The following is a 144,179-nucleotide window of genomic DNA, read 5'->3' on the forward strand; positions in this document are numbered from 1 at the left end:
TTGATATGCAAGAAGGGCCCCAAAACAGCTTAACTGATTTTCAGCTGATTTGTCTGAAAATTGTGTACATGGTCTAGCACCTCATTTGGGAAGCAGCATGCATCGTAGCTCGGCACCTTGGTTGAAACTTTGACTTGATATCTTGTTACACTTGCTCATCTCTCTCCTCCAGCAAGCAAGCCCATCAAGGCCGGGCTGATGTCTTGGACATCTGTGTCCCTGCTAAGAAAGTGTCGTCTTTGACACTGCCCTTTGCCTTTCCCCAACGCCATCCAATACATCTCTGCTGATTTGTCTTCTTATTTCATTTATCTCCTCAGGAGCCCTCACCCTGTCCCCTTCACTCCATCCCCACATCTCCCATCGCCCCAGTTCTTGCCACCAGCAGTAGCCTCCTAACTGGTCTCCCTTCAGTCACCCTGGTCCCCAGCAATTCCATACGTCACGCTGCAGCCAGGGTGAGTGCTTTTAATGTCAATCTGATCATGTCCTCTTCCTCCTTAAGATCCTTCAAGGACTAGCTGATTCTCAGAATCAAAGTCAACATCGTTAACATGACTCACTTCTTCCCAACAGGTCTTGCCTCTGTCCAGCTCTCCAGCTTTATCTCCCACCATGGTCCCCCTCCTTTCCCTGGCAAGTGCCACACAGGCCTTCCTCAAGGGTCCCACTCCATATACAGAGCCTGGGATTGCTTTCCCCACAACTTCATTTAGTTAACCCTTCCTCTCCAAGGAAGTGCTCCTCAGTGCTCAATCCCAGTTCAGGGCTACCTGGCTGAGACCCCATAGCACTCCTTTGCTCCTTGGTAGCACAGTTTATAATGAAACCTTTAGCTGTGAGTTTTTGAAATCATCTCTGTGTCTCTGGCCAGACTCTGTGTTCATGAGTGCAGCGACTGCACAAGCATTTGCTCAGTGCTGTGTTCCCTAATCCTTAATGAGCCTGGCCCAAAGCAGGGGCTCAAAAAATACTTGTCAAATGAATGAAGTGACAAATGTCATGCCTTTGATAAATATTTATTAAATAAATAAATGAACGACAATCATCTCCGTCCCCCAGCTCACTCATACTTTCATTCATTAAAAAACATTCATTAAAGTCCCACTTCCCTGATCGACAGCTCTTTTTCTTAATATGATATAATGTGCCCAGGCTCAGGGACAACCCTCAAATACAATCCTTAGGTTCCGTAGTTTGCTCAAGCATTTGATGTTTTACAATTGTAATAATGAAACATTTACATGTCTTGCAACTGTCACCAAAATTTGTCCTACAGAGAAAATGGACTTTCTTTGAGAAAACATCTTTGGAAAGTGGAAGGTAAGCTTTGGCCCGGGCTCAGCCGGAGACCAAGTACATGGAGACTGCTTAAAAAGCTTCAAAGAGAAAATGGCAGAAGTGTGTTCTGCCTTGGAGAGGGAGTTGGGGAGATGAGAACAGGGAGGCAAAGAACAGAGAGCCAAAAGAGAGGAGCCCGAGGAGTGGGGTGAGGCCAGGGCCACATGGAGTGCCCACGTCGGGAGGCTGGCCAGTGCTTGGCTGTCCATTTGAGGTTGTTTGTTTGGAAGTGGTTTCCATCCCTTTCCATTGCCTCCCCCACACTCTGGAACATGTGCATGATCACAGACAACAAGGAAAGAGCTGCATCTGGTATCTGGATGGTCAACAGACATAAAACAGAAACAGGCTCAAAAGTAGGAGCCTGAAGAGGGATCATGAAAACATCAGCCCCTGGAAGTTTGCGGAAAACATGGGGAAGGCTTTGGATTTCCCAAAGATGCAGAGTTGGGGAATCTAAGCAATCTTATCTACAACTCATGGGTCAGACAAGTCCCAGCCAGGAGGTTTGCACATGAATTAAAAAAAAAAAATTATATAATCCTATTTTAAATACATTCGAGGAGACTGGCATTGAAAGAAGTTTTTGTTTTTGTTTTGTATAAGAGGATAATTAGTGCTCAGATGCCTTTGATGACTCTGGACCTCAATAGAGCATCTTTGCTTAAAGTGAGGCAAGTCTGCATAGTTACGGGGTCTGCCCCCAATTATGAGCAAATCTTAACCCCAACCTGCTCCAGACACCTCCAGCCTTTAGGGGCCCCCACCCCCCGCTCCTCCTACTGAAGCCTGTGTCCTCTCTCCATGTCCTCGTGTGCCCTTGCACACTGTCAATTCGGCTCTCTACTCAACTTGGTCTTGATCTGGTCTCTGAGCCCTTCCTGTGAGCTCACCACTCCCTCAGCTAGATTACCACTCCTGCCAGACACAGATAGTTCTCCTGATCTTCATGTGCCCCCGACACTACCCAAAGATATGCCCAGGTAACCATGGCTCTTTGCAATACCTGGCAATGTCCCCACACTGGGCTGTGCTGCTGTCAGCCCAGTCCAGCCCAATACACACACACACATACACACACACACACACACACACACACACACACAGACATGGTCAAAGACTGCTAGATGAGCCATCTCATTGGTTTTATTGGGTAGAAATTGAGGGTCTTTCAAACACAGTGACAGATACAAAGTACCCTGATTATGTTTTTAGGCATAGAGTCACAGTCATCACTTCGGAATCACTACTCAAGGACAGCTACACACAAGCTAGAATTATGCCGCAAGAGTTTGTGCGAACCCCTACTCCCAGAACACGATCTGCACAAACATCAGATAACGCAGCAGCCCCACCTCCCCAGCGTTCTTTGGATGGCACAGCACAGCTTTTCTCTCCAGGGTGAGGGGAGGGAGTGGGTCAACAGAGCAGGAGAGGAGCTTTTCACATAACCAGCAAAGGACATCTCGGTCTCCCCCTCCTCCTCCAGATGGAAGGCCCTGCAGCGCACAGTGCAGCGTGCCCCGGCTCCTGGAGAGGAGAGCAAGGGAATGACGGGCTGAAGAATGAACCAAGGCCCCTTGCCACTTTGTCTTCTCATGTAGGCCACTTGGGGATGAGTTGGTGTCACCAATCCCTCAGGGACAAACTCCTGCCTTCATGTGAGCCCCTAGGCAGGGCCTCTGGGGAACTGTCATCAGGCCTGGGCTGAAGCCACACCCAGGCGCAGGGCACAAGGTTTCCACAGACCCTCTGCTGATCCCAGTGTCTGTCCTGCTTTATTTTGGGAGGGAGATGGCAGGGGACTGATGCCAAACTGCACCACTAAACAACCCATTGTATGCTTATTGAGATAAAGTGTTAATGTTTAAAAATATACATATGCATATACATATATTTCAGTTTGGACAATACAGCTTTGAAGAAGAGTTATGGCTTTCCAAAGGGAGGAAAGGGAATCTGTGCAGAGTTGTGGGAGCCCCAGCAAGGACGGGCTGTCCCACAAAGCAACCTTGAGCAGAGTGACTTGCTCAGAAGCCAGCCACAGTTAGGGACAAGCGTCCCACTGGAAAAGAGAACAGGAGAACTGGCTCTGGGTGGGTTGGCAGGAGTTGCCACTTGAGACCCCACCAGCCTCCTCTCAAATGGCCACAGCAGCATGGGGGCAGCATTACCAGCCTTGACAACAACCCCCTCCACACTCCAGCTCTGCTCAGGCCCATGGCCTTGGGTGACTGTCAAGTACAGCTGCCTCCCGTCCCACCCCACCGGGAACAGCCACCCAGTGCTGCTGGCTTTGGGTACCCTGGTGTGGACCCAGAAAGAAACAAAAACCAAACAGTCCCCTCCATGCAGGGGTGATGCCCCCACCAGGAACACACTCCAGATCAGCTTGACAAACCCAGAGTGAAGAAAAAAGTGCCTGAGGGGCCTAGAGCAGGACATTAGCCACCTCTCCCTAGCCCTCTTCCTCGGGGAAGCTTGGGCACCCAACACGAGACTCCACGGCCATTTCTGGGGCTCAGGCAAGTAGGACTGCCACTATCTGCCCTATAGTAGCTCCTCGCAGGGCTACAGTGACACCCAGGGAGAAAATGGATGGCAACTGTGTGTAAAAAGTAGAAGTGTTCACCTGTGGGGGAAAAGTCGTATGTCATGTTCTTAATTTCACAAATAAACCCAGGCCTGAGTCACTGCAGTGCCATCCCCTATCCCGGCTGAGGTCCCAACCCCTTCTCTCACATGTGGTAAGGACACCATACGCAAAGCTGGAGGCGCAGGAGGAGGATGCCCTGAAACCACGCCATCAACGGTGCCATCAGCCACACTGCAAGGTCCCTGCAAGGTGGGAAGGTGGAAGGAATGCATTCCTGCTCCTCTTGTCCTTTGCTCTTGGGGCAGAGGTAGGAGGAGAGAATCGCCAATGTCAGAGGGAAAACGTGAGTCCAAAAGAGTGAGTTTACCCATCTCACTCGTCCTGCGTCATTAGAAAATGAACTGTTTCACTTCTGTGAATGTTAAGATAACTGAGGGTCTATCCTTTAAGCACCAAGACTGTTGTGAATGCATTTTAAATGTTTGGGTTGGAAATAATTCTAACGTGGATAAGATGCTTGCCTGCGTTCTTAAAGACATGCCAGTGTACTGAACACTGGTTGAGTGTGTTTGTACTTCTGTATGACTGTGGATGTCACAGGGCGAACTGAACTGAGATGCTTTGTTGCCCTTGGGGTTACTGTGACATATTTGTCCCTCTGCTGAACAGCCTCAGACCACTTGATGGTTTCTGGGATATACAGTTTTGGTGTTTTAATGCCATCAAGATTAGGCTATTAGCTGCCACTTCCTGCTATATGTAGCAGCTGGTATCATTCTCTTAGTTTGTTTTATTATTACAAACCAGAACCAAGTTCACTAGAATTGAATTTAAAGTTAAAGTGAATGCCATGAGGGATTTGCTTCTAGCAAAGTGCATGAAGTGCTTTGATACACAGCTTTATAGCATCTATTTCAGAAGCTCCAAACTAATTTCCCTTCATCTGAGTCCTTGGCTACCTGGGGGCTCAGTGCACTTGCTGGGTAAGTGATCATGGGAATTGAGGTGTGCTTTTACCTTTTCAATAAAACAGGAAACATTTTCTCCTCTAGCAAGTCCTCAGGATCTTCAGGGTTCCTGTAAACTTTGTGGCTAAATACAGAATTCTGACCTGCTGTGGGGCTGAAGTTCTTGCTGGGACCACACTGCTAGAGGCATCTTTGGAGGGAGGAGCAGAGAAGAGGTGGAGGCAGAAGAAACCAGGTACTGACTAGCTAGTTTCAACAAGAGCCTTTTCCAAAGGAAGGTAGAAAAGGAAGGGCATGATGAAGTGGGGTGCAAACTCTAGCCCCTGGGGATGGCATAGCACTTGCTGCTGTGAGATGTTTCCTCACTGCCACCTCCTGTGTTTGCTTTGCACAGGTGTAGTGGGTGGGCAGAATGCTGGGCCTGGGTCAGAAGGCCAGACTTCTACCCAGGTGGGCCAGACAGGTCCTCCCTGTGCTCAGATCATACCCCAGCACCAGTCACATAGTGACCCTCACCAGGGTATGGGCTGGTTCCAAGTTCCAGAGACACCAACTCTTAGCTCTGATCACAAAATGCATCCAAGTCCGAGGCATAGATGAATTCTTAATTCACACACACTCTGAGCCTTCTAACCCCTGGAGAAGAAATCTATGTTACTTTGCTTTAAAAATACTTCAAAATGTTTGTTTAAATGTTTAAAATGTTCAGAAAAAAGAAAAGCTATTTGGTACCTTTAAGAAGTCTGACACATGAATTAGATTGGGGAGATGGGGGTGTGTGTGTGTGTCCCCCAACTGGAGAAAAAGAATGCAGCAAAACAGGGCCAATCTAGTTAAAACGTTATCTAAAGCAGTGATACTCAAAGTGTACTTCCCGGACAAGTGTCAGCATCCCTTGGGAGCACGTTAACAAGGCTCCACCCCAGCTTTACCAAATCAGAGGTTCTGGGGTGGGGTCCAGCGTCAACAGGCTCTCTGAGTGGTTCTGATACAAACTCATATTTCAGAACTGCTGGCTAGAAGAGTGGTTCTCAGCCTTGGCTGTGTATTAGAAACATCTGGAGAGATTGAAAAACCCAAATAACACAAGTGTGAAGGTTAATTCTAGATGTCAACTTGGTTAGATTAAGGAATGCTGAGAAACCTGGTAAAGCTATCTTTTTAAGTGTGTCCGTGAGGGTATTTCCAGCAGAGATTAGTATGAGAGTCTGAGTGGCCTGGGTGTGAAAGACCCACTCTCAGTGTGGGTGGGAACCATCCAATCCGCTGGGGGTCCGGAGAGAACAAAAGACAGAGGAAAGAGGTGAAGCTCTCTCTCGATCCACTGGAGCTGGGATACACTCTTCTCTCCTGTCTGTGGACATTAGAGCTTGAGACTCTTCAGCTTTTGGGTTCCAGGACTTACACCAAGGACACCATTAGCTTCCCTGGTTTTGAGGCCTTTGGACTTGGACTGAGCCATGCTACTGGCATCCAGTTTATAGACGGCCTATTGTGTGAATTTTCTTCATAGTCATATGAGCTAATTCCCCTAATAAATCCCTCTTGTATAATTATAACATATGCTATTGATTCTGTCTCTCTGGAGAATCCTAATACACCAAGTCACATATCAGACCAGCTGAATCAGAATGTCTAGAGATGGGGTCCCACGGATATTTCTTAAAGGTCTTCAGATAACTCCAATGTGCAGCCAAGGCACAGATCCTCTTCCTTAGGGTAGTGACTCTCAACCACTATGTGGTAGATCCACTTAAGGAGATCCTTTAAACTGATGATACTGGGCCCTTTCCCCAGGCCACTGAATCTGATTCTCTGGGAAGGTGAAGACCTGTCACTGGGATTATTTTATAAAGACCTCCAGGTGATTCCAGAGAGTTGAGAACCATAGTTCTAGAGGGAATGAAACTTCTACCCCCAAAGCTGAACAGATCACTGAGTTAAAGGAAATGAGTGATTTTGCAGCCAAGGGAACCATCTCCCAACTAAAAAAAGAAAGTCACTGATTTCTGGATTTTGTGGCCAAGAGCTAAGTCATGGTAGTGTACATTTTTCTCCTTTTCTCTTTCAAATGGAAAAAAAAAAGGTTCACAGAAGAGATTATGCAGGGGGAAATATCTAAAGACTTATAAAAGATTGGCAAAGCCAATGTCGCTCAGGACACAGTACGGGATGGCCCAGCCACCAAAGCAAGACCAGATCTGCTGCCACCCTCCCACCCCCCACCCCACCACCACCCAGCAAAGGTGCCAAGATGGCCAGAAGTCAGGGACCAACCAAGGGCCTGAGATAACTGCTCCAAGCAAAAATGAAAACCAGAATTCTGCTCTAGGTATGCTGAAAACAATTAAAGTCACTTGAGAGCAGCTTATACCTAAGCGATTCTTTATACAAAAGAAGTCTTTGATACATTATGCTAAGTGAAATAAGCCAGTCACAAAAAGACAAATATTGCATGATTTCTCTTATATGAGGGAACTAGAGCAGTCAGATTCATAGACACAAAGTAGAATGGTGGTTTCCAGGAGCTGGGGGAGGGGGAAATGAGGAGATGTCATTTAATGCATTTAAAGTTTTAGTTTTGCAAGATGCAAAGAGTTCTGGAGATCGGTTGCACAACAGTATGAATGTACTTAATGCTCCTTAATTGCACACTTAAAAATGGTTAAGATGGTAAATGTTATGTCATGTGTATTTTGCCACAATTAAAAATAAAAAAGAGAAAGAAATCTTTGTCAGTGTAAAGGCAAAACATATTTTATCAATGTTATAGATTCCTGAGCATTTGACTTTTGTTGCTAGTTTAATAGTGGGTTGTATTTTATATTATAGAAAACACAGAAGTTGGGTTGTGTGCCAAACTCTTGTTTTCATTCTTTTCCCACTCAGGACTGCAGTCTGATTTTCAAGCCAGACCTTGCCACTCAGCTGGCGGCAGCCACCGAACCACCGAGAACATCCCCAGCTGGCCCTTGAGTGCTAACCACAAGCAGTTGTGCACGCAAGGGCCAGTTAGGGATGTCATACCCACCCATTCCCAGGCCTTACCCCCTTTCCCCAGGCTCTGAATTCCTATTTTTAACAAGCATCCAGGTGATGTGATGCAGGTTTCTACAGTCTGCCCTTGAAGAACATGCTGTTTTATTAGAATGCCTCATAGGGTGTGAGCAGCCTCCGCAGACTGGCCTTGTTTGACAACCTCTGAACAGCAGAAGGCACACCCTGGCCATCGGTGCACCCCTAGCCTGGCCTCACCTGACCCACAAGCCACAACCAGAGGGGTTCCCTGGCTGCAGTGAGACTAGACCAGGGTGTGTGTTGAACTTGGAGCAGCACCCCCACTCCCGCCCCTCCCAGGAAACAACCCCAAGCTCCTGGCCTTCCACGGGGCATCTGGAGCAGACCTTCTACAAAGCTCAGCTCATCTGATTGTCAGCCAAAAGATGAAGTGTTCCCCTCTAGGTTTTTAAGACACTATTAATAAATCCCTCATATACTGCTACCCAACCTGAATCACAGTCACAGCAATATAAGATCCTGATATATCTGTACGGTTTTGAGGAAGGGAGAACAAATAAAGGAAGAAAAACAGATAATGTCTTTCCCTTCTTTTGTTTAAACTAGAGAAAAAATTGGTTAGCAAGCACTAATCAGATGAGCAGGACTATAATAAGGGAACAGAAAGAGGATGGCAGAGACTGGGTGATGAAGCCAACGAGCCCCCACTACATAGACACTGCTGCCTCCTGGGCCCCAGGCTCCCCAAGGACAGAATGTACTAGGCAAAAACTAATCAAGAGAGGACTCTCCTCCGTTGACAATTTCCCCAAGGTGTTACTCGGTTTATTAATGGGGTCTCCTGAACTGCTGGAGCCCACTAGGTGACCAGAGACCTCATTACTGTTGAGCACACACCATGTTTGGCTTTGTGCCAGTGCTGGGGACATAAAAATGAGCCAAGGACACAGGGACACTTATGCTGTGTGATATGAAGATATCCTAACAGAAGTCAGTGATAATAACAGCAGAAGCACACAGTAGTGCCCAGCACAGGTTCACAGAGGGGAGGATGTAGGGGCCATAACCCGACATCATCTGCAGAAGTGGCCAGGTAAGGGGAAAGGGAGGGAGGTAGGAGTGCGGGGGCCATTCCAGGCACTTCAAACAGCTTGTGCAAAGGCACAGCACTGGGTGGGGGTGGGGATGGGGGTTGGTAGCAGGGAGGTGGCAGGAGGGTCTCTGGGATGGTGAGTGAATCAGCTTGGGACATGCCCTGCATGACTTGGTAAAGAATCTGGACTTTATGGTACAGGCAAGCAACGGGCTCCAAAAAGGTGTTTTCGGAAGGTCATTCTCTGAATGCAGAAAGATCAGTGAGAAGGGCCTGAGTTAGGGCAGTGGCAGAGGGGATGGAGGGAAGGAATGAATTCAATGGATATTTATGGGCTGGAATTGACAAGATTTGAACAAATAGACACAGAGGGTAAAGGAGAAGGAAGAGGCAAGCGTGACCCAGGGTTTGGGCAGAGAGAACCTGTGCTCACCGGGTGTTTAGTTTGTGCGGGGCACTGTGCTAGGCATTGTGCAACATTATTTCACTTAACCTTCATAGCAGCTGGTGAGGTTGGTGTCCTGTCCTTATTTTTCAGATGATGAATCCGAGTCTCCAGGGGCTCCGAAAGCTCCCCCAAGGTCACATAGCCACTAAGTAGTAGGAGGAGACTCTGAGTCCAGATTGTTCTTTTAACTGCACCAGTTGAGGATACGTAGAGGTTTGAGCTGCCGGGAAGATGCAGACGGTCAGGAAGCCACGGTGAGCATGCTCCTGGCGCTCCTAGGCAGAACGGGCCTGCAGGTAAGGGGTCCAAGATGCAAGGACAGGAGATACTGGAGATTTCTGCAGGAACGCTCCTGGTAAGAGAAGAGAACCCTGAGGAAGCTTCACGGAACATGAATCAACAATGGAGCCTGAGAAAGAGCATCCAGAGAGACGGGAGGAAAGTCAGGGAAGAACGGTGTGTTAGGAAACAAAGGAGGAGAGGACTCCAAAAAGACCAGAGGGGCCAACCCTGTCAAACGTTACAAAGTCGTCAAGGTTGACATTGAGAAGCATCCGCGGCTTCGGCCATTACAGTCTTCATGCTGCCAACCTTCAGAATTCAGAAGTGACTCCCGTCATCCCCTCCTCCTCCTCTCCCAGATGACTCTCCCTGAACCTGGACTTGATAGCACTCAGCATAGCAAGATCCTACATGTGTCTGTGGGATTCTTCATTTAACACCTGTACACACACATACCACTGTGTAAGCTCCAGGAGGGCAGGGACGTTTTGTTCATTACTAGTTCCCTGGCACTTTGCACAACACCTGGCACAAAATGAGCACCCAATAAATATTTGGTGAATGACTGGCTGAAGCCAGCTCTCTACTCTCCCTCGATTGCCAGAAAGCACAGCAAAGTCAGGGGCCACAGGCGCTCTCTGTTCCCTGCAGAACCCGGTGCTGAGTGGGCAGAGCTGCGGCAGCTTCGCTCAAATGGTCAAAGGTCGGTCTCCGAGGCCACGTCTGACCTTGAGCCAATGCCCATTTTGCTGGGCTAAGCACCGAGTCATTTGCTTGGTTTTGCTGTCTTTCAAGTCTGGAGCAGTGGGTTTAGCACAAAGGAAGACATGATGGTTATTTTGTTTGTGAGGAACCAACTTTCCTTAAATAAGAATTTAACTGGTAATCTGCACTGCATGGTGGGATGGGGACGGGGGCCTCCAGAGTCAATGCCCAGGTCTCTCTGAGACTTTGAAAAAATGTTTTTCCTACAAACACTGACTGCAGGAGAAAGAACATGGCCTGAAAGTCTGGAGACTGGGTGAGTCCCAACACAGCCACTATAGGGCTGTGTGGCTTTGGGAAAGTCACTCCTGTTGTCACTTAACATGTACCCTTTCTGGGCATCTCTCCTCACCTGAAAAATGTGGAGATGGCCTCAGTTCCCATCCAGTGCCACTGGGGATGGATCAGTACTGCTGCAGAGAGTAGGGTTAGGAAAAGTCACCTACATGCAGAGACTGCCTCCCAGACCATTTGTCCCTAGAGCAAGTCCCAGAACACCCTGTGGTGGCATCTCTCTCAGTCAGGATTCCTCTGGGACACTGGCTGGGAAGCTAAGATACAGGGGCACAGGCTTTGGGTTCTACACACCAGGGTGTAGTACCCTCCATTCGGTGCCTGGCCATGGGCAAGTCCCTGAATCGCTCTGAGCCTCAGTCTTCTCACCTATACCATGGAGTCTCCCTACTTAAGGGCATCTTGGGATGTTTACAGGAGATAATGCAGGGAAGGTGCTCAGTGCAAGGCCTGGCACAGAATGAGAGCATGGTAAATCCCAGATATTATAATAAATATTATTTATGGCTTAGATCCATACCTCATGACTTGCTCAAAAAAAAAAAAAAAAAGAAAAAAGAAAAACATTATACAGACCCTAGAGATCTTTTCTAAGCCTCTAGTTGTAGAGATTTGAAAACTGAGACTGTGAGAGAGGAGGGACTTGCCCTGAGATCCACAGGCAGAAATATGGCCATAAGCCAGGTGTCCCAACACCTACACAGATGGATCCTGATGCTCCATCGCTAACTCCTACGAGGATCCTGGCTGGGGCAGATTCCAACCTCCAGTACCCTCAGCTGTGGGAACCCTGACGTCTGATTCACCAAAGCTCCTGCCCCCAAACATTGCCCCATCTGGAACATAAATGTCACCCAGAAGGCTTCCAGTAGAGGGTTCTGTCCATAGCAGGCATTTGGTAGAGCCCTGGGCACAACTTGTCCCAGGTCACTTCCCCAACCTAGGCTTGTTTTGTTAAGTGGGACAAAACAGTCTTTAAGAGCCTTCCAGTTCTGACATTCCATGGTTTCAAGAACTGGGTTCCATTAACCATGAACAGTGGCTAGAAATCTCAGTTAACTGGAATCTTTCCCAGAAGTTCCTTTCTTGGGAGAAACAGGCAGATCCCAAGAAATTAATAACCACCCACTGTCCTTGTTCAGTCTTTCCCCAAGTGTTTGGGTCCACTTTATCTCAGTGGCAACTCCCCTACTTTGCAGAACCACAGACTGCGACTCAGAGCAGCCTGAGGTTCTCCCAGTTGGAACCAGAGCTCAGAACACAGGTGAAAGTCAGCATCTAAAATAGTGCTGTGCAGGGAGGACAAGCTCCATAATGACCCACCAACATGAAACACAAGCTGAGACAAAGAGCTTTTACCAATAAAGGAGCCCAGAGATAGGGAGCCTGGAGGCCCAGCCTGTGCCCTCTCCGTCTCTCAGTGGCTGGGCCTGTGGCTTTGCCTCTAAAATGGTGATCAGATGGAAGGCCCATGCCCTGCTGTACTCTCACAGCTTCTAGTCCTCTTTCAGCACCTGGCACGTGGGACTGTGGTTTGTTTACAGTCTGCCCTCCACCCTGGAAGACAGAGAATGTCTTTCCTTATCACAATGTCTTCCCAAGCCCAACTACAAACCAAAGCCAAGTAGGCTTTCCAGAAATTTGGGAACTGGGAAAGGAAGGGAAGGGAAGTCAGGCGGGCAGGTGGACCAAAGTCCTCCCAGCACTAACATTCTACGACTCCACAAAGCTAAGTTCCAAGGCAACTCATCAACAGCATCCATTAGGCACAGTCACATTAATGATGGAAACACCACAGGGGAAAGCAAGGGAATGAATTTCAGATGTGAAAGGTCACGTGAGCCCCTTTAAGTGTAGGCACTGCTAAGGTCTCCAAGCCCAGGCTCTGTGCATCCATGTGTGTGAAGACCACCAGGCGTGCGCTGTGGGAAGTCCTGCCTTTCATAGCAGAAGCCTCAGTGATGCTGGTGTCGGAGGCCATGGCTTGCTTCCACCGACTAAACTCACCACGTGACACATCAGCCCTTCCCAGCCTGGAACCTTACAGTCCTGATTCAGGAACACAATATAGCAGGATTCTGCAGTATTAAGAACATGAAGAGGAATACATCTTTATAAATAACTCCTGGTTTAAATGCAGCTGAAAATAGGGAGACAGAAGAGGAAGCAAATTGCTAAGCACTTACTGAGCCCATGACATTGGCTTAGAAACCTTAGGGCAAATAGCTGGTCTGGTTTATTTTCTTCTCATCAAAAAAGCAAATGCAGGATTGAACCTGGAGGCACCAAGACTGTGTGTGTGTCTGTGGATGTGGCTCTCCTCGGCTGATGGTTTCTTACGTGCTGTCACTTACTTGGTTGGTGTGATGCAGTTTGTAAGTCCCTGGACCTCTCTGAGCCACTCTTCCTTCACTGGAAGATCTGGCCGCTGGGTTGGCCTCTAAGCTCTGAGATTCTAGATGGCAATTCATGGCTGAGTCCTCGGTATAAAACTCAGGAAAGCAAAAATCTTAATTAAATCTTGACTGTGCTCAAGTGTCCTGTCAAGTGTCCTGTCTCCTCTCTCTATTGCATTCTCTGTAGGGCCTTCCTTTAGCTGCACAACAAGGACACTAAAGTTTGTGCTCTCTTGGTTGCTAAAATTGCGTGGAAATGTGCTGTATTCACTTGCAATCCCAGGGCCCCCTGATCTTGGGGTGCGGCCCAGCAGCATGCTACCTGTGGTGCTGGCTTAGCACGGAGCTGCCTCTACCCGGCCCCTATCCCTCCCTCCCAGCCCCAGGACCCATGCACAAAGCTGAACTACTGATGGAGTCACAGCCTTAATGCCAGGCCCCCACGCTGCCCTGCACGGGACTCCCAGTTCCACCGAGGCGGAGGGAAAGAGAAGAGGTTCTGCTTGCTGGGCAGCCTGGCGCGGCCGCCATCAGCAGCAGCTGCAGGTGCCCGTGTGCACGCGGAGGATGCCGCGGCTGTGCAGGTGCAGGAAATTGAAGATCTCGGAGGGCATGGCGTGGAAGCCGGGGCGGGGTTTGACGTTGTCGTAGTAGTGGTGAGTGATGTAGAGGCCTGAGGGGTTCATGGGGAAGGCCCAGAAGCCGAACAGGTGCACCTCCTCGCAGAGCTCAAGCGCCGCAGTGGCCAGGATGAGGCCGGTACTGATGCGCTTGGCACGCACCCCCAGGCTGAGCCAGTAGCGCGACACGTTGACCAGGTACTGCGGGTGGAAATAGTACACGGCTTGCGGCGACTCGAAGTCGTCCAGCACGTACTTGACGCGGATGGACACGTCGGTGTTGCGCGTGTTGTAGAAGGCGGGCAGCAGCACCGACGCGTTCTCGTACACCTGCAGCACGCGGTAGAAGGGCCGCCGCCACTTCTCCAGCTTGTGGAACCTGCGCGGGGAGCACAAGAGTGAGGGGCCAGCCGCCCGCTCCTCTGCACCCCACTCTCCCGCACTTCCTCACTCACACCTGCACCCTGGGGGCGTTGTAGAGGACAGAGGGTGCTCGCAAGGCCACTCCTGCCTCCTCTGCCCTCATGCACCTGAGCAGATGAAGACGTGGGCTTTCTCAGGAATAGTTATATTTTTTCAGTGCGTGCAGGAGAGGACAATCTGGACCCAAAGGGGCAAGTATCTAGTGTGTGGCTGCAGGGGGAGGGCCATGCTTAACCCAGAAGGGCAAGGGTAGCCCAGGTGGGCTCAGTGGGGAAGTGGTTGGCAAGCAGAGGCTTTCCCTAGAGGCTCACACATCATTCACCTGTGCGGTCTTCCCCAAGGTCCCCAGTGATGGAACCCAAACGCAGCTACCTGTCCTGTCTCAGCCCCTTCCTCCTCCCCACCTCACCGCCCCCCCCACACACCCACCTCTGGGTGCATCTCTCACACCTTTTTCTTTCCTGGGCCCTCTTTGATGACTCTGCTTTCTCTTCCCACTCCTTATGTAGGTGTCCCCGGGCATCTGGTCCAATTTAATAACTCCTCTCCATGCATCTTTGACTGTCCCCTCCCCTCAGCTTTTATCTGGCCTGGATGATGTGACTATGCCCAGGGTTGGGACTTCAACACATTAACCCCCATCCCCTGAAACGTCCCAGACAGACCCCAGGAGGGGAGCCAGGTGGGGCTGAGATCTTTGCATGAGGCTTCTCCCCAGTGTGGCCTGGACACAGCCAGGTGAGGAGCTGCAAGCCCTGGTCACACTCTGGAAAGCTCTCTGCTCCATCTCTAGGTAAAAGTTGTCTAGACCAGCGCTGTCCAAAGAAATAAAATGCAGGCCACATATGTAATGTTAAATGTTCTAGTAAGCATATTTTTAAAAGTAGAAGCAAGTGAAATTAATTTTTATATTCTACTTAACCCAATATATTGAAAAGACTATCATTTCAACATGTAATTAATATAAAAATATTAATGAGATGTTACTTCCTTTTTTCATAGTAAGTCTTTGAAATCTGGTATGTGTTTGACACACAGCTGGCACATCTCAATCTGGACTGGCTACATATCCAGTGCTCAGTAGCTGCATGTGACTGTTGGCTACCAAATTGGACAGCACAGTTCTAGAAGGAGGACCACTGACCTCTCTGTGATGATGCTGGGGTTCACAGTGACCACATCCGTCTTCACCCCCACATCCATGGTGTACTTCTCTGAGATGGGGGGCAGGTTGCACCTGCAGAAGAGACAAGGCAGCCCAACTGCAGGCGGTCAGCCATTCCACAGGTAGAGCCGGGGAGGGGGTGAGCAGAAGGAAGGGATGGTGACCACGAGGGCAGAGGAATGCAAAGGCGACCAGCTGGGCAGGAACTCTCTGGCCAGGCAATAAGATAGTGGTCCTTCTGCTCTGTGTTAGGCATTGGGACAGCAAACAGGTCCAGTCCCTTGTCTTGTTGAAGTTCCATCACGGGGGCAGAGAAACCACCTGGTATAATATGCTGTTACACATTATTGGGGGATAGGATCACAGCTCCAAGAGGACAGGTGGGGGGGGGAACATCCCCTTGTCTAGGGGGTCAAGAAGACTTCCCTTAGGAAGCAACGCTGGAGCTGAAGTCTGAAGGAGAAAGTGGGCAAAAGTTCATTGGCAGGAGAAGGGCTAAATAAACGTGGGATATATGCAAAGATGAATCTTAGAAATGCAATATGGAGTGAAAAAGCAAGTTGCACAAGTGTATGTACACAATACCATTTGTAGAGAGCTTCTCTGGTAGGGAGAGTGATGGCTCCCAAAGATGTCCACATCCTAATTCCCAGAACCTATGAATATGTCACCTTACATGGCAGAAGGGACTCTGTTGTGATTAAATTAAGGATCTTGAATTAGGGAGATTATTCTGGATTATCTGGGTAGGTCTGATGTAATCACAAAGGTCTTTCTGAGAGGTGATATGACAACAAAGGAGAGAAGAAAAGATGTAACAACAGCATCAGAATCAGAGAGAAAGACTGGAAGATGCTATGCTGTTGGCTATGAAGGGACCATTTGCCAAGGAATGTAGACAGCTTCTAGGAACTGGAAAAGGAAACAGATTCTCCACCTGGAGAATGCAGAAAGGAATGCAGCTCTGCCAACACCTTGGTTTTGGCTAAGTGGGACTTCTGACCTCTGAATTGTAAGATAAAAAAACTATGTGTTTTAAGCCACTAATTTTGTGGTAATTTGTCACAGCAGCAACAGGAAACTAAGGCAGCCCTCAAACAAAAAAAAAATTTCACAATAAATTCTTTAGGGAGACATCTACATGTGATAAAACAATTTTTAACAATGAGAGAATAAGTAAAAAGTTCAGAGTAGTGACTACCTTTGGGGGAAACAGAGGTAGAAAGGGGAAGGAGGACACCAGTTGATACAATGGCTCAATATAAACATCCAACTTCTTAAGTGGTTGGTTTACAGATGTTCATTTTATTGCTTTGCTTCCTAGTTATGTATGTGGAACAAATATTCTTTGCATCAAATACTAAATAATGAATGAATAATAAATTTTGAAAATGAGCAGATATTAACTGGGTGAATGTGGAGGTCATAAGCATTCCAGACAGTGGTCCTGTGCAAACGTCCTGTGGTAGAAGAGAACAGGAAGCATCCAGGAGTGACTGAAGCCTGGTGACTGGAGCACAGAACAAGGGCAGAATGGTGCAAGCTGAGGGCAGAGAGGGAAGAAAGGGCCAGACCACAAGGGACTGTGGGCCACGTGAAGGATTTGGTCCTTCATCAGGGGGAAGCCATGCATTTAAGGAACCATGGTACAGAGAACCCTTTATAACAGGACAAGGACTATTACCTGTTTTATAATCCAACCACACCCCTGCCTATCACACCGCTAGGGAAGCAGATTTTATATTCACCTTAAAGACAGGGGGTGTGTCTGCAATCAATTACCATCTCTTAAGCATCTCTTACAGCATGCCAGAAATTGTCATAGGATTACATGAGATATCTATAACCTTAGGTGGCAGAGATAAGCATCCCTGTGTTGCAAAGGAGAAACCAGGCATTTAGACAGGTCAAGGGACTTGCTGCTATTAAGTGGTCAAGACACGGTGAGGGATAAGCCTGTCTGACTCCAAGTCTAGGGCTCTTTCCCAATACAATACCATCTAGTACAGATAATGCCTGGAATAAGGTGGAGACTCAACACATCTTGGTACACACACAGCAAGCACTCAATAAGGTTTTGCTACTGCTGACTAGCCACATGATCCTGACAAGGAATGTCAGTCCCCCACCCCAAAGTTTTCATCAGTAAAATGAGAGGGTTACTAAAAAACATTTTTATTATAACAAAACTTAGTATGTGTCCCACATTGTTTGAAGATTTTACAAATATTAACTCATTTAATCCTCACACTGATTCCAAGGGGTAGGTACTATTATCTTCTTCATCTTTCATTTCAGGAAGCAGGCACAGGGTGGTTAGGTAACTTACCCAAGGTAACACAGCTCCAAATTCAAACCCAAGCTTCAGAGCCCATGGATTTTAGCCACTATGCCACCCCACTTCTTAGTCCTGAGGATCATACAAATCCATTCTTACATTCGCTTTTTCATTCCTTCTTTTAAGACTCATTTTCTGAATCATTATGATGTGCCAGTGAATATATCAGCCACTGTAAAAGAAGTTCTCCATGTGCTTTCAGTTTCCATGAAGGAGACAACCCAGTTGATCTTTGGTTATAGGACTGGGTATTAAATGCAACCTGAGAGGTGGGCACCAAGTTGCAGGAGCCTAGAGAAGGTTGCCAGTGGGGTAGTGGGAAAGGAGGTGATTCTTGAGCTAAGCTTGGGAGGAAAAGTGGGAGTTAGCAAAGCAGGATGGTAGGAGATAGGGGTGAGGTGGAGAACATTCCATGCAGAGGGGACAGGACCTGGAAGTAGTAGTAGCTGACATTGGGCACTAATGGTGCATCCAGTGCTGTAGGTGCTAAGAGCTGTACACATATTACAAGTTGAACTTCACAAATCCAAAAGTCCAAAATCTGAAATGCTCCAAAATCCAAAACTTTTTGAGTGCTAACATGATGCTCAAAGGAAATGCTCATTGGAGCATTTAGGATTTCAGATTTTCAGATTTAGGATGTTCAGCTGGTAAACATAATGCGAATATTCCGAAATCTGAAAAAAACTGAAATTTGAAACACTTTTCTTCCGAAGCATTTCAGATAAAGGATACTCAACGTGTACCTAATTTAATCCAAAAGCTCTGAGGAAGCTGCTATCATTACGCAGATGAGGAAACCAAGGCCTAGAGGAGCAAGATAACTTTTCTGAGGTCATGTGCTTAGCTAAGATGGAGCCCGGACTGAAGTTAAGGTAGACCGCAGAGCTGGGCTTCTCCCTGAAAGACCATCTTTAAAGAGGAGGCTTTCTCTGCCTCCCTTGGCAGGAATGTGGCCGGGCTAAGAATTCAGTAAGGGCCAGTGGCTGCAGTGTTAGAGGAACCTTAAATCTCAATCCTGGACTTGACTGGGCATCCACAGGGTGTATGCGGGCTGACTCCAGGCAGCAGAGAACAGTGTCTCTCTCACTTGCCACCCATGACAGGTAACATGGCTTCCAAGCCTAGAGCAGAGTGTCCACAGCTTCCTTCTTTTAGAGACAGAAGGCTGGGGTTGCACGGCCACGAACCAAAAATATGCAGGAACTGCCTTTATTTTAGGACTCCCAGTCACACCAAACCTGCTCTACCCACCCATCCCCGCCACCAACTCTGAGTGGCCCAGTGACTGTGGATCACGACCCATGAGATCCCAGTGCAGTTTCAATCCAAGTCTCTGCTTTAAGCTCTTGTTTTCAGCCCATCTTCTCTATCCAGACTAAAGATATAAGTGAGGGTCCCCAAAGAGATAAGAGGGGGCTCTACATAAGGAAACGGAAATACAAAGACCAGTCTCCAGCTTAGTTAAAGCCAGGCTGAAGCTGATATTGTGGTCCACCACAAGACTGCCTTGATTCCAACGAGTGCTTCTGGAAGGGTAGAACGCACCAGGGAGATGGCCACCCAGAGGACCTCAGTGACAGGTCTAAGTGGCCCTGTGAGTCCTCAACACCTTCGCATCTGCTGTACCATTTGCTCTTTATACGACTCCCATTCTACAGCTGTGGAAACTGAGGACCTCTAAGTTCAACAACTTACCAGAACGGAATGGGCTGGAGAGAATAAGGGAGACCCCAGAGCATGAGGGTGTGTAGGGAGTGGGAGGTGAGGTATTAATTGCTTGCAGGCTGCATTAGGGCGCCAGGGGGTGGGGCCCCACATAGGGGAGGGCACGGAGGAGGGGGCTGTGGGCGTAGAAGCGGCAGGTGAAGACGCAGGCAGGGTGACTCTTTTACCGGAAGACAAAGTCGGCGCTGTTGATCTCCCTCCCGCAGCGGCTGTTCTTCAGGATGCCCCCGTTGCCCACCACTGCGCACTTCTTAAACTGGGACCGGTAGTAGGGCATGTCCTGGGGGAGGCGTAGGCACAGCTGTCAGAGCCATTGCCACCCCCTGCCTTCATCTGGTGCTCTCACTTCTGTGGCCATGCCCACCTCTCCTTGCTCATAGCCCACGAGACAACCTTGTAGGGAAGGTGGGAGAAAAGTGGTTTTCCACTTTACAGGTGAGAAAAAAGGTCAAGAGACTTGTTACTATTAGATGGCCCCAAATGTCCCACCTATCTCTGACACCCAGGAGCCTGTGGGGCAGCTTTCCACTTAGCACACGCCAGCTGGCCAGCCCTGCATGAGAGGGGCCTGGCTGGCACCTCGGGCTCCCAAGGCGACCAGTGGCCAGGCGGGGACTCATGGACAATCACACTGCCCTGGGATCATCAAGAATTAGGCTATATCAAAGGAGATGCTGCATCGTCTGTGAGAGACTGTCCTTATTCATGGACCATTTTCCCTGTAGGGACAGCCCAGGGTGCCAGGACAGGGAAAACAAGGGTGTCTCACAGGCAGAGGGGAAACTGCACTGATTGACGTTTACCAGAGAAAGGGGAAAAAACAGTCATCTTTGGAAAAATCATCGAAGGCTTATTACATTCTATATGGGTGTTTCCCAAACTTCTGTAAATCAAGAACTACCTGGAATACTTTCTGAAAATATAAATTTCTGTGCTTTGTCCCAGAACCATGGAATCAGAATCTCTGGGGTGGGGACAGGAGGCTGGATTTTATATTTTAAATGATTGGAAACAAACCAAAGAATAATATTCTGTAACATGTGGAAATTCTATAGAATTCAGATTTTAGTGTCTAATAAGAACTACAGTATCACTGGAACTACAGCCACCCTCGTTTGTTTACTCATATCTCTAGCTGTTTTTGTGCTGGAGTGATAGAGGTGATTAGTTGTGACTGAGATAATATGACCTGCAAGGCCTATATCATTTACTGTCTGGTGCTTTCTGGAGAATGCTTGGTGACCCCCGCTCTATTTTGCTGGGCCTCAGTGGTCCATACCCCTGGCTCTCCTTGGACGCGTATGTCATACCAGGCAGTGTTTCAACCACTGCTGTTACCTGTGTGAGATGCAAGTCCACCTGCTATCCCCAGCCTCATGTTCTAGCCTTGCAAGGCCCACCTTATAAAGGTGGCCCAATGCCATTCTCCTCAGCACTGTGATGTAGGAGACACGTCTGACACCTCTCCCCTTCCACCCCTCCCTGGTACCCCTACGCACCAGTAACAGAATGCAGTGAAACCCTGGGCATTGTGTCATTAGCCTCGAACCTCGGCATGCAGATGTGCCCCCACTTGGTATTTCTACAAATTGGACCCACTAAGTCTTGCCCTGGGCACAGAGCTCTCTAGGGCCCCTTCTCGGAGAGCCTGGTGCAGGGGATCCACACCAGCGGTCAGCCCAGGTGATCTGAACAGTTCATGTACGTGGATCACTCATTCTGTGGTCCCCCATCACCAGGGCACCACCATGCTAGCCCTGAACACCCTACCTCCAGGCTTCTTTTATGTGAAAGGGGGAAAAAATGTCTATCTTGTTTAAGTCTCTGACAGTTTAGATCTTCTGTTATAAGCAACCAAACCTATTCCTAGTCTAAACCCCAGGGTTATAGACAAGAAGACTGAAGTTTTGAAAGAAAATTACTGCTCAAGGTCATCTGATGTGAGCTAGATACTTCAGTGCCTTAATTTGTGCTGGAGTGTGCTTCTTGTACGTACAACCTTTGCATATGGGTTTTCACTCTTCTGCCTACCTCAGGTGGGGACAAATGCTTAATCATTCTCCGAGATATCTGCAGGATGTCCTCTGCAAGTAATGCAATACCCGCAATTGTATAACCACTTTCTTGCCAAAAGTCACTCAAATAATGGCCAGTTGGCATTCATCATGCCTTGACGGAACCCCCAAGGAAACACAGAGGGTGGGCTACTGGGGTTAAGACAACAGGTCAACCAGGACCAAGACAGCTGAGTGCAAAGGGCAGAAGATGAGTCATGCAAAACTGCAGGGGCACTGCCACAGAGGGCCACAGATGGCCCTGCTCCCTCACATCTCCCCCCCCCAGACCGCCCCTGCCCGGAGCAGCACCTTAGGAAACATGCGGAAGATCTCCTGGTTGATGTGGTAGATGCCGCTGGTGTCCACCTCATACTTCAGCTTCGTCCCCAGGGGAGTGTTCTTCTGGGTGGTGAAGAGAAAGGCAGGGGCATTGCAGCACCTGGACAGAGTGGACCTGCCAGGCAGGGAGACAGGAGGGAGAGCCCGGTGACGCAGGACATAGCAAAGCCTCACGAAGAATAGAGGGGTCATGGAGCTGAGGCCTCTCCCACCCGCCCCCCATTCCCACCTCATTCCCACCTCTGCTCCTGCCATCCCCTCCCATTTCCACACTCCTCCCAATGCCCAGGCCTTTCCGCCTCTCCTGATGCTGTCCTTTCAGGGCCCAGGCCAGGTTTCTGTCTGTGAAGTCCCCAGCTGCCCCCATCCCCACTGACCATACTTGGCACTGAAGACCTGGAGCACAGACTGAGAACCACATGCTCATCATCTGCCACCCCTGTCATGCTGGAATGGAAGCCCCTGGGTGGCAGGGACCCCACCTCTCCAAATCCTGCACAATGTTAATCACGCGAGGAGGTGCCACCACTCACGGGATTAGCCATCCTCACCTGAGCTTTCCTCGGGATCTGCGCGCACGCTACCACTTCCTGGAACCATGCTATTGCGGCTTCCTTTAGCCAGCCCTAACTGAAAACCCGGGGGAGGCAGAGCTCTGCCCTAGGTTCCTGCCCCCACACCAGACTCTAGACAAGGTGCTCACCTTGTCTGCGGGGTCACAAAGCCAAGACACACACAGTCGACAGAAATGTGCAATTTCAATCATTTAGAAACTGATTTAGGAATGCGGAGGGTCAGAAACTGGGATGTTGGGTTGATACTGGCTGGCTTCCTGCAGAGAGTGGAATCTGTCTTCCAAAAGAAGTTTTTAGGAGTTCATTATTTAAAAAAAATAAAAAATGCCTGTAGTTATCATTGTAGAAATACTCAAACATGACCACAGAAGGGTTAAAGCTCAGATGCAGGCTTTATTGTTTACTTATTTATTGGTGGCTGGCTGGTACCATGACCTCAGTGTTACAAGGCTGCACTCTAACCAACTGCACTAACTGTCCAGACAGATACAGGCTGTTAAAGCAACCTGCAAGGGAGAATGTGGCAGATGAGGCAGGCCTGGGAGTCAGCCAGGCCGGGGAAGCTGATTTCTTCTCTTCTCTGCAGCTGGAGTTCCACCCAGCAGTGCATTCTCTGAGGTGTGCTGGCCAATGATGCTTCATGATAGAGTCAGATCCTGGGCACATCTTGCTCCTCCCACCCTGGGGACTCAAAGCCCTCTACCCTGGCTGCAGAGGGCGCTGGACTTGATAGGGCACAGATCACCACCGCCCTCACATCAGGTGCTTTGAGCCCACAGAATCCACTTCCTCCAAAAACAGCAGCAGTGAGCTGAGCACACACTGGCCACCCTCTTTGGCTTCAGGAACAGTCACATCTGGTGTCCAGGATGCTCTGGGAGGAAAGGAACAGCTTCTCCAGGAAGCCCATGTGAAGGCCACTAACAAAGAATGAGGAGAAGCTTTCTGATAAGTTCCCAGCAAGGCCTGGGATGGAAACTGGGCTTTCCAATCTAGTGTCAAGAGGCCTGGATGCTAGTTTCTCTTCTGTCCCAACCCTCAGGCTCTGGGAAGATCTCTCCCCTCTCTGGGCCTCAGTTTCCTCATATATAAAATGCAGAGTTGGCTCTTCTACCTCTGACCCTCTGTAGTTCTGTGACTCCATCTTGCCAAAGGTTATACGAATTATTTTTTATGACTTTATCTCTTGCAGGGACTTCACTGGGGAGCCCAGCTTGCTGCTAGTTGCAGAGAGCAGTCTTTGCTATGGAGAGTTGGGTTTCAGAATGTGACTGAGGCTTCCCAGAGGAGAGGCCAGAGGTCTGGCAAGGCAGGGGCCGTGGGTCAGCATTACAAACCAGCATCTGGCCCTTATAGCTTTGCTGGTCCAGAAACTCATTTTGTCAGCCCACTGGAGAGCACCTGCACTGAAGGAGACTGACTCATACTAACCAAGCTCATGAGTGACTGATGTATAAACCAAAAATGCCAGTGTGTCTATTTGTAGGCAGTAGGGTGGAAGAAAGATCACAGTTACAGGATTCCTTTCCTGTAACTGAAATGCTCATGCCTGCCTTCTAGCACCCACCGCCCATTCCTTCACTGCACCAGGCCTCTGCCAACCTAAATGAAGAATTTCATCAGTGTTCAACGAGCTTGACATGAGAGCAAAGAGAGTCAACCAACTAGCCTTAAAGGTTTTCCCATTTAGAGCATGGTAAGGCCTGATGTCACTTCCCTTTCCTATACCTGAAACCACTCTGTGCAACTCACCCCCAGAAAGCCTCACCAAAAGTCTCTCAGCTCCCCCAAACCCTCACCCCTGGATAGGGCTCTCTGACCCCTGCCAAAGGCTCTCACACTGATCCTTGTTTTTCTATGGCTTCTTTATTTTCCTGTTGCTTCTTTATTTACTTAGATGTGTGAGTCCTGCTGATGAGACTTCTGTTTTGCTCTCAGCCTGGACAACATATCCTTTTGCATCTTACTGACCTTGACCCTGCTGAGTGTTTTATCAGCAACACCCTCAGTGTGCTCAGGTTTCACTCACCCTCAGGGGCCTCTGTCTGTGCAGTGCACATGGTAACACTTCAAAGGGGCAGATTTGCAGCACAGATCTTGTATCTGTTCCCCACTCTTCCAGCCCTTTGCTCAAGTTTACATTCTACTTTTATGGTAGGTGGGTCTCTGCAAACTACTATCAGGCCTTAGCTGGATTTCTGCAGTCTCACAGAGAACTCTGGCACCTGTTCTTCAAGGGTTATCACTCATATTTCTAAAAATGTGCCACTTATAACTACTATTCTACCTCTAGACTTGGCCTGGAATTGTGGCAAACTGGAGCAAATGATTTATTTAAAAAAATACAAAAAGCTTAGTAATATTCACTTTTCACAACCTCCTGTGGAGGATTCCTTCATGCTGATAGCTCCTCAGTGCATTTAAACTTGGACCTGAGTTGCCAAAAACTAATTTATACACAAATTTCCAGGATTATATTAATTCCATAAAATGAGGTGTACCTGTATCAAAATAATGCCATGAACTCACAGACTTTTAAAGATAAAGAGGACCCTAAATTTCACCATTAACCAAACAGAATTTTTAGACATCTGCTATCTGCATAGCTCCCACAGGAGAACTTTAAGATACAGCTCTTGCCTCTCTAGGAGTTTATAATCTGTCAATTTTGATTAGAGAGCAACTAGAAAATAGCCTACTGCAGTGCTCAAATGTCTGGTGTGGCTGTGAGGACCTGAGTGCCCTGAGGAGCAGTGAAGCCACGGGGCTGAGCAGCTGCCCCGGGAGTGGGGCTGAGGATGGCAAGGCCGTGGAAGATGCTTACTGTGCCTACCACGGGCCTGCTGGAGTCCTCGAGCGAGTACCTGACTGCTATGAGCCTTGGTCAGCCTCAGCTGTGTACTGGAGCTGACACCACAGCCTTGCAGGGCTGCTGCAAGGACTAAGGCAGAGGGCGTGGAGGACAGCACCTGGCAAGGTGCCCGCCTCCCCCGTGTTTGAGTCAGAACCTCCCCACTGCCCACATTCCTAAGCCCAGTCAGGGCCAGCTCCTTGGAAGATGCCTGCTGACAGCTGGGTCTTGCAGGACGATGGAGACCTGAAGAGGTAGCAGTGAGGAGACCCACAGAAGGAGAAGGGAGGACAGGTGAATCATAGATACTTGAACTGGTTGGCTTCCGAGATGTTCAGTGCCCATTTGCACATCTGGAGGCTCTTCCACCTGTCAAACAGCTCCGACTGCTTCACCCTTTGGGAGTGGAGGACAGAAGAATACGTGAGAGGGCCAGGCTGGACAAAGTGTCGTCATTTCCAAAAACGTCCTCTTCCTGCTCCCCTTATGCCAAATCCTGGACTGGTCCTTTGCATTAACTATATTTTCTTATTTTCTGTAATTTTGATGGTGGGGCATCTGGAGCCTTGCTAATTGCTAGAGATGGCAAACAACTCCCCTGCAAGTGTGCCTTTCATATGCAAACCAACCTATCCAGAGTCCATGCTCACCTACCTCCTTTATCTGTGAGCCACTATCCCCCTGCCCCAGTCATCCCAGGGTCAGGTGCCAGATGACCAGAGGCAACCCCTATGACTCAGAGCCTGACAAAATTAATCCAACTGGCCAATCCTAAACCTGTCTACCTTGCTTGCCCTGCCTTGCCCACTCCTTCCCATGAAAACCACAATAAAGGCTGTCGCCTGTGCTTTCCCCCACTCCTGCCTCCTGATCCACCCTGCTGCTTCCCCGTGTGGCCCTGCAGGCTGTGCCTCCTGTTTCTAGGGATCTGTGAGTATAAAAACCTCTTCCTTTATGACAGCCATTTCCAAGTCTGCATGTCTTAACCATACCCAATTAAAACAAATCCCAAGTACATTTTAAAACATTCTTCCTCACTTGCCCACCCCCCAAGGGCCTGCACATTTCTTCCAGGAACATCTGCCTATAAACAGAGTAAGACCATTCCCTAGCAGAATATCTGTCAAACACCCCACGCTATGCTCAGCACACATTAGGGCTCATGACCGGGACACACCCTTCTCTTTCCCCTTCCTCAAAGGCAGATCACAATTTCCGAATGACAGAAAGAAAGAAAGAGATGTCCCCCTTTTCTCTGAATAACCATCTGCCAGGCTTATGCTAGTTGGTTTTTAAGCATCTCAGCATTGCAATGTTCTAAAGCGCTCTAAGGAAGGGGAATATCTAAGTCACATAGGAGTCTCCCTTTGACTGAAACTCACAAAAAGTATTTGTTTTTAAATTATAAATTCACATTTACAGATTATAATTACGCATATTTATCAACGTATTGATGCTGTTTCCCCAGTTTCTAGAACAGTGTCTAGTAAAATACAGACATTCGATAAAATATTTGAATGAATGAATGAACCAAATCAAAGATACAAATTCCCATGAACGCTTATTGACCGATATGACATCTTCATACACATTAACCTCAAATAGTCATTCACCTGCCTTCTCATCAGTTCCTCTTCTCTTTTTCAGACAGCGCGTAACCTTGAAGGCCACATACCACATTCCCAAGCCCTCTCTCCCACAAGCACGCTTCAGCCTCTCTGTTACCCTTCCCATATCCTTGGTTATTTCCTCCCCATTTCAGTCAAGAAATTGTTCGTTGCATCCTACCCAATCCCTTGCTTTCATTTAGATTTTGAGGGTGATTCTTCTGCTCTGCAGAGATGCCTGAATTCTCTAGGGTCTCAGCTTCTGGGTGTCCCAGTGAGGCCCTGGCCTGGTGGGAGTTCATGCAAGGCCAGTACCTCATGCTCCTTAGAAGGATCACAAGACACACCGTGCCATTGAGCCTCATCCTGGTGAGCTCCAGATCTTCAGCAAAGAAGCTTTACACTTCTGAGAGGAGTTGCAGAGGGGTGGCTCTCCATTTGGGTCAGGCAAGGCTCATTCATCCCCTGAGCTCTGTGCCCTGGGGTTCTCAGCAACATACCCTTTTGTTCTGGTCAGACCACCTTAGGGAGTCCAGCATGCACCACCTGGCCAGTGGCCACCCACATGGGGAACTGTTAGAAACACCAGTCCTGCCAGGGTCCCAGGATCCAAGCTCCTCCCTACCCTCCAAGGACAGCTTAAGTGACAAGGAAAACCCAGATCCTATGCCACTGGAATGCACTACATCCCATCCCTTGGGCCACTTTTTAAAAAAGCATGCAAAACACAGGTAGCTAAGCCTCTGAGGCCCAGCTCTGTTACTTCCAGGCTGCGTCACCATAGACAAGTCATTTCTGAGCCTCAGTCTCCTCACCTGTAAAGTAGAACTAATAATAACCCCTGCCTACCACTAAGAAATTACTTTTACTATTATCACTTGGTTGGCACTTTCATACATGTCCTTGTATGGTTAGCCCTTTGTGGGGTGGGAGAATACAGGGAGGAGCAAATGAGAAAGAGAAATTCTGTACAACCACATCTGTGTTTCCCAAAATGTATTCTATTCTATGGAACTCTAATTCTATGGACTGTCACAAAGTATTATTTGAACCACATGAAACTGCTACAAAAATGGCATTTGCATATGCTTTAACCTAATTTTTTTTTTAAAAAGGGAGAACCTATGGTTAAATATATTTGGGGAAAGCTAAGTTAAATAACGTTAAATACTTTTCTTTACTGCAAGACTTCTCAGATCCTTTAATACGTTTTCATATAGTATGAATTTTCAAGAACGAGATATCATATGCATCATTTCCCAAAGGTACTGGATCGTACAATCCTTTTTCCACTGAGCAGTTCATAAGACTAGAATTCTGCAGAAGCACTGGGAAACGCAGGACTGGTTGTACATTTCTTAAAGGTACGACCATGACTTCTATCTCTTGACCACTCACAGTCCCCAACCAAGGACCTGGCATTTTGTAGCTGTTCAGGGTCACCAGGCTGTGGACCAGGTAAGAAGCTGGCTGGTCTTGGGCACGGGTGGAGAAAGGAACCCCTTAAAGGAGGCCGTTCTGGTTCAATCATGCGACCAGCCCCCAGGAGCTAGTGTTACCAAGAAACTGCTACAACTGTGGCTTTTACCCTGGGGTCCACCGAAGGGCTTAAGGGAATCCATGAACCCACTAAGTTATAGGCAAGATTGTCGAGAGCCATCCTGCTATAGGGAACGGCATGGGAGCCTGAGGAGTGATACCCCTTGTTCAGCAGGCTGCAAGGAGGCCCCGTGTGTGTGGCACAGCTCCGTGGAATTTCCTGTTTGTTTACCTTTGGTTACTTGACAAGACTTCCCAGAATTAAACAACCTAACCTTTTGGCTTAGTATGGCTTTCAGAGATTCCGAGGGCCCTGGAGTTTCTCAAAGAACATGTTAATAATACATCAAAATTAATTGGTTTATTTAAAAGGCATTGTCAGTATTAAAGGTGTTTTTGATGCATGTTCCCAGTATGGGTTGCCTTGATTTAATTTTGTTGTTGATCTTTCCTGTTAGTGGTGTGTGCATTGACCCATAATTTTAAAATAACTAGCTCTATAGTTGTGATCACACTCTTGTGTGTGTGGAATGAAGTTATTGTGTTGAAAATTCTGTCCACGTCCCTTGGGGAGATGGTGGGTCTGAGTGCAGTGGTGTTTACAACTAATTGATCACAACCAGTTACAGATTTCTTTGTTCCTTCTCCACTCCCACTGTTTCATTTGACTCACCAAGAATATATTATTCCATAGTAATAATAAGAATGACACAGTGTATTTTTATAAACTTGAGAAGGGTCATTTGACTTTTCGCCTTGTCCCCTGTGCTGTTCCCGGAGTCAGCTGGCAGAGATATGAAACGTTTTGTTATAGAGATAAATAAGTAAAATAGTACAAGAATATAAACAAGTTTTGATACTAACAGGTTTGTTTTAGGTTAGTTTATAATTTAAAATCATTTAACAGTAATAGAGATTTATTGTTATATTTTATTATATAGAATCATTAAGTAATATGGTTTTAGTTTGTTAAGAATTAGCATAGTTGATATAAACATAAACATTATTAAATTGGTAAACATAAGTATAAGTAAGATTAGATAAAAATTTAGAATGTAAGTTTATATATAAGTTAATAAGGTTAAGAATTATAGTTTAAACTAAAAGTCTGATGCTCTTTAAAGCCAAGCATGCTGCCTATTGTACAGTTTCCTGGCCATAGGCCACATACTTTGGGGTGAACTACTGATGCATGAGTGGGTATTTTTGTCAAAGCATGAATGCTTTGGAACATTTTGACCTTTCCTTTTCAAGAGAAATGAAATAAGAAATGTTTTGATTAAAAGATAAATCATTATGTAAAAGATTAAGAAAAAATATAAATAAAGCAAGATTCATGTGGTTGTTGTCCACACTTGCACTAGACATCTGTGGTCCGTGTCTTTCTCTTTTCACTGAATCCACACCACCTATTCAGGTCCAACGAATCCTGCGGAGCTGGTCTCCGGCACAAGATCTGATGTCTATCCACTTATGCACATATCTTAGGGAGGATCTGGAGCTTTCATCAGCTTCTCAAGAGGTTCCATGATTCCAAAAGAGGCAAATACCCACTTAACTGTAATTAAAAACAACAACAACAACAACAACCAGTTTCATTCTGCAGAGGTATGTCCCTGTGTTTAATTGGAGGGGGTAACAGTTCTCCCCAAACAGGGAGAGCCTAACCTGCAGGGAGACTACATGGCTGGTGGGGGGAGTGATGATTGCAGGAAATGTCACACAGCATAGTGACTAAGTATATGGACTTTGGAAACAGAAGGACTTGAAACTAAGACCCAGTTCAGACATCTCCTAACTATGAGACTTCGGCAGGTTATTGAATCTCTCTGAGCCTCCATTTTCTCATCTATAAAATGGGCATAATGACAGTCTCTTGCCCTGCCACATTTGCAAAATTATTAAATAAGATGACACGATAAAAGACTAGGCACAGTGTCTGACACACAGAAAGCATCCAATAGGTATAAGTTATTATTACTAAACCAAACTGCTTTGACTATACTCACCCACAGCCTCCTGTACTTTCCAGTTTTATAAAACCCATAATCTGTCATTATTTACTCCTGACCTTTCCCACTAGATAGTAAATGCCATGGGACAGGGGAGCACGCCTAAGTTCACCACTTTATTTCCAGTGCTAAGGCACATAGGAGATTCATGATAAATATTTGTTGAACAAGTTAATGGATGAATCAATAATTCTGAGTTAAAATCAGTCTCTGTTTATTGAACACCTCTATATGGCAGGAACTGGAAATACAGCAATGAACAAAACAACCTCTCTGCTTGCATGGAGTTTACATATCAGTAGGAAGGCAAATGGGAAACAAATATATAATGCCTTGTCAGGAAGAGGTAAGTGCTATGAAGAAAAATGAAGTAGGGTAAAGGGAGAGGGAAGTGATGATCAGAGGGGTTGATCAGGGAAGGCTTTCCTGAGGAGGGAACCATGCACAGAGGGCTGAAATGATGCAGGAGGGAGCATGAGGTGCAAACATCTGGGGAAAGTGTATCCCAGGCAGAGAAAGAGTGAGTGCAAAGGCCCTGGGGCAGGAACTTGCTTGGCAGCTTTAAAGAGTCAAAGGAGCCCTTGCTCTCATCCTAATTGAAGGCAAGCCTTCCTTCCAGGTTTCCCAAACTTCTGCATCAGCTTTCCCCTCTCAGGAGCTCACAGAACATCAGAGGAGAGATGCCATTACACAGCGGCACCCTGGCTCATCCACTACTCCCTCCCCCTCCCCCACTCGCTGCAACCTCAGGCCTCTAGAGTAGCACACTACATGGCCACGGCCTCAAAAGTCTCCCATAAACACAGCCCTGGTCACACGCCAGGCCAGGGTCTCAAGCTTGGTTGTAACCAGTGCGTGGGTCCCATTGTCTGTGACTCTAGTGCCCTTGTCACACCCTGGACCAAGGTCAGGTCCTAGATATCCAACCTTGAATCCTGGCTCCATCTCCAACTTGAAATGTGACCTTGGGCAAGTCATTTAATTTCTCTGAGACTTAGCTGTTTCATCTATAAGGTGGATATAACAACTGCTACACTGCCCATCTTAAAGCCTATCTGAGAGAACAGATAATAAATAATAATAATAATAATAATAATAATAATAATAATAAAATAGTTTATAATTACTTTACAAATGCAGAGACAATCTTTACTTAAAGATAAAGGGTTGACCCCAGGCACGTCTCTTCTTTCTCCCAAGACACTACTAACATTCCAGAAAAGGAATAAAAATTGTGTAAACCTACCAGATGAATAGAATGATGGGGAGGGATGTCTCCACAGAAGAGAGATTTCAACAAGTGTATGGAAGGAGGAGAAGGTGACACAAGGACAGGAGGGCACAGCCCAGAGGACCTAGAGCTGATGTGCATGGAAAATTCTAAAAGGGGAGAGGGGTGGAGGGTGAGGAGAGGGCCTTGAAAATGAGAATCAGTTGTGAGTCCATAGGCAGCACCATCAATCCCACCGTAACCCCGGTAGCAGCCAAATATTTACTGTCCAGCAGAGGGGGAGGAGAGAAAATCAGACTGTCAGTTCTTCTCTAAAAAATATACAATTGCTAGTTAAAAGATCTGGGCATTCTAGCAGCAAAGGTCCAGCTGTATCTTGAACAACTTCAGACACAGAGCTCCTATTAGCTTTTATTATCTTCAGTTTAAATATGAATAGATAAGCAAGGATCAACTTGGTCAACCTGAAGGAGACAGACCAAGACAAACCATTAGATAAAATGACCACAGAGAAAACTATTGGAGGAACGAAACAGAACTCAAAAATATTCTACTTAGTGTCCCCAGAGATATTCAAGACATTACATCCTTAAAAATAAGAATAAAAAACAGAGTGATGTCATCAAGATGGCAGAACAGGCAGTCCCCAGCATCACTCTCCCCCAAAATCAACCAATTTACAACTATTAAAAATAAAAGACTTCCAACCTGGGATCACTGGAGCTCAGGGGAAGAAGAGGAGAGACCTACAGAGTTCATGAAGGTGGGAAAAGGTGCTGCAAGAAGAAGAAACCACTCCGACCATTTCAAGCCTGAGCTGTGTCAGGGCCAGCCTGTGAGAGGTGGGAAGAAGCTGCAGCACATGGAGCAAGAGCCAGCAAAAGCTGCAGCGGAGCCCTTTGTGTGAGGTTGCCTGGAGTCTGCAGGGGAGAAGAGGGCCTCAGAGCACACCATACCAGCCCCGAGGCCAGCGAGACCACAGACAGCATTCCCATGGATCCACACAGGAGTGAGGGCTGCAGCTGACCAAAGAAAGGAGCCACCCAGAGGCTGGTGAATTACTGTGAGGGACCCACGCATGGCCCACCCCACAGGAAGTGTTTGGAGTGCAGGAAGGAGGCTGGCCTGCCAGGAGAACACTGGGGTGCAGTGTGGGCAGCTGATCTGCCTTCCAGTCAGCATGGGCCCACTCAGTGGTGATTGATCAGGCAGTTAGAACTGCAGGGGGTACAGTTTGCTATAAAGACTCAGTCCCAGGCCAGAATTTTCACAGAACCCAAGTGTATTTGACCTCACAAGAGCTGGAAGTGATTAAAAGGGCAACAGTTAAAATCCAGTCTGCACAAAAAGTCTTCCCCAGAGAATCAGAAGCAAAGCAGCAATTCAGAGCAACTGCACAGCTCAAGTGCTGGTCCCCACAGGAAGTTCCCCCTAGTTTGGAATTAACCAAAACCACAGACCAGAGACAAAGCTCTGATATTAACCAGAGCTAACACCACAAAGGTCTAACACCACAAAGAATAGTTATGAAACCTAAAAGAAGTAGCAGTCTCCAAGGATGATCAGGCATCAATGGAAGGACATAAAGATAAAGAAAGAACAGACAAATATGACACCAACAAAGGAAGCAAATGGAGCACCAGCAATGGACCCAGAGGAACAGTGGATTTATGAGATGTGTGACAGAGAATTCAGAATAACCCCCTTAAGAATGTTCAGGAAGTCACAGGAAAATACAGAGAGAAAATTAAATGATATCTGAAAACAACCCAGGAGCAGAATGAGAAACTTGACAAAGGAATTGAATAAATTAAAAAACCCCAGAAATTCTAGAAATAAAGAATACATTATCTGAACTGAAAAACTTGATAGAATGCTCCAACAGCAGACTTAATCAGAGGAAAGAATCAGAGAGCTTGAAGATAGAACATACGAAATTATCAAACCAGAGGACCAAAAAGAAAAAAGAATAACAAAAAGTGAAACAGAAATGTAGCAAATATGGGACTCTCTAAAGTGAAATAACCTCCACATAACTGGCATATATGAAGAAAAGGAAAAAGGAAGAGATGTAGAACGCATATTCAAAAAAATAAAGACTGAAAATTTCCCACATGTGAAGAAAGATGACAGCGTCTAGTTACAGGAAGCTCAGAGGTCACCACTCAAATTCAAGGAGGAACACCCCAAGGCACATCACAACCAAATTATCAAAAATCAAAGACAAAGAAAGAATGCTGAAAGCAGCAAGAGGAAAGAAACACACAACATTCAATGGGGCCCTGATACATCTCTCAGTGGACTTCTCAGTAGAAACCCTACAGGCCAGAAGAGAATGGAATGGTACATTCAGGGTGCTGAAGGAAAAAGACAGCCAGCCAAGAATTCTCTATCCAGCAAAACTAACTTTCAAATATGAAGGAGAAATAAAGTCTTTCCCAGACAAAGCTAAGGTGATTCATCAACACTAGATCTGCATCACAAAAAGTGCTGAAGGGAGTTCATCAGTCTGAAAGAAGATGACACTAAGGAGCAGCAAGAAAACATTTGTAGATACATGACTCATTATTAGTAAAGTAAGTTTACAGACAGTCTCAGAACACTCCAATGTCACAAGAGTGGTAAATAAACCACCTACGTCCTTAGCATGAAGATTAAAGGACAAACCTAACAGAACACCAACATATACAACCACTATATAAGAGGCAGGCAACATTAAAAGATGTAACTTAAAACAATAAATTGTTTAAAAAAAAGTAGGGGGGAAATGACACCAAAGTGTAGAATTGGCTTTGGTTTTTTCCTTTTTCCTTAGATATTGAAGTTAAGTTGTTATTAGTCTAAAATGATCTCTTATAATTATAACATGTTTTTTGTAAGCCTCATGGTAACCATAACACAAAAACTTGTAAGAGACATACTAAAAATAAATGGTGAGTAGTCAAAATGCACTGCTAGAAAAAAACCACTTAATCACGAAGGAAGACAGTAAGATTGGAAAAAGGATAACAAAACAATCAGAAAAAGGGAATGAAATAGCAGTAACAAGTCTCTAAATATCACTAATAGCTCTAAATGTAAATGGATTAAATACCCCAAGTAAAGGACACAGAGTGGCTCAATGGATTATAAAATAAGAACCCACAATATACTGCCTAGAAGAAACTCACTTCACCTATAAAGACATACCGTCTGAAAGTGAAGGGATGCAGAAAGGTATTTCCTGCAAATGGAAACCAAAAAAGAGCAGGGGTAGCTACACTTATATCAGATAAAATAGACTTCAAGCCAAGGAAAGTAATAAAAGACAAGGAAGGTCATTATATAATGATAAGAGGATCAGTTCAACAAGAGGATATAACAATTCTAAATATATATGCACCCAACTCCAGGGCACTCACTTACGTGAAGCAATTACTATTAGACCTAACGGGAGGAATAGACTCCATCACATAGTAGTTAGAGACATTAATACTCCAATTTCAGTAAAGGACAGATCATCCAGACAGAAAATTAACCAGGAACATCAGAATTAATCTCTACTCTAGGCCTATTGGACCTAATGAATACACATAGAACATTTCATCCAATAGCTGAAGAATACACATTCTTCTCAGCAGCACACGGAACATTCTCTACAACAGACCATATGTTAGATCACAAAACACATCTCAAATTTTTTTAAAAACTGAAATCATATCAACTACCTTGTCTGACTGCAATAGAATAAAACTAGAAATCAACAACAAAACATACACTAGAAATCACATAAATACATGGAAATTAAACAACATGCTCCTATACAATGAATGGGTCAAAAAAGAAATAAAAACAGTTTAAAAATTCCTGGAGACAAATGAAAATGAAAACACAACATACCAGAACATGTGGTATACAGCAAAAGCAGTTCTAAGAGGGAAGTTTGTACCAATAAATGCCTACATCAAAAAAGAAGACTTCAAATAAACAACCTAACATTACACCTCAAGGAGCTGGAAAAACAAGAACAAACCAAACCCAGAATCAGTAGAAGGAAAGAAATAACAAAGATCAGAGCAGAAATAAATGAACTAGAGATTAAAAAACAATACAAAAGATCAATGAAACAAATAATTGCTTTTTCAAAAAGATAAAATCAATAAACCTTTAATTAAACCAACAAAGAAAAAGAAAGAGAAAACTCAAATAAAATCAGAAATGAAAAAGGAGACATTACAATTGATACCACAGAAATACAAAGAATCATAACAGACTACTAGGAACAACTATATGGGAACAAACAGGAAATGAGAAGAAGTGGATAAATTCCTGGACACAGACAATTTACCAAGGCTGAATCGTGAAGAACTAGAAAATCTAAATAGACCAATAACAAGTAATCAGAGTGAAACAGTAATAAAAAGTCTCCCAACAAAGAAAACCCCAGGACCAGATGGCTTCACTGCCGAATTCTATCAAACATTTAAAGAAGAATACCAATTCTTCTCAAACTCTTCCAAAAATTGAAGAGGAGGGAATACTCCCAAACTCATTCTGAGGCCAACATTAACTCATACCAAAACCAGAAAAAGACACAACAACAAAAAGGAAACGTATAGACCAATATCCCTAATGAACACAGATGTGAAGATCTTCAATAAAATACTAGCAAACAGAATCCAACAACACATTAAAAAGATCATTCACTATGATCAATTGGGATTCACCCCAGGGACACAGGATGGTGCAACATATGCAAATCAATAAACATGATACACCACATCGATATAAGGAAGGAAAAAAACCATATGATCCTTTCAGTAGATGCAGAAAAAGCATTTGATAAAATCCTACACCCCTTCATGATAAAAACACTCAACAAACTAGGTATAGAAAGAATGCACCCCAACACAATAAAGGCTATATACGACAAACCCACAGTAGTATCATAGTGAATGGACAAAAATTGGAGGCTTTTCCTCTAAGACCTGGAACAAGACAAGGATGCCCACTTTCCCCACTCTTATTCAACATAGTATGGGAAGTTCTAGCCAGCTCAATAAGGCAAGAGAAAGCAATAAAGGGCATCCAAATTGGAAAGGAGGAAGTCAAACTATCCCTATTTGCAGATCATCTACATAGAAAACCATAAAGACTCCACCAAAAATTACTAGAACTAATAAATGAACTCAATAAAGCAGCAAGATATAAAATCAACACAAAAAAATCAATAGCCTACTTATACACCAGTAATGAAGTAGCTGAAAAAGAAATCAAGAAAGTAATCCCATTCACAATAGCTACCCCCCCCCAAAAAAATTAAATACCTAGGAGTAAACTTAACCAAGGTGGTGAAAGACCTCTACAAGGAAAACTATTACAATGCAGGTGAAAAAACTGAAGAGGACACAAATACATAGAATAACATCATCAAAATGTCCATATTACCCAAAGCAATCTACACATTCAATTCAATCCCTATCAAAATACCAATGACATTCTTCACAGGAATAGAAAAAATGATCTTAAAATTTGTATGGAACCATAAAAGATCCCATATAACAAAAGCAATCTTGAATAAAAATAACAAAGTTGGAGGTATCCCACTTCCTGACTTAAAATATACTAATAATAACCTAAACAGCATTGAACTGGCATAAAAATAGACAAATAGACCAATGGAATAGAATAGAGAGCCCAGAAATAAACCTATGTGGTTACAGCCAACTGATTTTTGACAAAGGTGCCAAGAATATACAGTGGGGAAAGGCCAGCTTCTTCAATAAATGGTACTGAGAAAACTGGATATCCACAGGCAGAAGATTGAAACTAGACCCTTATCTCTCACCGTACACAAAAATCAATTCAAAATGTATAAAGACCTACATTTAAGAACTGAAACTATGAAACTACCAGAAGAAAATGTAGAGGAAGTGCTACATGAAATGGGAGTGGGCAGCGCTTTTTTGAGTGAGACTACAAAAGCATATGCAACTGAAACAAAAATACGCAAATGGGACTGCATCAAACTGAAAAGCTTCTGCACTGCAAGGGATGCTGTCCACAAAGTGAAGAGACAACCGCAGAATGGGAGAAAATATTTGCAAACTACATATCACACAAGGGGCTAATATCCAGTATATATCCAGTATATATATGAAACTCAAACAACAGTAAAAAAATAAAATAACCCAATTAAAAAATGGGCAAAGGACCTGAATACACATTTCGCAAAAGAAGACATACAAATGGCCAACAAGCACATGAAAAAATGCTCAAAATCACTAATAATCAGGGAAAGGCAAATTAAAACCACAATGAGGTATCATCTCCCCAGTTAGAATGGCTGTTATCAACAAGACAGAAAATAACAAATGATGGTGAGGATGTGGAGAAAAAGGTACTTCCTACATTGTTGGCAGGAATGTAAATTGGTACAGACATTGTGGAAAACAGTATGGAGGTTCCTCAGCGAACTAAAAATAGATCTACCTTAGACCCAGCTATCCCACTATTGGGTATAGACCCAAAGGAAATGAAATCAATATATCAAAAAGACACCTGCACTCCCATGTTCATCACAGCATCCTAAATGCCCATCAGTGGTTGAATGGATTAAAAAAACCTGTCCTATATATAAAAAATAGAATACTATTCAGCTATAAAAGAAATTGTATTCTATCATTTTTAGCAACATGGATGGAACTAGAAACCATCATGTTAAGTAAAGTAAGTCAGGCATGAACAAATACTACATGATCTCACTCATATGTGGAATCTTAAAAATAAAAGAATAGATTGCTTTGAGAACAAAGAAAGAGCTCTTGGGAGTGGAGGCAGTTCATTAGAAGAGCTGGAAGATGAAGTCAAAAATTTTTCCCAAAATGTAGAAGCCAAGGGCAAAGAGAGAAAAAAGATGAGATTCAAAGATATGAATGTTAGAGGAGCAATCCAGAAGATCCAGTGAAACCGGGGGATAAACCCCAGTCTCTCCTAGCTATCCCTCTGACCTCAGTCTGGGGGGATGGAAGGAGAATAGCTAAAGAAAAGCTGCTTGAAGAGTAGAGTTGATTAAACAAACTTCCCTAGGCTGAGACTTGATCTGCAGGTCAGGTTGTTTTTTCCTTAGGCTAAGATTTGACTTGAAGGCCAGGCTGTTTGTTCCTTAAATAAATGCCTTGTGGCTTAGGATAACATCTGTAATGCCAATCTCAAGTTGTCTTCATAGAAAACAAACAGCTACAAACCTGCTTTGAGGAGCATGCACACTGGACCCTATGGTGCCATGAAAAATATCAGTCAAGGTGCCAGAAATAATTATGCTGACCTCAATGCCGACCAGTCAGATTCACACAGGACTCCTGGGACCCCCACCCATGATTTTCCTCTGCAAATGCCTGTGACTCTAAGCTACTGGGGAGCCCGGGGTCTTAAAAGCTCCCTTGGCTACCACAGGCTCCTTTGAATGGCATTCAAATAAATGCTAACTTTTAACACTGCAAATTTTGGCATGAGAGATTTCTTAGATATTTGGGCAGCAGATGACAGACCCCTCTTGGTTTGGTAACACCAGTACACAACTCTTAGATGTACTAGAAAGAAGAAGTAGAGAAAAATAGAAAGGACAAAATATAAAGAGAGAAAGTTCAAGAAGTTAGACATGAGCTCCGGATGAAGATGTCCCACTGGACACTGAAGTATACCATTGGTACATTTAGGAACTGCCATGATCTGAAAAGATTCCAGAGTGGGGGGACAAAAACCCAAACAGACCACCTCCAAAGAAACAACCATCCTCACTGTTCTCATGTAACTGGATACTAGATGATGGTGGAGAAGGTCTTCCACATCCTGAGGGAAAAGGATTTTCACCTAAAATACCAACTCACCAAATGAACAATCCAACAATCCACCAAACTAACAGTCCAACAACCATCAAACCAGCAATCCAACAACCCACCAAACAAATAATCAAGTAAAAGGGAAGAATTAAGTCATTTAGACACAGAAGGACTCAAAACCTTACCTCCCACTGTTGGAGTGAGCAGGGCCAAAGCCTAAAATTGCCTGGGCTTTAGGAAAAATGTAAAAGACAGGTTTTGTCCCCCCTCTCTTTCTTCCAGTCCCCTGACTTTCTTACCTTGCTTGCTGAATAGAAAAACAATGCTGTTGAAAGCTAATCAGTACCTTGTAAAACTAACAGTTCTTCTTTGAGGCTTGCAGAGGTCCAAGAAGTGATCAAAACCAGGTGTTTGGAACCTGACCTTGGGCACCAAAAATGAATTGCAGGCCCAGCTACGAAGCAACAGAAGCTGCCAACCAGAGCTTTGGAAAGAAGCTGATTGCCTACTAAATCTCCCCATATTCCATTCGCTCAACCTCCTCCTTAAAAACCCCTCAGTAAATCTGTGCTTTGGAGATGGATTACCTACCATCGCCTTCAGGTTACTGGTCCTGCCTTCCTTTTTCACCAACATTTGACTTTTGAGTCATTTGTTTCTGTTTGGTGGTGGGCAGCCAGATTCGGCTTTGGTAACGCCACCCATCAATTCTTGGGAATTTACTTGAGGAGGGGTGAAAGTAAAAGGAAGGAAAAAAGCAGAAAGAAGAAGCTACAAGTTCTACACAAAGGTGAAACCAACCTAAGAAGGCAGAGAAGGGAAGTGCCAGGACAACAGCCACATGACCCACCAAGAGAGCAGCTTGTCCAAGCTGGAGCAAGAGGATGAAGGGAAACCCTGGGGAAATGCCTGATTGATATGTTGACAGGAAGTTAAAAAAAAAAAGCACATAATAGAGACAAAAGTAGTTAAAAAAAAAAAAAAGCACATAATAGAGACAAAAGTACATGAGGGAAAGATGGATGGAAGCTCCAGAAAAAAAGAAAAAAATGTACAAGAAAGGAGATGGAATCATGGTGCCGTCCTGGCCTTCAGTGAACAATATCCACTTTGTCCCAATAATGAAAAACACAATTTGCTGATCTTCATATTTTAGAGTCAACCACTAGAGAAATTCAGGAAACAAAAAAGCCTTGTTATGGTTACAAATAGAATATAAATGTTATCAGCCTTGACATTTTAAAAGTAAATTCATGGATGACTGAAGCCATAGGCTGGAGGGGAGAACTGAAAAGTAGGGGAATTTTAACAGCCTCATCTTACAAAGTGCAGGATCTAGAGATGCTCTCTATATTTGGTAGAACAAGAAATAGATCACTTAGGTAGTCTATAGATAGAAGAACTAGAAATAGCAATACCCCTCAATTGGGAAATGTGGGGAGGGGGCTGGGCATGGTGGAAGAAAGTAGAATCCTTGCCCACCAGTGCAGGATTTCAGGAACACCGTGAGAAGAGGTAAGTGGAGAAACAGCAGCACGCATGTGTTACGGGGAGGTGTGGAGGTAGTTACTAGGAGAAACAGCTGAGAACAGGAGTCAGGCCAGGGTGAAGAGGCATGGGGCAAGGGACTGTAGCTTTTCATTATTTGAAGCTTTTGGGATCTGCTTGATTATCCATGTGCAAGAGATGGTGATAATAATGAGATGAGAACGATCGTCTCTTTATCCTTTTTCTTTCTCCCCCTTTTCTTCCACAGCCTCCTCTGTTTGTACCCGGGTCTCACCACTTCCTCTGTCCACTCATTCATTGAACAAGTGTATCCTGAGCCCAGGTCCTGGCCCTCAAGGAGCCCCCACCTGGCAGAAGACACAGACATGTGATCGTTACAGTAGAACTCAGATTCGCAGGGCAAAAAGGGGCCTTCCAGCCCAGAGAGCAGCATATTCCCAGCTGGTCTTGGCTCCCAGATTCTCTCTCAGTCTTAGCCCCAGAAAGATGGGACAGTGTGGCAGGAAAGGCTGGCCTGGGTGATCCCAAGTACAACCCCCCATCTTGGTATGGGCACAGGCAACAACAGAAGATTTTTATTTAAAAATAAAGAGGTTCTAGAATGACTGAAATCAAACATAACTAATTTTAACAAGAATTAGGGACATGTTTTCAGAGCAAATCATCATAGAGTAATTCTTCATGTATCTGACACTGTCAGGGAGTGAGGCATTTTCCATGTGGGAATTTTCTGGCTGACTGATTTTTACCATTGACTTGGGCAATTTTGGACCAGAATTGTTCCCAGATGAATCACACACCTCCTTATCTCCTCAGACAGAACACCAGTTGATATTGTGTGTGCCTGAAGCTACATGAGTACATCCGTCCAGCCCCCTCCATTCACAGATGGGGATGGAACCTTTTCTTGATGACTCAGGTTGGTCCCACCATGAGTCCTGCTCATGGCGCTGGGCTGGAGCACAGCAAACTTGTGGGTCCCCAGATGATGTCAGAACCACTCAGATCAGAGGCCGGCCTCTAAGGCTCTCTGACTTCAGCCCTGGATGTCACTGTCCCCCAGCTTGGGGACTCAGAAGAGGAGGCACTAGGATTGCTGCTCCCCAACATCCCCCAGGCTTACATGTGGATGCCCCATGGACAGCCTTGGCCTGTCTTCCCCTTCAGACCCCCAGGACCGCCACTGCCCAGACCCCCAGGGCTTGGGGACCACAGACAGGGCCACTGCCACGGAGGAGACAAGTGATGCAAAGCCCAGCTAGGCTAGAGGTCACCAACAGGGATGGCTGCTCAGCCCTCGAGCCCAGCCCTTGGGGACCAGAGAGGGCACCCCAAAGTCAGAGATGAGAACTAAAGCCAAATTTGGAGAGGCCCAAACACCACCAACAAGAGTCCATGACAAGGGACAAGGGTGGGCACAGATCACAGGGAAATATGAAGTTGCCCATCATAGCTCACAATGTCTGTGTTTTAGGCTCAAAACAAAGGGCCTGAGTAATTTCTAATCTGGCCCTAAATGAAAGCTGTGATAGGGACTGTTATGGGCTGAATTGTGTCTCCCCAAAATTCATATGTTAAAATACTAACCCCAAGTACCTCAGAATGTGACTGGATTTGGAGAGAGGGTCTTTAAAGAGGTAATAAAGTTAAAATGAGGTCATTAGGGTGGACCCCAATCCAATCTGACTGGTGTCCTTATAAGAAGAGGCAATTAGGACACAGACAAGACACAGACCTAGGGGCAACCATGTGAAGACACAGTGAAAAGATGGCCATAGGCAAGCCAAGGAAAGAGGACGCAGAGGAAACCAACCCTGCCTTGATCTTAAACTTCTAGCCTCCAGAATTGTGGAAAAACAAAGCTCTGTTGGTTAAGCCACCCAATCTGTGGTACTTTGTTAATGCAGCCCTAGCAAACTGATACAGGGATTAACAGCAACGTATAGAAAATATATAGGTAGAGAGACGTGAAGTTACACAGAAGGATGACCAGTCTGTGGGCTTTCTCAGATCTTCCCGTCCGCACCTTGCAGTAACCGTGAAGAAACTCTGTATATTTTATAATTTAAAAAAATTAGCTATTTACTCTTTTAAAACTCTGAGGTATGCTCTCAACCAAAGTGCTCTGGATTTGCAGAGCAAAACATGTAAGGGCCTGAAATCTCTGAATTCTGAGAAAAGATACAGACTTTCTGATTATGAGCATATGGTCTGGCAGCCATCTCTACCCTTAAATCAAAACTCCTGGGCAGAGTGTATCAAAACACCAGTCAGGTCACACTCCCTACGTGCCCTGCTTAAAACCCTTCCCATGGGTTTCCCTGGAGCTTGGATAAAGATTAAATCCAAACCTGGGTCTGCACTGCAAGGCCCCACACAGCCTGGTCCTGCCTGCCCCTCTAGCAACACAGCCTGCGCCTCTCCCTCTCATGCCGGCATTCAAGCTGCCCCAATCCTTCAAACCCTGGGACACAGCGGGCTCCCGGCTGGCACAGGGCCTTTGTACAATCTGTTCCTTCCACCTGGAATCATCCTGGCCTAGTTAATGCCTATCACCCTTCAGACCTGAGCTCCTGCCCCTTCCTCAGGGAAGCCTTGCCTGACAACTCCCTCCCCACCCCAGCCTAGGTCAAATTCCCTTGTCTACTTGGGGAAGTTATTAGTGTCTGTTTCCCCCAATGGGCTGTGAGCTCCATGAGAGTGGGAGTGTGCTCAGCCCAGGCCTGAGTGGGGTTGACGGGAGGTGAGCTGCCTCCCATGTTCATCTCTAGAGAGGGTCCAGAGACCACAAACAATGCAGCTAATGCCAGCTGGACATCTGGTCCCACCCTTGGAGCTTTCCAGTAGCTGCTAAGCTTATGGTGGCTGTGCATGACAGCCCAGAAAAGCTGCTGCTGCTGGTTCCAGAAAGGAAAGAAAGAGGTGGGAAGGAAAGAGTGAGATGGATATTAACATTTATTGGGCACCTATTACGTGTGCCATTATGCACACAGACTGCTGGGCTATCTACTGTCACACATATTATTTCAGCTAGCCTACAGCAACCCTTAAAAGATAGATAATAGTGGCTCAGGGAGGTTAAGTAACTTGCATGAAGATTCAGAACTGGTAAGGCCCAGAGTTGGCTCTGGATCTCAGGTCTTTCTACCCGAAGGCCCATGCTCTTCCCATGACCTGGAATAGTGTCACATGGCTAAAGGAGCAATGACTACTTCCTGCGGGCCAAGGGCAGGGGTCCCTAGGGTCATGTCAGGGAGCCCATGGGTACATATGAGTGTCCAACATTGCCTGCCCCTGAATAAACACATTTTTTCTCACATCCAGATATAATTGTTTCCCAATAAATAAAGATTCTGTCATGATTAACACAACATAAATTCCTCTAAATGGGTTTGCTGAATTCATGGCAGTTTTATGAGGGAAGGAAAACTCAGGTGGGCACATGCACACTCAAATGTTCAGCATTTAATGCGCTTTTCCTCCAGTAGGTTGCAGAAGAGCCACAGGTGATGCATTGTTGAGAGGGGAGAGAGGAGCATGGTTCTTTTACCATTTGTGTAAAAAAAACTTTAAAGAATCTCCGTACACAGACGCTTGCTCATGTGCAGACTCTTGGAAGGAGGCACAAGGACACATTGGCTGCCGCTGGAGAGGAGAACTCGGTGGCTGTGAGAAGGGGGCTTTTTACTATATACCTCTATGTCACTTGAATTTTGTATCATTTAAATAATTTAAAAATCAAATATTTTAATGAAATTAAAATTTTAAAAGGCGATAGCAAGAGGGCAACACTTATAACCCCATGGTGCAAAGTACTGAATTTCAGGTAAGACACTCCTGTGCCCTCTTTGATTTCTATACAAGAGGAGTCCAGCGATGATAATCAAGGAGACTGGTAATTAAACCAGGGATTTAAACACCCAAGTCACCAGAGGTGACCTTGCAAACTTGGCCATTTGTCATAAAACAGGCACAATCATCACTGTGCTCCAGCACCTCAGGGCTTTCCAAATACCAGTGGCCTTGGAGAAAGAGACCTAATTTTTGCCATATTGAGAACTACCATGTGTTTCCTGTTTCCTTCCACCCTTGCCATCCCTCACCCTTCCCCTCCCCACCTCCACAGGCACCGTGCACCCACCACCCAGCCCTGGCCACACTCACATGGACAGCACCTTCACTTCCAGTATTTCATGCCTCAGCTCCAGGCATCTTGTGGAGTTATATTCAAAAGGCCCCTCGTAAAATTCAAAGTACCTGGGAACCAATAGGGACAGAGATTACACAGAGAAGCAGGCCAGGTTTCCCAGGACCTGCCAGACTCTTGTTGCAGGGGAGGGGTGTCTGTCCTAGCCCAATAAGTAAAGCAAACCAACCCCACCACAGCAGATGACATGATGGGGGACTCCAGGCAGACCACTGGGGCCTTCTGGCTTGATCACTGGGTGGCCAATTATTTGCAGCACCCCACTGCCCTGGGAGTGTAATCATTTACAGGAGCAGGAACCCATTTCAGCAGAGAAATTCAGAAGCAGTTTGGTTCTGTGGCTGTGAAAGAGAGGGGAAGGAGTGGGGATGCTCCGTGCACAGAGGAAGCGGAGAGGTCAGAGTCATCGAGCAGACAGCACTGGGAGTCAGGCAGTGAGACTGCAGATTCCAGCCAGGCCTGCCCTTTCCTGCCCTTTCTCCTTTCTCCTCCTCTTGGGAAATAGTCCTACAACGGCAGCCACAAGCACAGCTGAGATTTCTACAGCTTTTTCCCTTACAAAGCATTTCCACTTTCATCAGCCCACCTGATCCTCATGCTCACATTGATGTAGCTGAGACTGACGTTTCTTTCTCCCCATTTGGCAGCTGAGAAAGCTGAGGCTGACCAGGCAGCTCCAGGTCACACTGTCAGTGTAGGACAGGACTGGGGCTTGGGCTAGGTCTGACTATAAAGGAGCCCATGCCCTTTCCAGCACTAGCTGGCTACAGGCATGTCACCTCAGGGTCCCTCTGAGAGCTTCATGCAGAATAACAATACCAATTGCAGCCAACACTTACTGAGCCCTTACCATGGGCCAAGTGCCAGGCCGAGCATTTGGTGTGGATGGATGCATTCACTTTTAATCTTTCTAACTAACCTATGAGGAAAGTGATCATCACAAGCGTCCTGAACAGGCTCTGGGAGTTAACTGACTTGTCCCGAGCCACACAGCTGGTAGGTGGCAGAGCTGGGATGCGCACCTGGGCACTGACTCAAGGCAGCCCTTGCCCCTACTTAGCTACAAGGACAGCTGATGTCCCCTTGCTTCCCACAGCTGGGGTGGCGGGTGAGGAGATGCCTCCTGAGGCAGAGGCCAGGTAAACCCTCTCCTCATGGCCTCTCTTTTTCTGGAGTTTGTTCAGAAGTTGGAGTAGACGGAATGGGGACATCTGGATCCCAGGACAGCTTCCACACCACGAGCAAGAAACCTGCAGGGCTAAGCCACTCTAAACGTGAGGCCAGTTGCCTTGCAACAGGTAGCCCTTGACAATCGGAAGTGGGAGAGAGGGCCAGGGCTGTTGCTGGGCTCTGTGAGCCAGAACTGAAGATACGGGCCTCCCTCCAGCTCTTCCCAGAAACTTGCCCGGCCCCCAGAAGCCGTCATTTCACACGCACCCTGACCCTGATGTGTACAGATCTATGTACGTGCTGCTTTGGAAATCCTAAAACATTTACCCCATACATTGGCTTTCTAAAATATTTGTATTTTAAATAATTTTAAATATAATTTCATATTTAATACTTTAAAAATTATATTTATAAATAAGTGTTCTTAATTTTAATGTAATTTAATTGTTAATTTTTAAATAATATAATCTCATACTTTAATAATTTTTGTTTGTTTTCATTTATTTTTTAAATTTTATCATTCAACAATGTAAACATTTTTGGTGGCCCTTTACCAATTTCTCCCTAAACCCTACTCCACCTCCTCCTTTAAATAAGTTTAAATAATATTGTTAAATATTAAACATTTTACAAATTGGCTCCTACTTACAAAATAAATTGGCTCTTTGTTCTCATGTCATAAAAGAATTTAGGCAGAGTTAATAAGAATTAGGTATTGAGGTTCCTTGAATTATCAAACCCATATTTTTCTATTTCTTTTGTGTTTTTGAACTTCTTCCTCTGTCTTTCTCACCTGGCAAACTCATACTGCTCCTTCAGTACCCTGCTCAACTGCACTTCTGGAAAGCCTTTTCTGACCCCCATCCCTGGAGTCCCTCGGTACACTCTCTTAATTAGAGCACATAACACTGTATCATAATAGTCTCCCCTTCCAAACTGCAAGCATCTCAAACACAGAAACTATGTCTTTGTTATCTCTATGCCTGCTGTACAACAGAGGCAGGAAAGCTAAACACGACATTTCCCAGACCCCTTTGCACCTAGGGGGATGCAATTTAGGTTCAACCAATCAGAAGCATTTCCATGAGACATTCAGCGCTGTTACAGGAGGAGAATGGCAAGGCTCAGGGCATGGTTTTGCTGGTACAGGATGTGGCAGGGGTTGCATGACTCTTGGAAACAGCAGTAGGGGCAGCACCTTTCTGATTATATCAGAGGCAGCAGCTTTCTCAGTGTCCCCTTCTCACAATGCAGTTTGGGGAGGCATTCCTGGAAGCTCAGTCATTTCTTGGAAGCTCGGTCATGTCTTTAACTTTCCCAATGATTCTGAGCTCGTTGTGCCCTTAATAAATCTGTTTCTGCTTTAACTAGCTAAAATGAATTCTGTTACCTGCAACTAAGAACAAAGAGTCAGGCTGGGGCCACAGAAAAAAAGTCTACACCTTGGCTCTAACTCAGGTAGTTTTCCAGTCATACAACAGTAAGTGAGGTCTGGTATCTTATCACAAAGATTATCATTTGCAACAACAGTCAGTGTCACTGAACCTTTTGGAATCCACTAAGTCAAGTAAAGCCATGGTTACAGGCTGCTAGTAAGAAAAGCTCCACATTTAAATGACACGGGAGATAATTAGGAGGAGATTGTCCTAGAGTTCTCAGGGAGTTGGGAGACTTGCCCACACGTCTCGGATATGGCTATAAACCAGCTGTGTGACTTTGGGTAAATCACTTCCCCTCTCTGGGTCTCTTTTTCCTCCTCTTTTTTTTTTTTTTTTTTTCTTTATTTTTATAGTAGTTTTACAGAGAAACTGAGCAGAAGGTACCAATAGTTCTCATACCTTCTCCCACCCACATACACAGTCTCTCCTGTTATTAACATGTACATTAGTGTGGTACATTTGTTACAATTATGAATGAATATTGATAGATTATTATTAACTTAATTTTATATTAGGGCTCCCTCTTTGGATTGTACAGTTCTTTTGATTGTACAGTTTTGCCTAATGCATAATGTCATGTATTCACCATTACAGTATCAAACAGAATAGTTGTGCTGCCCTAAAAATCCTCTGTCCTCCACCTGTTCATCCCTCCCTCCCTCCCTTTTTCCCACCCTCATCCCCTGAAATTCTGGCAACCACTGATTATTTTTCATTACCTCAAACATTTATCATTTCTTCATGTTGGAAACATTCAAAATCCTCTCTTCTAGCTAATTGAAACTATATAGTAAATTGTTGTTAATTAGAGTCACCGTACAGTGCTACAGAACACTAGAACTTACTCCTCCTATCTGGCTGTACTTTTGTGTCCATTAACCACCCTCTCACTATCCCCCTCCCCCTATACTTTCCAGCCTCTGGTAACCACCATGCTACTCTCTACTTTTATGTGACCAACTTTCTTAGCTTTCTCATTTGAGTGAGAACATACAGTATTTCTCTTTCTGTTCCTGGCTCACTTTACTTAACATAATATCCTCCAAGCTCATCCATGTTGCCGTGATGACAATCTGTTTGAAGTAGGGCCACATTGCCCTCCAATCAGACGGCCCTTCCATTTCCTCCACAAAGCCATCCTGCCTTGCTTTCTTCAGCCTCCACTTGGTCCCCATTTCTCCTGAAACCCCAACATTCCTCATATGCTGAACTAGGTAGTATAATGATTCCAAATGGACTTGTGCTGTTTGCTTGGTGGCTTTTAGGTGGAGAGGCTTTCAGAACTGGGTTTACATCCATTTGCCCCTCATTAGCCACTATTGTGTTCTTAATGTTTGTGTCCCCCCAAAATTCATATGTTGAAATCTGAACCTCCAAGGCGATGGTATTAGGAGATGGGGCCTTCGGGAGAGGAGGGGGAAGAACCCTCAGGAATGGAATTAGTGCCCTTATAAAATAGGCCAAGAGAGAGCCCTGGCCCTTTCCACCATGTGAGGACACAGAGAGAGGGTGTTGTCTATGAGCCAGGAAGTGGGCCCTCACGTGATACCAAATCTGCCTTGATCTTGGATGTCCAGTCTCCAGATCTGTGAGAAATAAATTTCTGTTGTTTCAAGCCACCCAGTGTATGGATAGCATTTTGTTATAGCAGCCTGCACGGACTGAGAAAGCCACCTTAGGTCTGTCACTTCTCTGAGCCTTAGTTTCCTCATCTGTAAAATCAGTAAAAACAATGCAGTCCATGTGTGTCAGCGTTGAGATGAGACATCGAAGAGGATTTCAGGGAAAACACTAGCACACAGGGAGTGTCCGAGAAATGTACATTTCCTCCTGTCCAGAGTCAGACTTGCTCCTTCTGTCCAGGGAGACCCAGGCAGTCAGATACTTGCTTACAGTCCTCAGCTGGCTGATGGCAGAGCTAAGCCAGGGATGAGTAACTTAGGAAGTTTCCCACCATCAGCATTGGTGACATCCTCCTTCTGCTGTGATTACTAAACTTCTCTTTCCCTCTGCCATCCTGTGGATAAAGCCCACACTAAGTTCTGCTTGGACATGGGGATGTCCTTGATCACCTCATCTCTGCTGCAGACTCCATGTGTTAACCATGTGTTTGTGATGCTTTGACACATAGGGCCTTGCCAACCCTGGAGGGACTGCCCCTCCCAGGGACAGCCAATTCCTAGAGATGGTAAATGACCAGCCTGTGAGTACACCTTTCATATGCAAACCCACCAATCCAGAACCCATGCCCTAGATCACTTCCTCTGCCCAACTCCCACACTCTGGGCCACTAGTCCCCTGCCCTAATCACCCCAGGGCCAGGTACCATGCACCTAGGGACAGCCCCACGCCTCAGAGCCCACTAAAATTATTCACACTACCAATCCTAAGCCTGCAAACCCTGCCTCGCCAGTTCCTGCTCGTGGAAACCACAATAAAGGCTCTTGCCCACATCTGCCCCATGCTCCCTCTCCTTCCTGACTGACCCTGGTGCTCCCCCATGTGGCCTTGTATGGCGTGCTATGCCTCCTGTTTCTAGGGATCTGTGAGTATAAAAACTTCTTCCTTCATGACAGCCATTTCTATACCTGCATGTCTTACTAAATTGATTAAAACAAATCCCAAGTACCCTGGTACCTCAGGCAAAACTAATCCATGCCTGGGTCTAAAGCCTCAGTTTTCCCATCTAGAAAATGGAGCTAATAGCCCTTGCTTGCTTTTCTGTCCTACCTGGGCTTTGCTTTGGGGGGCTGTACTGCTCCAACTCTGTCTCTGAAGATGACTGGCTTGAGGAAATAAGATTTTGAGAATCACTGACACATTGGGTCACCCTTAGATTCCACTTCTGATGGGACGCCCAAGGACTACATGCTAGAGGAAGCCATGAAAATCCCTGTTGGGTCTGGTCACAGACATTATGAAGATGTCAAAAATGATACTTACATGTTTCTGTGCAATGACATGGAAATATGCACACATGATAATGTTAAGCGAAAAATGCAAGTTACAAAACTATGATCTCCAAAAAGAATTATACACACGCATGCAAATGCATGGGAAAAGGGAAGAACTATAACAAAATATTAATAGGGGTTTCTTGGAATAATGGGGTTATGAAGGATTTTTAAAATACTTTTTTTGCATTTTTATAAGTTTTCTGTAATGGAGTTATGATTCTTCTGTTATTGGAAATCACTAATAAATACCCTTTTAAGTCATGGACCTCGCTCCAAATATCTCAATTTTCCCCTTAATCTGCTAAAAATTGAGAGAAGCAGCTTCTCTAACCTTCTTAACCTCCATTAACCTCTCAAGGTGAGTTAGTCACTGTCTCTTCTTTCATTTCTGGAAAGACTATCCCTACCCAGCTTAAAAAGGAGGGGACCCTGGCATCACATGTGACCATCTCACAGGTATAAATAGTCCGAGCCGTCCTATCAGGAGCCCAGCTCCTCTCAGATGCCTCCTAGCTTCCGGCAGCCAGCTCGATGCTGGCACCAGGCTGCACCATCCTGCCCCATCTCTGTGCCCTCAAGCTCTGTGGTGGGGAGGGCTTGGCAGCCCTGGCTGCCTAATCAGCAGGTGATAGCCTCTACTAAGTGAGAGGCCAAAAGAGGTGGCTGTGGAGGTCCCAAATGTAAGTTCCCCTCCTCCTTCCCAGACCTGGGCTCCAGCTCTGCACACTGAGGAGTCCTCATTTCAGCATGCCCAGGAGGTAGCCTGCAGAGAGCCTGCTCTGTAATTTCTACCAACCTTTCTCCACGAGCCTGCCCCACACAGGCCTCCCCTGTTGGCCTGGCCCCTTCCCAGATATTCTCCAGGGCCATGTCATCTTCCTTAGGGGCCACAATACTCTGGCCCCAGCAATTAATGGCTGGTAAAAGATGAGGTCCATGCATTCAGCTTTCTATTGAACACTCCCGACCCCCAGGTACTGATGGCATTCAAGAGACTAGGAGCCCAGAGAGGTCCCTGCTTCATGCAAGAACACACCTGTTAGGCCTCCACCAGCCCTAGGGAGCAGAAAAGCTGCTCCAGCTCAGCAATCTGAACCTTAGACTTCTGTCAAGGCTGGTGCATAGTCTCAGAGAACCACAAAGTGGTATATTTATTCCACACTAGGTAGAAACACCAATAGTCCATTTGGCACGTCTGTGCAAATTACGGAAAAGCACCTTTTTCTCCAGATAAATTAAGTCACATGCCAGGCACATGGTTGGCTGACTGAGAGCAAGCTGGATTTCAACCCCACTTGGGTCCTAGAATGAGTATCTTTGTGCAGTGCCCACCCTGCACAACTGTATGTGGCAGCCTGGTACCAGACCCTTTAACTTTGCCTTGTTTAATCATCCCAAGAGCCCTATCATGCAAGTATTATTTCTCCATATTATACCTAAAACTCAGGCTGCAAAGGGTAATGTAACTTGCCCAAGGTCATCCAGCTGGTAAATGGTGGTTCTGGAAAAGGAACCTCAGGCTTGTGAGAGCCCAGAACCCATGGTCTTAATCCCTTCAGTGTAGTCCTCATCCCTCCTTCTGACAGCCATGGTTCTCTGGGGGTTTTCTCAGTAAGCAGCCTCTCCCCTTCCCCAAGGCGACAGCCCTTCAGTGAGCTTAGCGCTGTTTCTAGAGCCAGAACGGCTGCTGTCTAGAGACAGCACACTACCCATCAGAGCAAATGCACAGAAATCAGAGTCTGAAAACTGCAGCTTGACAATTCAAAGTACTAGAGTGTCTTCCCAAATAGGTACAGAGAGAGGCAAGAGGGGCTTGGCTGCTCACAACCACAGGTCACAACTGCCAGGAGGTGATAACACCATGGCCCTGGAGATGTGGCCCAGACCTTGGGCTGGACCATGGCCCTGCTCGGCAGCCTTGAACTTCACCTGCCTTCTCTGGGCCATGGTTTCCTCATCTGTCCCGAGAAATCACCAGAGCTGTTTTTAGACATCAGAACTGAAAGCTAAAAGCCTACTGTTTTGAGTGCAACCCTTGATACTTCTGTGGTTAATCTGCTCCAAGAGTGCACCTTGTGCCCAGCCTGGAGCGTCATTCCTGGCATGGGGTAGGGACTGGGGGGTCAGTTGCTGAGTTTTCTCCTCCTTCCCCCAACCAGCAGTTGTGCAGGGCCCCAGATCTAATGTCTAGCACATTCCCTGCAAGAGCACACATGCAGTGACCTTATTTTCCAGGCCAGACCAGGGAGCCCTGAAAAGCTCATCTTTGTAAAGTTCAGCTCAACAGCCTGGAACTCTGGCTTAGGGATGGAATCAAAGTGTTTACACTGGCGTTGGTCAGTGTCCCTACTGCTCCTGGTGGGCTTTGACCATCATTGCCCCAGTGCCCGGGCCAAGAGCTGCATCCTGGTTGTCTCTTCCTTCACCTTCTACCAAGTCTTGCCACTCTACTTCCTTAATTGTCTTCTTCTCCATCCCAGTGCCAGGGACATGATTCAGTCTTCCTGTTTCACCTGGATTAGTCTTTCTATCTGGAATACTCTTCTTCGCTGTGTCTTCCTAGTTCTACCTCCTCATCCATCAGAGGTCAGCCGGGTGTCGCTTCCTTTGTCTGCCTTCCCCGCCCTCTCTTCGCTGTGCCGCAGCCCTGGGCACGCCTCCCACACAGCCCTTATTACACCGAACTACACGCAACACCACATGACAGTCTGTACCCCTCAGTGGGTGGGGAGGGCTCTTCTCTTTTCTCATTTAGATTTACTGGTCCTCTACTATGTGCCAGGTACTGTTTTAGGTCAGAATACAGTGATTAACGAGGCTGACAAAATCCTCGCTGCCATGGCGCTTCAATGAGGGCAGACAATAAAATACACGTATTCAACATAGAACCAAATAGTGATGAGCTCTAAAAAAAAAAGAAAGAAAGCAGGATAGGGGATTGCAGGATGCCTGGAGGGGAGATGGGAGGTCAAGGAAGGGCCCTCTGGACAGGGACATGAACAAAGGGATGGAGCCCTCTGCAGATGTGCAGGAAGAACTTTCCAGTGAAGAAACAGCAAGTACATACAAATGCTCTGATGACAGACAGAGCTGGCGAGCTGCAAGGACAGCAGCAGACAAGTGGCTGGGGCAGAGAGGGTGGTGGGGGTAAGAGGGGTGGGCAGTGCCAGGCCAAGTAGGGCCTTGTGGGCCACCCATATGATGGGGACTCAGCAGCATAGCTAAGCAGGGAACAACACAATCTGATTTAAAAGTTCACTCTGCTGCTGTGGGGAGGATGGATTGCAAAGGGAGAGAGAGGAAACCACTGCAGACAGAGAAGATGGTGGACTGTGACAAGTGGTGGCAAAGGAGGTGGGGAAAAGGAGACAGATGCAAGAAAGAGTTTAGGGGTGCAACCAGCAGGCATACTGACGGCTGAGACTTAGCAAGTGGAAGAGAGAAATTGGCGGTGACTTCTAAGACTTTAGCTTGAACATCTAGTGCGGCCATTTAAGGGGGCAGGGAGATGAAGAGGTTTGAGTGTGAATGAGAAGTTTCTTTGGCTGTGTTGAGTTTGCTGGGACCCTCAGACATCCAAGAGGAGCTAAGATGTAGGCAGTCAGATATGCACATCTGAGGCCCAGTGCAGAGGTTCGGGCTACAGATACACATTCCAGAGTCAAAGGACGAAGAACTTGATGAGGTCTTAGGGAGAGAGAGCAGACAGAGTAAAGGAGAGGGCTGAGGATGGGCCTGAGGTCAGCTCCCACATTCACATGGCAGCAGAGGAGATGGGGCAGAGAGGCTGAAAAGGAAGGTGAGCGGGTGGGAGGAAAACCCAACATGGAGCCCAGGGACACAGAAGCTAAAAAGAGAGTGCATCCAGGATGGAAGAGTCGACTCCATCCAATGCCAGTGGGGATCCAGGAAGAGGAAGATGGAGAAGGGACCACTGATCTAGCAACTAGCAGGTCATCAGTAAGCTTGACAAGAACAGACTGAGGGAGTGGGAGACAGACGCCCCATGGCGTGGGTTGAAACAAGATTGGAAGTGGGAGATGATGGAGATGGTGCCCATGGATGTCTCAGTGAGAAGGAGAGCTGAGTGAGTCCCAGGGGAGGTGGAGAGAATGGGAAGTCTTCTGACATCTAAAGGGACAGCTGGAAGAAGAAGGGACAGACTTAAGTGCTCTGCAAGTTCCAAAAGGCAAGCCTAAGAGTGCTAGTTGAGTGTCAGGGAGGGGAGGTTTACACTCAGCACGAGAAGCAAGTTCTAACACGGAGGCCAACCACGTGGGGGACAGCCTCTTTGCAGGCTTTGTGAGCCCCACCACCCGCTATCCCAGCGTGCTCTTGGCAGCTATCGATCAGGGAGGATTTGGGGCTACGTGTGGCTACATGGAGTGGAAAGCTGGAAGAGCTTTTGGGTGCCTTATCCTGAAGAGTGTCCCCTAATCCAACTATCAGGTGGATGCTTGGCCCACCCAGCCCCACCCCAGCCCCCTTTTCTTTTCAATCTCCATTTCTTTCCATTCTCTCTCCTTCCTGTGGCCTCCTGCCTTTGCCAAGTGACTGGTATAAAATGACAGTCCGGGAGACAGGAAGCACTGCAGTGGTGAGGCCGGAGAGGAGGCAGATGGCTGAGGCAGCTGAAGGAGGAAGCACGGTGTAGGGGAGCTGACCTGGAGAGAGGACGGGGTGAGGCCCTGACAGGTGCTGGTGGCTATCTGATGCAGCCTCCTCTCTTTACAGAGAAGGAGACAAGGCCCAGAAAGGGAATTCTACCTGCTAGGTCAATGCTGGGAGTCAGGGGCAAAACTGGGGCTGGGCTCTGCCCAGGAGGCCCACTCAGGGGACACCTGCAATGACTGAGCAAGGTGGGAGAGATGTCCTCGCTCCACTTCCAGGCAGGGGCCTACAGGAGGTGAACCTTGGGGCCCTCAGCTGTCTATGGAGCACGTGACCTCCTTTGTGTCAACCTGAGGATTGGGTTAATGACCCCAGTTTTACAGATGAGGAAACTGAGAAACAGAAAAGTTCATGTAAGCAGTTATTAGCCCAGAATACTCAATTGAGACTCAATTAAGAACCACAAAGCTCAGGGGCCAGGGAGCTCATGGGGGCTACCACCTGAGGAGTCTCCCGGCACCGTCAACCCCACCTCCACCAGCAGCCTCATCTGCCTGCAGCCTGGCGGCGGTCAGGCCACGAGAGGCCCACACCAGGTGAGCGGGAGCAGAGGGGAAGCTGCCATTTTTGTTTTTCTTTTTCATCTTTCCAGCAGCCGGCCAGCCAGAACAGTGCCAAACCTCACTCTCCAAACTCTTCCCAGCTAGATGGAGCCCAAGAGCACAGTCCTTCTTTTTTTATTTTTATTTTTTCTTTTTCTGCAGAAGTGAAAATTGACCAGAAAGGCTTGAGCTAAACCAGCTGCACCTACAGGAGTGCGGCCCCACTGCTGCCCCCCTGCAACATCATCACCACACCTGAAACCCCACTATGAAATGTGGGATTACATCACCCCCAAGGGCTCCTCCTGGAAATGCAGAATCCCCAGGGGCAGGTGGAAGGAAGCTTTTTCCAGGGATAACAATCAGGAAAGCATTAAGCACAGTGGGGGAGGGGAGGGCAGCAGACAGAGAAGATATAAAGTGGGAAGGAGATGGGGAGGGGGAGATGAGAGATCCTAGAGATCATCTGAGGCCAACCTGCAGCTTTGACAACAACATGGGAGGGTATATGCACAGAAAAGACCAACTTAATACGGCCTTCTTATTACGGTGGGAACACAAGGTATGACAGGACTTGCAGAGGAGAGGGGAGGAGATCTCGCTCAACCTTGGATGAGCTGTCCGTAGCCCAGAAAGAAGAATCCCTCTAACACCTCCCACCAGTGCTGGGACCCCCGAGTCACAGCATACGGGGTGTGCTCCAGCTCCACCACCCACCACCCAGAAGTGACCTAGCCTTTCGGTGACTCAATCTCCTCATCTGTAAAATGGGGGCAATGATAGTACCCACCTCAAAGGTTTGAGGGTGAGGATTAAATGCAATAATACATGTAAGGTGCCCAGCACACTGCCCGCCCCCAGTGACACCTGGCTGTTGGCATCACTGTCAAGATCCAAGCCAAGTCTTGCCCCTTCGTGGAAGCGCCTCTGACTTCTATACTAAGCTCTTGGAGCGCTCATTATCTGTATCACACAATTTATTACCTAATTACACTCTGTCTTGAAACAATTAGGGAACAATTCACCACAGCATAATAAAATGCTAAATTGAATTCAGTCAAGCTCCTTCCAGCTCTAAAACACAACACTTCCAAACCCCGTATCATACAGGACTTGCTAGACACACATGCACAGAGATCTCAACTCAGGCCCAAGACAGTCACTTGGCTTGCTCTTCTGTGGAGAGGACTCTCTTACGTCATCAATTTGGGGCTTCTCTTTTCTCCTGTGGCTGGGGCTACCCTCCACTTGAGAAGTCTAAGCACTCCAACCTGGACACCCAGCAGTGCAGAGAAACCGCTGTCCCAGCCACAGGCAGCTTCGGTGGCAGAAGCCTGGGCCAGCTCTGCTCTGGATCTCAGACAGAAGTGTTCCTTGGGTTGCCTTGCCTCACATGCTCTAGCTATCCCATCCCAATAGCAGGACCAGGAGGGCTGAAGTTGGTGCAGAGTCTGGAAGAAGGGGCCAATGAGGTGGCCAGCCAGGCCACCTGTGGGCTGTACCTGGAGCTAAAGTGTCTAGAAGGCCCTGAAGATGCACACACAGGTGGTCCATCCAGTTCTCCAAGGCCCAAGGCTCCCAGGGATTTGGGGATGCCTAAGCAAACGCAGAAGAGTTCTTTGTGTGTGTGCAATGATAGAAATTGCCCTGAGAGCAGACATAACTTACAGGAAGTAGAGTTAAAGGGGAGTCGGGTGGACTGGGGATATCAGGGAAGGCTTCAAAGTGGGGTAGGAGGTGGATACTGGTGGGAGGACAAGCACTTGTATGTCCAGTTGCAGAAGCTGAGTGAAGCCCTTTGTGCTGTGGCTATGAGCCAGGCTGAGAGTTGGCTCTGGCTGCTGGGACAGTGCCTGGGGGACTCCTGCCTCAGCTGCCCTCAGCCTCTGTGGCTGGGGGGACCTTCACCTGGGCTGTCCTGAGGCAGTGGGTGCAGTACTTCCCACCCGGCAGGACCGAGACCACCCAGGTTGCCGGGGCCTCCCACTGCCCACAGAGCAATGGCTGGGCAGGTGGCTGGGCAGGCAGCTGGGTCACACCACAGCAGTCAAGGTACTGAGCTGGCCAGGGAGGACAAGGGCTCTGCCTTCCCTCTTCCTCCCCACCCAACCTTCCCAGGACTTCCATGCTCCATGGGCGGTGTTTGGAGGGTTTCTCAGTCAGTTATGCAGGAGTACATAATCTGCCTTCACTGCCTCCTCTGTACTTTTTATACACCACCCCCCCAGCTTTGTCTCCCTTTTCCCACCCAGCAGCCCAGAACTCTCAGGCTACCCTACTAGGTGCTCTTCTCAAGAGAGAATTCTCTGATTATTCCAACCTGCGAACAAGTTTATGATTCTGAAGTGTTTCCCCTTTCTGGGGATAGTTTTCAAAGGCAGCACCAGGAGACAACGAGGTTGAACCCAAAGGAATGTGTCTCTAAGGGGAGACTGAGGGACACTGAAATTGAAGTTTGCTTTCTCACCAACAGCCTTTACTATTGCCCTGCTTAATTCATTCTTTTACTCAATGAACATTTATTGAGCACCTGCTACGTGGCAGGTGTCACACTGTGTGCTGCGAATTCAAAGATGAAGAAGCACAATCCCTGTCTAGCTGAAAAGATGGAATCACAACACACAATTTGAACATGATGAGAACTGTCTTCAAAGACCTTCCTATTTGTTCAAAGCACTCACTTAAATGGAAATAGTTGCTGATTAAAAATTATTCCTATCTGCTCATTAAAGCAGTTCTCCTAATGAGGCTTACTGGACAACACTATGTAGACTTAGATTTAAAATGAATAAAGCTATATGTCAATGTACATTTCATAAGTCATACATTTTCTGATTCAGCCTGAACCTCTACCCCCCAGCCTATGTCCAGTGAGAAGATCTGACCACAGCCTTTATGAACACTCTCTGGTGTGGATTTTCTTTGTGGTCCTGTTTGGAGTTTTCTAGACTGATCATTTGGACTGGCTCCTTCTCCTTCTGGCTCCTGCTTGAGTATATACAATGTATGAGGCATTTGCTTTTTTGCCCCTCTTTAACCTCTGGTTATATTTTGTACCTCCTGACTTCCCTTACAACTCTGTTAATAATAAATGATAACAGGTCATACACACGTCAACACACAATAATAGACAGCAAAATGTGGCACGTACTGACTTGTTCAATAGGTGAATACCACGAAATGCATCCCATATCCCAGACATGGACAGTGGTTAATTGGGACGGCATCCTCTTTAGGTCCTCCTCCAAGCCCTGCAAATCTGCCACCAGGAGCTGTCCCACCCATATTAAAGAGGGCAGAAGCTGCTCACACACCAACGTAAAAAATCTCCAACATACAGTTCTAATTACGTTAACAATTATTTTCCACATGTGGGAACGATACATACTGCAGTCTCCCATGCATGTGGATACTTTGGGGGTCAGCTAGAAATTGAGATTAGAAATTGAAATTGTCCTAGAAAAATTTGGGATGTGTGGACATAACATTTATTCTGTGACTAAGGGAATTCTTGGCCAAATGGCAGCTTTCCAGAAGGAAATCAGCTCAGCTGGTGATGACATTGTGTAAAGGGCACCTGAATTCCAAAACCAAATTGACAGAGGCCAGTGGAGTCTCTGGCCCTGAGGGATCCCAGGTGACAGAAAAAAGGAGGCTGGCCTGAGTCATGAGAGAGGGCGGGAGGAAGAGAAAGTAAGGAGAAAGGGAGTGAGAAAGAAAGGATGTGGTGGAGATGGGGAGAAAAGACAAAAGATGCTGGCAGTAGGTAGGAAAAGGAAGGAACAGAGCCCATGCCATGGTTTCAGCCCAGAAATGTCTGCCCAGAAACAGCTGTAAGTCGTCTGCCCAGAAATAGCCTCCCAGAGGGCCTGTCTGTCATGCTCACTTGACCAGCATTTTCTAGGCAAATCCTTTTTATGAACTCTTCAAGGAGTCCTTCCCAGAGAGGCAACACTGGCTGACTTAAATAGACCACCCCCATCTGGGAGGGCAGGTCACACAGCAGACAGGCCAACGTTGGGCGCTCAACATCTGAAGGACAACCATGGACCACTCACTCACCCTCACCCTCCCATGTCTCAGGGGCCAAGCAACTAGCCAGGGCTCCCACCGCACATGTATGGAAAGAACTGTGGTCCCAAAAGGCCCGCAGAAGGCCCTCCAACCCAGACCATGGCATGTGGCCATCCCCACACCCTCAGGGCTGTCCATGGACATTTGCCTAACTGGTTTCTGACATTGAAACCACACGTTTACTGTTTCAAAGCGTTGAAAAAAAATTGTATAGGGGTCCTTGAAAAACACATTACTTCTCCTCTGCAGGGGCCAGTGAGTCCCTACTTTGTCATGGTTGGGTCCTACCCCTCACCCTTCACATCCACTCACCCCTCAAGTAAAAGACAAGCGTGCAGCGAGCTTTGAGCCACCAGAACAAGCCACTTCTTCCCTGAGGGCAGCTCTTGGGGGTGGGCAATGGAACAGGGGCTGCAGGGCCACCACAGGACAGGCTTCCCCCCTCCCAGGCCATTCGCCAGGGTCTGTACCTGGAGCTGGAGTCACTGCCGCTCTGCACTGCTTGGTCGTCCGTGACATTAAACAGCCCCGTCCAATTGGCCAGCTGGTCGCCACTCTGCCAACCAAACTGGAGGCCTCTGGCAAGAAAATGGGGCAGTCGATACTCATGCTCATTTGGGTTAAGCCTGTTGGCCAGAGAGCCACATTCTGTCACTGTGCCCAGAGACACATGGCCTTCATCATGGCCTTAATGGAGATGATGGTGATGACTCCAATCATGAGGATGACTGTAACAAACCATAGCACTTTACAGCCATCCCTTATTTCATCTTCATCGGCAGGGCTGAGTTACACAATTCACACAGAGGGAAACTGAGGCTAAGCAAGATTAAGGTCATGGAGTTCTTCTACCTCCTACATGGTGCTGTCCCTCTATTCCCACCTCTAGAAACTCAAACCAGAGGAGCTCTAACCACCAGCACTTCGTTCTCCTTGGTGGCCAGACACACTTCAAAGATCGTAATGAAATCTACAGTTTTCTGATGCACAAGGATACCACACTTGATTAAAGATTATGGACTCACACATGTTCTCCTCCATTTCCTCCCCCAAACTGACAAAAATGACAGCAAAGGAATAAATAAGGATGTGGGTGTGGAGAGGAGGACATAGGAGGAGCTATTAACAACATTTTGGAAGATGAAAACAGATTGTTCATCAACTTAGGCCAGAGAGTAGGACCCTGGCTACCTACAAGAAGCAGATCTGTCCACAGCGTACAACTAAAGGTGGGAGTGCAAAACAGAGCTAAAAGCAGAAGAATTGTTCTAAGTCTGTATAAGGAGCAGTTGGATGACCTTCCACCCCTCCCCCCACCACATACACACTCATACATATTCCCTTCCCAAGCCCAAGCTGTCTGGTCACTGCACCTGCACACACAACAGATACCAGGAGCTTTGCTCTGGAGAAGCTGACACAGGGGAGTTCTGCCCTGTTTTCCTCATGTACAGAGACCCTGCGCTGAGAACAGTGGGGTGTACCTGAAAGTCTGCTTACTGAGTGCACCCAGCTTCAGAATGCTGAGACTAGCCACCTGCCCTGCAAGTTTGGCTAGGGATGGGTTTCTCAGGAGGGAAACTGGCTGGCTCAAAAGAAACAGCTATGGAGGAAAGGGCTGGTGCCCACCTGACCACCTACGACAGGCTTTCTCAACCTGGTACTATGGACATCTGGGGCTGGCTAATTCTTTGTTGTGGGGCTGTCCTACACATTTTAGGATTTTAAACAACGTCCTTGGTCTCTACCACTAGATGCCAGTAGCACCTCACCCCTGACCCTCCTGTTGTGATGACCAAAAATGTCTCTAGACATTGCCAAATATCTCCTGAAGACAAAATTGCCCTGGTTAAGAACCACCGTCTACAATACAGAGTTTCCAAGGAACCGTCTAGTGACTCACTGGCCCTCAAACATGACAGGCTATTAGAAACCATCAGCATGTGAAGAAAGCTTTAACCAAAAAGTCAGAGAACAAAACCAACAGTGAAAAAAAAAAAAGGAACTCAAGGGAAAAGAGACAAATGAAAAAAGCAGACTTTCTTTTTCTAATAAAACCCATAATAATAAATAGCCTCTAAGCTGAGGAAAGGGACAGCCAATGGCTGCTGGGTCTGGAAACTGGTCCACCACCCATACTCACTAATGAGCTGAGTGCCCTTAGCCGAGTCTCTGCACCTCTCAAAACCTCTGTTCCCATCTTTCAAGTGAGGGAGCCGTCTCAGGTGTCTCCAAAGTCCTTGACTGAGAGTATCAAGGAGCTGAGCCAACTCCTAGCTGCATACCTCTCCTAGTGCTCCTTGGAAGTCTAGCTCACGTCCCAGTGCATGCTAGCCCAGTTTCCCAGCCAGACTCTGGCCTAAGAAGGGCCCTTGAAACCCTGCTTACAGAGAGCGGCACACATGAGGTGCTCAGTCAGTGCTCTGCTGAGGGACTGCTGACTCCCTTCTCATGCTCTCCAATCTTCACGGCAGAAGGAGCTCTGCCGGGGACAGGAATAGCCACAACTTACAGGACAGAGCCTGAAGCCAAAGGAATGTCCATCCAGTTCTCAGTCCATTCAGAAAACAGCAGCACTCTGATTTTGTTCTGATTCAGTAGTTATTGACTTATTCATGTATTTATTTGTTGAAGTGGTTAAATTTCATTTCAAAGAGATCAGCAAGGTCTTTTTTAGAGAGAATTTGGGTTTGGTTTCTTTGGAAGGGAGCACTTACTATGAACCAGGCCTTTTACATACATAATCTTGATTCCTACAACAGCCTCAAACAGAAAGTCTCATTATCTCCATGTATACATGATAAAATGTGCAGCTCAGAGAGATTTGTAACTTGCCCAAGGTCACAAGGCTCAGTGGCCAAGCTAAGATTAAAACCCAGGGCTAGGGGCTGGCCCGTGGCTCACTTGGGAGAGTGTGGTGCTGATAACACCAAGGCCATGGGTTTGGAACCCTATATAGGGATGGCTGGTTAGCTCACTTAGGAGAGTGTGGTGCTGACAACACCAAGTCAAGGGTTAAGAACCCCTTACCGGTCATCTTTTAAAAAAACAAACAACAACAACAAAAAAAACCCAGGGCTGTCTGGTCCTAAAGATTTTACTCCTAAAAGCCTTTACCAGGCTGTATAAAGGCCAAGAAAATAATAATATCTACCCCTGGGATTTTGCAAATTAGCTGGTTCACAAGCATATTCAAAACAATTTCTAGCCCAGGAGTTTGCTATGAAACTCACAGGAGTCTTAAAAATAGTCTGGCCAGCAAGACTTTTTTCTGGAAGGCACAAAGGATCAGCTTGTCACACTGTCACTCCCCTCCCCTGGTGAGACCCTGCTGTCCCCTCGCAAAACAGCTCCTCCCATGGTTGTAGAAATAAGCGACTACTAAGCAGGCATTTACTACAATCTTAGTGCAGGAAATATGATGACATAGAAAGGTGCTCATTACAAATTAAGTGAAAAAAACAGTCTACAAAAGAGGATATGCAGTAGTCCATTTCTGTTGGGTTTTATACCATAAAGCTGGTTATCTTTGTAGCCGGGATTACAATTTATTCTTTCTTTTGGTTTAGCAATGTTTTCTGATTTATCTCAAAAAAAAAAACCCCGATCGTACAATTTTCAAAATCAATATATAATTTAAATTCCATTCCTGAGCTAAGTGCAGGAATTGCCTGTTATTAGGCAATTAAACCCCAACGAGGAAGGTGTATGGTGGTATGAAGGAGGATAATAAACAAAAAAGGAGTTTTATTCACTCATTCATTCATTCGACAAACATGTATTGAGCATCTACTATGTGCTAGCAGCTTTGCTAATCACTGGGAAATAACAAAGAAAAGCAAATCCTTGTCTTCAAAATACTTGCCATGAAGTCAAGGTGATTGAATAACACACGTGATTTACACAATGGGATACTGCTCTGCCATAAAAAAGAACAAAAGTCTGCCATTCTCAGCAATACAGATGAACTTAGAGAAACTTATGTCAAGTGAAATAAGCCAGGCACAGGAAGGGAAACAGTGCATGTCCTCACTCATAAGTGGGAACTAAAACAAATTAATTAATTAATTTTAAAAAAGAAAGATACAACAATCACAATAACACATTGAACTTTCAAAAGAAGAGAACAGAACTGAGGTTACCAGAGGTGGGAAAGGGGGAGGGAGAGTAGGGCAAGGGAGGAATTGGAAAAGGGCCATGAAGAACGATCGCACTTTATGTTGTTGAGTATACTAATTATCCTGATTTGAACATCACATATTGCACACAGGTATTGATATTCAACTCTGTACCCCACAGATATGTATAGTCAACTATGCTCCAATAAAAAAAAATTTTTTTTAATTCACATGAAAATAACTAACACATAAAAATATTAACACACATGAAAACATTAGCAAACATGATAGGGCAACATTAAGTGCTAAAAAGGGATACTATATGTGTTTTTTATGTCTGATTTATTTTAAAAGAAGGAGTTTCAAAATAAATATGGCAGAATGCTAACATTTAACATTGTTAATTCTCAGTCATGACTATATGAATGTTTGTTACATTGTTCTCTATAATCTTTTATATTCCATCTTTCCATAAAAAAAAATATGTGTTAAAACAATTTTTAAAAAGCGAGTGTTTAACTGTGCAAAACTCATAACCACTAACAAGGCCTTGGAGTAGCCAAGGGCAGCTTCCTGGACCCAGTCAGCCCTGCAGGGTCTTTGCACCTTGCAGAGTAAGCTAACATTGGACGCTGTCTTAAACCTAAGGAAACATGAGATATAAAGAATTACGTAAACTGACGTATTCAAGACTGGAGTCAGATATTTTGAGGCCTCAAGCACTGAAAAGATTATGGTGCCGCCTCACACCCATACTTACTCAAAAGTTCCACGCCTGTTAAAATTAGAACAGCCTCTGTCTGGATTTTCTGATTACGAAATCTGGGATAAGTTCATTGAGGCACAGGTTTTCTCTGTTGTGCTTGTTGTTGGTGACAACCGACTCAGCCAGGTCCCCTGTTGTGTAACCCACAGTCGTGTAATTCCAGCCCCTGCTCTCAGGGCAATGAATCCTGCAGCCATCAGAGGATGCTGAAAGCTGTCCGGGCTTCCCAGAGTCAACTACCAGGGGAGTGTCAGGGCAAAAGGTAACATCACATCTCAGAGAAGCGATTTCCATTAGAGTGAAGTTACCTCCATTAATAATATCCTCCAAAATTGTGAGGTGCTGTCTTATTAAAATTTATGACAGCAGATTAAAAAAATAGATGTTCCAGGCCCTGTGTTAGGCTTATATGTTATTTTGAATCCCTCTAAAAGCTTGGAAGTACGTATTATTATCCCCATTTCTCAGATGAGGAAACTGAGGCTAGGAAGATTAGACTCGAAACCTGCCCAGACATTGTAAAGAGCAGACAGAGTACTCAAGCCTGAGTCCAACTCCGGGTCCCATACTTCTTCCTTCTCTCTTTTAACCCCATGTTCCCCATGCTTTTTCAAAAACAAAACAAAGACTTTTCCTTTATCCAATATTTCTAATATTATTAGAGCAGCTGCCATTGCTGTGGATCATTTAATGATGAAGTCTTTACATAAAACAAACCATAGAGTATTATAAAAGGAAGAGGTTGGACTAAATCATCTCTGAGATCCTTTCTCATTTTGACTGAAGACCCAAAGTCACAGGTTTTTAACATAAAACTTTTGGCACTGGAGGAGGTCAGGGGAGGCAATTTTATGGGGAGGGGGCCGTGGAGCATCCGCAGCTCTCCAGTCACAGAATGTGGGCACCTGCACAATCTGCCTTTGCACAGGGTGGGCCTGGGGCCAAGCGTCAGTGAGTGCCCACTCAGATGGTGGAATCACCAGAGAGGCTGAGCTGAAAAAGGCCAGATCTGTGGGGCTCAGGACAGTGGGCACTGCGGACACTTGGGTTCACTGAGTAAACCCCAACCCTGACGCTGAAACTTAGGACGTCAGGTGCTGAGTACCAAACCCAGCAAGGCACAGCATACAGCCCAGGCCACCAAAAGGCTGGCCAGTGCCTCAAGACAAAATGCGGCCAAATCCATCCCCATGAGCCATGTGGAGGGCCTCTTGCTTCAGGCTTAGTCCCCCATAGCTCTGGAGGGTGAGACTGAAGTCACTGTCATTACCACATTCTTCAGGCCAGTAGAGGACATGCTTCCTGGCTGGTGTCCCCATCTTCATGCCTTCCCTGCCCAGCCACCCTGAACACTGCAATCAGAACTGAGGAGCATGTCTCTGCTCCAAAACTTTCTGAGAATCCCCACAGCCCAAAGAGTAAGATTCCAAACTCTCAACTCAGCGGCCCCACAGAAGCCATCCTGCCTGCAGCTTTACTTGTACTCCTGTGTGAATCTCAGCTTGAGCCACTGCTGGGTCTCCCACCCTCACCCCAGGCCCCCACCTGCCTAACCCTCCCCCAACCTCCAGGTCCAGCTCAAGCACCATCTCTTCCCTGAAGCCCTCCCTGACCACCCCACCCAGCACTCAGAACCAAAGCAGTGCCCAGAACCTCCCCTCCTGCCTGAGTCTGTGGTCACCTTTGCCTGTCTCTCTGTGTGTCCCATCACCCCTACAAGATTATGTCCTTTCTAGGGAAGACAACAGCCTAAAATTATCTTTCTCAAGGTCCCTTAAGCAAACTGGGTAAGAAAAGGGGACTGACAGGGGTAGCTCGAGATTCTGGAACTCTGGGATCCTGAATTCCACCCTCCCCAGAGTCCCCCTTGAGGGAAATTAGAGCAGGAGGTTTTCACCAGTCCTAGGAAGAGGAAGAGACAAAGCAAGGGGGAGGACCAGCAGGGCCCACTCACCAGATTTTTCATTGAGTCCACCCCTCCTGCATGGGTGAAGGGGCTATGGCCACAGAGGTGTTCCCAGACAAATTCCCACCCCAAGAGGCAAGATTTACAATAGATAATCCCAGCAATGTTAGAAAGGGTCATCAGGCAGGGAGGGGCATGACTTGAAGGGCCATAGGAGTCATCTTCTGTCCCTAGAATATACCCATGGACCTGTCACTCATACTCCAAAAGAATGGCTGTCTTTCCACCAACCATCACACATGGTCTTCTTCAGTGCTAGGAGGCATTGCTGCTGTCCTCAAGAACTGATAATCTAGTTTTAACTATTAATTGAAAATGACCACCTGTGCACAGGTGGGGTCTCTGGGGGAGTTTACAGGTGAGGTGTGAGGGGACAGGAAAAGCAGAGAGCTGCAGTGCTAATCTCAGAAACTCCTAGTTCTCAGTGAGGAGCAAACGGCCCCCAATTGCTGAATAGCCTTTGTTGGGATTTCAGGCAGAAGCACCAGTTTGATCAGGGAGAAACTTCTGGACAAGAAGGTGTTCCCAGTATCTCTCAGTCACTCACACACCTGCAGCTGCCATGTCCCTTTAACACTGACCCATTGGTGGTCACTTGCTTGAGAGCTTTGATAACCATCCAAGCAGGTGCCTCACCTCCAGGCAAAGCCTGCCTGCAGAGATTCCTGCATAGGGAGCCCCCAGAGCCCACATTCCACCATTCACTAGCAGCATGACTACTGGCATTTAACCTCAGTTTCCTCACCTGTCAAGGGGGAACAGTAACCCTGGACCTAAGGATATAAGCAATCCACAAAAGCAAAAAGATAAATGTTAACAAGCACATAAAAGTTTATACAGTCCTTTCTCGGTAGGTATTCTCAGGAGACTGGTTCCAGGAACCCTGAGGATACCAAAATCCAAGGATGCTCAAGTTTCTTATATAAAATGGCATAGTATTTGCATGTAACCTATGCACATTCTCTCGTATACTTTAAGTCATCTCTAGATTACTTATAATACTTAATACAAGGTAAATGCTATGTAAATAGCTGTTATACTCTATCTTTTATTCATATTATTTTTATTGTTGTATTGCTCTTTTTAAATTTTTTTCAAATATTTTTAATCTATGGTTGATGTGAATTCATGGACATGGAACCTACAGATACGCAGAGCCAACTGTACCTAATAATACGCGATTCACATGCGTGAACTTCATGTGTGCTTCCAGAAAAAATAATGGAGTGATTGGTGGACAAGGAGAGGAGTCTTTCTTTCTATCTGCACATTCTTTTGTACCTTTCAAATCTTATACATGCATGTACTACCTTTCAAAAAATAAACAAAAGTAAACTTAGGGGCGGGTTTAATCTCACTAGTAGTCAAGGACATGAAAATGAAAATAATACAACTTTCTTTAACCTATGAAAGTGACAAAATATATGTAACGTTAATACCTAGGGCTAGTCATTGGTATCACATTTCTGGAAGAGAATTTGGAAATATGTATCAAAAGGCTTAAGAATGCTTATACTTTTGGTTCCAATGATACCCCTTCCGGAATTTTATCCTCACGAAATGATCAAAATGACACAAAGGATTGAACCAGACAGACTGTTGCCTGGAGTGTTGAACTCATCAGGAAACATGTTGAATACCCACCACTGGGGAAAAGCTGGGGACTGCAGTGCTTCTAAATGATGCGTGGCCATGTAGCCACCAAAATATCGTATATACAAAGACCTTTTAAACGACATGGGGAAATCCGTAGTTTTAAGCACAAAAAAATTAGAATATATGTGTAAATTCATTGTTATCTCATTTATTTTAAAAGAAAGGCTTAGAGGAAGGCCTGAAAGAAAACATGCCAGAAAGTTCATAAGTCTCTGAGTGGTGGTTTATAAGGGACTTTTTTTTTCCTGTTTGATTATACATTTTTGTTCTAAAAGCTTTATAATAAGCATGTATTATTTTTATAATCACATTAAAAAGTAGGAACAATGTAAACTCAAAACAATATCATTATCCTAGAAACTTTATAGATTGTCTGGAGGCACATAGTAACCCATCAATAAATTATTCTTGGATTTTCTCAAATAGAATAATAGATGCAATAGCATTCTACTCCCCTCCTTTTTTTTTTTTTTTTGTTTCTGGTTTTGTTTTGTTTCTTTGCAGCTGGCCAGTACGGGGATCAACTCCTGACCTTGGTGTAATCAGCACCACATTCTAACTGAGTGAGCTAACCAGTCAGCTAATCCTCCTTTTTCTTAGAGTATTACCTTAGGAAACTTGTCAATACCTTTTCTTCTCTTTGAAATGTATATATTAATCTTTTTCAAAACTAGGTAAGCCTTTTGTCAGTTTTATGACCCAGGCATCTGGGAGCCATCTCTTTAAAATATAAAAATCAAGGAAGACAGCCCCCCTATCTCCAAGTTTCTGTGGGAAGGTAGGAGCCTAACTTCAGTGGGACGCCTTGCTCCAAGCTGCAAAACTATCTCCTGTCATAAAGATATGATGAGTTTGTTTCTCCTCTGGATAAAGCCAATTAGCTAACATGGAATGTTCACTTTGACTTACAATGTGAAGTGAGGATAAACTATATATGACAAATGGTGCTGTCAACTACTGAGGACTGGTTGTTTATCTTGAGAAGATGCAGGTAATCAGTTGCTCTGCCTGGCCATATGAAAGGGTGAGATTTCTTTCTGTCTTTGCAGTCTCTTAGCAGATTGCCTCTGATAAGCATCACATTCTGATTTAATGCTAATTTGATAATAAAAATATTTTCTTTCTCTACCAAAAAAAAAAAAAAGCCTTTTAGTAACTTGTCTGATGTCACACAAACAGGAAGGATAGTAATGATGATGATAGTTGGTATTAACACAAAAACAAAAATGAGAAAAAGCAGGGACAATTTCTTCACACTGAGATTGTCGTGCCTTTCTCCTGAGTAACTGCTGCCATCCAAGCCCTTCAGGGAGTTAGTGATCAGCTGTGAGGGTCACCCAGCCATGGCCCCTTCACCACCCCTCCCTCTGTCAAGAGAGCTCAGGCCTGGGCAGGGGGTGCGGATCCCAAGAATCAGCAGCTGATGTGAAAGTCCTTTCTGACCCAAGTCCAGACCAAGAACCAAGACAAATACACTTATTTTCTTTGAGTCACCTCAGTCTCAAGTCAGTCTAAGCCAGCAGGCTACCCAAGGACAGGTGTCTTTACCTTCCTGATGGATTCTGTCCTGGCCGTGAGAGGGCCACTCTCAGTCTGACATTAATTTCTAAAGTTAGGGATGGTCCCATAATGCCCTTACTTTCCCTCAATAAGCCATCCTTGGGCCTTTTCAGAGTGCAACACGTCCTGGCTAAAACACCCAATAAAAGTACAAGCATACATTAATACTTTATGTTTCTGCAAAGTGCTTCACTTCCACCAGGGAGCAAATTCAAGCCTGGGGGGTTGGGGAAGACAGAGAATGAGTGAAACAAAGGCAACAGGACTGGGAAGTGTGTAATCTACCTGACATGTAGGAAGATAGGCCTCATGTTACCACTTTGTTTCTTTTTCCAAGAGATGCTAGAAATCCAGACTTTAATTTTTTTTAATTTCCCAATTTTTAAATGCCGCCAATTGATTCAAACTTAAAATACTGCACAGACCAAATGTGCCATGCTGTAGGCTGGGGACCACCCATTAGCAGCCCCCTGACTTGCTGATCCTGACGCCAGTCCTGTGAGGGAGGCAGACTGTACGTCATCCATCACAGCTGGGGAAACTGAGGCATACAGTGGGAAGTCAGCTCCTAGCTGGCAAAGGCAGGACTGGAACCCAGGACATCTGACTCCCTGCTCAGTCCTGCCACCAAAGCTCTGGACCCTGTCCCAGGAGTTGGCTGCACACAGCACACCTCTGGATCTCCTCATCTAGCGGCTAGGTCAGCGAGCCTCAGCCTCTTGGCCTCTTGGAAGCTCAGGTGAGTGAAATTCCAGGGCCCTGCCTGTACCAGCACTTCCCCTCCCACTTGACAGAGCGTATAACAGAAATGCAAATGACTGAGCTCACTAGCCTTAGGAGCATAACCTTGAGTAGGCTCTATTTGAAATAAATAATAAAGTAAGAAAATCATTCACAAAAATTAGTACTTGATTTTCATGGGAAGATAATTTATTGAATTATGCATTTGTATTTTCCTTTCCCCATTTCAGGAAGGTAACCTAGTCTTTTTTATCTTCTTGCTGTAGGGCCATCTGGGTTGTGGGGACTGAAAGGCTTCAAAGCTCACTGCAGAAGTTATGCTAGACATCCTGGAGGGAAGAGGGGGACAAGTGCCTGTGGGCCTGGGAGGGGCAGTAGAAATGGTGAGACCACAGCTCTGTGGAAGACTTCTCAAGACCAGGAAGCCACAAGAGTGGTTTGGAGTCCCTCTCTCCACGATTCCCTCAGAAGGGACAGCGGGACCTCAGAAAGACAGCTGCTTAGGGCTCCTCGGGAGGCTGGACTCAGAATTCCAGAAGCCTCCAGAAAGCAGTGGGCGAATCAGCTGAGGCCAGTGTGACCCAGGGAGTCCCCCCAACTGCAGTGTTCCACACAAGACCTGCAGGGCCTTCACACGCCCCTGTGCAGTAGACGGAAGGCGCCTCAGTGGTGATAGGTTACATTTCCCACCAGCTGGTAGATAAGGTTTAGTCATATCTTTTAATTAAAAGAAAATTTTAAATGAACCATTTCTTTCACACCCGGCCAAGCTTGTGAAATAAAATGAATAGTCACTCTTCTGTTATGAATTAGCAAATCGCTTGCATAGCACCTCGCAGCCGATGAGGGTAACTTTCCTCTACGCATTCACTCTATTCGTATCTTATTACATTATGTTGTATTTACGGAACAGCCACACCAGGCTGCGTGCTGAGGTTAACAGTAAACAAACCAAAAAAGGCTTTGCCCAAGTTTCTACTAGAGGGAGACAGATATGATGATAAACTAATCGGTGACAAAATATGTAATATGCCAGAGGGTGAAAGAAAAAAAAGAAGGGAGGAAAGCGGGTGAGGAGTTTGGGGAGGGGTGAGATGCTTTTCCACATAGGATGGTTGGGGAGGCCTCTCAGGCCACACGTGAGCAGGACAGGAAGCAGGTGGTGAGGAGCCACGTGGGTTTGTGGGGAAGAAGGCGCCAGGAGGGGACCAGCACATGTGAGGGCCCTGAGGCAAGGATGATGGGTCACTCTGGGCAGGCAGAGCGAGCCAGGGCAGGGTGCAGGTGATGGGGCCTCAGTTCATGGAAGCAGCGCCCCCTTCCTGGGCCCCCACAAGGCTATCCAGGAGGGAGGGGGCCCATTTCATCTTCTGGGGAGCTGAGACCTCATCCGGGACCCCAGCGAGTCTGGGAGGGCTGGGCTAAGTATATGGGCCTCTCCCCTCCCTGGGGCGCTCAGATTGCCAGTCCCCCACCTCCCACAGCCATCTACCCTCCCCAAGTCCAGATAAGGAGCTGGGGTGGGTGGGCAGGAAGAGCCTCTCAGAGAAGGAGCTGGACCTTCCTGCCCAGATCGAAGTGGAAGTGCTGCCAGCTGCGAAGCACTTCAGTGGGATTAATGGGCATAATTGCCCGCTTCCGCTCCCCTCGCCTGTCCTCGCTCCTGACTCACTACTGACTCACATGATTTCCCTGTGAAGCTCCAGAAAGGAACATTTCCCCCTCTCCCCTCCCGAGCGGAACCTGGGGAAAGGGAAGTGGTTTCATTCCCCAGGGTTTGCCTGTGGGGTCTTTCATTTGGGGCAAGAGAAAAGATGCTGCAGGATGGGTGCATCGTGAGGGAGGGGAGGAATGGGGGTAGCCCCACGACCCCCAGGTCTCCAAGTTCTCCACCCCTAGTTGGGGAAGGAGGAGACTGGCAGAGTGAGCAACAGGCACTGGAGCAGACTGGGGCTCTGAAGTTGACAGAGGGATGGCATCCTTGAGTGCCCCCCCCCCCCCAGCCCTAGGCCTGCATCCTGGATTCTAAAGCCATTATAGTTCTGTAGAGCCCTCTGGGTTAACGAGCAGCTGTGGCAGGGCCCAGGGGAGTGCAAGTACTTACAGTGGCAAGGCAGGGGATGGAGAGGGGTGCACACTGAGGGCCACCCAGCCCTGGGAAGTGCCCAGAGAGAGAAAGAGAACCAGCTCCAGGAAGAGCTGTGGGACCACCTTGCCACCTCCAGCCTTGGAACCACAGTAGGTTGAGCCCAGGCACCCCCCCCCCCAGGCCAACCACAAAACATTCCTTTTCCCTGGCTTGGCCTCTGGACCTCCACTGCTCACCGCCCCCCGACCCCCCGCATCTCCCACAGCTCACCTCAGGGCCAGACCCACACAAGTAGGCTCCCCGGGCCACCCTATCATGCCATTCCCCTTCCAACTACTCTTGGTTAAATATTTGTTCAACAAGCATTTTGAGGAGGGTCTGCCTACAAGAGGTGAACAAGGGGGGTGGAGGGGGTACACATAACAGCCCTCCCCTCGCCTCTGCACTCAGGCTCCAAAGAGCTCATCACAGCAAAAGGAACACAGACTCTCTCCCTCCTTGGAGGGCTGTGGGCTGGTGTGGACATGGAGGTGGGGAAGGTCCCTTCAAACACCACCCAAGCATTCATTCTACCCATTCTCTCTGTCAAGAGCTCCCACAAGTACTAATTTCTCCATCTCATCACATGCCCTTATTACACACCTTATTTCATGTGTGTGAATGCATGTGTGTGTCTGTGTGTGTGTGCGCATGCCTTTGACATTGGTACCACAGTCTCCTCCAAACCTATGGAACCCAGTCTAGCCCATCTTCTCCAACCATTTCATTCCTGCACCCAGGCCTTTGCTCCTGCTAGTTCCTCTGCTACACATTAAGTTGTGTCCCCCCGGAATTTATATGTTGAAGTCCTACTGCCCAGTACCTGTGAATTTGAATTTATTTGGAAATAGATGTAGTTAGTTAAGATGAGGTCACACTGGAGTAGGATGGGCCCTTAATCAAGTGTGACTGGTGTCTTTATAAAAAGGGGAAATTTGGACACAGAGACATGCACAAAAGGAGAATGCCATGTGAAGATAAACATGGACATCCACAAGCCAAGGAATATCAGAAAACCACCATAAGTAGGGAAGAGGCCTGGAATGGGTTCTCCCTCCCCACCTCAGAAGGAACCAACCCTGCTGACATCTTCATCTTGGACTTCCAGCCTCCAGAACTGTGAGACAATAACTTTCTGTTGTGGAAGGCTCCCAGCCTGTGACACTTGTTACACCAGCCCCAGCAAACTAATACACTTGGGGTCACCTCTCTAATCCTCTAGGCCAAGATCTTTCTCTTTCTACCAGGTTCCACTGAGATCCTAAACCTTGTCCAGTGGTTCTGAACTTAACTCAGTAGAGGACAGGGACACCCTTCCAGCCTTTGCAGAGGAAGGGAAGGGAAACAGTTGGGGGGGGGGTCGAGGAGGAGGGAGCTAGGTGGGCAAGACTGGAGCTCCCAGATTGTTTCAAGCAGAGTAGCCTCTCTTGTTGGGTGAGTACACATCTGTAGGCCAGAGGGCCTCTTTGTCCCCAACTTCAGCAGCACTGAACCAGAGTTTGCATTGTCCACTTGGCACTTAACATCCAAAATAGTCTGTAAACTTTTCATATGTGTTTGACCCCTGTTCCCCCTCCCCCCATGAAAGCAATTTGTTTCATCCATCTTGGTACCCAATGTCTAGAGCAGCACAGTCCAGTAGAAATATACTGGGAACCATGTAATTTAAAGATTTCTGGTAGCCATACTACAAAAAAGAGTAGAAACGTAATAAAGTTGCATAGAACTGGAGAGTACACCTGGGGTCCTAGGCAGGAGCCAATGGCCAGCCCCCTTCACCCAGAAGCAGACAAAAAACAAAGCATGCCTGGGGTCCTAGGCAGGAGCCAAAGGCAGCATTCCCCACCTGGAAACATGTGAAGAGCATGCTGAAAATACCATTTCTGCATAGGTGGCACACCACAGCCATGGCTGCTGCAAAAGCAGCTTGACAGCACAGTAGTAGCCACAGCCACCATGCAGGTGGCCCGCCAGACATTTTACTACATTGACACAAGGAGAGTCAATAGTGGAGACGAGAAATAGAAGAGGACACACCTCTCCTTAAAGCCCACTTCAGAGTAATAGAAGAAGCAATTGCCTTACCAGATGACCAGACATCAACTTAGCGATACTAGAAATAAGAAAACCCAAGAAAATACGAAACCATCAAAAGAATACAGTAATTCTCAAATACCAGACCATATAGAGCAGGAAAACCTTGAAATGAATGAAAAGGAATTCCAGGCAACAATCTTAACAAAACTCACTGAGGTATGAGAAGACTCAGTTAGACAACATAATGAAATGAGAAAAAAAAAAAACCCCAGTATATGAAGGAGGAAATTTACAAAGAGATCAATACGTTTAAAAAGAATGTAGCAGAACTCATGGAACTGAAAGATTAACTCAACAAAACAAAAAACACAACTGAGGGCTTAAGCAGCAGGCTAAACCAAACCGAAGAAAGAATTTCTGATCTTGTAGATAGTCTTTTTGAAATAACTCAGGCAGACAAAAAAAGGAAAAAAGAATTTTAAAAAATGAAGAAAATCTAAGAGAGCTAGCAGACAACATTAAGCACACAAATATTTGAATCATGGGTGTTCCAGAAATGGGGGGAGAAAGGAAAAAGCATGGAAAATCTATTAAATGAAATAATAATGGAAAACTTCCCCAGTATAGGGAGAGACACAGACCTTCAGATCCAAGAGGCTCAAAGATCCCCAAACAGATTCAACCCAAAAAGATCCTCCCCAAGACACATTACAGTCAAACTGGCAAAACTCAGAGACAAAGAAAGGAATCTTTAAAAATGCAAGAGAAAAGCAAAGTCACCTATAAGTGAGCCCTATAAGACTAACAGTGGACTTCTCAACAGAAACTCTATATACCAGAAGAAAATGGGTTGATATATTCAAAACACTAAAAGAAGAAAACTGTCAGCCAAGAATACTATACCCAACAAGGCAATATCCTTCAGAAATGAGGGGAAAATAGTGTATTTTCCAGAAGAACAAAAACTGTGAGAGTTCACCACTACATGACCAACCCTACAAGAAATCCTCAAGGAAGTCCTGCATCTGGAATCCAAAAAAATGATAATCACAACCACGAATACACAAGAAAGAATAAAACACACTGGTAGAACAAAAATGCAAATGAGAAAGAGAAAGAAACTAAATCTTACCACCACAAAAAACATAATGACAATGTAATAATGTCCCTGCTTTATTTCTGATTTTAATAATTTCAGTCTTCTTTTTTCTTGGTCAGTCTAGATAAAGGTTTGCAAATTTTGTTGATCTTTTTAAAGAATCACCTTTTGGTTTCGTTGATTTTCTCTATTGTTTTTTAATTTCCTATTTCATATATTTCTGTTATAATCTTTGTTATTTCCTATTTACATTTGCTTTTGATTTAGTTTGCTCATCTTTTTCTATTTTCTTATGGTAGAAGTTTACATTACTGATTTGAGACTTTTCTTATTTTTAATACACGTGTTTATAAGTATAAATTTTCCTCTAAGCACTGCATGAGCCCTGCATCCTATAAATTTTGATATGTTGTACTTTGATTTTTATCTCAAAGTTCTCTCAAATTTCCTTGTGATTTTTCTTTTTACCCATTGTTTATTTAGGAGAGTGTTGTTTAATTTCCACACATTTGTGTATTTTCTAAATTTCCCTCTGTTATTGTGTCAGAGAAAATATTTTCTACAATCTTAGTCTTTTAAAATGTGTTAAGACTTGTTTTATGGCCAAAATTTTTTTAAAATAATAAAATAAAAAAATAAAAACAAAAAAAATGCATAGAACCAAATACACACATACGTACAAATAAGTGCATGTAAAACTAGTAAAATCTGAATAAGGTTGATGAATTGTACCAATGTTAATTTTCTAGCTGTGATAGTGTACTATATTGTTTTGAAAGACGTTAACTTTGGGGGAAAATGGGAGAAGTATATACAGGTTCTCTCCATATTACATCTTACTGCTGCATATGAGTCTATAATTCTCAAAATAAAATTTTTTTTTTAAGTAAAAAGAAATAGGTGAAAGATTTAATATATTTTATTTAGCCTAATATATTCAAAACATTATCACTTCAAAATGTAAACAATATAAAAAATGAATGAGATATGTTAGATCCTTTTTTGTTAGTATATCTTTGAAATCCAGTGTGTATTTTATACTTACAGACAGCACATCCCAATTCAGACTAGTCACATTTCCAGTGCTCAGTAGCCACACAGGGCTAGTGGCTATCATATTGGACAGTGCAGGGATAGTACATAAAGAACACTCAATTCATGTTGGCTGTATGAATGAATGAATGAACCAATTAATCAACTAGAACCAAGAGGGGCCTGAGACTGGAGGAGCAGAATGGTGCCCCCACCAGCTAGAGGGAAATGGATGGGAGGCCGTATGTGTGGGGACATCAGCTCTACAGGAACTGGTGGTGTGTAAAGGAAACCCAAAGGAATGAACTTGGATTAAAATACAAACAGCAACCAGCCTGACATGCAAGAAAGACAAAGCTCCTGGGAATTCTTGCCTTCTTTAAGCCTTCTTTTGGGGATTTGTGATGTATTTCCAGGAAATACCAATGGTGATGCCAGGAAGTATTGATCCTCAGCTGATCTGCTGGAGAAGAATGGGAGCTGGCATGCTGGAGGAGTGAAGGGAGGGAGGCTTGGGCTTCCCCTTCCCAGAAACTCAGCACAAGCAGCATAAATCAGATGCAGTCTTTGGGTGGAGTGAGTGCTGATGCATCTTATTCTCCCAATAACCCCCCAGCACCCACCATGCATGGCATCCCACACACATCTCCTGGTGTACCCACCTTATTTTCACACGCACACACCCAGGGCCCAGGGGTTCTGCAGAACCTGTGGGTCCCTTCCAGAAGGAGCCGGCAAAGCCTAGCCTGAAGCATTCTCCTGAAGGACCAGCTCCTTGTGCTCCACCTCATCAGAGCTGGAATAGAGTGGAATAGTACCCACTCACACTGTTTAAGACTAAACTGAGACCAGAAAGGCCATCAATCAGCCTCACAGAGGATGAGGGTATAAAAGAAATTTAAAATATTTCAATAGCTTCCCTCACCTGCTCCTCAGCCTGTCCTCCAGATAACCTCCAAATCCAGTCTCTGAAGCCCACCAGTTCCCCCCAAGCCTCTACCAGGTTCCACCTGGCAACACTCACCACCCTGATTGCTGTCTCCTCTGAAACTTACCAGATCCATAGTCTGTGTCACACAATTAGAATTTATTTATAGTCTTACATCATTTTTCACGTTTGTCTCTTTAAGTGTTCTGTAAGTTCCTTAAGGACATGTATCATAACTAATAATTCTTTAGTAACATCCCTTCTACTTCAGTACAAAGCTGAGTGGGCATTTAATAAATGTTTGTGATTGTTAGAAAAAATTGGGGATTCCCTTTGTATGTATCCATTCATTCAACAATGTCAGGTGCTGTGCTAGGTCCTGAGAATTCACTGACTAAAACATCTCTTGGAAGAGTCTTACAAGCTGTGTGACCTTATATAAGTTACTTACCCTTTCTCCATGAGTATTAAATGTGGAAGACTGAATCTATTTAACAGGACTATGGTGAGCATTAAGGGAAATAATCTTCATTTAGGATTATGCAGTTAGGTTGGTGTCTGGCTCACAAACCCTTAGTGAAGGTTAATAATTAATATTATTACCTGATGAATTCGTTCATTCAGGTGTGGGGGAGGGGGTGAAGGGAGATGTTCCTAAGATATAAGTAGGGAAAACAGCTAAATTAGAGAATTATTGGATGAGAAATGAATGGACCTAGATAAGTCAAAGAGGAAAAGCTAAATCCCTAAAAAAATTTCCCTGGAAAGTACAAATGTCAAAAAGAAAAGGACTGGAGAGAAGGATGGCAAGGAAGAAGAGATGGAATCTGGGAGTAAGAGGGTATCACTGTGTCCCCGGGGGACATTGAGAAGGGACAGGAAACTAACATCCATCACCTAGTGCAGGGCTGGGCATACAGCCCATCAGGGCCAGGACAAGGTGCCCAGGACACAACATTTAAGGAGGCCCTCATTCTCAGGCTCATGCAAGTGTAGTGTTAACAGCTGAGAGCGTGTCCTCCTTAAATGTTCCCTGAGTCCCTTGCTTGCCTCCCAGCCTTGCAGCAGGTGCTCCATAGAAACTTGCTCTTACCAGCAAAACTGTTAAGTTTCAGCACACACCCCAGGCTGCAGTCAGCTCAGCATACTCTTTCCCTTCTAGGGCACCCACCCTGCAAGAACCACACTCTGGACAGATCCTCTGGTCACCATGGTCCCAGTCTTCTGGGGCTGTGCTGGTTACTCAGGGCAGTGAGACAAAAGGCTTTGTCCCCTGGGTGTGAGGAGAGCTGGTTCAGCGATGAGAGCCTTGAACACACACACAGGCAGCACAAAGTACTTTTCCTTGACCCAGTTACATATCCTCAAGTCTCAGACCTGCACCAGCCACAAGCAGGCAGCCCAGATCTGTGCCCTTGAGGTGCAGGAGAGAGGAAGGCTGGAGGGAAGACAAAGTATAGGAGAGTCCTCTATACTTGAGGCAGGACAAAACAGGCCCAGCCTCAGCTCCTGTCCACTGTGCAATCACATAGAAAGCAACAGGACAGCGTTGGGCAGAATGTGTCAGCACAGGTGCTGCAAATTCAGAGGAGGGAAAGAGAAGCAGGATTTGGATTGAAAGGCAGCCAGGAAGGGACAGCAGGTGGAGACACCGCATGGGCAAAGGCACAGAGTTAGGATAGACGTATGTGTGTAGAAGACCCTTAGGTGACAGGACAAATGCTCGACTTTGAGTAGACATCAGGCACAGACTAACCTTTAGAGGTGAGGTTTTTGTTTAGGGAGGGGGTGGGGAACAGAGACATTCAAGGACTTCCATTCCTGATGAAATGGCAGACTGAAAAACCATCGGTGACAGGGGCTGTGATGCACCCCTCATGTTCCCTTTCAGGAATGAAGGACTTTTTCCCCAGCAGAACTGACTGCTCTCCACTCTCAGTTCTCTCTGGGAGTTGCCTCAGGTGAGGAGAGACACCTTGCCCAAGGTTACACTCCCTTCCAGGGACAGCCCTTATCTAGTGACTGATCAACATGAAGGTATAAAGGCTTGGCCCCCTCACCCCAACTCTGGGCAATTCTGAAGGGCCATCCCAGCTCCAGGGCTCCCTGGGGACTTCTGAAGCCTTCTCTGGGACTGTGTTGCAGCTCAATTTCTCCCCCTGCCCAATCATATTTCCTTCTTTTCCCTTTCTTGGGTATTGATCCTAAGAGCACTTCTTAATAATTCCTACACTCTAATCACTGGCTCAGAGTTTGCTTTCCAGGGAACCCAAACTACAACATCCTCCCACTACAAAATATTAACATAGCAATGAAAAAATCTTTAAATGCCTTCTTAAATGGATGAATCTGGCAAGAAAAGAGGTAGTAGATGAGTTCTACAACCAGAAGCTGCCCTAGGGACAACAGTCAATCACGGTGGTTCGTGCTTCCTTTGTAATGGCACAGGACCTAGCCAGCATGGAGGGTTGCACTAGAAACCTCCTCCTAAAGCCAGGAAAACACAAATAATCCAAAAGGCAAGATAGGAGAAATAGCAGGATACCTAAAAAACACAAAATATGATGGTAGAAATAAATCCTTAGGCATCGGTAATCACAATAAATGTAAATATACTAAACTTTCCAGGTAAAAGACAAAGATTGTAATCTTATATAAAAACTTTAATTATATATATATATATTCTAGTTACAACAGACATAGAATAAAAGACATGCAAGTACTGAAAAAAAAACAGGAATCAGTATCAAATATATTATGTTATCTCACTACCAAACCTGTAAGGTAAAAAATGTAAAAGATAAGTAAAAAAAAAGACTCTGGAAATCTAAAAACATTTCTAAATTTATGAGCAAATAAATAAATAAATAGAAATTAGAAAACACTTGGAATTAAAGGTAATGAAAATACTTCTGGTAGTTTCTAGCTATATGACCTTGAACAAATTACTTAACCTCACTGTGCCTCATTTGCCTCATCCATAAAATGAGGATGGCAATAGTATCTATTATTTATTGGTATAAAAATTCAGTATGTTGGGCCGGCCCCGTGGCTCACTCAGGAGAGTGCAGCGCTGGTAGCACCAAGGCCACGGGTTCGGATCCTATGTAGGGATGGCCGGTGCGCTCACTGGCTGAGCGTGGTGCAGACCACACCGTGCTGAGGGTTGTGATCCCCTTACCGGTCAAGAAAAAAAAAAAATTCAGTATGTTAATATATAAAGCACTTGAACTAGTACCTGGTACATAGTAAATGCAATATAATTCTGAGTTGTTAACATCATCTTCATCATCATCATCATCCCAAAACTGAAGGGATATAATTTAAAAAGTATTCTGAGAAAATTTTATAGCCTTAAGACGTTTACCATCAGAGAATAAGAAAGACTAAAAATTAAAGAGATAAGCATCCAACTTAGGAAGTTAGAAAAAGAATAATAGAATAAAAACAAACCATAAAAATTAATGAAATAGAAAGCAAATATCCGAGAGAAAATCAAAAAAGCCAAAATCTGGTCATTTAACAGTGATCACTTAAAAAATAGAAAAAGAAACAAGTTAACAATGTTAGGAATAAAGAAGTGGCAAAAACTAGATGTGACAGAGATATAATAGAAAATATTATGAACTTTGTACAAATAAACTTGGAATAGTTTTTAAATTTTCTAGAACAACATAATTTACCCAAATTGATTAAAAAAATAAAAAATCTAAGTAGTGGTTTTGGTTTTTTGGGGGGGGGTTTTTGTTGTTGTTGTCCAGACAGTATAGGATCCAAACTCTTGACCTTGATGTGTACAGCACCTCACTCTAACCAACTGAGCCAACCGGCCAGCCCTAAATAGTCTTATAATCTCTAAAGAAATGGATTAGTAACTTCAAGTCTTCCCATAAGGAAAACATTAGGTGCAGATGACTGTGCAGGTGAGTTCTACCAAACTTTCAAAGAATCTCAAAAATGAGTATAAACCATTCCAGAGAATAAAGAGGAAACATTTCTAACTCATTTCCAAGACTGGTTTTAAGACCAGACAAAGACAGCATGATAAAAGAAATTACATGCTAATATTATTCAAGAACATGAGATACAACATTCTAAATAAAAATAATAGTTGAAAACTCACATTATGTAAAACAAATAGTACTCCATGAACAAGCTGGGTTTATTCCTAAAATTACACATTGAACATCTATTAATGAAATTTACTGCATCAAAAGATTTCTTTCTGTTTGTTTGTTTGTTTTTGGTAGCTAGCCAGCACAGGGATCTGAACCTTTGCCCTTGATATTACCAGCACCACGCTCTAACCAAGTGAGCTAACTGGCCAGTCCCCACATCAAAAGATTAAAGAAGAAAAACTACATATCTAATAGATGGAGAAAAAGCATCTGATAAAATTAATTACCAAACACAATTTTAAAAAGAAAACAAAATTAAACTTCTTAATTTCTTAATTAAACTTCTTAAACTTCTGTACAAGTATGTGGAATTTTCTTTACCTATTAGAGGATGTCTACAGAAAAAAAAAGAAAGAAAGGAAATAGAGAAACTAAGAAAACATACTCAATGGTGACATTTTCTCATCATTCCTTTTACAATCAGGATTAATCACATCATACACAAAAATTAACTCAAAATGGATCAAAGACCTCAATGTAAGAGCTAAAACTATAAAACTCTTAGAAGAAAACATAGGTATACATTTTCGCGATCTTGAATTAGGCAATGGTTTCTCAGATATGACACCACCAACAACAAATGAATGGGTGAATATGACTTCATTAAAATTTAAAACTTTCGTGCTTCAAAGAAAGTGAAAACACAGCCCATAGAAAGAGAGAAATGTTTTGCAAATCATATATCTGATAAGGGACTTATACTTAGAATACATAAAGAACTCTTACAACTTAATAAGAAGAAGATAAATAATCCAATTTGAAAATCCAAAGAAGAGATACAAATGACTAATAAGCACATAAAAAGATTCTCCACATCATTAGTCATCAGGGAAACGCAAAATCAAAACCACAATGAGATACCATCTCAAAACCACTACAATGGCTATTATCAAAAAGATGGATAATAACGAGTGTTGCAAATAATGTGGAGAAATTGGAACACTCATACACTGCTGGAGGGAATGTGAAATGGTGTAGTCACTTTGGAAAACAGTCTGGCAATTCCTCAAATGGTAAACAGAGTTACCATGCGACTTACTATTCCACTCAGAGATATAAACCCAAGAGAAATGAAAATACATGTTCATGTAAAAACTTGTACACAAATGCTCAAAGCAGCATTATTCATACTAGCAAAACTAGTGGAAACAACCCAAATGTTCATGAGTTAAAGAATGGATAAACAAAATGTGGTATATCCATACAGTGGAATATTATTCAATGATTTAAAAAATGAAGTATTGATACATGCTACAACATGGATGAACCTTGAAAATATTACGCTTAATAAAGTATGCCAATCACACAGGGCCACATATTATATGATTCCATTTACATGAAATGTCCAGAATAGGCAAATCTATAAAGACAAAAAACAGATTAATGTATTTGTTCATTCCTAGGGCTAGGAGAGATAAGGGACCGGGGAGTGACACTTAAGGGGTACAAAATTTCTTTTGGGGAGTAATGAAAATGTTCTAAAATTGATTGTGGTGATGGATGCTCAACTGTGTGAATCATACTAAAAATCATTTAACTGTACACTTTAATTATGTGAATTTTATGGTATGTGAATTATGTTTCAATAAAGCTGCCCCCAAAAAGTTAAGAAAAAATATCAGGATTAAGATCAGGATATTCACTATGACACTTTTATTGAATATTATATAGAAGGTCCTTGCCAGTGCAGTTTGACAAGAAATATAAATTAAGGTATAAGGATTGTGATAAAAGAAAGAAAAGTGTTTACATAAAAATCCCAGGAGAATCTTCAGATAAACTATTGTCATAATGCACATTATCAATATTGCTGATTATAAAATCAACATACAAAAAAACTCAAATTTATTTCTATATACCAGCTAAAAATGGTTGGAAAATATAATTTTTTACAGATAATTTTTACTATAGCAATAAAAACTATGTAGCTAGAAATTCAGGTGTCAACTGAATGTTCGTGTCCTCCCCAAATTCATATATTGAAATCTAATCCACAATGTGATGATATCCGGAGGTGGGGCTTTAGGGGGTTAATTAGGTCATGAGGGTGGAGCCCTCATGAATAGGATTAGTGCCCTCATAAGAAGAGGCCAGAGAACTAGCTCACCCTCTTTCCACCAGGTGAGGATAAAAGAAGTCAGCTGTCTGCAGCCTGGAAGAGGGCCCGCACCAGAACCTGACCAAGCCGGCACCCTGATGTCGGACTTCCAGCACTATGAGAAATAAATGTCTGTTGCTTAAGCTACCTAGTCTAAGTAACTTGTTATAGCGGCCCAAACTAAGACATAAATATAACAGAAGATGTTTAAACCCTTTATGGAGAATTTAACACTCCATTGAAAGACACGGGAGGACATTCAAGGCCCATGCCTATCTGGTCTTCTTCTGAGATTAAGTTTAAAAAGTGGGTTGAGACCAGATTATATAAATCTACAACATCCTTTCTACCTTAAAAAAATTGGCCTTTTCCTGCTCCTCTCTTAAAATATAAATACCTGAAGTCTTTAATGCTCTAAGGCTGTGAATTTATATAAAGATTTTAGTACTAACAAAAGGGATTTGGGGCAGTGGGGGACTTAATGGAAGACGGGACAATTTCCACACACATCATTCTAGAAAACCCTTCTTTTAAGCCTTTCTCCTTTCAGCACTGACACCTAAAAAGGGGAATCTGTGCTCCCTGCCTCCACATTCTCTTTCCCCATGTACTCCTAAGCCCACTGCAATGAGGGTCCTGTCCCCACCATTCTCCTCCAAACCATCCTTGCCTCTATTGTCAAATCCAGTGGACACACTCACCCCTATCCCACCTGAACCCTCTGCAGGGTGTGTCACAGCTGACCCCTCTCCCCCAGTGCCTTTACCCCTTGGTTTCCTTAACACTTCCCTCTCCTTGTTCCCCTCCACCTCCTTCCAGCCTGTTTTCAGAGCCAGCTCGCTAACACCTTAGGTGCAGGCATTCCTTGGGCTCTCCATTGCACGTAGATCCATTGTCATTTGTCACTCTGCTCCCTCCTGGGTGATTTCATCCAACCCCAACACGCAGACCTGTGTTTTTCTAAGGGTTTCAACCCAATAGGTTGTAAAATCAAATGTAGTGGATTGCTCCCAGATTTTTTTAACTTTTCTTTTTAATTATGGTAAAATACACATTACATAAAATTTACCATTTTAACCATTTTTAAGTGTACAGTTCAGTGGCATTTAGTACATTCACACTGTTGTGCTACCATCATCACCACCCATCTCCAGAACTTTTTCTTCTTTCCAAACTGAAAGTCTGTAGCAAGGCAACCTTTATTCTGCTTTCTGTCTCTAGGAATCTGACCACTCTGGGTACCTCATATAAGTGGAATCATCTAGTATTTGTCTTTTTGTGACTGGCTTATTTCATGTAGTGTCTTCAAGGTTCATCTGTATAGTAGCATGTGTCAGAATTTCCTTCCTTTCTAAGGCTAAAATTCCACTGGGTTTTTTTTAATGAAGTAGAATTGATTTCTTTTAATGAAGTAAAATAGAAAATATTACAGCACGTTTCTCAAAATAGGCCAAGTTAGCAAAATGTTTGCTTCCGTTGAGTGTTTATGTGAGTGTGTTCTAGACCCCCGGGTATAACATACTTCTTACTGTGCATCACAATTGTAAAAGTTTGAAAAACAATGATTTCGAGGGCTGGTGACTCCAAAACCTACTTTAGCCTGGCTCCTCTCCACCCATAGTTCCATAGCTCATTTCCAAGGATCTGCTGGCTAGCTTCACCTGGATCACCTTCCTGTGTCTGGGCAGATCAAGACTTAAATGTGTTATATACCCTTTTTCCTCCAGACATGCAGCTTCTCTCACATCCCCTGCTTTGTTTCCCATCATCTGGCCCTGCCTGCCTCGCCCTGCCCCAGCTGTCCAGCTCTAACATTTGAGTGATGCAGAATCACTCAACTCTTCCCTTCCCTTTCTGATCCTTGCTCAAACTGGGTTTCATCCCCTTTCCCTCCACCTCTGCTTGTGCCTATGGAACATCCCCCGTCTTTAAGAACCAGCCCCCAGATGCCTCCATGTACCTTGAAGCACACTGATTCACTGTGGTTCCCTCCTCCTTCTCCTTCGAGTCTCTTGTCCATTCTTCCCAACAGCCTGCGAGCTCCCAGGGACCCTGGACTGTGTCTGTCTTGTACACTACTGTTCCCTCAGCACTTAGGGTGGTGTTCAGTATATGGTAAATATCCATTCAGTATTCATTCAATCAAGAACAGACACGAAGATCCAAGAAGATCAAAGGCAAACTTCACAGCTTTGTTTCTTGCCTTTTCCTCCTAATTCATGCAGTGTACACTCTCTCTATTAGAGATGCTGAGCTCACTAAGCCATCTGCCCTGCCTTCTCCCCTCCTGGCCAGTGGAGGTATTTGCAGTGTTCTGACTGCTCCTGACGGGCCTTCCCAGAAGTACCCACTGCACAGCACAGGGAGAGGTCAGGGGTCCAAAGAAATCAACACACATTGACTCCTATCTCTGACTTCCTTGGGATGTAATCTGTCTCTAAATTCTCACTGAAAGAGCCCGACACTTTGTGCCCCTAAGCTCTTTGTGAGGTGGCATTACACCAACTCAGCACAGAAGCAAAGAACAGCAACCTTTAGGAATACCCTAGCTCTAAAATGGATCGCTCCCTGTGCCAAGTTCTCTTCACATTTCACCGGGCTGTGACAATACCTCCCAGCCCCTTCCCCTCTTTAACCCTTCCTGTACAAGGCCCGGATAACCTTCCTTCCTAGTGGCTTTTACCATGTCATTACCCTATTCAAGGACCACACGTGGCTCCCTATGGACCAATGAACCAAGTTCAAACTGTCCTTCTCAATCTTCAAAGCATTTCACTGAAGCACTGACCCACCATTACACCTGCCCCTTCCCCTACATGCTCCCTTGCAACAGCTGGATCCAATTCTTCACTGTGTCTTTTGCAATTACTACCCTTGTATACCAACATAAGTGCACACACAAACCCACCTTCAATCACTTATTCATTATCCAATATTTACTGAGAACTTATTATGGGCCAGGCATATTTGGAGCTCAGGGTGCAGCTGGGAACAAAAGAGAGAAATCCTGCTCATGGAGATTTACAGCTTGCAGCAGGGTTTCTCAGCCTCAGCACTACTGACATTTGGGCTGGATAATTCTTTGTTGTGGGCGGCAGACCATGCATTGCAGGATCTTTATAGTATCCCTAGCCTCTTCCCAGTGGATGCCAGTAGCACCTTCCTCTCTGCATTGTGACAACCAAAAATGTCTCTGAACATTGCCTGAGGGGTAAAACTGCCCTCAGTTGAAAGCCACTTGTCTAGAGCAGCAGGGGGAGCTTGGTACAGACCACATGAGGAGATTGTTCAAAAGGCAGCATACTAGATCCCATTCCCAGAGAGCCTGATTCAGGGGCCCAGGACTCTGCATTTCAATGGCCCTCCAGGTGGTTCTGAAACAGGCTGTTCCAGGACCTCTGCTGGAGAAACACCGGTTCTAGATGGGAGACACACCAAGAGCCACATCAAATCAGTTCATTACAATGTGACTACGTGTGTAGGCAACAAGACAGGTAAGCAGGTGCTACAGGGGCAAGTAATGTGGCAGAACAACCTGGTTTGCGCTCAGGGCAGTATCCCTGATGGCCTTATCAATGATTTAGCCAAGTGCTGTGGTGTAGGCGGGGCAGGTGTGGGAGAGGTGAGAGGAGATAGTGCCACACCTGCATCTCTGCACTTCTGCTGCTCTTTCTGGATGTGCTCATCCCCTCCCTTATCCAAATCTTACCCTTCCTTCTGGGTACACTCAAGTTCCTTCCTCCAGACAGCCTTTCCTAACTACCCCAGCCCATCAGTGCCTTTTTTTCTCAGACACTCTGCAGACAGATTCACACTTACTTCCTATCTCATCTATGGCCATTTTGTCTCCCCAAATAGACTTCAAGCCCCCTAAGCTCCAGTACCACATCATCTTCTCCTTTATAGATCCCGAGGCATCCTTCCGGGGTTGGGCATACACAAGTCTTGCTTTCTTGGTTGGGTTAATCTGAGTCCTTGGAATGAGGCCTGCAAGGTGGCATCTGTGCACTTTAGTGGGTCAGGGTCTCTGTGTGAGGGAGGATAGGAAGCAACTAGTACACCTGCTGAACTCCAGGCAGCTAGCCCATCCACCCAAGACCAAGCCAGGCTTGCAGAGCATGCAGGTAGTAGTTGAGTTGGCATTTGCCGTGGGCACCAATACTCTCCCCTGTTGATAAGACAGAAAGAATCTCTGCAGCCCTAGTAACTTTTAGGAGGTGCCAGCCAGGGGTTAGGGACCCAGAGCCACCCTGTTGAGGAGCAAGTGCCAAGACAGAAGCAGGCCCTTCAAGGACCCAGCTGTCCTTGCACAGGACAATCTCTGGGGCAGCAGTAGAGCCAAAAGAGGAGGCAGGCTCAATCAGATCCAACAAGCTAGGATACTCTGAAAATATCCTTTAAAGCCACCAGCGCCATACATAGCTCATGAGCTGTCGCCAACCAGGGAAGAATGTTCTCTGGGAAGGTCCGGAGCCATGACTGGCAGGAAATAAATGCTGGGGACAAGGTGCCTCATACTCCCCAGCTCTGGGGCAGTTACAAAGAGGGGAAATAGCCTGACCGCTTGGCTTTCTTCCTGCAAGTGAGACACTAGCAGCAACCCTCACCTCCCATCCTCCTGGGCAGCCCAGGTTGGGGAACATGTGACTAATGTAGAATCCAAAGAATGAAAAGACAGCAACTGCTTTATTATTTGGAAGTCTAGGGAAGAAGATGGGATGCTTGTATAGCTAGAGAGCTAGAAAGGCTTCCCCTCCAACCCCCATCAGCCTAGGGGGAGAGGCGGTGAGAGTAGGGAGACAGTGGCAGCAGAGGAAAAACATGGCTCCAGCAGAAAGGAGAAGGGGATTCTTTCCAAGAAAGGCTCTGATATGAAAGTGTCCTAGAGCAGAGCTCTCCCTCACCCTCAAAACCAGGCAGAGCAATCCGGACATTTCCCCTAAGCCAGCAGGGCCGGCAGAACTAAGCAGTTGGCATTTCTGTGTATCTTCCGCATACAGAGACACTGAGGCTGTGCCCTAGTTTTTGAGTGCCACCTTCTACTGCTCTCTGTCTTAATGGAGTTTGCCAATGGGTGGGGGTAGGGGGAGAACCCAACAAGGGCAGGGTTAACTTCTGCTGCAGCTCTGACCTTTTGCACTAAGGATGAGAAAAGTCATCTGTTTCAGAAGGGATCAGGTTGTGAGTTTCACAGATGCAGTGGCTATGGGATTATAAGAATTGACTATTCCTGCCGCATCGCCACAGCTCACTACCACCCCCACCTAACCCGACGCTCCTGGGGGGAGGGGGTCGCGGATGCTTCCCCCGACCCCCCAAAAGCCCCTACAAAAGTTCAGGACTCGTGAGGTAAAAAAATAAATAAATAAACAAAAAAAACATCAAACCAAAACAAAACAAAACAAAATCTATCCAATTTTGAGCCCTCCACACCCGGGCTCCAACCAAATGCCCATGGACCTGTAGGTTTGAGGGACACCAATCCGATCGCTGAAGCCGCTATGGGCAGGTAAATGGATTTATCGTCAGCTTGGCCGCTCGGAATTCCAACCTGACCCCCACCCCCGCCCCATTTTTCACTGCAGAGTAAAGTTGTCGGGGCCTCCAGCCTGCGCGGGGCAGGCACTGTCCTCGAGCTGGGAGCAGAGATGCGCTTCAAAGCGCCGTGACCCAAGCCTAACGCGGCGGTGCTGGGGGCTAAGTGCAAACGCCACGGCCACGCACCCCGGGGACGCGTGGCCAACGCTGCGGCCGCCACCTGGAGGATCCCCGGGTGCTCCGCGCATCCCACCCTCTCTCGGACTTTCTTACCTCTTGATGTAGTTGCTGCCGTACAGGATCTGTTGCAGCAAGGTCACCAAGGCGAAGGCGCAGATGAAGATAAAGAGTAATGTTCGGTTCCCCAGCAAATCTCGATTGGCGGAGGGGTCCGCGTAGCGCATCCTGGCGGCGGGACCCCGCGGGCGCGGGGTGCGGGGCGGCCAGGCAATCACGCGCGGGGTTCCGGGGCCCCGGGGGGCGCGCGGCCGACCAGGCGCCTCACCACGCGTCTAGGCGGACAGGGGACTTCGCGGGACAAAGTTTCCAGATGGTGCGGCCGGAGCAGGGAGCATCCGAGCGTCGCCGGGGCTGGGGAGGCAAGAAGGACAGGGCCGGTCGCAGGGAGCTTGGCCGCAGCCCCGGGCCTTCCCTCCCGATGCCTTTACCTCCGGGCGCCCGTGCCGGGCAGCCGCCGATTTCCCCGCCGAAGGGCGACACCAGGTGCCCCGAGCCGGAGGCCGCCCCTCCCGCTGAGGTGGTGGCCAATGGGGAGCGGGGCCCGGGCTCTGACCGCCGGTGCGCCCCAGCGCGCGCGCACCGCCCCCTCCGGTCCGGCCCCGGATCGCGGTCGCCAGGAGCGCGGTGCCCTACCCCGGACGGGCCACGTCCAACCCCGGGCCCGCAGCGGGGGAGCGCGAAGGTTGGCCTTCAGCCCTGTGGCTAGGAGGTGAGCGATGAAACGACCGGACAGTCTGGCTAATGACACGCGGGCAGTGGAGAGGGGGAGGGGTGGAGTGGGGAACGCCAGGTTTGAATCCTGGGATTAAAAAGAGGGCAGGAAGGGGAAGCCGCGGCTGCGGAGCTGGGCTAGCTGGAGGGGAGCGTTTGCATGCGGCGTGCAGGGCACTGACTGAGTCACCGCCGTGGCCGCGTCCTCGCGCTCTCCTAGAGATTTCTCCGGAGAGCGCGGAGCAAGGTCAGCCGGGCAGCCCTTCAAGGACGGCGTGCGCGGCTCCTGCATGCAGATGGCTAGCGGGGCTGCCCGCCCGCGCCCCGGCGCCCAACTCCTGCACGGAAGGAATTCAGGGTCTGCCCGCCCCCGCCACGGCCCTCTTCCCTCTCCCCGACTGCAGCTCGCGGCCGTTCGTCAAAGACCCTGTTGTCACCGAGACACTGGGACCTTGTCTCATCCTTGGAACCACTCGTAAATCTTAGGTCAGGCAGTCGGCCGCCTTCGGTTACCACAGTCCCCAAAAGCTTTGTTAAGTCACTATGTCCGGGAAGGTTTGTGCTTCAAGAGTGCATGCCAGGGAAAACAGTCACAGAAATGCAAAACGAACGTCGTGCCTCTTCAGAAATTCTTACCCCGAAATATTCCCCTCGCCACCACCCCGTCCTTGCACTCCGGGCGACAGCCCTGTCATCCTGACACCGCAGGGTCTCCTGGTGCCTCAGGATCACGTGCCCGCAGCGTTCACCACTGAGTCCGGGCTGCCTGATTCTAGGGCACCCCTTTCCAGGACCCTCCCGACACACCGGGAGGGTCTAGAGCCAGGCCAGGGATTCAGCTGGGAACTTGACCAAAACTCAAATCTCAACAAGAAAAAGAACTTTGAGGGGGATGTGCCCACACTACAATCCATCGACCTTGACATTTAGTGTGTTCCCTCTTTAAACTGAAAAGACCAAGGTATACACCATAAAAGTCTTATGATTAGGGTTCCACCACTAATTTGGAATTTGTGTTAACTCACAGGGACCCTGTGCTATCTATGAAGAGTTTGAGTATTTATCCGCTAGAGGTCACACAAATAAACATTTAGGGGGCTCAGCTTTATAATAACCTGTGCATATGTTTGGTGTCATATATCAAAAAGTGTTTGCTCTCACATATATTAATGAATTTTTCCTCCAGCCTATGACTAACCCATTTTACAGTTGAAAGGACCAAAGTGCAGTTGCTCAAAGTAACTCACCCACCAAGAAGTCTGGATTCTGAGTTGAAGCTCTTTCTCCCACACATCCAGGCAGGCCTGGCTTCATAAGACTGGGACCTGTTCAGCTGTCCCCACCACCACAAACACCCTTGGCTTAATGCTCCACTCTTGCTATCTTCAAATTTTTGAACAAGGGGCCCTGCATTTCACGTTGCACTAGATCACACAAATTATGTAGCAGGTCCTGCACACGGGTCTCAAGGTGACAATACCAATTTTTCACCCAGTTGGCATGCACGTGTAGAGTTCGTGAGGTACTGTCATCTTCATTACAGGCAAGGCACTCTCTTGTTTCCTTTCTATTCCTGCTTATTCTCCATCCCCATCAGGTACCCACACTAATAGTTGTCTTTGGGTGCATGCTTCCTTGGAAAAACAAATATATTGTAAAATAATAAATTCAAACTATACTAAGAACTTTTTAATTGCAGTATAATACATTTACAGAAAAGTACACAAATCATCAATGTACAGCTCACTGAGTCTTCATAAGCTGAACATACCCATGTAACCAGCACACAGATCAAGAAACAAAAAATTACCAGCCCCCCAGGATCCATCTCATGCTCCTTTCTAATTACTACATGCTCAAGAATAATCACTGTTCTGTTGACCTGAAAGAAACCAAGGCCAAACATATAAAGTATAGGATTTATTGAGCTAATATGACTATTACAACTGGGAAACGCATAGGTCAAGTCACCCTGAGAAACATGTTCTGAAGAGGGCCAGCAGGGCTTAGTATTTTATAACCACAAGGAGGGGGAAAAATCAAAGGAGAGAGCGAGAGGGGCCAGCCCTGCCTAACCACCTCATCAGTCTTTCTATTGGTTTTACAGATATGGACATATGGATTTGGGATTGTTACTAGGTTACATCCTACATGCAGGGATCTAGGATAAGGGTTACAAGAAGCATTCTAGGTTATTTTATGACTTTCTGGGTGCCACGAAGTCTGCTCCTAAGTAAAAATGGTCTTATGATAACATTTCCCAGGACAGGTGGACATGACTGTTGACTTAGCCCAGATCTCCCAAGGCATTATAATTTAGCTGAAATGGTCAGAGCAGGGGTGCTTTTTTGTTGTTGTTGTTATCATTTCTGACTTCCTGTTCTTGTGTTTTGTATAAATGAAATCATACATTATATATTCTTTTGTGTTTGACTTTTGTTGAACATTAATTGTGAGATTCATCCATGTTGTTGTGTGTGGTAGGCAGAATTCTAAGGTGGCCCACCAAGATTCCCCACACCCTCTTGCACACATACCTTCTCCCAGCTATTCAACTGAACATTAATCTATGTGCTGCTGTGAAGGGATTTTGAAGATGTAATTAGGCCTAAATCAGTTGGCTTTAAGGTAGGAAGATTGTCCTCAGTTGGCCCGATCATATGAGACCTTAAAAGGGACTGAGCTCTTCCTGGTGAAAGAAATTTGAAGCATGAGAGGGGAATTTGAAGCATACGAGGGAAATTCTTTGTTGCTGGCTTTGAAGATAGAGGGGACCACATGATAAAGGATGCAGATGGTCTCTAGGAGCTGAGATAGGCTCCTGGCTGACAGCCAGCAAGGAAAGAGGGGCCCTTAGTCCCCTAGTCACAAAAAAGACCCTGAATTCTGCCAACAACCTGAATGAGCTTCGAGAGAATCCTGAGTTCCAGCCACCTACACCTGATTTCAGCCTTTTGGACTGTCAGAAGAGAACCGAGCTACACCATACCCTGACTTAAGACCTACACAACCGTGAGCTCATAAGTGTGTGTTGATTTAAGCTGCTAAGTTTGAGATAATGTGTTTCACAGCAATAGAAAACTAATATCTTGTGCGTAGTTATATTTTGTTCAATCTTATTGCTATATAGTATGTCACTGTATGACTATAGCACAACTTCTTTATCCACACATGCTGCTGTTGATGGACATCTGGGTAGTTGCCACCACGGACCTTCCAGTGCATGTCTTTTGGTGAATACATGCATGTATATTTACTGGGTATCTGCATTTAGAAGTGAATTTCCAGGTCAGAATGTGTACATATGTTCAGTTTTAGCGACTTTAGTTGAACAGTTTTCCAGAGGGGTAAATTATTTTTTAATAGGTATTTTATTCAGACTTGCCATGACCCAATAAGGAATTAGTCTCCACTCTAACTGCCACTAACATTAACTGGCTAACCTAACAGCAAAAAGCCCATCAAGCCAAGAGCCAAGATAGATGAGGGACAATAACAGCTCCAGTGGTACTCATGCTCCATGGAGGAGGCACTTAGTCTCCTCACTAGCCAGGTCACCTGCAGGAATTAGCAGTAAATAAGATTGATGCTGACATTAGGCACAGTTAGAACTGTGCAGCAACACTCTCTATGGGATGTATTTCACTCTGCAAAGGATCAGCAATAGTCCAGTCCATCCCTGCTCTTCTAATCCTAAAGGTGTTTTAAATTTATCTTCATAGCAAGTCAAAGAGGTATCTTTAACACACACACTAACACTTCACAAGCATCTTTAGTGGAGTCAGAGAGCTGAGATCTTGAAACACGCAGGTCTGAAGTCCCTGTTGCTGCTATCAATACAGAGCTAGGTTCCATTTTAAGCCGAATTTATATTCTGATTGTAGAATTGCAGCACACACTTAGAAGTCCTTGCAAACAAAAGAGTAAACACATGGATAACTGAACACTATGCCAGATTCAGCGAACGCCATTTTTATATCCTAATTGCCAGGAATGGGGACAGCTGCATCATTGTTTAAAACACACACCACATACAATTAAGCCAAGAACAAATGTCAATGCTGGCACAATCTGCTAAATTACTGATAACTGATGGGCATTACTCATGCCGTAAGCATTGTCTCCAATACAAAGCGCAAAGAAAAAAAATAACTTAGAGGTGTCTACTGATTTAAGAAAGCTAGTTTTTATATCATACAGCACAACTGCAACCTGCCAGATTATGTAAGTGACATTCCGCCCATGTGTTCAAAGAGTTTGTGATAAGTACATGCTGTTCTTGTGCCTTCTTACACTTGTCTTAACAAGTCAGGCCTTCAAGACGCTGATTCTTGGCTTTGCGACACTTTGTCTGTGATGAAGGTATCTTGCTGTCAGGTAAACAGAAATGCCCCAGTCATAACCTTGTAATCCAGAGAGCCAGGGTTGGCCATTGCATGGTCAACTGCAGACACTACTCTACATCATCAGTCTTGCTTTTAATAAATTATTACTTATATAAAAGAACTATAATTTAAACCCCTTGGTCATTCCCTTATGAAACATGAGTTTTGTTCTAAATAACATGATAAATCACTTATAATCTCAAATGTGGATATGAAGTCACCTTTTAGCCGTCACATCTCCAGCCTGAGAAGCATCCTTCTTCTGTCTTGGCACCAGGTGTTCCTCTCCTGCATTTTTTCCAAGTTATTCAGTTTGTTTCAAAGGTAGAGACATTATTATTCTTATTAATCCACAAACCAACCAATGCATCACAGTGCAGAAAGATTCTGTCCACCTCAGTTATATCATACTCCCACAGATAGCTGGAAACAGCACCACTCTTTGTAAGGAGGTTACTAAGATCACATTTAGGTGACATGGTGGCCAAAATGAACCCTTAACCTCTTTTGCTCACCTTAAAGGCCAGGCCTTCAAGTAGAAATACTTGGATCAGGTTCTGCCCTTTGAGGAAGAGCACTGATGAATTCAGCTAAGAGAATGTTTTTTGTTTCTGAGCCAGTGCAGGCTCCTAGACACATTTTGTTGGTGGTCTGTATAATGCTAACACTTTCAAAAGAATGCCCTATAAATATCACTGCTTAAAAATGTTTAGTGTTCCTTGGGTACCTGTGAAGAGCAAAGAGATGAGTGTCCCTCTGTGACCTCCCACTACCAAAACATGGAGGGATGTTCCCAATCTTAATGTCATGGCCACAGCATGTGTCATTTAACCACTGGCCTAAGTCCTAAAAGCTCCGTGCATTTGGTAGACATGGCTAGAATGTTTACTACGTGCTAAACATTGTGTGACATGCTAAGGAAACAAGGATTAGTAATTCTTAGTCTGTGACCTTAAAGGAGTTTACAGTTCCATGAGGAAGACAGGCAATACCCTACAGGAGGATAAGGATTCTTCTAACCAAAATCGGAAGTGACAGGGAGGGTAGCGGACAGGGGTGGAATGGCAAGGAAGGTTTCCAGAGGAGGTAGTGTTTGACCTGAATCGTGATAGAGAAGGACAGCCAGCCAGGTAAAGAAGGTGGGACGAGGTGTTCCAGGCAGAGAGAGCAATGTGGGCAAGGGCTGGCAGCAGGAACAGGGCACAGTCGGCTTGGTGCGGCTGAAAAGATGAGGCTGGATGGGTGAGCAGAAGATAGAGCATAGGGAGTTAGGATTCATAAAACCATTGCAAGATTTTAAGTAGGGGAATGATACAGTCAGATTTTCATTGTAGATAATCAGTGTCAGGCTGGTGGAGCACAGTTTGAGAGAGTTGTAAGTACTGACATAGGTGGATGGCAAGAACTATGTCAATCCTTTTCATTGAAAAGGAAAGGCATGAACTGAAAAGGCACAAATGTGCCAGCTTCTCTTCCTTTTCCTTGACAGCATCAGACCCCTGCCCTTGGTCTCCCCCACCTCCCACCCCCGTGGCAAGCAGCCCCACCCACCACTGAGCTCTCATTATTGCACCAACCTGAGAACCAATTCTTTGCCTCCGTCCAGGGGAGCAGAAAAGGAGTAGAGAAATATGATTACTGCTTTATAAAAGCTGCCACCATATTAAGTGCCTCATCATTCAATGCATTTGAGATTCACAGAAATAGTGTAAGCATGGTTCGGGCTGGTCCACTGCAAAATTGTGCTGTTGGCAGAATTTGTCTTTGGTACACCCTTTTTGCCACTTTTTGAGATCTCTTCTGCTCCACAGGTTCCTGATGCGATAACACTCTTCTCCTTCCCTTTTAAAATCTCTGCTCTTGGAAAAAGTTTTGATACTTTTCATTTAAATCCTAATGTTCCTGATGGAGAGAAATTTAACCCAAAATATCATGTGTGACTATAATAAAGGTGAATTCCCATTAGAACTGCGCTTAGAGCGCTGTAAAAAATATACAACAGCCAGACTCTTAACCACATTCTCAGACGTTTTCAATGTAATCTAGAGGAGAATGGTCTTCTGAAAGAATTGAAATTAGCAGAAATAGGATTAGTTTTACAGAAAACTTCTTGCCATCCAACTATGTCAATACTTACAGAAGTACCCATGTATATGAAATACAACAGGAACTACAGGATTGATGTGTTCTGCCTGAACACCCTGAAAGAAACCATTGTCCACAAGTATAGTCACCGACGTACCAGCCTAGCCTTGCCATGTTGCGGGTTTGCCTAAACTGTCATTACTTATATGCCAAATAGACAGTAGTGAACACCAGGAATCAACAAACTTTTTCTGAAAGGGCCAGATGACAAATATTGTAGGCTTTGTGCACCAAACAGCTTCTGTTGCAACTACTCAACCCTGCTGTTATAGTGTGACAGAAGAGATAATACAGAAACAAAAGGGCGTGACTTTTTGTCCTGAAGGTCAGTGTGTCAACTGAGAACTTTTCGCTAAAGTAACAGGAACCATTGAGAAATTTATTATCTCATATTTCAGGAAATCTAGAGGAAGGGCGGGCTCCACAACTGGCTAATTGGTATTTCTAGAAACCAGGTTCTTTCCGTCCTCTGCTCTGCCGTCTGTAGTACAGTCTTCTTTTCTTCCTAAGAGGGGCTGTCCTCACAGTCACATGATGGCTGCCAGCAGTAATTGGGATGATAGCAGGAGAGAGATTCAGAGAGAAGGGGGCAGAGAGAGAGACTGTCCTCCAACCTGGGACTAATAATTATCACTGGAGGGATGTCATTTACTGATTGGCTTTTGCCTGGGTTCCTGAACCAATCATTGACAAGAGGATGGTATTATCATAGTTGGCTTAGTCTACCAAAACCCTTTCCCAGGAGCTGGGATCAATTCCAGAAACTACATTGCTGCTGCCAAGATGGAGACGGAATGGGTTTTGAAGAGTCAACCCGCATGTCCTCCAACATTAGGAGCAGCACATTTTTCCACTTATTTTCCCCTTTCTTCCTGTTAATGGAACACTGTTGCTGTGATTAAGAGCAGCATTGATGGCAGAGAAATGGGAGGGGTGGGTATGTGCTCCTCCAACATCCCAGAAACATTGTTTCAGAACATGTACAGCATCACTCATGGCTGTGTCTCTGGCCCATCCCCCCCCGCCATGCGTGCACACACGCATACACACACACACACACACTTTACTGGTGCACCTATGAATATAATCTCCAAGCTCATAGTAAAAGTAAGAAGCCAGGCAACAGATCAACCAACTTACAAGTTTGGAAACAGATTATGTGTGCTGTCTGAATGCCTCGGTGTTTGGCTGCAAAGGCTGTGATGAGGCTAGAGAAAGTGGCTGGCGGTGCCTAGAGCAAGGGACATGCTGTAGAATGGTGGGAAAGAGCTCAGGACAGGGAGTTAGGAGGAGACGTGCTTTATGTCGCAGCTCTGCGAGCATAGGGAAGACACCTACCTTCTCTAACCCACTGGTTTTCTCACAAGTAAACTGGAAGTATAACACCTATTCCTCAAAGTAGGAGTTTGTGAGGATCGGCATTTTCTAAACTATGAAGCTATACAACCCTAAGGTAAATAGCATTATTTACTATGGCCTTAGATAGGGGAAGAAATTTCACAAATGTTGAGTCTTAATAAATTTGTGAAGTTGGTCAAGTCTCCTTAGTGGTCCCCCTCTCCCCCATCAACAGTGCCTGCTGGCCATGACTCTCCAATATCCCCACTAAAGTCCAGACCAAAGTCTGTCCTCTTTCACCCTCTGCCCACAAAAATGTACCTGTCTGTAGTCTTACTATCTCATCTCCTTAATACAGATGTGAAGCTAACCTAAGGAAGTATGGGATAGCAGAAAGAGCACAGTCCCAAGACTCAGAAACCTCAAATCTAGATCAGGCTCTGCCAAAAACTGGCTGTCTGAATTCAGGCATGATTAACCTATTGGCAACCTTGGATTTTAGCCCATAAAATGAAAGAGTACTATGGTATCTAAAATTTTTTCAACAGCAAAACCCTGGCTTCAAGCCAAAAGGGTGCTCTGTGCTGTGTCCTCCCTCATCCCCTCCTCCCTGCTGAGGCACCATCAGAGAACGCAGGAGCTTGCTGGAACACAGTTTGGAAACCACCAGGCTAAATGATGCCCCAAGTTCCCATTCATCTTGCAAATTCTCTAATTTGGTCTCTAATTCTCAGATAAATGGCTTCATGCTAATATGAGAGGTAATAATAAAGTATCAGTACCTAGAATCACTTGTGTTTGAGTAAGAATCTTCATAGCTGTATAATATTATGAGTTAATATATAAAGATAGAATCTCAGGCACCATGTATGTGAAGGAGGTAGTTGGGAGACTCCCTCAATCCCCTAAAATCATACCACTTGTGCTATCCATTCACCTTTCATGGAGGGCCTTATCTCTTGAAGTGGTTAATGGCATTTTTCAAGGAGGTAAGTATCCTCAGTATTGAGCCTGTCAAGGGCTAGGTTCCTATCAGATCCTTGGTTGAGGATCCATGAGGTCCAAGAAGGTCAAGGAAAGTCTTATTGTGACTTTGACAGGATGTGATGAGCTAGAATCAGGTTTAGTTCTGAAGAACAGAAATCCCCAAAATGACAAGACTTAATAAAGATACACACTGCTTTTTCTCTGCCATGTAACAGACATTCAGAGGTAAGCAACCCAAAGACCAGGGAGAGGCTCCATTCTAAAACCTCTTTGAAGATCCACACTCCTTATAGCTCATTACTCTAACATCCCAAGGATGTAGCCTTGTCCTCATGTTCCAAGGTGGACACTAGTGTTCCAGTCATCACATCCAAGATCCAGTTAACAGGATGGAGGAAGAGATAAAGAAGGGTGGACCTTTCTCCCTTTAAGGACATTCTCCAAAGTCTGACATAACTCTTCTGGTCAAATCTCATTGGCTAACCTGAGTCATGTAGTCAACCCAGATGCAAGGGAGTCTGAAGGAAACAGTCAACTTGCTGGGCAGGAAAAGGAAGGAAGGAGGATCTATGACCAATGGTGGGTCCCATGTCAGGAGCTGATCAGCCACAAGCAAGGGTCAGCAATTCCTAGAATTTCAGTTCTGGAATCTGTACATTGACCTAAACTCTTGGGAATTTTACCTGGATATCTTCAGATTCTGAAGATATTTTAATGTCATTTTAATGTCATTCTAATGTCATTTGAATAGATGCAGATGAGAGCTGCATAAATAATAGTGAATATGAACCTTAAAAATACATCAGGACTCAATAACTGTATGCTACAATGTCCCTAATTTAACCTTTTTAAAAAGCATAACATATGTACAGAAAGGTGTACAAATTGTGGTGTACAGCTTTCTATGAATTATGGCAAAGTGAAGACACTATGAATACCACTAAGAAAAAAAGGAAGAAACCGCTAGGCCCCAGAACCCATCTGGCTTTCCTCCCAGGCTCCCATGCCCATCTTGAACCCTTTCCTTCCTCCACCTGCCTCCCCCACTCTGTCTTGGCCCTGCCTTCCCTTCTGCTCACCCCACTGCCCAGGCCGCCCAGACACGCAGGCAGGGCTACACATTTTTGAGGCTGGCTTGCCTTCTCATGCAGAGGAAATGGCATGCAACTCACCAAGATCTAGCTCTCAGCTGGTCCCCTCACTAGCTTTGGGATCTGGGCAGGAGACAGAGCCTTTCTAACACCTCCACAAGCACTGTCCTGAGGGTCAAATGTGCTGGTCAGGTACTTCCAGTAGTGGATTGAACTATGTCACCCGAAAACTCCCTGAAGCTTGAATTGTGTCCCCCAAGTTTTATGTATTAGAAACTTTTATGTATTAGCAACTGTGACTGTTAAGAGGGTAGGAGATCCTACTATGGTAATTGAAAGTGGAGCCTTGAAGAGGTGATTGAATTGTAGGACTGTGCAATAGTGAATGGATTACAAATGGTGGTCAGGAGTGTGGTTCTGAGGGCTTTAAAAGAAGAGGACTGTCTGTCTCTTGCTCTCTCTCTCTCTGCTCTCTCTGCTTCCACTATCTTGCAATGTGAGACCCATGGGTCACTGTTGTCACCACCAGATAGACTTGGGACTTCCCAGCCTCAGAAACTGTAAGCAATAAATTTCATTTTCTTTATAAATCACACAGTTTCATGTATTCTGTTATAAGCAACACAAAAGGACAAATACAGTACCTGAGGCATAACTGGCGCTCCACATATGGTGGCTCATGTACAGTCACTGCATTTTTAGTGAAATGCCCCTGCTTGGGCCTTTGTAGAGCCCTGTGAAGGAACATTCATTATTCTCATTTCACAGATTGCCACCATGATGCCCACAGAGGTGAAACGACTTGTCTGGCATCACCCAGCAGGTCAGTGACAGAGCGAAGACTAGGCCCTGGGCTTAGAGGCTGGGCCAGCGCACAATGTGGAGCTGCAGCCCTCCTGACCCAGAGGTCTGAGACTGGGGGGGCAGTTCAGACCTATCCATGGTCCCATGGCCATTCAGATGCTTGTTTGGCCCAGGGGCGCCTGATTCTTTAAATGATTCACTGTCCTCCTCACTAAGACTTATCTCAGCTTCACCAGAATTTTTCCTAAACGGAGATACAAATGCCAACCTTATGACACTTCCTAATAAAAACAAACTCCCTCAGTAGGATTGGGTTCCAGTGGTGCCTAATAATAACTGCAGACACAAATGAGTAAAAAGCTGGCCGTGCAAAGAGAGCTCCAGGGCCAGACAGAATGTGGGGTAGGCAGGGCCAAAGGCAGCATCTGCAGCCAGGGCGAGCAGCAGGCAGGGCCTTGTGCTGGCACTCAAGGCCCCTGGCAGCAGGAGGAGGGCAGTCAGCCAAGGTCAGGCCCATCCTGGCCATGCCAGCACAGCTAGGGCGGTGCATGCTGTCATCCAACAAATACTACTGGACAACGACCCTGGTACAGGCTGTTGCTGGGTTCACAGGAAAACTCCTCAGCCCTTCCCAAGATGTTCAGACATTTATTTACAAGGGGGCTGAGTCTTTCCTTATGTTAAAAACATAAGACCGACAAGCAAATAACCCTAGGAGAGGAGGCCCAGGAACGCATCCAGTGTGATGTACAGATCACAAGGGTCAGAGCCATCCTTGAGAGGTGGTTCAGCTAAGGGAAGAGGTGCAGCCCCGTGGCTCCTCCTCATTCACTCCGATGGTCTCCCCTCACCCCTCATCTTGTTCCACCCGTCACATCTCCTCATCTTCTCCATGAAGCTCTGTGAAACACTACTGAGTGCTTACTGTGTGCTAGACACTGTTCATAGTGCTTCCCTGGTGTTAATTCCCTTAGTCTTCACAATCTTGAGATAGGCGCTTTTATTTTGCCCATACACGTGAGGAAACAGAGGCACAAATGGGTTAGGTCGCTTGTCCAAGGCAATACAGCTCATAAGAGACTGGTTCTCTAGACTCATGTGTGGTCTTCCAAGCCCTCAGGACCCCAGGGCCCAGAGGCAGGGCCGATGTGCTCCTAGGTGGCCAGATCTACACTCTCCCATGTCCCTTCAATGCTCCCAGCCCTACCACACTGTCCTTGCCCTGTGTAGTAAATGTCTTCTTCTCCACTTCACCTCCTGCCACCCTTCTGGAGGTTGATACATCCCTCCAGAAGCTGCAGCCACTGGCCAGCCTCACAGGGCTCACCCCTCTGAACTTGCTGGCTGTTCCTCCCTCCCTGGGCCGTCCCCAGGAGGTTGCCAGCAGAGGACTGGGAATGGCTAAGAGCTTGGGCTCTGGAGTCACATGCCTGGGGTCTAATGCCAAGCCAACCAGTTACCAGTTTTGTCCCCTCAGGTAAGTTTATTGACCTCCCCGAGCCTCAGTTTTTTTTATTTATGAAATAGGCCAATAAAAGAAACCACCTTCCAGAGTTACACAAGAGTGAGTTTAGGCATGTCAATTACTCCAAAGAGAGCTGACTGCATATGAAGTATTTAGGAAATATTAGCACTTAGTATGACCACATCTTGTCAAGAAAATCTGAAATCAGAAAATCAGAAATTCCACTTTCTAACCACAACTTCCTGTTTTCCACTCTTAAAGCCCTTCTTACCCCACTCGCCTACTCTGCTATATTAGTACCCCAAGGGCTGGAGTCTCCATTCCCCACTGTGTTGGCCACCTCTTGGCTTCTCATCCTTTTCTACTTTGCTAAGACCCCATGGTCAATCACTTTACTGACATTCTTACAATTACCCACAATTCCCTCATACTTGGTCCATTTCTGTTAGGATTAGGTTCAGTGCATATAACAGAAAACCCAAAGAAACAATTCTTAACATCATGAGTTTATTGTTCTCTCAAGTAAAAGATCCAAAGGTAGTTCATCTGGAGATGATACAGTGGCTCTAAGTGCATGTTCCAGGACCCATGTTCCTCCCTCTCCCTGTTCACCCATTCTTAGCACACTGTCATGTAGCCCAAGGTGTCTGCTTGAGCTCCAGCCATGATGTCTGCCTTCCAGACAACCCAATGGAGGGAGGGAAGGGAAGAACAAAAGGGAGAGCCCTCGCAGTCGGTCCTCCTATTCAGGAGCCTTCCCATCTAATGCCTTCCTCTTACATCTCACTGGCCAGAACTCGGTCACATAGCCACACCCAATTGCTGCTCACCTGATGTCCCGAATAAAAGGAGAAAAGGAGAGGTCGGTTCTACCACTGTACCTGCCTGGCCAATCCCCTCCTGCTTCCAGGCTGTCCCTACTACTGGAGAAAATCATGCTGACAGGCAACTTTGCATACTCAAGGCTCCAGCCCAACCGAGTCCCCCACACTCCTAGACAAAGCCATCTCCCTCTTTTGCATGCCTCTTTGCAATTATTACAAGTACTCAGTCAGTTTCTTAAACCCTCTTCCCTCCCCTTGCTCTTGGCAAAGGTCTTCCTCCCATCCTCTCTGACATCTGCCTTTAGGCTTCCCTTTCATTCCTCTGAAGCTGCTCCAGCTCCAACTAGGGGGTGACCGCCTCCCTGGCATGAGTAGGTCTCTTTCCCCTGAACCCCACAGTGGTACCTGGCACAGAGCTGAGCACACAATCAACAGAAATAAAGTGATGAGTGCTAAGTTGCTAATAAGTAACAGTTTAAGCTATACACTCTCCCACAAGGAGTTGTTTTTTTTAGCCAGAGCCTTCATTGCTTCACTCCAAAGGAGGTGCCTAGGGAGAAATCAGACGCCCAAGAAGGCTGACTTGGGGTTGTTTCAGGGTCACCCCCTGCAGCCCTCAAACCATTCCTCGCAGCAGCCGGTGGGCCTCCAAATAGAGAGCAGTTCGGCCCAAAGCAAGCTCAGGATCATTTGGTTCCACTGGACCTGGCCCTCTATGACTTATGACAGTCCCAAGCTCATTCCCTGCTGGCACATGGCACCAGTTACAACATACACCTCCAAAAAGAGGAACAATGACTCCAGAGAGAATGCCAGTATTTTCCCACATTAAGGGAAAAGAATCCATATTCTTACAGAAAACCCCCTTCGCATCGGGCAGCTTATAAGGACAGCCTGGACGCAGATGTCCCTCGGCTTAGAGACTGACTGAGGTGGGCCTCCACATTCTTCAGTAAGTGGAGGGGAAGTGAGAGAAGAGGTGGTGGTCAAAGCCCACCAAAACACCACTGCACAGAGCCTCAGACGGGGCTGCCCTGCTTAGAGGGCCTCTTTGAGGGAGGACCCAGGGGGAGGGAGCTGCTCTGTGAGGGCGCACCCTGGTTCTCAGGGCCCCGGGACCCCCATCCTCCCGCACTCCCATCTGGGCTAATGAGGGCTTGGGTCAGGAAATCGCTCAGGAGCTAAACGGTTCCTATTTAGTGTGAGAAGTCAGACTTAGAGGTTGCTATAAAAAGGAGCAAAAATAACAGATGTGCTTCTTCGTCTGCCTTTATGTTCCCTGCTTCATTTATCACACACATCCTGCAATAGCTACTCATTTTCACATTTTCTTCACTCACTTCCTCCCTCCAATGTGAACTACTTAAAATAACAACCACCGCTCAGGGTCAGCCTCAGTCATGCACAGCAGGCAGATGCTCCAGGGCAAGGACTGAGGCGGGAAGAAAGCACAGGTGAGGCTTCCCCACCATGGTCCCACCGCCTCCCAGGCCTGTCAGCAGCACTCAGAGGTGGACTCTGCCTGGATTACACTGGAAACTCCCAAGGACAAGCCTGGCTAGGAGTGCAAGAGAGAACACAGGCCATCTGGCATGTAAAGAGCATGTGACCAGAAATAGGACCTGGATTCTGGTCCAATGTACACTGTCAGCATGCTGTGTGGCTATGCGCAAGTTGCTTCCCCTCCCTGGTCTCAGACTCCTCATCTGTAACATAAGGGTGTATGAAAGCCCTTCCAGGGCTGGGCCCACTCCTGGAGCCTCTCCAACATTCAGTCCCCCTCCTAATTCTCTCTCCACTCTGTCCCTCACTGACTAGGGTCTCTAATGCCTTAGTTAGCTGCCTATTTATGTCATGCCTGGTCTAACATAGTTGACTCTGGACTGTTCTTCCAGTCTCCAGGGTCAGTCCCCTGTCAATCTATTCTCCACCCTGCTCCAGACCTCTCCTCATTGATCTCATGAACTGTTTAAATCCATCAGTCACTTTCCATTGCATCCAACTTTTTAGCCAGGCATGCAAAGATTATTACCATCTTACTCTACCTCTCTTACTACAGCCTCCAACTTCATTCCCAAACATTTACTGAGCACCTTCTATGTGCCAAGCACTGTTCTAAGAGCCCAGAATACAGCAACAAAACTTCAAGATTTGGTTCCATTGTCACCACCCCCGGAAATACTTCCTGCGCCCCACCCCCTCATGCCCACCTGCAGGGAAATCTCACTGCCTCCTCCTAGTGTGCAAGCTGCTCTACCTGACTAGACTGAGACAGCTGGGAACAGAAACCTTCCCTCCTTCATGCTGTGTCACTAATGGACACACCTAGGGAAGTCAGGTTCAGTTAATGTTTGTTGAGTGTGGGGATTAATATTGTGTTAACTTGGCTGGGCCATGGTACCCCAACATTTGGTCAAACACTATTCTAGATCTTTCAGTGAAGGTATTTTTTAGATGAGATTAACATTTGAATCAGTAGACATATAGTAAAGCAGATTATACTTCATAATGTGGGTGGGCCTCATCCAATTAGTTTAAGGCCTAAAAGTAAAAAGACTGATCTCTTCCAAGGCAGAGGGAATTCCGCCTCCAGACGGCCTTCAGACTTGACTTGCAACACTGACCCCTCCGTGTCTCTAGTCTGCCAGCCCACCCTGCAGATTTTAGACTTGCCAGACTCTACAACCACATGAGACAATTCCCTAAAACAAATCAATCTCTCCCTCTCTCTCCACACGCACACACACACACAGCCATATATCACACACACACATTCTATTGGTTCTGTTTCTCTGGAGAACCCTGAGTAATATACTAAGTAACTCAACCCCTCCCATCTCCCACCCCACTTCTCTGATACATGTGGCTAAAGAAGATGTAGGAGGAAGAGGAAGAGAAATGGATAGCTTTTTCATGTTTATTAGTCATTTTTATATCTGCCTTTGTGAAGAGCTTTCCTTTGAAGAGCTATATGTTGTTACTCATATTTGTTTTATTATTGATCTTCAGAACAATATATTCACATTTTCCTCAGTCACTTGCTCCCTCCAATGTGAATTACTCAAAATAACAATAACCATATATATATAATGTATATATAACTATATATATTTTTCTAGATACATGTCCTTTGTCAGATATATGTGGCTTGTGAATATTTTCCCCCCAAAATATGGTTTTTGTTTTCATTCTTAGCACTGTATTTTGATTAGCAAAAATTTTTAATTTTGTTGAAGTCAAACCTACTAACTCTTATCTTTTATGATTAGGGATTTTTGTGCCCTAAGAAATCTCTTCCTACCCCAAGGTTACAAAGATATTTCCTTATGTTTTCTTCTAGAAGTTTTATAGACTTACCTTTCGCGTTACATTTATGACCCATCTCAAATTAATTTTTGTGTATGCAGCGAGGTAGGGGTCAAGGTTCATTTCTGTTCCATAAGGACATCCAGTCATTCCAATACTATTTGCTGCAAAGACATTCCTTTCCCCCACTGAAATGCATTGGCACTTTTGTTGAAAATCACGTTACACTATACGCATGGGTTTACTTAAGAATTTTATGTTCTGTTCTATTAATGTACTTAATTATCCACATGCAATAACACATTGTCTTAACTACTGTAGCTTTATAGTGTGTCCTGAAATCTGACGGTATATATCCTCCCTCTTCAATCTTCGAGATAGTTTTGCTTATTCTAGGTCCTTTTGAAATCTCATGTAAATTCTAGAGTCAACTTACCATTTCTACAAAAAGTCTGATGGGATTAAAAGTGGGATGTCACTTAACAATATTCCATCTTAGCCATTAAGTCTTCCAATCTGTGAATATACATCTCTGTTTATTCATATCTTAAGTTTCTCTCCCAGCAATGTTTTGTAGTTTTCAGCATAGAGGGCTTCCACATCTTTTGTTAAATTTCTTCCTAAGCACTTTATTTTCTTTTTAATGCCATTGTAAATGGCATTTAAAAATAAATTCTATTTTTAGAACAGTTTTAGATTTAAAGAAAAATTGTGAAGATAGTACAGAGAGTTTCCACATACCCCACACTCAGTTTCCCCTATTGTCAACAACCTACACGGTACATTTGTCACAATTAGTGAACCAATATTAATACACTATTATTAACTAGAGTCCAGAGTTTATTCAGATTTCCTTAGTTTTTACCTAAAATCTTTTTACATTCTAGATCCCATCCAGGACACCACATTATGTTTAGTTGTCATGTCTCCTTAGGCTCTTCTTAGCTGTGACAGTTTCTCAGATTTTCTTTGTCCTGAGGAGGCTGGTCAGGTATTTTGTAAAATGTCCTTCAATTGGGATTTGTCTATTGTTTTTCTCATGATTAGACTGGGGTTATGGATTTTTGGCAAAGATAAAATGCCATTTTCATCATATCATATCAAAGGTACATATTCTCAACATGACTTATCACTATTGATTTTGGCCTTGATCACCTAGCTGAGGAAGTGTTTGTCAGCCTTTCCATTGTAAAGTTACTTTCCCCCCCTTTCTGTACTATGTACTTTGGAAGGAAGTCACTATGCACAGCCCATCCATCTCCGTTAGGGCAGTGTATCTACATAAATTCTTCTGCATCAAAGAACTGTCTCTTACTCCTCATTTATTTATTTATTCAATCTTTGTTTATCTAAGTGTGGACTCCTGGATATTTATTACAATCTCTGGGTTATAATCTAATACTAACTTATTTACTTTGTTGCACAGTTGTTCCAGCTTTGGTCTTTAAGCGATCTTTTAGTTTGTTCCTGTATCGCTTTGGCATACCCTCATCAAAGTATTTTTTAATTTTGTTTGTTTGCTTGCTTGTTTTAGCACTCCCTTCTCTCTGGCTCTACAAGAGGCTCCAGGCTCATTTCGCATATTTCACACCCCAGTCCTAGAATCAGTCATTTCTCCAAGGAGCCCTGGTTTATTTTACTGGAGGATGGTTTTAGAAACCAAGGTCAGGTAACTAGGTGTGCTCATTGTTACTGAGGAATTGCTAATAAATGGCATATTTTAAAACTCATTTTCCAAATATTTGTCACTAGTATATAGAAATAGAAATAATTTTTTTTTAATAAGATGATCAGTAAGGGGATCCCAGCCTTGACATGGTGTTGTCAGCACCATGCTCCCCCAAGGGAGCTAACCGGCCATCCCTATATAGGGATCTGAACCCGTGGCCTTGGCACCACCAGCACCACACTCTCCCAAGTGAGCCTCGGGCCAGCCCTAGAAATAGAAATAATTTCTGAACGTCTATCTTGTATCCCATAGTGTGAGTCACCTATTAGTTCTAGAACTTTCTTTTAGATTTCTTTGGGTTTTCTACATTACACATCATATTATCTGAGCATACAGTTAGTTATATTTTTTCCTTTCTAATTCTATTATTTTCTTTGTCTTGCCTTATATTTGCTGGGGTCTCCAGAACAGTGTTGAATTGAAATGGGGAGAGGAGCTATTCTTGCCTTTTTGTTAACATTTTAAAAGAAGTGTTCAATATTTTGCCATTAGTAATGAGACTATCTGTAGGTTTTTCACAGATACACTTTTTTATTTTTTATTTTTATTTTTTATTTTATTTTATTTTATTTTTTTTTGTCTTTTTCGTGACCGGCACTCAGCCAGTGAGTGCACCGGCCATTCCTATATAGGATCCGAACCCGCGGCGGGAGCGTCGCCGCGCTGCCAGCGCAGCACGCTACCGAGTGCGCCACGGGCTCGGCCCAGATACACTTTTTTAAATTGAGGAAATTCCTTTCTATTCCTAGTTTGCTGAGAGTATTTATCATGAATGGGTGTTGATAGAGCTTTTGAATGAGTTTATCAAATGCATTTTTCTGAACCTATTAGGATGATTATAAGATTTTTCTCCTTTATTCTGTTGATACAATTTTTTTTTTTATTTAGAAGGGTCAGGTTTGTTGATATATAATTTACATATGGCAAAATTCACCCTTTTAAGTATACTGTGATATGCATTTTAACAATAGAGTTGTGTAACTGCCACAAAAATTACAATAAAGAACAGTTCTATTACTGTCCAAATTCTATGTGACCCTTGGTAGTCAGCCCCTTCTGCCACCCCCACCCCCTGGCAACTACTGCTCTGCTTTCTGCTGCTATATAGTTTAAGCTTTTCCAGCATGTCATATAAATGATATTATATATTATGTAGTCTTTCAAGTGTAACTTCTTTCATTTAACAACATATTTGGGATTCATCCATATTACTGTATATATTAGTGGTGCTTCCTTTTTATTGCTAAGTATGCTATTGTATAGATGTACCACAGTTTGTTTATCCATCTCCCATTTGAAAGAAATTTGGATTTTTCCACTTTGGGGTAATCATGAATGAAAATGCTATAAATATTTGCATGCAGGTTTTAGTGGGATTGCTCAGTCATATTGCAAGTGTATGTTTAACATTATAAAGAACTGCCCAAAATGTTTTCCAGTGTGGTTGTACCATTTTCCATTCCCCCAGCAAGGTATGAGAGTTGCAATTGCCAGCACTGGTATTGTCATATTATTTTGTAGTTATTCTAACAGGTATATAATGATGTCTCGTACAGTAGTTTTAAGTTACATTTGCCTAATGACTAGTGCTGTTTAACATCTTTTCATGTGATTATTTTCACCCATATATATGCTTTGGCAAAATTTCTGTTCAAATATTTTCTTCATTTAAGAATTGAGTTGTTTGCTTACTTATTATTGATTATATATACACACACATACATATTGTATAGTACGTATTTTTTTCTGGATACAGATTTTCCTCCAGTCTGTAGCTCATCATTGCATTTTTTAACAATGTGCTTTTTTAAAACAGAACTTTATTTTGAAACAATATATCTTTAAAAAAAATGTTTATGGTGTTGATCTAAGAAATCTTTGCCTAACACATGAGCATAAAGATGCTTTTTGTTTTCTTCTATATTTTCAGTTTTGGGTATTATGGTCTGTGATCCATTTATTCTTAACCAATAATTCCTTTACTTAGAGTCAACTGACTATTGATAGTTGACATATTTCTATGCAAGCTTTAAGCTGATGAAGTTTAAACTGTTTGCTTCTGTACACTGCCCCCCCCCTTTTAATGGACTTTATTTTTTAGAACAGTTTTAGGTTCACAGCAAAACTGAGGAGAAAGTATTACAGAGAATTCCCATATACCTCCTGCCCCCACACACGCATAACCTATGCCACTGTCAATATCCCACACCAGAGTTCTATTGTTACAATCCATGAACCTACATTAACACATCATTATCACCCAAAATATGTGATTTACGTTGAGATTCACTCTTCCTGTTACAAATTCTGTGTGTTTTGACAAATTTATAAAGTCTCCACCATTATAGCATTATATAGAATAGTTTCATTGCCCTAAAAATCCTGTGTTCTGCCTGTTTATCTTTCCTTCCCACATAACCCCTGGCAAGCACTGATCTTTTTCCTCTCTTCATAGTTTGGCCTTTTCCAGAATGTCATATGGTTGGAATCATTCAGTATGTAGCCTTTTCAGATTGGTTTCTTTCACCTAGTAATATGCATCTCAGTTTCCTCCATGTCTTTTCATGGCTTGTTAGCTCATTTCTTTTTAATGCTGAACAATATTCCACTGTCTGGATGTACCACAGTTTATTTATCCATTCAACTACAGAAGGACATCTTGGTTGCTTTCAAGTTTTGGCAGTTATGAATAAAACTGCCATAAATATCCATGTGCAGGTTTTTGTGTAGACATTACTTTCCAACTCATTTGGTTAAATACCAAAGAGCATGATTTCTGGATCATATGGTAAGATTATGTTCAGTTTTGTTGTTTTGTTTTTTATTTTGTTTAGTTTTGTTTTGTGTAAATTTTATTTTCTCTTTAGTTTTTATGTTTAGTTTTGAAAGAAACTGCCAAACTATCTTCCAGTGTGCTGTACCATTTTGCACTTCCACCAGCAATGAATGAGAGTTCCTGTTGCTCTACATCTTTGTCAGCATTAGGTGTCGTCAGTGTTTTGGATTTTGGCCATTCTAATAAATGTGTATCTCAATGGTGTTTTAATTTGCAATTCCATGATGACATATGATGTTGAGCATCTTTTCATATGCTATTTTCCATCTGTATATCTTCTTTGGTAAGGTGTCTACTCATACCTTTTGCCCAGTTTTAAATCAGGTTGCTCATTTTCTTATTGTTGAATTTTAACAGTTCTTTGTATATTTTGGATACAGTCCTTTATCAGCTGTCATTTACAAATATTTTCTCCCAGTCTGTGGCTTGTCTTATTCTCTTGTCTCTTTTGCAAAGCAGAAGTTTTTAATTTTAATGAAGTCCAGCTTAGCAATTCTGTCTTTCGTGGATCATATCTTTGGTGTTGCATCTAAAAAGTAATTGCTATATCTTAGGGTAATTTAGATTTTCAACTATGTTATCTTCTAAGAGTTTTATAGTTTTGTGTTTTATGTTTTGGTATGATCCATTTTGAGCTAATTTTTGTAAAAGGTGGAAGGTCTGTGTCTGAATTCTTTTTTTTTTTTTTTTAACATGCAAATGTCCAGTTGTTCCTGTACCATTTGTTGAAAAGATTATTTTTTTCTCCATTGTATTGCCTTTGTTCCTTACTCAAAGATCACTGAGTACAGTTATGTGGGTCTGTTTTTGGGCTCTCTGTTCTTTTCCATTGACCTGTTTGTCTGTTCTTTTGCCAGTACCACACTGTCTTGATTACTGTGGCTTTACAGTAAGTCTTGAAGTCAGATACAGTCCTCAGACTTTTTTTTTCTTCCTTTAATACTGTGTTAGCTATGGGTCTTTTGACTCTCCACATTAACTTAAGAATTGATTTGTTGATATCCAACAAAAAACTTTCTGGGATTTTGATTGTGTTGACTCTACAGATCAAGCTGGTAAAAACAGACATTTTGATAATACAAAGTCTTCTTATCCATACACATGGAACATCTCTCCATTTACTTAGTTCTTTTGATTTCGTTCATCAGAGTCTCATAATTTTCCTGAAATAGATCTTGTACATATTTTTTTAGATCGATACACAAGTATTTCATGGTGGGGGAGGTACTAATGTAAATGGTATTGTGTTTATAATTTCAAATTCCATTTGTTCAATGACGATATATAGGAGAGTGATGAACTTTCATATATTAACCTTGTATCTTGCAACCTTGCTATAATTGCTTATTAGTTCTAGGAGGGTTTTTGTCAATTATTTTGTATTTTCTACATAGACAATCATGTCATCTGTGAACAAAGAAAGTTTTATTTCTTCCTTTCCAATCTATATGCTCTTTACTCCTTGTCTTATTGCATTATCTCAGACTTCCAGTATGATATTTAAATGGAGTGGTGAGACAGACATCTTTGCCTTGTTGCTGATCTTAGTAGAATTGTTTCTCGTTTCTCACCATCAAGTATAATGTTAACTGTAGAGTTTTTCTGTTCATATTCTTACCAAGCTGAGGAAGCTCCTTCCTTTATATTCCTAGTGTGCTGAGAGTTTTTATCATAAATGGATGTTGAATTTAGAAAAAATGCTTTTTCTGCATCTATTGACATAATTACATGATCATTCTACTTTAGTCACTTGATGTGATGGATTGCATTAATTTATTTTTGAATGTTTAACCACCCTTGCATACCTGGGATAAAAACTACTTGGTCATGGTGTATAATTCTTTTTATACACTGTTGGATTTGATTTGCTAGTATTTTGTGAGGATCTTTGCATCTGTGTTCAGAAGCGATATTGGTCTACAGTTGTCTTTGTAGTCTTTGGCTTTGGTATTATGGTAAGACTGACCTCATAGAATAAGTTAGAAAATATTCCCTTGGCTTCTACATTTTGAAAGAGTTTGTAGAAAATTAGTATATCTTCCTTAAATGTTTGATAGAGTTCAGCAATGAGCCCCTGTGGGCCTGATGCTTTCTATTTTGGAAAGATATTAATTATTGCTCCAATTTCTTTAACAAATATAGGCCTATTCAGATTGTCTATTTCTATGATCCATTTTGAGTTAATTTTTGAATATATCATGAGGTATGAGGCAAGGATAATTTATATATATATATAAATAGTTGGACTTATGTATATATATATATACATAAGTCCAACTATTCCAGTATCATTTCATGAAAACACCATCCAGTCTCCATTGAAATGCCCTTGCACCTTTGTAAAAAACCAGTTGCCCACATACGTATGTTAATGTGGTTTTGAATGTTAAATTAGGTATTCTTGAAATAAACACTGCTTGGTCATAATGTACTATTTTTTTTTATATACTGTTGGATTCAACTTGCCAATTTTTGTTCAGGATTTTTGCCTCAATGCTCATGAGATATACTGCTGGGTAATTTTCTTTCAATGTCTCATATGGTTTTCAAATCAGAGTTATGGTAGCCTTATAAAATGAATTAGAATGCATTCTTTCTTCTCTGTTTTCTGGGGAAAAAAATACTGTAATATTGTATTGTTTCTTCCCTAAATGTTTGGTAGACTTTGCTATTGAAGACATTGGAGACTGAAGATCTAAGAGAAAGTTTTTAATTATAAATTCTTTTTTTTTTTTTTTTTTAAATGACCAGTAAGGGGATCTTAACACTTGACTTGGTTTTGTCAGCATCACACTCTCTGAAGTGAGCTAACCGGCTATCCCTATATAGGGATCCGACTCCATGGCCTTGGTGTTATCAGCACCACACTCTCCCAAGTGAGCCATGGGCCAGCCCCTGTAATTACAAATTCAATTTCTTAAAAAGATCTGGGGAATATTCAGATTTTATATTTCTTCCCTTATCAGTTTTGGCAAGGAATTTGCCAATTTCTTTTAGTTGTCAAATTTACTGGCATGTTTTTCACAATATACTTGTTTGCCAACTTAATATCTGTAGTATCTCTAATCATGACCCCTCTTTACTCCCAGATGTTAGTAATTTTTGTTCTTTCCTTTCTTCTTGATCAGCCTTGTTAGGGGCTTATCAATTTTATTAATTATTTCACTGAAGAAACTTTGGCCTTGTGTGATGTTCTCTATTGCTTATCTGCTTTCTATTTTATTAAACTTTTCTCTTATGTTTACTATTACCTTCCTTCTTTATGTTCTTTTTCTTGGTTCTTGAGATGCAAGCTCATTCACTGACTTTAACTTCTATTCTTTTTTAATATACTTGTATGTGTTTAAGAATATAAATTTTTCTCTAAGCACTGTTTTATTTGCATTCTCAAACTTTTATATATTGTGTTTTCACTATCACTATTTTCTAATTTACACTGTAATTTTTTTGATCCAAACATACTTTCAAAGTGTGTTCCTTCATTTATAATTTTGACATTGTCTAGTTAGCTTACTATTATTGATTTTTTAGTTCAATTCCATTGTAATAAAAAACCTCTCATCTAAGACTTGTTTTTGCAGCCCATTATATGATCTATATTGGTAAATATTTCATATTTATTTGAAAATAATGTATAAGGGTACTTCAAATAGTTCATGGGAAGAATCATATTATCTTTCAATTCTATTTTGCCAGAAACTTTTTGAAGTACCTTATACACTCTGTAGTTGTTGCTTGTAAGGTTTCATAAATGTAGATTAGGTTAATTTTTAAGTGTTTTCCAAATTTTATATATTCTTTTTTGTACGAGTTTGACAATCTTAATCTTCCTTCTCTTCTCTTTGTGTTTCAGTTTGGATAATGTCAATTGATCTCTCCTGGAGTTCACTAATCTTTTTTCTGCTGTGCCTAGTCTTCTGTTAAGCCCATCCAATAAATTCTTTATTTAAGATATCGTATTTTTCAATTCTAAAATTTTCATTGGTTTTCGTTTTAGAGTTTCTAGTACTTTGCTGAAATTCTTCATTGTTTCATCAGTTTTGTCCAGTTATCCTCTAAAACCTTTAACATACATATAATGTTTTTTTAAGTCCTTGTCTGCTAAGGTTCTGGGTTATCTATGGTCTGCTTCTACCAACTTTTTCATTTAAGAATCACATTTTCCTGCTTCCATTATCTCATGCTTTTTTTTATATGCCAGACACTGTGTATAAAAGATCATTAAAACTTGTTTAGCCCACTTGGTTAGTGTGTGGTGCCGATAACACCAAGGTCAAGGGTTCAGATTCCTTTACTGGTCAACTACCAAAAAAAAAAAAAAAAAAAATTCAATATATCTTAAAGTAGTTAATTTTTTTTTTTTTTCATTAAGAGCTTGCCCTTTTCCTCTGTCTTGCAGCAAGGATGAGGGCCTGCGTTATTTGATGTATTATGAATTTACCGGAATGGGTACTGGGTTGTTACTTCAGTTAGCTCCAGGTTATCTCTAGTTCCAAGGTCTGAAGGAGGGATCAGGCCCCCCTCTCTCCAGTTAGTTTTTGTGACCTGATCACCATGAAGCTACAAAACCTCTCATGGCTTTACAACCCAGTCCCTATCTTCCTATGCGACTGCTTATTCAGAAAAGTTTGATGTGTGGGAAAAACTGATGTGTGGGAAAATTAATTCTGTATTTGGGACTCATCCTGACTCCAGTATGCCAAGCTACCCCACATATAGCTGTTATTACATAATTTTTCTCCCCTATAGCAGGCTATTTTCATCCAAGAATAATAGCAGCCATTAGTCTCTGTTCAACTAGAAAAGTATTCCTTCCCCTCTTGTAGTGAGTGCTTATAATTTTATGTTACCATGGCATCCATTTCTGAATATAAGTTTGACCTTTTCTTCCCAAAAGCATAACTCTGTCACCCTTGACAGTTTCCAGTACTACGCCCTGCCCAGATGGCTACCACAGTCATCAAGAGATAAAGACTTAGAGGCATCTCTCCTGCCTAGTAGGCTGGGCTTCCCATTTTCCCACAACTTCCTTTAAATGGACCATTCAGACATTTGCCCATGAACTTAAAGTAACCATCTCTCAGTCACAATGTGACCTCCTGCAACTAGTGCCTGCTTATTTTAAACCCAACAGTTAAAGCTCCCCATGGGAAACCTGTTTGAATAACACCCTTGACCCAATATAGGCATTGGACCATAGGTCCCGTCTTTCCCTGTCTGTGCTCCTTGACCTGTGTGTGTGACTTCCAGGTGTGCCGTGTGCCCTGCAGGGTCTGTAAGTACTAAAACCTCTTGAACTTTCACATTGTGGTTGTGTCATTGAAGCTGTGCCTGCAGTCCTACCCTGGATTTGACCCCTGATGATGAGGCCACCCCAAAGGGACCCAGGCAGGTGGATCCCCTGCTAGCATTCTTTTGTCTAGGCTTCTGGTGGGTGCTAAGGGCAGTAGCCACCAGCTAAGGTGATAGATGTTAATTGAAGTTTGGCTTAAAGGTTTCTCTGGATACAGTGAACTGTAACCTAATGTGATATATAAACAGACTGTAACCTACTTTTGTAACAAGTAGCTGAGTCTCAGCAATTACAGGCAGCCAACTGTTCAAAGAGTGTTCAAATAAGGCAAATGTCCAGCTGTAACCAATGTAGCTGTTTCTGTACCTCGTTTCCATCTTCTGTATGTCACTTTCCTTTTTCTATTAATCTTACTTGAATACCCAGCAGCTGTGGAGTCATTCTAAACCTATTCTGGTTCTGGAGTCTGATTTGCAAATCATCCTTTTCTCAATTAAACTCTGTCAAACTTATTTCATCTACAGTTTTTATTTTATCATGGAAAAACTCAAAGGGTTTCATTCAAAACATCTCACACTTCTTCGTGTCAACGTTTCTCCAGTGGCTTTCAGGACAAATGTGATCTTTTAATTTATCCAGTATTTTCTCATTACTATGGCAGAAGCAATGATCTTTAACGACCTTCTGCATCTGACCAGAAGTGGAACTTCTGCTTATACATATGTATATCTTCATGCTGTTATTAGGTACGTGTAAATGTGTGACTGTCATATCTTCCTTACACCATTTTGGAAACATTCCATTTTATAGTAGTACTTCCTATCTTAAAGTCTATTTTGATATTTTACTTTCAACCTTCTTCTATCCTTATATTTAAAGTGGTCTTTTAAAAACAGCATATTGTTTTTTACAGCTTGACAATCACTGTCTTTTATTTAAATTGCTTAGTTCTTTTATATTTGCAACACCACACTCTATCGAACTAAGCTAACCAGCCAGCCCTCAGTTCTTTTATATTTAATGTAGTTACAGATCTAGTTTATTTGCTTTTTAGTTAAATACTCATTTTTAGTGCTTACCCTTGATATTATATGTATCCTTGATTTATTAAAATATACCTTAAATTAGTAATTTTTTTTTTTTTTTTTTTTTGGTCACTGGCCAGTACAGAAATTGAACCCTGGACCTCAGTATTATCAGCACCATGGCCTTAAATTAGTTATTTTATTCCTTCTCTCCTGCCTTCAAATTCAGCACCCGAAACTCATTTTCAGTAGTGAATTTCTCTTTCACTTCCATCTTGGTGAAGTTGTTTTCTATTTCCCCATGGAATCATAAAAAAACCTTCAGGGAAGCATCCTTTTTAAAATCTCTGTATTCTCCACAACATCTTGCATATAGTAGGTGCTCAATAAATCATAGCTAAATAGGCCAGTCTATCCACAAAAACAAGTGAAAGTTCCATGATCAGAAGTTGCACTGTAGTTTTCTGGCCCCAGCTAACTTCAGCCTGCAGTTCTCTCTGTACACATGCAGGTAGAAAGACAATGATTAACAAGAGACCACTACAAAACTTTTAAGTCCCCAGAGTCTTCCGTATACATATCCTCAATTTTCCTTTGACCTTCACCTCCCCCCAGTGGCCTCCATTGTTTCATCTTTTTGCTTGGTAGTTGTCCAAAGAAAAAATGATTCACATATGCCTGGTATAAAGTTTATTCACATTATTGCTTGCCAGTTTCTTACTATGTCTTGTAAAAGAAATGACGGACATTAATAAGTGTATGATAAGGTCTTAAAGAAATCTTGCTCTGAAACCATGCCATGCCTAACACCAGTCACGTTGGGAGTATGAGACAAAGTCTGGGTTTGTTCCTTGAGATGTGTGTGTGTGTGAAAGAGAAACAGAAAGAGTACAAGAAGAAATGTGAAAGACATCATGTAAGAGAATATTATTAAGAGTCAATAGACTGGAGTGTTTACACAGTGAGAAGAGAATTCATTTAATGAGTTGTCAATTTGAAAATAATATTAATTGCAGTTATTGAGAAGAACTGCTTGCCATTTCTAGCAATTTTCTAGCATTTTTTCTATTTTTCATGCAGCAAAATAATAAGTACACAGTGATTTTCAGACCTTTCTTCAAAACCAGAGGTTTCTGTGGCAACACTTCAAGTGACAGGCTCCAGGACCTCACCCACTTCACCTGGGTAACTCCTATTCATCTACTCATAAGATTTTATTTGAAAGAAAAAGTCTCACCAAAGATGAGGCAGAGAGAAAAGGGACCATGGGCAAGGAGGGAAAGAATTTGCAAATCTAAGCCAAATTAAATTTGTTGTGATTTTATTTGATTAAATCTTTTTCTCAAACTCTGATAAAGAAGCACAATAAAAGGGAAATAGCTTGACCAGATATTAAAACATGCTATAAAGCCTCAATAACTAAAACAGCATGGTACTGATACTTGAAAGAATAGATTACTAACAGAACAGAATAGAAAGTACAGAAAAAGATCAAGATATTCATAGAAATTTGGTTTAAAAAAGGCGGCTTATAAGATAAAACAGCTGCTCTGAATCATAAAATGAAGCTTTACAAAGAGACAAGTGAGAGCTCTCCTGCATTCTTCAAGGAGGAAGGCTCTGAACTGGGCCTTTATTTTCTCTCCTTCTGCCATGGTTTTGGATTTGCTTAAGCTGAAATAAAATGCACTCACTGTAACTGTGTGTTCCTTTCTAAATCCAGATAATTTGGGGCAGCTGGACAGCAGGCTGTGTTTCTGCTTCATTAAGTCTCTGTTCACCACAAAGTGTTCCCCCAGTCTGCCCCCCTGTCTCAGGCTCTGCATCCCTCCACTGCAGGCCAGCTTTTCCTGGGCAGTGATGCAGAAGCTCTTCAGAGTCCAGAGGCCCTCCCAACACTAACCTACATCAAAGCCCAGATATAAATCAAAGCAGAAAGTAGCTCTACATGTGGCTACCACTCCACCTGGCTCCCATCCCCAAAATTCTGATTGATCTAGGTGTAGTGTGGGCATCACAGAATTTTAAAACTCCCTAGGTGGTTGTACTGTGTAGCTAAGATTGAGAATGGCCACTTTAAATTGTAAGGTATTTCCATGAATTTTGATAAATCATTCTCTGATGATGTGTGAATAAATAAGAAAATGTAAGTAGAAGTGCTCTTAAACTACAGTATTACCTAACTGTTATGCATTAGTATCATCAGAATTTTCAGGGTAGAGACAACAGGATGAACTTGAGGATGGCTGTTCAAATGTTAGCTGCTGTTAAACTGCACATTTGTGCTGAGGAACAGGGTGTGGCTATTTTAATAAATGATTTCAGGTCCATCTAACTCCACATTTTTCCTAACAGCTCTATTGTTGCGAATTATAGAAGTCACTGGTCTCTCATGAGTATTCTTGGGTCAGCAGGTTTCACGAGCAAAAAAGCATCCCTGTTGCCCAGTCTGAGTTTGAGGATTGTTAATGCCTATTTCTCCTCCACAACCCTCTCTCCGCAGAGCACAGGGAGATAGTTTTTGAACGGCCATCCATTCGTTTCTGTATCTTAATGTTAAAAACATCACTTGGCTGTTCTCATTGCCTTGTGAGTCACCTTTTAAAAATATCTCTCTGTACCCAACTTTGTAACATATTGAAATTTTCTATATTTTGCACTTTACTTTTTATTAATTTAAAACTGGTTTATTTTAAACTGTAAGCACTTTACACTTATTTTTATTCATTAGTTCACGGGTTTTTTTTAGTTACCTTTATCAGAATAGTAGCCTTTAGCATCCATAGTTTGTTTCATTTACCCATTAAAAAATAGAAATAAACCATTGTTCAAATATACACTGAGTTTTATAAATTTCAATCTTACTAAATAATCTCAGTAAGAAACTATCATATGCTGAATGAAACAGAAATTTAAATTTTACAAAATTCATTCTATTAAGAAAAAGTTTCCTGATCTGTCACTTTATCAGTTATCCTCCGATGTGGCTTCTGATTTTAAGTGATCCTGCATAATAGCTAACTCTGAAGATTAAAACTCTGGGCAAGAGACCTCAAGGGGAAAGGTTTACAGACCTCCTAAGTTTTCCTAGGGCCTGGAAGTCAATTTTCAGAAGTCTGCATGCCTTATTTGTGAAGTTTTATATTTTGTTTCTCCCTAACAGGACCATGTATCCCTTATAAGCAAGGATGAGTACATTTTGTTCTCAGGTGCTCTCATAAACACTCAGCACTCTGCTGGGTACAGGGTAGAGTATCAGTGAATAATTCTTGAACTCAGAGGAGGCTTTATCATGAATTTGAAGTTCAAGCTGAAGGGCCCCTTCAAAGGCCCCAGGAGGATTCCAGAAATGTGTTCACCTGGTCATATGTATACAAATGCAGATAATGCAGCTATGTGTATGAATGCAGGTGTTTACAAATAATGTAGCATATACAATTATAAATGCACCATTTTTTTTAATGGGAATTGTGAAAAATACAATTTATCAGAATTCCTACATTTTTCAAGCACAAACTTGCAGTGGTACAAACAGGTTTGTGAAGTTGCATGCTTTTTGCAACCCAACTATCAGCAACAAACAAATTCTGATCAACTTTTCTAGAAAACTGAATTATCTTCTATTCTTTCTATAGAAAATATTACAAAATATGAAGAGGCAATCAAGCAAACTACAGTAACTTAGGAAAACTGTTTTAAAGAGGTATGTCAAGCAGTTAACTAATAAAAATATTTTTTTTCTGAACTTTTGTGGTATTTGTCAGTGTGCAGTAAAGGATTGTTAACTCAGCAGTTTCATATTATTTAAACCCTGTACATTCCTAAGAAAGGACCAGCCCTTGATCAGCTCCTGGGAAGTAACTCCTGAGCCCTCAGAATATCCTAAGAGTGTGTTTGTATACCTGCGTTCCTGGGCCATGCTCTATCAGTCTGACCTCTGGAAGGCTGGAGACCAAGTAGCTAAAGTCAGGATGCTGCATGCCCACATGACTGAAACCCTCCCCTCCGCCCCTCAACAAAACCCTGGACACCAAGGCTCCGGTGAGCGTTTCTGGCTGGCAGTACTTCACATATGTTGACACATACTGTTGCAGAGAGAGGTATAATGCTGTCCATGCAACTCCACTGGGAGAGGATGAATAGAAGTTTGGGCCTGATCTCTCCTGGACTTCGTCCCATGCGCCTTTCTCCTTTGGTGATTTCCATCTATATCCTTTTGCTGTAATAAACCATAACCATGAGCAGAACAGCTTTTCTGAGTCCCTTCCAGTTTATCACTGAGTCTGGAAGTAGGTAGTCTTGAGGACACAGTTGACTTGTAAAATTTTGAATTGCCATGATCTTTCTCAAATTCTAAATTTGAATTGCCACGATAGTTTCGTATCTCATCTTGTATAATTCCCAAGCTCCACAAAACCTGGATCTACCCTTGCTTAAGCATATGTCCTCTCACATCTTAAGCCTTTACACATAATAATATCTTCACCTGGAATAAGTCTGCTTAGTTGATCCACCTGACAATTTGCCTCTTCCTTTGGTTCTCTGCCAGAACTTTGCCCTCTCTCCTCCAAGGCAGAGAAGTTCCTCTACCCCTACTGCCCACAGCGTTTTACACAGAACTCTATCTGAGCACTTACCACATGATACTATAATTATCTTACATTACAGATGTAGGTGTGTCTCCCTCACTAGGCCAGGCAAGGACTGGCTGTCATCTTGATTCCCTCAGGAAGGGAGGGCCGGGAGACAGAGGCAATGTCGTGAATTAGAAAGAATTTATCTCCAGACAAACCTTGAGTCCACCAAATGCTAGCTGTGAGACACTGGGAAAATTTGCCTCTCAGTGCTACAGTTTCCTTGCTATAAAATGGGTAGTATACCACTTGCCTTAGTTTGAGGACTGAGAAGGGGTACGTGGAAAGACCTAGCGGGCAATTTGGGTTGAGTACAGCATCTGGAATAAGGCAACCTGAATTTAAATCTCATTTTCCTCACCTGCTAGTTGTGTGACTCTGGACAAGTTATTTCACCTCATCTCCTCAATTTTTCTCTTGAATAATGGAGCATTACCTGCCTTACAGGGTCAGTGTGATGATTAAATGAGCTAACCAGAGTCTGGCACACAGTAAGGAGTTAATAAATATTAGCTATTACTAGACATTCACATTCTGTCTTGTGGCATGAATAGCAGGCACAAATCTGTTCATAAACTTGAGCATTTGTATATTTCCTTTATTTTCCTTTAAGTAAATATAATCTTGTTTGTACATTTACCCCAGCCGCATCCCCAGAGCAGGCAGAAAACTCAGCCTCAGGCATAGGTAAAGCTCCCCCCAAACCCATACCCAAGAAGTGCTGGGGCTGGGAGATGTCCCAGATATTGGTCATCTGCTCCTGTGGTCACTCTGGGGTGCCAGTTGCCATTCAAAATCTAACGTCGGGTTTCAAGATGGCGGTGGCTGCGGCGGTTGGCGCGCAGTAGCTGAGGTGGAATAGGTGGCCACTGGGCCTCAGGCAGCCGGGAAACTTGTGGACCTTCCTTTTGCCATCTCTTAAGGGAGGACCACTGCTGGTGGCCGGTTGTGGGGGCTGACCGCCACTTTGCCCTCGGCAGGACAGGCTGCCTCATTTACAGGCAACAGCTTTGAAGTATGGAACAGGAAAAGAACTGTTTTGTAGCTGCAAAAGCGAGTCTCTAAACAGGGAACACGGCGCCAGGGCTGCTGTGGATGCAGACAGGATCCCGGAGGCCGGGGCTGCGCTGAAGGTGGCCAGCTGCCCTATTCATGATTCGAGGTTTCAGGCCAGCATAAAAGAAGATTCCTGGGAGCGCTCCAGCCACGCCGCGGGACCGAGCGAGCAGGCCGAGGCGACGGGAACCGAGGACGGGGAAGGCGACAAACCAGAGGCAGAGAGTGAGCGCCCGACCTGGCACAGCCCTGTGAGTGACCCCTGGACCGGCCCTGCTCGGGGGGCTGATACCCACCCGGCTTCCGCCTGCATCACCGGGCCACTCACCGCCCCGGGGCTGCCTCCATTTTCTCAGGTGGTGGCAGCTCCAGCCTGGCTCGGATCCTCACTGAGCCTTCCCACTTGCTTGCCCCAGCGCGGGGCTTCCCGGGGCCTGCGGGCTGGCTTCCCCTCCCACTCCCTACGTGGTTCTCTGGCGGGGCTGGTGGCGTGGGGCGTCCCTGGCCAGTGTCGAGAGGGCAAGGAAGTACGGGCGGGGCCGACTGTCACTTCACCACACCCTGGACTCCGGCCCCCGGTAAACTTCCTGTTACTGGGAGGCAGATACCATCTCTGCGGCCACCAGTTCGGAAAAATGCCTAACCAACCAATTTCTGGTTGGGAATAGTGTGGTAGGAGAGTTCCCAAGTCCGCTTGAACCTGCCGGAGAGCTGACTGCAGGCAGGCACTGGACTCGGTTCGTGCCGGGGGGATACAAAGGTGAACCGTGTGCTGCGGGCTCCTCCCCCGAGGAGCTCACGCTCTGGTGTGGGAGATAAGACAAGTACACAAATAACCGCGATACCAGGAGGAAGGTGATAAGTCCCGAGCAAGATCTACACAGTGCTACAAAGGCATCCAGAGCGACCCGTCGTCTGTACCTAGCAGAAACCTGGTAGACTTCCTGGGCAAGGTGGTGCCGAGCAGGGTCTTGTAGGCCCAGTTGATAGACGAGGGTTGCAGAAGACACGTCCCAGCCCAGCCCAGTGCGCACAGAGTGGGGAGACGTGTGGCCAGGGAGGCAGAGACTCGACAGAAACCACACACTCTGTGGGGTTGCCACTGCACAATCCAACAGCCCGGGCCAGAGCACACAGGACAGGGAGAAGTCCTGCACGGGAAGTGAAAGCTAATTCTAAGGAAACTGAATGAGATACAAGAAAACTCAGCTAGACATCATGATGAAATGAGGAAAAGTATACAGGATCTGAAAGAGGAAATGTACAAGGAAATCAATGTCCTGAAAAAAAATGTAGCAGAACTTGCTGATCTGAAGAAGTTATTCAGCGAAATAAAAAACACAACAGAGAGTTTAACCAGCAGGCTTGTTGAAGTTGAAAAGAGAACCTCTGAACTTGAAGATGGGCTGTTTGAAATAACACAAGCAGACAAAAAGAAAGAAAAAAGAATCAAAGACATTGAAGAAAATCTGAGAGAGATATCAGACAACCTCAAGCGCTCAAATATCTGAGTCATGGGTATTCCAGAAGGGGAGGAAAATGGAGATTCCACTGAAAACATATTCAACAAAACAGTGGCAGAAAACTTCCCAGGTATAGGAAAAATCACAGATTTTCAGATCCAGGAAGCTCAACGATCTCCAAATGTATTCAACCCAAAAAGGCCTTCTCCAAGACATGTTATAGTCAAATTGGCAAAACTCAGAGAAAAAGAGAGAATCTTAAAAGCTGCAAGAGAGAAGCTTCAAATCACCTATAAGGGAGCCCCAATCAGGCTAAAATCAGACTTTTCATCACAAACCCTAAAAGCTAGAAAGGAATGGGATGATATATTCAAAATACTAAAAGACAAAGATTGCCAGCCAAGAATACTCTACCCTGCAAGGCTATCCTTCTGAAATGAAGGGCAAATAGTATATTTCTCAGACAAACAAAAACTGCGGGAGTTCACTACCACAGGACCACCCTTAGAAGAAATCCTCAAGAGAGTACTGGGTTTGGTTCCTGAAAAATAACTACCACTGCCATAAAAACCCAAGAAAAATCTAAACCCACTAGTATAATAAAAATGGCATTCAGGAAGAGAAAACAAACAAACAAAAAGGCTATCTACAACCTAAGGAACCAACAAACACAGAAAACAAACAGAACGTCAGAAAGCAAAGAACAAAAGACACCTAACATAACCAAACAACCAATAAAATACTAGGAATAAATCAACACCTTTCAATAACAACTCTTAATGTAAAAGGCTTAAATTTCCCAATCAAAAGACACAGACTGGCTGACTGGATCAAAATGGAGGACCCAACTATATGCTGCCTACAAGAGACCCACCTCACCCATAAAGATTCACATAGACTAAGAGTGAAAGAATGGAAAAAGATTTACCATGCAAACAGAAAAGAAAAACGAGCTGGAGTAGCTATTCTTATTTCTGACAAAATAGACTTTAAACTAAAAACCATAAAAAGAGACAATGAGGGACACTACTTAATGATAAAAGGACTGATCCATCAAGAAGACATAACAATCATAAATATGTATGCACCCAATGTTGGAGCAGCCAGATTTATAAAACAAACTCTATTAGACCTAAAGAAGGAAATAGACACTAATACCATAATAGCAGGGGACCTGAACACCCCACTGTCAATATTAGACAGATCATCTAGGCAAAGAATCAGTAGAGAAACACAAGATCTAAACAATACTCTAGACCAATTGGAATTGGCACATATCTACAGAACATTCCATCCAACAACCTCAGAATATTCATTCTTCTCATCAGCACATGGATCATTCTCCTGGATAGATCACATATTAGGTCACAAATCAAGTCTCAATAAGTTCAAAAAAATTGGAATAATCCCATGTATTTTCTCAGACCACAATGGATTAAAACTAGAAATTAACAACAAACGAAACTCTGGAAACTATGCAAACACATGGAAATTAAACAGCATTCTACTTAATGACATATGGGTCCAAGAAGAAATCAAGCAGGAAATCAAAAAATTTATTGAAACTAAGGAACATAATGATACATCATACCAAAACCTGTGGGATACTGCAAAAGCAGTATTAAGGGGGAAATTTATTGCATTAAATGCTCACCTCAGAAGAATGGAAAGATGGCAACTGAACAACCTAACACTTCACCTTAAAGAACTAGAAAAACAAGAACAATCCAAACCTAAAGTTAGCAGACGGAAAGAAATAATTAAGATCAGAGCAGAACTGAATGAAATTGAAACCCAAAAAACAATTCAAAAGATCAATGAATCAAAAAGTTGTTTTTTTGAAAAGATAAATAAAATTGACAAACCATTAGCATGGCTAAGAAAAAAAAGAAGAGAGAAGACTCAAAGAACAAAAATTAGAAATGAAAAAGGCGATATTACAACTGATTCATCTGAAATACAAGGAATCAATCAAGACTACTATAAACAACTATATGCCAACAAATTTGAAAATCTGGAGGAAATGGATAAATTTCTGGACACACACAAGCTCCCAAAACTGAGCCATGAAGATGTAGAAAATCTGAAGAGACCAATAACAAGAAAGGAGATTGAAGCTGTGATCAGAAATCTCCCAACAAAGAAAAGCCCAGGACCACATGGAATCACAGCAGAATTTTACCAAACATTCAAAGAGGAATTGACACCAATTCTTTACAAACTATTCCAAAAGATTGAAACAGACGCAAATCTCCCAAACTCATTCTATGAAGCAAACATCATCCTGATACCAAAACCAGGTAAAGATATAACCAAAAAAGAAAACCATAGGCCGATATCCTTGATGAATATAGATGCAAAAATCCTCAATAAAATACTAGCAAACAATACAGCAACACATACGTAAAATTATTCACCACGATCAAGTGGGATTCATCCCAGGGATGCAAGGTTGGTTCAACATACGCAAATCAATAAATGTGATACACCATATTAATAAACTCAAACACAAGGACCATATGATCATCTCTATAGATGCTGAAAAAGCATTTGATAAAATTCAACACTCATTCATGACAAAGACCCTCTATAAGTTAGGTATAGAGGGAAAGTATCTCAATATAATTAAAGCCATATATGCCAAACCCACTGCCAATATCATCCTGAATGGGGAAAAGCTGAAAGCTTTTCCTTTAAGAACAGGAACTAGACAAGGATGCCCACTCTCACCACTCCTATTCAACATAGTGTTGGAAGTACTAGCCAGAGCAATCAGAGAAGAGATGGAAATAAAGGGCATCCAGATTGGAAAAGATGAAGTCAAACTGTCCCTGTTTGCAGATGACATGATCCTATATATCGAACAGCCTAAAACCTCTCCAAAAAACTCTTGGAATTGATAAATGATTTCAGCACAGTTGCAGGATACAAAATCAACACACAAAAATCAGTAGCATTTCTTTTCTCCAATAGTGAACATGCAGAACGAGAAATCAAGTAAGCCTGCCCATTTACAATAGCCACCAAAAAAATAAAATACTTAGGAATTGAGTTAACCAAGGAGGTGAAAAATCTCTATAATGAGAACTACAAACCACTGCTGAGAGAAATTAGAGAGGATACAAGAAGATGGAAAGATATCCCATGCTCTTGGATTGGAAGAATCAACATAGTGAAAATGTCCATACTACCCAAAGTGATATACAAATTCAATGCAATCCCCATCAAAATTCCAAAGACATTTTTCTCAGAAATGGAAAAAACTATCCAGACATTTATATGAAATAATAAAAGACCACGCATAGCTAAAGCAATGCTGAGCAAAGAAAATAAAGCTGGAGGCATAACACTACCTGACTTTAAGCTATACTACAAAGCTACAATAACCAAAACAGTATGGTACTGGCATAAAAACAGACACACCAATCAATGGAAAAGAATAGAGAATCCAGAAATCAACCCACACACTTACTGCCATCTGATCTTTGACAAAGGCACCAAGCCTATTCACTGGGGAAGGGACTGCCTCTTCAGCAAATGGTGCTGGGATAACTCATATCCATATGCAGGAGAATGAAACTAGATCCATACCTCTCACCATATACTAAAATCAACTCAAAATGGATTAAGGATTTAAATATACACCCCGAAACAATAAAAGTTCTTAAAGAAAACATAGGAGAAACACTTCAGGAAATAGGACTGGGCACAGACTTAATGAATACGACCCCAAAAGCACAGGCAAACAAAGGAGAAATAAACAAATGGGATTATATCAAACTAAAAAGCTTCTGCACAGCCAAAGAAACAATTAACAGAGTTAAAAGACAACCAACAGAGTGGGAGAAAATATTTGCAAAATATACATCTGACAAAGGATTAATATCCAGAATATATAAGGAACTCAAACAACTTTACAAGAAGAAAACAAGCAGCCCAATTAACAAATGGGCAAAAGAGCTAAGTAGGCATTTCTGTAAGGAAGATATAGAAATGGCCAACAGACATATGAAAAAATGCTCAACATCACTCAGCATCCGGGAAATGCAAATCAAAACCACACTGAGATACCATCTAACCCCAGTTAGTATGGCTAAAATCCAAATGACTCTGAATGATAAATGCTGGCAAGGTTGAGGAGAAAAAGGAACTCTCATACATTGTTGGTGGGACTGCAAAAATGGTGCAGCCTCTATGGAAAATGGTATGGAGGTTCCTCAAACAATTGCAGATAGATCTGCCATATGACCCAGCTATCCCACTGCTGGGAATATACCCAGAGGAATGGAAATCATCAAGTTGAAGGTATACCTGTTCCCCAATGTTCATCGCAGCACTCTTTACAATAGCCAAGAGTTGGAACCAGCCCAAATGTCCATCATCAGATGAGTGGATACGGAAAATGTGGTACATCTACACAATGGAATACTACTCAGCTATAAAAACGAATGAAATACTGCCATTTGCAACAACATGGATGGACCTTGAGAGAATTATATTAAGTGAAACAAGTCAGGCACAGAAAGAGAAATACCACATGTTCTCACTTATTGGTGGGAGCTAAAAATTAATATATAATTCACACACACACACACACACACACAACCGGTGGGGGGGGGGAGAAGATATAACAACCACAATTACTTGAAGTTGATATGACAAGCAAACAGAAAGGACATTGTTTGCGGGGGGAGGGAGGAGGGCGTGAGGTTTTGGTGATGGGCAACAATAATCAGCCACAGTGTACATCGACAAAATAAAAAAAAAAAAAAAAAAAAAAAATCTAATGTCCTCTCTCTCAAGCCTGGAAGATTATCTTAGTCTGGGTGGGAAGAACCATCCCTCCCTCCGAAACTTTGCAGGACCTCCAGCAATATTCCCTCAAAGGGCTTAAGAGTAGGCATGGGGCAGCTGGGAAGACAAGGGTAGCTTTCTAACTAACTTAAGAACTCCTTAAGCCTTGCACCCACTCCCACTCTATGAACAGCTCCACCAGGGTGTAAGGGGATGATAGTGGGGTGGGTGTGGGGGATGTAGGAAAAGGAAACAGAGTTTCAATATATATTTCTGCTGCTACCCCTGTTTTCAACTCAGGAAGTCTTCCCACTGAAGCTAGGATTCTCTTGCATAGATGGGAGCCTTTAGAATAATTTACCTTCTCTATAGGCAGGTGACTGAGCTTCAGGGAGCTGCAACTTCCTACAGCCCTACAGGTTCATTCTCCTATTCATTCATTCTAGATATTTATCAAAGGCATCCTACTTATCAGGCATTATGGTTCTTAGCCCTGGCTGCACCTTCAAATCCTCGGGGGAGCTTTTAAAAAGTGCCCATGGCAGGGCCCCCATCCCCCAGAAATTGACTTCATCGGTATCGAGGCCCAGTCATAGATTAATTTCTAAAAGCTCCCCAGGTGACTACCGTGCAGCCAGGGCTGTCAACCTCTGGGTTAGTTTGTGGATTTGGAAGAAATGGGTGTATGATAATAAAGAGATTTACACTGTCCTTTGGAGTCCCCCAGCATGACCTCCCAAGCCTTATATAGCATGGTTATTGTTCTTCAAGGGACAGCAGGACCTGATGGAAAATGTCTTGGGCTGGAGGTCAGTTTGAGGTCTTAATAGCTTGACTTTTTTTTTTTTTTTTTGACCGGTAAGGGGATCGCAACCCTTGGCTCAGTGTCGTCCGCATCATGCTCAGCCAGTGAGCACACCAGCCATCCCTATATAGGATCCGAACCCGTAGCTTCGGTGCTATTAGCGCTGCACTCTCCCCAGCGAGCCACGGGGCCGGCCCTTAATTGTTTGACTTTTGGTGAACAGGCTGTGGCTTGGTTTCTCTTTAGATGAGAGGGAAAAAAATCAAAACCCTGCTCTGTATTCCTCACGGTATTATGAGATATAGCTTTATGGGGGGAAAAAGTAACAAAAAAGGCTTTTTAATAGCCCCAATAAAGCCAGTACCCCAATACAGGCAATATGTTTTAATCCTTTTACATCTCTTCAGAGCTTACATAGCACTTTTGCCTCTAAACTCTGAGTAGAACTTCAAAGAAAAAAAAATTAGGGGTATTACTAAGTTAATAAGACCAATTAAAATGTAACCTGGTACTACCAACAAAAATAAAACACAATAAGTAAAATGTAGCGAGTTTATTATATGCAAAATATATTCATTTAGAAAATATACTAATGAGCAGTTTAAAACCAGGTTGATTTTAAACTAGAAACTCAGGGCTGAGCCTGTGGCGCACTCGGGAGAGTGCGGCGCTGGGAGCGCGGCCGCGGGTTCGGATCCTATATGGGGATGGCCGGTGCACTCACTGGCTGGGTGCCAGTCACGAAAAAGACAAAAATAAAATAAAATAAAAAACTAGAAACTCAAAGTGCGTGAACTCATACTGGCAAATACTTTGATACCTTTGGTTTAATAATTTTATCAGCTTGCACTGCTTCACTACTTTATTTTTGTACTTTGGTTGCATTCATGGTCCTCCTGAGGGGGAAAATGTTAATATTTAGGATTAATTAGGGGTTTGGCAAATGAGAGCCATTTATTCCAATCTGAGAGATTCAATAATCACATAATTTCTAACCACTTCCATAAATTAAAAGGGGTGAAATAACAACACTTTGTAAGTGCTGGGTCTGATAGCTTCACAAGTATTTTAATCCTCAAAAATGACAAATCCAAAAGGAAATTACTCTTGAAACAGACTGAAGATAGGCCTGTGAACCAAACTACTCCATTTTCTCTGCAGAGGACACTGTTACTTTCCAGTCCTCAGTCATGACACCCCCAGGGTAAACGGATTACCCCATGGCCCACCCTGATAAAACAAACTGAGGTAAGAGAGGAAACAGATATTCACCACTTGCAAAACCCCTCCCCAATGCTTGTTTACCATAATTGTAAAAACTAAGTTACAGATTAACCTTAAGATCCCTTTACGAATTCCTGCATGCACACAAAGCTTCAAGGTGACCACGACTATGACCCTCCTGGGGTGACGATGATGAACACTACAACCATGTTGGACCTACTGAGCAGGTGCAAGGACCAAAGCCCTAATCGAGCATGCACCATGTCACAACCAAGAACAGAATGGACCAGTGACATTGGCCTGTACCCCTTAACTCCTTTCCCTATAAAAGACCCTGAACAGCTCCCCTTGGGAAGCTAGCTTTACTGACTCCTCTTTTAATAAAGCTGGCTTTACTGCTGGGTACACTGTTCATTTCTATGAGTCTGGAACCCAAGAGCCTAATTCAGTCACCAGCAAAAACTGGAAAGCTTTGGGTACCAGAGAAGATTCCAGCTCCAAGAGGCAAGTGGCCACTGGGACTATTTTGCTCCCATGTTTCTGCTGCTGGTATTTATCTCCTGGAGTCCCCAGGCTAAATTCTGACAAGACAACGCTTTATGCTCTTTTCCTTTCCCTTTTTTTCCTTACCTTTCTCTGATTTTCTGAGCCTTCTTCTGCTGTTTTGTATAGGTACACCCTGGAGGTCTCTTGGCTATGCTTTCTCTAATTTAAATCTAGGCGGTACTTTCTTCTTTGTGCCAACAACAGTGGAGAGAAATGCTTTTATCAATTACTGTGTCGGTGCCGTAGGTTGGCCCTGCCAACTGGGACTAGGATAAACTGGACACCACTGATTCTCTTTTTTCTTTGTTTTCTTGGTTAGACATTAGAAAGTTATCTGAATAAACCTTCCAATCCTTGCACCAACTTTTGGACTTTCCAGTCATTTGTTTAATATGAGAGGGCAAGCTGAGCCTGGTTTGTCGGTAACTCTTATTAACCTCATTTTACACAAGAGGAAACTGGATTATAGAATAATTAACTTTGCCAAGACTACATAAGTGGCAGAAGGAGGCAGAATTCAAATTCAGGCAATCTGGTCCTGGAGTCCACACTCTTAACCACTACCACGCTATCCCGCTAGACTCTGTTCAAGGCACCATAATCTCAATTCCAAATGGGGAACATCTGATTCTGCTTCCATTTTGATTCTTCTTCCAGAAACCTTGTCCCAAACCATATAATACTTGCCTTTCTTTGTGCTTCTGTCAGTATCAAAGGAGAATATTGTTCTCCAGCTGGTAAGCGCATTAACTGATACTGTTTATGTTTGCTAATAGTTGGAGGCATTTCATGTATTAATCCATTCAACAAGTATTGGAGAGTCTCAACGAGGGAAGGAGGTAAAGTCCTTGACTACAAGAGGTTTATTGTCTAGTGAGGGAGACAGGTTAAGTAGACAGTTGTCTGTTCTGGGCAGCAGGATAATTGCTACAGTGGAGAGGTCCAGGGTGCAAGGACAGCACCTGAGAGAAGGATGTACCCAAAGCTGGGGAGGGCAAGGATTGTGGGGGAAGTGTTCTGGAGGAGTGGCTCTTAACCTGGCTGCATATTAAAAACACACAGACAGATTTTAACTGTTGCCAAACCCAGGCCACAGACCAGACTAATTAAATGAGAATCTCTTGGATACTTTTTAGAGGCCCTAAAGCCCTTAGAAGAGCAGTATTAGCATCCCCTAGGAACTTGTAAATCTCACCCAGATCACAAAATCAGCCCTCCAGGGAATTCTGATGTAAGCTCAAGTTTGAGCAATTGTTCTCAAACTCAAACAGGTATCACAATCTTCTGGAGGACTGCTTAAAATACAGATTGCTGTAATCAGAGCACACTGAGACCCAGATTGCTGGGTCTCACCCCCAGAATTTCTGGTTAAACAGGTTTGAGGTAGGGACCAAAAATTTGCATTTCTGACAAGTTCCCAGAGTGCACACTTAGAGATCCAATGTCCTACAGCAAGGGATGGCTAAACTGGAATCTGAAGGGTAAGAATTAGCAAGCTGAAGTGTGTAGGGAGTGGGATGAAAATATTTTCATTCAACAATACTCCTGAGCCCCAGAGGCAACCTATATATATATATATATATATATATATTTATATATATCTATCTATCTCTCTATATATTATATATATAATATGTATATCTATATTATATAGATATACATATTATATAGATATACATATTTTATATATATATATACATATATATATATATATATATGTATATATATATATATATATACTTTAAAATAATCATTCTCTAGTTTTATTTTATAGAGTATCGCATATATATAATTCCCTTGGTGAAACTGCTGGGTCATAGGATATGCTCAGTTATAAACTTATTAGATAAGGCCAAACTCTTCCAAAATGGCTGCTAATTCATTCTCCCATAGTGAATAAAAGTTCCCTTTGCTCCACATTCCAAGCACTTTTAATATTGTCAGATTTTAACTAAAAGTGACTGAACTATATACTTTGAAATTAAGATGATAAATTTTATGTGTATTTTACAATTTGCACAAAAAAGGGTATAATGGTATCTAAATTATCTATTTTGTATTTCCCTGATTCCTGAGATTTATCATTTTTTTACGTTTATGGGGATTTTCAGATACCTCTTTTGTGAATTGCCTGCTCAGTCTTTCACCCATTTAATATTTCAGAGTCTGTTTCTTAATTCACAAGAAAAATATTTTCTGGATTCTAGTCATTTGTGTTTTGAGTGTACCTGTGTGGCAATTATCTCCTCACAGCATATAGTTTGTCTTTTCACTCTTTTTCTGGTATCACTGGATGAATCACTCAACTTTAAAGTAGTTAAGAGATACCATTATCAAGTCAAGGAAATTTACTCCTATTCCTAGTTAAATAGATGTTGAATTTCACCAAATGCTTTTTCTGTATCTATTGAGATAAGTGTATGACATCACTCCTTAAGAGAATGTATTACATTCACTGTTTTTCTAATGTTAAACATTACTGAATTCCTGGGATAAATCCAACTAATTCACGATTTGCTATCCTTTCTAAACCCTTCAGATTCAGTTTGCCATTATTTCATTAAAAATGTTTATAACCGTATTCATGGGTCACACTAGCTTACAATTTTTCTTTTTCATGCTGTCCTTGTTGAATTTGGTGTCAAGATTATATGAGCATCTTAAAATGAGCTAGAAGTACTCCCTTTTCTTTTTTTCCCTATGCTCAGGAATGATTTGTGTAAAATTGGAATTATTCTCTTCTTGGAATGTTTGGTAAACTCACTAGTGAAGTCAGCTGAGCCTGGAGTTTTTATTGTGGGCACAGCTGTCCACTCATTCAATTTCTTTAAGTGATTAATAAGAATTCAGGTTTTCAATCTCTTCTTGAGTCAATTTTGGATAAATTCTACTTTTCTATTACTGTTCACTCCAACTACATTTTCAAATTTATTGCCATAAGTTGTACATAATATGTTTCTATCTTTAATGACTATGACATCTCTAGTTATGTCTTTTTTATCACTGATATTTAATATCTGTTGCTTTTCTTGATCAATCTTACCAGTTTGTCAATTTTATGTCTTTTTAAAGAACCACTTCTAAATATTGATCTATTTTTTTAATTTCATTTCTTTCTACTTATTTTTTTCTTTTTTTAAAACTTATTATGGTACTCTTATTCTAATGTAACATGAATGTTTGTCTCATCCATTTTCAGCCTAGCTTTTCTAATATAAACCTTTGAGGCTATAAACTTTCCTCTAAGTAATACTCTAGCTGCATCCCAAAAGTTTTGATATGTTGTTTTTACTGTCATTCAGTAAATACTTTCTAATTTCCAATACATTTTGTTCTTGTACTCATGAATTATTTAAAAGTATGTTTCTTAAGTTCCAGACATGAAATTTTTCAAATGGTCACGTTATTGCTGAATTTTAACTTAATTGCATTGTGGTCAGAGAATATACTTCTGTACTTCTACCTTTTGAAATGTGAAATTTATGTCCTAGTGCTTAGTCAACTGTCATAAAATGCCCACCTGTACTCAAAAAGAATGTGTGTATTCTGCAGTTGTTTGATGCAGTGTTTTATATGTTCATTAAATCAAGTTTGTTAATGTTCAATTGGGTACATTACTAATTTTTTTTATATGCTTGTTCTATTTATTACAAAGAGAGGTGTGCTGTTTCCTACAATGACTGGATTTTTAATTCTTAATGCAGTTCTGACATTTTCTGACACACACACACACACACACACATATGTCAGAAAATGTCAAATATGACATTTATATATGACAAATGTATATATATATTTGGCTATCTTACTATGTGCATATACCTTTAAAATAGCTTTATGTAGTGATAATTCTGTGGCTGTTTTGTTTGTTATTCATACAACTACTTTAGAATCCTCTGGGTTACAATTTGCCCAGTGTACTTTTTGAAGCTTTTTATCCAACATCTCTGAAGTCTTGTGTTTTAGATGTCTTGTAAAGAGCACATTCTTTGATATGTGACAATCTTTGTCATATAACTGGCACATTTGGTCCATTTTTACTTAATGTAAAAGTGGACAACATGCAACAACAGAAGGGTAATATAAGCTAACAGACACTCTAAGAAAGAATCAAAAGAAAATCCTAGAAATCAAAAACACCATCACAGAAATGAAGAATGCCATCGATGGGCTCATCAACAGACAAAGCTAAGGAAAGAACCAATGGCTTGAAGAATGTCAGTAAAAACTATCAAAACTGAAATGCAAAGAGAGAGAGAGAAAAAGAACAAAATATCCAAGAACTATGGGACAGTTTCAAAAGGTATAACTACACAAACTGGGAATACTAGAGGAAGAAGAAGGAACAGAAGAAATATTTGAAATAATAATGAGAGAATTTTCCAAAATTAATGCTAGACATTAAACCACAGATCTAAGAAGCTCTGAGAATACTAAGCAGAATACCAAAAAAAAAAAGAAAAGAAAAAAGAAAAAAAAAAAAAATATATATATATATAGACGCAGCATATTCAAGCTGCAGAAAATCAGAGACAAAAAGAAAACCTTGAAAGAATTCAGAGGAACAAAACACCTTACCTATAGAGAAGCAAAGGTAAGAATTACACTGTACCTCTCTTCAGATACCATGCAAGCAATAAGAGACAGGAGTAAATATTTAAACATTGTACTGGAAATCCTAGCTAATGAAATAAGACAAGGAAAGGTATACGGATTGCAAAGGAAGAAATAAATTGTCTTCATTCCCAGATGACATGATTATCTATGTAGAAAATCGCAAAGAATTGACCAAAAAAACCCCCAAACAAACAGAAAACTACTAATTAATGATTACAGCAAGGTTGTAGGATACAAGGTTAATATGCAAAAGCCCACTGCTTTCTTATACATCAGCAATAAACAACTGGAATTTGAAATAAACATACTGTCATTTATATTAGCACTAAAAGAAAAATATGATACTCAGGTATAAAGCTAACAAAATACGTACAAGCTCTATATGAAGAAAATTACAAAACGCTTATGAAGGAAATCAAAGAAGAACTAAATAAAAGATATTCCATGTTCATGCATAAGACAACAATACTGTCAAGATGTCAGTTCTTGCCAACGATCTATAGAATAAACACAATTTCAATAAAAATCTCAGTAAATTCTTTTGTGGATATCGACAAACTAATTAAGTTGATATGGAGAGGCAAAAGACCCAGAATACCCACCACAATATTAAAGGACAAAGTCTGAGGACTGACTACCTGACTTCAAGACTTACTATAAAACTACAGTAATCAAGACAGTGTGGTACTGGCAAAAGAATAGCCAAACAGATCAATAGAACAGAACAGAGAGCTCAGAAACAGACCCATGTAAATGTAGTCAACTGATCTTTGACTAAGGATCAAAGGTAATACAATGGAGAAAAGATAGTCTTTCCAACAAATGGTACTGGACACTGACATGCCAAAAAATGGACATTCAAATGCAAAAAAAAAAAAAACAAATTTAAACACAGACCTTACAACTTCACAAAAATTAACTCAAAATGGATCATAGACGGAAATGTAAAATACAAACTTTTAATAACACCAAGGTCAAGGGTTCGGATCCCTTATCGGCCAGCTGCCAAAAACAAAACAAAAAACAAACAAATAACAACAAAAAACCACTTTTAATAAAACTCCTAGAAGATAATATAGGTGAAAACCTAAATGACCCTGGGTATAGCAATGACTTTTTAGATAGAACACAAAAACACAATTCATGAAAGACAGAACTGATAAACTGGACTTCATTAAAATTAAAAATGTCTGCTCTAAAAAAGAGACTACCAGAGTATAAGAAAATAATCCATAGACTGTAAGAAAATATTTGCAAGAGACACATCTCATAAGGAGTTACCAAAAATATACAAAGAATTCTTAAAACTTGATAATAAGAAAATGAACCTCATTTAAAAATGGACAAAAGACATAAACAGACAACTCAAAGAAGATATACAGATGCAAAATAGGCACATGAAAAAATGATCAGTATCATGTCATTATGGAATAGCAACTTAGAATACCAATGAGATACCACTTCACACCTACTGGAATGATCCAAATCCAAAACAAACACCACCAAATGTTGACAGTGATGTGCAGCAACAGAAACTCTCATTCACTGCTGGTAATGCAAAATGGTATGGCCACTTTGGAAGACAGTTTGGCAATTTCTTTCACAACTAAATTCATTCTTACCATATGACAGAGTGCATTTTACTAAGTGAAAGAAGCCAATCTAAAAAGGCTACATACTATACAATTCTAATTCTATAACATTCTGGAAAAGGCAAAACCATGGAGACAGTAAATAGATCATAGGTTTCCAGGGATCAGGGGGAGGGATGGATAAAAGGAGAAGCATGGGGAATTTTTAGGGCAGTGAAACTATTTTGTGTGATACTACAATGGTGTACACGTCACCACAGAATGTACAACACAAAGAGTAAACACTAATATAATATAATACAGACTTTGGTTGATAATAACGTGCCAGTCAGTGTTGGTTCATCAACTGTAACAAATATACCACACAAGTGTATTATGTTGATGGTGGTAGAGGCTGTAGGGGGGAGGCAATATGTGGAAACTGTACTTTCTTAATTTTGCTGTGACCCTAAAACTGGTCTTAAAATAAAGTCTACCTTTTTTAAAAAAAAAATCAACTGCATGTCTGTAAGCTTGCAAAAACAACCCAAAATTAAATTAAGGTACAATTCCATTTAGAATAACATCAAAAATAAAATACCTTGAAATACACTTAACACAAAAGCATTAACCTATACTCTGAAAACTATAAAATACTGTCAAAAGAAAGTAAATAAGATCTAAATAAATGGAAAAACATACCATGTTCATAAAACAGAAGATCTATGGATTCAAAATTGATCTATGGATTCAAAGCAATCTCTATCATAATCCCAGCTGGCTTCTTTCTAGAAATTTATAAGCTGATTCTAAAATTCATATGGAATTATGAGGACCTCAGAACAGCCAAAACAATCTTGAAAAAGAATAGTAAATTTGTAGACTCACACTTTCCAATTTCAAAACTTACTACAAAGCAACAGTAATCCAGACAATGTGGTATGAGCATAAGAATAAAGAAAAGATCAATGGAATAGAATGGAGAGTCCAGAAATAAACCTATGTCTGCAGGCAACAGATTTTTGACAGGGGTACCAAGACCATTCAATGGGTAAACAGTCTTTTCAACAAATGATACTGGGAAAACAATAGCCACACACAAAAGAATGAAGTGAGACCCTTATACCATACACAAAGATTAACTTAAAATGGAAAGTCCTAAATTTAAGAGTTAAAACTATAAAACCTGGAGGGTGAAAATATATGGGTAATCTTCATAACCTTGGATTTTGCAATAGATTCTTAGATGTGAAACCAAAAGCACGAGCAACAAAAGAAAAAATAAATAAATTGGAGACTTCATCAAAACTTAAAATGATTCTCCAGCCCGTCAGGCAGGCAGGCAGTTGTCTGGTCCGAGCAGTTATCGGCTGTCCAGCTCTCCTGAGCAGCACACTCCTTCCTCCTTCCTGGTCAGCAGCAGCAGCTGCACTGGCAGCGGTGCAGTCCCTTCAGGGGGTGTGGCAGGAACTGAGCATTGGCTGCAGAAGGTTGAGCCCAACCCGGCAGAGGCAGGTGCGGGCCTGGAGATGATCGGCAAGCAGGTGTTCAACGTGAGGCCATGCTACACCAACCTGTGGTATGTTGGCGAGGGCACCTACAGCATGGTATAATCTACTTATGATAATGTTAACAAAGTTTGAGTAGCTGGCAAGAAAATAAGTTCTTTCAGAAACCAGACTTACCACCAGAGAACGTTGAGGGAGAAAAAAATCTTACTGCACTTCAGACATGAGAACATTATTGGAATCAATGATATTATTTAAGCACCAACCAAACCATCAAGCAAATCGAAAGATGTACATATATATTATACACGGCCTCATGGAAAAACATCTTCACAACGTTTTCATGATGTAACACCTCAGCAACAACCATATCTGCTATTTTCTTTACCAGATCCTCAGAGGGTTAAAATATATTCATTCAGCTAACATTCTGCACCATGACCTCAAGACTTCCAACCTGCTGCTCAACACCACCTGCAATCTCAAGATGGCAGAGCTAATAAATAAGATGGGAGATCTACGAGTGTCTTAGGTACGATGAAGGGATGTGGATTCAGTCTAATAAAATGCACAGGAATTCAAGAAGACCTAAATAAATGGAAAGACATTCCATGTTCATGGACTGGAAGACAATATTATAAGGTGGCAGAATTTCCCAAATTGATCTGCAGATTCAGCCTTTTTTTTTTTTTTTTGCAGAAATTGACAAACTGACTATAAAATTCATATGGAAATTCAAGAGACCCAGAACAGCCAAAGAAATTTTATAAAAGAACAAAGCGGGAGACTCTCACATTTCCTGATTTCAAAACTTACTAAAAAGCTACAGTAATTAAGACAGTGTGCTACTTGCATAACACAGACTCATAGGTCAATGGAACTTAACAGTCAATAAATAAACCCAATTTTCCAACTTTGTGTTAGGCAAAGCCTCTTAGGAATGACACCAAAAGCACAAGCAACAAAAGAAAAAAAGATAAATGGATTCCATCAAGATTAGAAATTTGTGCTTCAAAGTAAAACCTTCAAGAAAGTGAGTGAAAAGACATCCCAAAGAATGAGAGAAGATATTTACAAATTATATACCTGATAAGGGACTTATAACTAGAATATATGAAGAAATCTTACAACTCAAATAATAAAAGGATAAAAAGCCCGATTTAAAAAATGGGCAAAAAGATCTGAATAGATATCTCTCTAAAGAAGATATACAAATAGCCAATAAGCACATGAAAAGATGCTTGACATCATTAGTCAGTAGGGAAATTAAATCAATCACAATGTGATACCACTTCACACCCACTAGGATGGCTATAATCAAAAAGTCAGGTAACTGTGGGCAAGGATTCGACACCTAGGTATACACCTACGTGAAATGAAAACACATGTTCACACAAAACCATGTACACAAATGTTCACAGCAATATTAATGATTATAGCCAAAAAGAGAAGTAATTCAAATGTCCAACTTATGAGGATAGGTAAGATGTGGTAGATCCATACAGCAGAATAAAAAGGAGTACTGATAATGCTAATACATGGATCAATCTTGCAAACATTATGTAAGTGCAAGAAGCAAAGACCAAATTTTGTATGATTCCATTTATATCAAATGTCCAGAATAGGCAATCCATAGGGACAGGAAGTAGATTAATGGCTGTGTAGGGTTGGTGGGTTTGGTGGAGGAATAGGGAAGGACTGCTAATTCATCTGAAGTTTCTTTTTGAATTTATCAAACGTTCTCAAATGGAATGGCAGCAATGGTTGTATAACCCTGTGATTGTAATACTAAAAACCACTGAACTGTACAATTTAAAAGGGTGAATTGTATGGTTTGTGAGTTATATCTCAATAAAGCTGTTTAAAAAGTACAAAACCAAAACTGTTTGTGCTTCAAAGTAGAATATCAAGAAAGTAAAGACAGTCCACAGAATGGGTGGAAAAAATTGCAAATCATGTATCTTAACTAGGACTTGCACCCACAAATACGACAGTACTTCAAAAAGTTCATGGAAAGATTTATATTATCTTTCAATTCTATTTTTCCACGAATTTTTTGGAGTACCATCATATAAAGAACTCTTACAACTCAACAATAAAAAGACAAATAGCTCAATTAAAATACGGGCAAAGGGTCTGAATAGATATTTCTCCAAAAAAAATATATATATACAAATGACAAAAAAGCATGTAAAACATGAAAAGATGGTCAACATCATCAGTCATTAGAGAAATGCAAATCAAAACCATAAGAAGGTAACATTTCCAAACTAGTAGTATGACTATAATTAAAATAAATAACAAATGTTTGTGAAGATTTGAGGAAAATGAAACCATGTGTATTAGTCAAGTTTCTCCAGAGAGATAGAATCAATAGGATATAATTATACGAGAGGGATTCGTTAGGGGAATTAGCTCATGCATTTGTGAAGAAAAGTCCTATGACAGGCCGTCTGCAAACTGGATGCTGACAGTGTGGCTCAGTCCAAGTCCGAAAGCCTCAAAACCAGAGAAGCTGATGGTGTCCTTGGTGTAAGTTCTGGAACCCCAAAGCTGAAGAGTCTCGAGCTCTGATGTCCATGGACAGGAGAGAAGAGCGTATCCCAGTTCCAGCCACACTGATGCTGGGTCTTTCCCACCCCGTCGATTCAGACTCTCATATTACTCTCTGCTGGAAACAGAGACACACGGACACACCTAAAAAGATAGCTTTACCAGGTTTCTCAGCATTCCTTCATCTAACCAAGTTGACACCTAGAATTAACCTTCACACCCTGATACATTACTAGTGAGAATTTTAAACAGTGCAGCCGCTTTCAAAAGTGTGGCAGTTCCTCAAAATGTTAAACACCGAATTACCATATGACCCAGCAATTCCTTTCCTGGGTATATACCTAAGAGAAATAAAAACATATGTTCACACAAACACTTGTACATGAATGTTCACAATAGCCAAAATGTGGAAACAACCTAAATGTCTATCAACTAGTGAATGGATAAACAAAGCATGGCATATATATCCATATAATGTTATTATTCAGCCATAAAAAGGAATAAAGTTCTAATGCATGCTGAAGCATGGATGAACCTTGAAAACATTAGGCTAACTGAAAGAAGTCAATCACAGAAGACCCCATATTACGTTATTCAATGTACATGAAATGTTCTGAATAGGCAGATACACGGAGACAGAAAGTAGATTAGTGGTTGCCTAATGCTAGGAGGTATACTGTGATGGATGAGAGAAAAGGAGGGGGACTGTTGATGGGTGTCGGGTTTCATTTTAGGGTGAAGGTAATGTTCTAAAATTGTGGTACAGGTGTACAACACTCTGAAAATACTAAAAAAAACAATGAATAATATGCTTTAAATTGGTGAATTGTATGGTATGTTATGGGCAGAATTGTGTCCCCACCCACCCTCCCCCAAAAGGATATGTTGGAGTCCTGACCCCTAGTACCTTAGAATCTGACTTTATTTGGCAATAGGGTCTTTACAGTAGTAATCAAACTAAAATAAGTTCAATGTGGGACCTAATCCAAAATGACTATTCTCATAAAAAGGGAAATCTGGACACAGAGGCAAACACACATAGTGGGAAGCCAATGTAGAGACACTAGAAGACAGTCACCTACAAGCCAAGGAGAAAGGCCTGTAACACATCCCTCCCTCGGAGTCCTTAGAAGGAAGCAACCCTGCTGTCACCCTGATTTCAGACTTGTGGCCTGCAGATGGTGAGACAATACACTTCTGTTGTTTAAAACAGCTGGTTTGTGGAACTTTGTTATGGCAGCCCTAGCAAACTAATATAATATGTGGATTATATCTCTATAAAGCTACACACACATACACAAAAGGGGAC

The 144,179-nt window shown here is 43.7% G+C and overlaps 1 protein-coding gene across 10 annotated transcripts; it reads right to left on the reverse strand.

The window, feature by feature from the left end:
* Positions 1-2,471: 2,471 nt before the first annotated feature.
* On the reverse strand, positions 2,472-90,724 carry ST8SIA5 (ST8 alpha-N-acetyl-neuraminide alpha-2,8-sialyltransferase 5). 10 transcript variants are annotated; one of them, XM_063077522.1, is made up of 12 exons: positions 90,194-90,701; positions 60,546-60,653; positions 45,180-45,272; positions 25,607-25,693; positions 21,842-21,986; positions 19,643-19,755; positions 15,389-15,481; positions 12,992-14,200; positions 12,516-12,883; positions 12,165-12,362; positions 10,864-10,924; positions 9,739-9,816 (listed from the first exon to the last, which is right to left on the reverse strand). In XM_063077522.1, exons 1-8 carry the CDS (start codon positions 90,322-90,324, stop codon positions 13,732-13,734), a joined length of 1,239 nt encoding a protein of 412 aa, XP_062933592.1. In that variant the 5' UTR covers positions 90,325-90,701; the 3' UTR covers positions 9,739-9,816; positions 10,864-10,924; positions 12,165-12,362; positions 12,516-12,883; positions 12,992-13,731. The 10 variants fall into 10 exon arrangements, with proteins under 10 accessions (XP_062933595.1, XP_062933594.1, XP_062933600.1 ...); XM_063077523.1 differs by having other exon boundaries at positions 12,516-14,200; positions 90,194-90,511; positions 90,589-90,666; XM_063077521.1 differs by having other exon boundaries at positions 12,516-14,200.
* Between the last annotated feature and the right edge of the window lie 53,455 nt (positions 90,725-144,179).

Source organism: Cynocephalus volans, chromosome 13 (genome assembly GCF_027409185.1).
Source record: "Cynocephalus volans isolate mCynVol1 chromosome 13, mCynVol1.pri, whole genome shotgun sequence".
NCBI lineage: Eukaryota > Metazoa > Chordata > Mammalia > Dermoptera > Cynocephalidae > Cynocephalus > Cynocephalus volans.

Bases quoted from the DNA above. Each gene is read 5' to 3' on its own strand.
- ST8SIA5 (XM_063077522.1), bottom strand. From the start codon at position 90,324: ATGCGCTACGCGGACCCCTCCGCCAATCGAGATTTGCTGGGGAACCGA. The intron at 25,694-45,179 runs GTGAGTGTGGCC...CCACTCCCAAAG, and splicing joins GAAGTGAAGGTGCTGTCCAT to GGTGAAGCAGTCGGAGCTGT. The intron at 15,482-19,642 runs GTAAAAGAGTCA...TCTCTTCTGCAG, and splicing joins AGCGCCGACTTTGTCTTCCG to GTGCAACCTGCCCCCCATCT.